The 121,896-nt window shown below is 34.9% G+C and overlaps 2 protein-coding genes across 6 annotated transcripts; both read left to right on the top strand.

Moving 5' to 3' along the window:
• The first annotated feature begins 293 nt into the window (after positions 1 to 293).
• Positions 294 to 102,890, top strand: LOC106673872 (inward rectifier potassium channel 2-like). 5 transcript variants are annotated; one of them, XM_014406236.2, is made up of 9 exons: positions 294 to 433; positions 9,928 to 10,118; positions 89,935 to 90,049; positions 90,711 to 90,942; positions 90,997 to 91,271; positions 91,328 to 91,520; positions 94,131 to 94,352; positions 94,425 to 94,590; positions 102,518 to 102,890. In XM_014406236.2, the coding sequence occupies exons 2-8, from the start codon at positions 9,934 to 9,936 to the stop codon at positions 94,577 to 94,579; spliced, it is 1,377 nt and encodes a 458-aa protein (XP_014261722.1). In that variant the 5' UTR covers positions 294 to 433; positions 9,928 to 9,933; the 3' UTR covers positions 94,580 to 94,590; positions 102,518 to 102,890. The 5 variants fall into 5 exon arrangements, with proteins under 5 accessions (XP_014261722.1, XP_014261723.1, XP_014261726.1 ...); XM_014406237.2 differs by having other exon boundaries at positions 294 to 517; XM_014406239.2 differs by lacking the exons at positions 294 to 433; positions 9,928 to 10,118 and adding exons at positions 65,379 to 65,436; positions 66,619 to 66,769.
• Positions 97,048 to 104,514, top strand: LOC112126450 (RNA-binding protein 25-like; the record flags this gene model as incomplete). Its single annotated transcript, XM_024225523.1, is given in 4 exon segments — positions 97,048 to 97,191; positions 97,276 to 97,424; positions 97,460 to 97,567; positions 103,992 to 104,514. Coding segments are annotated over 4 exon segments (501 nt in total), but the record flags the coding sequence as incomplete, so codon positions are not given.
• Between the last annotated feature and the right edge of the window lie 17,382 nt (positions 104,515 to 121,896).

The following is a 121,896-nucleotide window of genomic DNA, read 5'->3' as shown; positions in this document are numbered from 1 at the left end:
TTATTATACAAAATACATGATGGCATTATAGTTGAGAAATACAGTGTTTTTTAAATTGAATAGGCGAGGGTACTGCAAAGTAGTCATAAAGGAGAAACATGATGCATGGATAAGCGGAATAAAAACAAATTTCGCAATGGTTTTATGTATTTATTTTTAAAATTGGAAACTTTTCTGTTATCGAGGTAGTAGAAGAGTACCCTCGAAGGTACAAAGTTGAAGGTACTGGTACGCGAGTGGGGTGGGAGTCTCACCCCGAAGTTTGGTGGGGAGGCGGCGTGGCAGAGGCGAGATTTCCGCTCCCCCAGTCTAGTTTTGCCGATGTGTAAGTGAAGTCCGTGGCGTTCGACTTCGTCCCAAAATAACGTACTTCGCTGCCAAGACGGCAGGACCGGACACCCCCTCAAATGACCACCAGTTGATCGAGCAGAAGGTGGGTCTCCTGACAATCAAACCGGCCCTATCGATATTGTATCAAGCGTTGAAAATTTATTCATACACAGGTCTCATAAGTAAAGTAAGTGAGTTGGGCTGATCATAACTGAAAATTTGACTGTGGTAGTTTTTTCTTAACAAAGATAAAGTATGTGATAATGTCCTCTTCTCATCGTAATTTATCACTGAGCTATTATTTTAAAATATTTTATTTATGAGTAGGAAAGAGGGCCCACCAATTAACTTTTTGTGCTATACTAATAATGCCTTTAGTAAATATATTGCTTACTGCTACTACACCTACCTAATTAATAATTATTAATCTTAATTCATTTGTTCATTAATTCATATGCAAATATTGGGAAATTTTATGTTAAAAAAAGTCAGAAAAGACAGTTTTTAATTAAAAGGAACCGTCATTATTATACAAAAAAATATTAATTTTTTTAAATTGGGGCTAGTAAATTGATAAAATTGTTTTGTCTATTATTCATAATTTTGCTATATGAATGTCAAAAAGCCAAATTTGGCCAGTGTTGTTAAAAAAACAAGCAAGATAAGAAAGATTAAACATTTTTTTGGTTTCAAATTAAAATTTTATTAAGCATTTGTTTGTATAATAAAGCCTTTTATACAAATTAGTTATTACAATACAAAGATACCTTTTTATTAATTCGCCCTGCTGAATTTGCGAAAGCGATCCATTTATGTTTAGTGGTCTAATTGAACATATCAATGATTCTTTTTATGTACGGTTTTGGTTGAGATGAAAAAGCCGAAGGTCGTAGGTTCGAATCCCGCCCATGACACTTACTTTTTCAACTCAACCAAGAACTTACATAAAAAGAATAATTAATTACCAAATTAAGTTTTGTCAATTCTGTTAAAATTCCAAATCTGTACAAAGATAATTAAAAAACAAATTTAATAGCAGGAAAATAATCGATATGTGGTTTAAAGTTTGAACTTGAAATATTATTAAATATTTTATTTGTACATTAAAGGCAATCTGTATTTTAAAGGCGATATTACACGACAATTTTGTATTAATGGAGCGAATGAGTGATAGATACAAGAGTCTGCTAGATGTAACGTCCAGGATCTTTTAGCTATTAGCTTTTCATCCATGTGAAATCCTAAGTGCGAGGAATTGGTTGCTCAGGAAGCTTAATAGCGCGGCTGGACTTTTGAATAGTGAATTTCACACTGGCTCATGGCAATACGACACGTAAACCACTCTTCATCAGTCTTAAAATTCGTTAGAGTGTCCGTTGAGATTCAAGTTGAACATGGGCTCTATGTGGTCTGCAGGGTATTGTTTTCGTGCTTATAGTTAATTCGATTACGTTGGAAAGAAATGGACTTACATTTCTTTTAGGACTCCAAAGTAAATAGGGTGAGAGTTGGAGAGTTTTGGTTTATTGCAAACCATCGGCCCGTCAGGTAGAGATAAGTCTGAAGATGGACCTTGAAAGCCTTTTCTGCGTCGAGAAAAATTCCTAGGTAATTCTTTTCCTCATAGGTTTGTAGGATCTTAGCACGGCGCTCTTGGTTAAAAGAGTGAAATTGCCAAATTTCATTTCTGGCAGAAATTGTTATTTTTAATTTACAAAAGGATGTTTTGTCCAATATTCAGATTACAATATGGATGTGACAATTGTACAACAAGCCTGCTTAACTTTGAACATACTTGAATAAACTTTGAAATTAAAATATTATTAAGTATTTAATTTGTATATAAAAGGAAATGAAACAATCGTTATTACACACAAGACGCTTTTGTCACGGGTGTTTAATATTTATCATATCCAATACGAAAATTGAACATACATTTGTAATTTATAAAAGTGACCTAGGTTAAATTTGTTAAAAAATATTATTATTTAAAATGTTCCATTGACGGTGACAACCAAAAACTTTTTAAATATTAAAAAAAAACTTTTGTTCTAATTTCTAGAGACGTTAGTTTATGCCATTATGTACGTGTGGTTTAAAGTTTCTATTGATCGGTGGAGTTGTTTAAAACTCGTCTTGGAATAGGTATTAAGCATTATAGACCATTTTTGTGAGTTTTGAAAAAAATCTAAGACAACAGACTTGAGAGAAAAATGTATTTTCCGTTTTTCTCAAAAATTTGTGTCCAGGGGTTTTTGGAGTTTTGAAAAAAATCCTCTTTTGTTAGGTCGCTAGAGACAAATTATGTATTAAATAATCAACGATCTATCTGATTTAGTACGATCTTGCATTTTATTTTCTTGTTCTACGTAAAAAAGGAATCAGTTCATATACACTGATAGGCAAAAAATAAGTGACCACCCTTAATATTTTTAATCTCTCTTAGACAATCCTCTTCATTAATTATCTTACAACAATATTTGGTCCGTTTTAAAGGATTAGAGGTAAATAAAGCATAGATAAAATGTCCCAATTGTGTTTACAATTGGATTTTGTAAATAAATCTTTGAATAGTCAATCTCTTCTCTGTTGGTTTTTCTGTAAAGCTTCTTTCTTACGTGGTTTGATTTTTTCGAAGATGTACCGTTTTTAAGTTTCAAATTTGTTTGAGTGATGGTTTTATGTGATACAGATTCGGCCGGAATCATAGCATTGTTGTAAGATGGAAGAAGTCAAGCATCTGTGGCCAGGGTCCTTAACATTTCCATAACAATTATCCGAAGGGTCTTCCATAGCTACGAAGAAGGCATGGGTCAGGTCAACATCGTATCACGTCTCAAAGAGATGATCGTTTTATTGTTGTTGTACTCCGTAATCGAGATTCTTCCGCTGTTGGGATCAAGCAAAAACGTCAACAAGTTAGGATGTTAATGTCAGTTACTTTCAGAAGCTCGATTACGTGCGAGAAGGCCTGGCTCAGGTCGTGAACTTTTGAGGTACAGCTCGTTTAAATTTCGCAATAAATCACTTCAATTGGTTTTAGCAAGATTGAACTAAAATCTTGTGTTAGGATGTTTCAAGGTTTTGTTTGAAGTCTTCTGACAGCCGAGAAAGGGTTTGGAGAAGAACAGGAGAGCGTTATATCCCCACAACATTTTCACTCCGGAGAAGCTATCGATTTGTTGGTGTTATGGTTTGGGCACGCATTTTTATGGGAGGTCGCACAAACTTGATCTTCATCTACGTTTCCCTGACGGCTGGTCGATACGTTGAAGATGTGTTATCAGAAAAAGTTCCTTTTATGCCACTAATTGGAGACTGTTTTATTTTTACACCTGACACTGCAAGGCCTCGAACAGCTAAGATCGTTAGTGACTACTTGGAACGGGCTAATTATTTCAATGTTTATAGTGGCCAGCACGTTGTCACGACATAACCCCTACCGAAACTGGGAAAGAGCACCCCGGGAAAGGAATTGTAGCAATGACAGTACCCCTTAGAAGAGGGATCGAATCGACAAACTAAGGAACTAGAAAAGTACAATAAGCTATAAGTCTGCAGTGCTTGGGCAATATAAACCCCTTGTCTCCTTTCATCATCATCAACTTATTCAGACTATATTACATTCACACTACTTTTCATTTTGTTTATAAATTTATATCTTCATTAATCCACGTTTTATTTGAGTTTGAAATTGATCTGATACAGTCGTTATTAATATCTTAATTTATAAATTCATTAGATTTCCTGGTCCGGTTGACCAAATAACATCTTTCAATTAATTAATCTTTATGTAAGGTATTGGTTGAGATAAAAAATCAAGTGTTACGAGCAGGATTCGAACCCACGACCTTCGGCTAAATACGCCACTGCTCTATCACTTGAGCTTCCTGACTTTGATTCACTCGGACACCAACTTCCCATCTCACCTAACCTTTCGAATTTTCGAGTGGATCGAAGTCACGATAGCTCAAGTGGTAGAGCAGCGGCGTATTTAACTGAAGGTCGTGGGTTCGAATCCTGCTCGTGACACTTGCTTTTTTATCTCTACCAATATCTTACATAAATATTACTTAATTTATAAGTTGTTTATTTTTTTAAACAAGGCAATTTTATTATTTAAGATAAATTCAATTAATTATTCTTTTTATCTAAGTTCTTGGTTGAGATGAAAAAGCTCGGACCCATGACCTTCGGCTTTGGGAGGTGGGTTTGAGTCCTGCTCGTGGCACTAGCGTTTTCATCTCGACCAAGACCTTAGATAAAAAGAATAATTAATTGAAATAATTAATGTGGTAAATTATGACCGCTAAACATATATGGATTTATGAGAATATTGAACTATAATAATGATATTTAATAAAAATGACTTATTAACGTAGGGTACCATCCCAATAGCTGCCCTTACTAGAATTATATGCAATACATTATATAATTTTTATAGGAACAGTTCATTTATAGCAATTAGCAGCTGAATGCTTTTCCCTTCCCATTATTTCTCCCCAACGTTAATCTGGATCACGGTAAGGTCTTGATGAAAAAGCAATTTCAGTTGTTACCGCCAAGCTTTCCCTATTATACATATTATGAAAAACATATGAACAGTTTATTCAAGAATCATTATAACTATGTAGATCTTAGAAAAAGATCTTAAATATGTCTACAAATTGACATAATAAAATTTTTATGTTTTAAATTAGTCCTTCTTTGAGTCTTTCAAACCTTGCTAGCGTTGTGTGGTGAAGGTCTATTTGCAGCTGCTTGGCAAAGTATTGTGCACAAACTATAGTGCAGAGGTTATTATTATCATTATTCTTATTTTATGTTATTATGTTATTTATTATGTTATTTATTATGTTTTGGGTTGATCCTCTGCAGGTGAGATTGTGCTCATAAGTATTAGAAGGTTTGTAAAATGGAGCGAATGAGATACAAATCTTATTGTTTCAAGTGTTAGGGGTGATCAGCCTTTCAAGTGTTAGGGGTGATCAGCCGTCCAATGGTTGATGCAATGGTTGTGTCATATTTTTTATTAGCTTTTCATCCAAGTATGATCATAGGTGACGAACATTTGCCCTGCGAGGAAAAGCTTGATTAGCAATTGTATTAGCTTCTTTTGGATAAGTGAATTTTAAAAATGTGGGCTTAGAAAGGTTCATTACAGGTTGTTGAATTTCTTGATAACTGTCATTCCTGCATGTATGTAAGCAAAATAGATAAACATTTTAATGGTGGAACATCAAATATACATACATTCTTAGAAGTCGTGTTTCATGAAAACTTGTACAAATCGTAAAATATTAACTATTATTTTATTTAAAATGGACGATATAACCAAAAAAAACTACTTCGTTAACTTTATAATTAATTGATGATTGGGATCATATTGTCCAAAATGAGGTATTCGTATCTTTTTTGCCAAACTTTCTGCTTTTTTAAGCTTTCCTCAGCGCTGGATACTTAATTATAAAAAATAAAAATAAAAGAGGCTGTTCTTACTTTATACAATATTATGTTTTTACAGTTTAACCAAAGGTTTATGTTTTAAATTAGTCCTCCAGTGAGTCAGAGTTACAATTTACTACAAAATAATATTTACTAATTAGATTATTTATATATTAAGTTATTTATTTGTTAAACTGTACAAATGTAATCTTGTGTAAAGGAAAAATATAAGGACAAAAATGATGCAAGTTAAATTAAGTGTCCAGCCCTGAGGAAAGGTTAATAAAAAGCCGAAAGCTTGGCAAAAAAGATACGACTATTTCATTTTGGACCACATACCTGATCCAGATCATCAATTGTTAATCATCGCTGGTCGATAATTTTCTTCGTCGACTTTATCGTCACCGTTAACAAACACGTTATTCTAATAATAAGACAATAACGTAGGACGCTATTTCAGATAACTTTTACTTAATCTATACGCACTTAAATCATTCAGGGTTCACGCTAACATTACGCAAAATCTCCCTATTAAGCAACTTAACACAGTCATTATCATTTGATTTATTTTTACATTGATTTATAGCGTTTGTTTTACTTAATAATCATGATGATGTAATATGGAGTTAACAATTTAATAATAAGTATTTCAAAATTCCAAATTTGATCACGGTTTAAAGGAAATTGCTGTATAAGGAAGGTTTAATAATAAAGTTAAAATTTAACAGCATTTCATTGGTACGGTTAAATTGATAGTTAAAAACGTTGTTTTTACGCAGTGATTCAAAATTGATTATTTTACATAAACATTTACATAAACATTTACATAAACAACTGCCATAATTAAGCTGATGAAATATTTAAGTCAACTATTTAATTTGGAAAGTATCAGATTTTTAATTGGCAATTGGTATGCTCGTCCAAGAACGCGGTGAGATGCGACTCCGCATAAATTTAAGTTATTCCGAGTCGAAAAGCATACAAAGTTTTTTTTCCATTAAGCAAGTAGCTCTTTTGTAAAAACTGTTCTGTACACATATTTTCATTTTTATCTACACCCGGGGCAATAAACAGCCTTGTAGACGATAAATTCTTATTTAAACGTGTCTTATACACAGTAGAACAATTGGGTCAGTTTTGTAATATATTAAATCGTTCTTAGTTTTTCTCCTTACAATTTCTCATAGGGTAAAATTTAAATTGAATGGGAATTTCGGTTCACATAGATTTTAAATTCATATTTTTAACACACTAAAGTTTATGTCGTTCGTAAGGTCACTCCTTATGATTATTCGAAATCGGTCAGTTTAATCACAATTTTTATGTGTTTCACGTGGAAAACAATGTAAAACAAACTGTACGCAAGTCAAAATGAGGAGTTTTTCATGTTTTAGTCAGTTTTTCATAAGATAGAAAATCATGAAACAGATTTTGAAGTGAAACCTAAAAAAAAGAGGGGGAGAGAAAGAGAGATTGATAGAGTAGAGATAGGTAGAGAGAGATAGATCGATAGATACGATAGATAGATAGAGAGAGTGCATGTCTGCATGTAAATTTATGTTCCTTAAAAATTAATAATAAGACCCTAATAATTATATTCAATAACTAAAAAAACTGTAACAAATCTGACCAAATGTACAAATTTTTCGAAGTAGTGTTTGGACAAGAGCCCGAATTCTTACAGAGATAAAATACCAACTGTCGTGTTATTAAGTGTAAATTGTTGCTGAGACAGCAACAGGACTTCTAAATCGTTTCTGATCCGAAAGAACACATTTATAACTTCCTTTCAAATATTTTTTATAATGTCCAAAGAAAATGTTTAAGAGGAAAACTGCCAAAGGAAGGGTTTTAATAAAAAAAAATTTTATTAAACTTTTTGTGCTTAGTACTACAACTTATGTTGCTATCTGGCCAATGGTTGGGTGTTCCAGCGCAGTAGTAAATGTAGTCTACAAGCATTAAATTTTCTTTAAAAAGACATCCTTCTAGATCTTTCAGTTGAGTTTTTTGGTAAAGAATATATATTTTATTATATGTACTACAACCTAATACGTCATTCGCTACCTTTGACTGTACCCAGACAAGTGACTGGCTTGGAATGGACCGATGATACCTATTATTTAAACGACACTACAAATATTGTAAAATTTCCCTGGACAACAAAATACTTACATACAATCCAATACTGCAACCAACATGGACAGCATACAACTATGGGACCAACAAAACCTTCCGAAAATCTCCAATCAAACAAAATCTCCTCAGAATTACGAAACTTCAGATCCATTGTCGACGCCCCGTTCTGTTTCCAACCGCACCATCCATAACGACCTTCATGTTTCCTTCCTAAAAGATGTTGCAAGTTCGTGCTACAAAAAAATCGACACTAATCCCACCCACTCTAATACCCCACGTACATCATCATTCCTTAACGTCAAGAGACAGTGGACTCATGAGATGGTATCAAAGAGTGATTACAATTAATCAACGAGTGTTATCACTGGAGGAGCTTCTCTACTCGATATATGTGGTATCTCTATAGGTTTCGTAAATTTTTGAATAAAATATAGAATAGAATAAATAGGATTATTAGATGTTTAAAGCTATCTATTTAAATTTAGCTTAGAGTATCCGTTTAAAATATGGAAATAGTTTGATGAATTTTCATGTTTTGATCATTCCTTTTTAAATCTAACTTGTTTCTTCCATATTGATTCTTGGTGTACAGATATGTAAAATGTTTACGAAATAGCAAAACACATAGCTCTCGTATTTTTGACAAAGTTTATTATCTTTGCATACTCAATGCAAAAATATTTTTTCCTTTTGAACAGCGTAAAAACCGACACGCTGTACTGTAGTAACGCGTCGATAAGTAACTTTAGATAAGAAAATGGAAGTTGTTTCCCTTTTTTTCATCACTTCTGTTCATGTTAGGTTTTAATGTATGAAATTAATTGTGCCGTTGCATTAAAAATATTACGTGTGGTGTTTAGTGACCGTTAGTTAATGATTACTTAGTGATCTTGAGATAAGGTCTGGTGTGATGTGGCTTTAGAAAGACATTTTCTTTATCGGGCCGACGTTTCGATTTTTATTGAGATCATCTTCAGGGACTGGAATTTAGGAACATTGTTTAAATTATACAAATACGTGTAAGATGTGAAAATAAATTTATACAATGATGTACAAAATATAGAAACTTTTGATTTAATCAAAGTATTTGTACTCTCTCAAAGTGTGTGTTTTCTGTGTAGAAGTGCCATTGTTGTGGGTCGTGTTGAGAGTGTTAGTGAGATATTAATGCTTTTTTGTTTGTATATGTTTGGTTTTGGAGAAGTGGGGAAGGAAGAAGGGACAGAAATCCATTTTTGTATGAGGAGTCGGTTTCTTTGAGGTGAACCCACTTCCCCAAAACCCAACATATATAAGCAAAAACGTTAATATTCCACTAACAAAAGAAAAAGAAAACAAGAAGAAAGAAAATGCACTCTTTGTGTGTGCACAAATATTTTGATTAAACATAAAATTTCTATATTGCGTACATCATTTGTATAATTTAAACAGTGTTTATAAATCCCAAATGAAAATTAGCACAACATTCACGCTAATAAATTACATTCACACCACCCCAGAACATCTCGCAGTAATTGGAGATAATTTCGCAACTCACGCTAATAAATTATATGCTCGCTATACAATTCATTCAAACTACCTTGGGGTAATTGGTGATAAGCCCTTCCATTCACGCAAATAAATACATTTGTTCCGATAAATAACATATCACAACAAAGAGACCTATGTTGTTCTTCGTTCTTCTCATATAGAAATGTGCAGTGTTTAGTGACCGTTAATTAATGAACATTCTCAGCACGTCAATAATGACACAGCTGCACAGAAAACACACTTTGAGCCCTGAAGATGGTCTCAATTAAGATCGAAATGTTGGCACGATAAAGAAAATGTTTTTCCAAACCAACATCACCAGACCACATCTCATGATCTCAAAATAATGAAAATATTATTTTTGAGCTACCAAGAAATGAAACAAGTATATAACTTCTTTCGTACTGAAAAATCATGCTTCTTCTATGTAATGTCATATTTTTAGTATCTTTTAAGTATTCCTCATGTTTTTATTTTTTCTAGGCCGGGATGACGACCCAGTGGGAACAGTTGATAAGTTCAACTATGACGCCCACCACGGCCATTGCGGTCAAGCTGGCCGTCACCCCTGACGAGGAAAGCGCCCAAAATCAGACGGAAACTGGTGGTCTTCTGGGGACTCTCAACAGGCACATGGGCAAATTCGGAGCTCACAAAACCTCCTCTTTGTTCAGGTGAGCGAGCACGATTTTTCATCTTTGTCCTGAGACCAAGGCTGAAGGAACCGGTTGGCCGTTGTTGCAACCGAAGCACTCGCTTTATGGGCTTTTACATTTCCGCGTTTTTTTGTCCCCGGTTACGCTGACTAAGGACGACCATTGAATAAATCTTTCTAGAATTTATTGACGACTGCTAATAAATGAACTTTTAACTGTTTTCCCACGTCAAAGTGTTTGTAAAACACTGCAAAGTGGGTTTCAACGTTTATGCTCTCTCTTTCATAATTCAACACAACAATAAAATATTAGAATTATGACTTACTAAAGTGTGAAAACTTACATTTTCACATTTCAGGAAGTAAAGATGAAGTTGTAAAAATTGTCGAAGAAAACCTTAAAGATATATTTATTTTAATATTTAAAAAAATCCACAAAATTTTTTCGTAATTTATAATTTAAATTTCTATTGTAAATTATTGATTACATAATTGTAAGTATGATTAATAGAGCGAAAAAAGTAGAAATGTAATTCCTCCGTTTGAACTTTGACTAAATCCCATTTCACTAATTACGTGAATTGATGGTAGTGATGATAATTAAAGGACACTAGGAAGTCGGGTTGTTCCCCAGGCATCCTCTTGGCTTATTATAATTTCCTTTTTTCCTATGTTTTGTCTGCATTGAACGGTTGCTTCTCATTCAAAGATGATATGGGGTCTTTGAATATACATATCTTGTGTAGACGTTTTCTCAGATACCGGTTGTCGTAACACTCCTCGTGAGTTTAGCCCTTTCTAACTGTACTGAGTTTTCCAGTCTTAGTGAGGGATGTTTTCACATAATCTTACCGCGTCTAATACCTCTAGTGTTTATCCACTTCTCCTTTTGGCTTTTCCGGATCTGTGATGGAGGATTCAATGTTTGTTTTTGTTATTTCACGAAAAGGTTCAGTTTCTTTGAGGACTTGCAGATCCTTCTCTGGCCAGAGGTCTGCTTATTCGTTACCTAAAATAACTTTGGGTCCCAAGATATCATCAGGATTTGGAGATTTTGGATGCAATCAACTAATTTTGATGTGATTTGTGATTTTTCTACATGCTAGTGCTTTAAGATCTTGCCTAAATGATCTTATGAGGATTGTTTTTGCCAGTGTTTTAAGATTTTCTAAGACACACATTGATGGAATATATTTCAGTTTGAAAGACCGCGGTGTACTTCCTTAATGAGTTTAATTGCTAATGATTTCTAAAAAAATGCCCGATCCGATTCCTTCGTTTGTTTTAGAGCCATATACCATATCATTATATCTGATGCTCTCCTGTGTTCTTCCTCTACTTTATAGTCCGTTGAAACTTTATGGATGTTGTAATGAATATAGTACAGGGTCATATAGTACGTCCCCATTTTTAAGAATTGGGTGTCTGATTTTATTAATTATGGTTGTGTGCCCTTTACGGTCTTGGCTAAGTGGTGCGGATTTTTTCTCAGTGTTACCACTTTTAAGATTTATTCAGGCGTTAATGGCATGTATTTGTGTGAAAGACCGAAGTGTACTTACCTAATGAGTTTGGTTACTCATATTTTGGCTTGTACAGAAAACAGTCAATTACGTTAATTGAACACATCTGAAATTAGTATTAAGAACCTGAATATTTAAAACTTTGTTAAGCAGAGATCGATAATCTTTGAAAACAGGAAATGCGTTGAAAAGGAGAGAGGAAAAAAGAAGCAAAAAAATTAAATAAAACGTACTCCTTCTCTCTTACTGTAGTCCTTAAGAAATACAAATTTTCCGAATCTTTTTGGTGCCAATATATTGTATTTCTATTTTTATTTAAGACGATTCAGTTTTGAAGAACAATCTTTCTTCCGCCCGATATTCTGCAATAAACAAATACTGCCTTGTTTTTCATTTTGGAGTAGGTATTGGGTTGTCCGGAAAATAATGCAGGATTTTGGTATTAAACAAAAAAAAAGAAACTAGTTACTTTAAAGCAATGTTCTTTAATCAAAATAATTTCATTTTTAGAATTGATAAAGTCAATAAATGCATTTTCCAGTTCCGTTTGATTTTTGAATATTATGTGTTGTAAGTAGTGGTCCAGGTGTCTAAAAAAATGGTAGTCAGTAGGCGAGAGGTCCGGAGAGTAGGGTGGGTGAGGCAAAGTTTCATAGCCAAGCTCCAATAATTTTTGTGACGTTACACGTGACACATGTGGTCGAGCGTTGTCATGCAACAAAATGGGCCCTTTCCGATTGACCAAAGAGGGCTTCATTACTGCCAATTTCTGATGCATGGTATTAATTTGGTTACAGTATGATTCAGCATTGATGGTTTCGCCAGGATTTAAGAAGCTGTAGTGTATTAAACCAAATGAAGCCCACCATACCGTAACCATTACCTTTTTTTGATGAGTTGGGGGCTTTGGAAAATGTATTGGAGCTTCTCCTTTGTCGAGCCACTGTCCAGAACGTCTAGTGTTATCGTAGAGAATCCACTTTTCGTCACATGTAACAATTCTGGCCAGAAATGGGTCATTTTTGTTTCGACAAAGAAGTGATGCACAAACATCAAAGCGCTGATTTTTTTGGCGATCGTTTAATGAGTGTGGAACCCAATTTTCGAGTTTTTTCACTTTTCCAATCGCCTTGAGGTGGTCAGCGACGGTCGTTTTACTGACTTTGAGTTGCTCTGCAAGTTCTCGAACAGTTGTTTTGGGGTTTTCTTCCACCACTGATCGCAGAACATCATCATTAAGAGAGGAAGGCCTTCCACGACCTTCTTCATCTTCAAGGCTGAAATCTCCCTCCCGAAATTTTTTAAACCACCTTTGCACAGTGCACTCATTAACACAACCCTCGCCCCAGACTTGGTTAATGTTTCTAGCCGTTTGGGCTCCGCTTCGGCCGAGTTTAAACTCGTAAAAGAAAATCGTACGAAATTCTCGCTTTGACATTATAAGGATGACTGAATTATTTCCAAGTAGCGGAATGCTACAGAGGTAAACAAACAATATCATTTGGAAGAGGATTAATAAGTGTTGACATTCATACAAATGAGTAATCCTGTAAACGTAAACAGAATATTTTATATAGATTTTTTTTAATGAAAACTTAAAATCCTGCATTATTTTCCGGACAACCCAATACTTTTTTTAAAGTTTGGAGTATTTTGGTGGGTATCGGGTTTTAGTGGAGAAACGGTAAATGAACATGAACATAAGAGGAACCATTCTTTATTTTTAGCACTCACCTGTAAATTATTACCAAATTCATATTAATATCTCACCAAAAATATTGCAAGAAATTTTCCGAGTAAAGAGTACTTGTATTATACTGGAAATTTATTGAAATTTTTTTGAAGATATGATATTTATTGAAATCATATCTGATCTCTCAAGGGTACACGGCCCAACTTTGGAATTCTAAAAAAAATTTAACACTTTCTTGCCCAACATTACCCCAGGGAAAATCAATTTTAACGTATTTGATGAACTTTAGCTAACCTTATTATTTATGGGGTGAGAGCAGTGTTTCATCCTGTGTATGGCAACACTGATTTTTTTGGCGTCGATCTAAAATCTCTATCTTGGAATTTTCCATCTCCAGCATGGCTCTTCACTCCACCTTTGCATCTTGTTTCGACTGTTTTGAAAATTGATCATATCCAATTTAACCCTTTCTTGCCAAAAGTTGGTTCATAGCCATCAACTTTAGCAATTCTGTTTAAGGTTAGCAGAAAATCAGAAAAAAAGTTTAGGGCGGGCGCAGCGTTGTTTCTGCACGTGTGCTGCCAATCTAATGATTTATTTGGCGCCAATCTAAACTACACCCGTTTTCCCGCTAACCTTTTAACAAAATAGCTAAAGTTCCCATTGCTCTATGACAATGTTAGGACATAAAAAGTTAAAAAATAATCAGATGCAGAAAATATACTACCTAATTAAAAAAAAAAAAAATCATTACAGTAATGCCAGTCACACTAAATTCTGTGAAGGCATGCATGGGGATATAATATACCACATTTAACATAATATTGATAACAAGTGTTTTGTATGGTATACATTACATATCAAGAGAATTTAGTCCAGTCCAGGACTTTTTTCCTTTGGGCGTTCCCAGGGGTAACAATTAATTAAGCAAATTTTCAATACACATTTTTCCTGTCACGTACGTACATGTTAACGTAGAAATGTTAACGTGTCACGAAAAAATATGAGGTCTTGCAGACGTTAACTTCCAAAACCAGGGCTGAAAAATGCCGGTATGGGGGTTACGTAAAACATTACGCCACCGATTCAAATTCGCGTGGACTAGCTCCCGACTCGATCGTAACTCAAATATTTTTCAATTCTCGTAAATAAATTGATGCCAATTTATGAATACATATTTAGTAATTGTGTTTGCATCAGGGCTGTAAAAATAATTGATTTACGTAAATATTTGACATCTTTTCTCAATGGTGTTTTCTACATTGTGTTTTTTTTTATATGTATAGATTACCAAATCTGTCAATGTAAATATACTTTCGGTTGAAATATTGATTTTTGGTTTTGTGGAACAAGTCCTTTAAATCTGTTGCAACGTGGTGAGGCAGTTAAAAATCGCTCCTCCTGTCTGCACCTGTTCGCGCTGTTGGTCTTGACCCAGGCGAGTTTCGTCTCGGTCGGTGGTAGTTGTACTGAAACAGAATAATTGATAAAAAAAAGTAATATATATCAGATCATATAACGTAGATATAGAAGGAATTGATCTGGATGTGAAGGTCACCGATGCTACTGGTTTATCCTGACGAATTAGTTCCTTTTTTGATGACGGATAGAATATCTCTACGGCTTAGAATCATATTGCACTACGTGAAACATCAAGTTTTAAAGTAAACAAATATAAGAACCAGAGTTTGTATGTGAAGGCATCTTGCAACTTTAGAGCTTTTTAAGAAAAGATTTAAAAAGAAAACATGTTCAATTAATGCTTGGAATAAGCCGGTGTCGAATAATAAAGTACAATTTGCCTTCACATTACAATTACATATTCAGTTTTCAAGGTCAGTGTGGTGCTAATGCATAGGCGGGGTACTTTATAAGTACTTGTGTAACGGCTTTTGAAATGCTTCAAAAAGCCCTCAACTACGTTTTTAACTTTAAATTTGCATATAAAATTTAAAGCAAATTAAATAAATTGTGGCTCTTTACGCATTATTTCATAGAAAGAAACAATTTGCGCATTATTTCGTAGAAAGAAAAATTTGCGCATTATTTCATAGAAAGAAAGACTGGTTTAGAAACCGTTAAATTTTGAAATTAGTTGACTAGCCAAATGGCCTAAAATTTGGTTGAATTAATTGAATATTGTACACATGCGTGGGTTCACATGTAGATTTGAATTGTAAGTTGAATTAATTATAGGCATAGAAAGCTCCCTCGTTATCTTTATTGACGTAAAGTGAATATTAGGTTTGTGTTGACGTGAAAAACATGACTTCAAAAAAATCATCGCCGATACTTAAAAAAAATTGAATTAAAATCATTGATATTTGAAAGTATCAAACAAATGACTTCGCTACTCTAAAAGTATGAAACGAGTGACATAGATCTACTTTAAAAGTATCGAACGAATATTACCGATACTTTAAGAATATCATAATAATGTCCCTGATACTTTTAAGTAATTTAAAAGTATGGAACAAATGGCATCGATAATCTAATTGTACAAAACTAATGACATTGATACTTTAAATTATCGAACGAATGACATAAATACTTTAAATTTGTTGACTGAATTTATCAATTCACCCGATTCTTTAAGAGTAAAACTATCGAATCAATGACTCCACTGCTTTTAACGTATCCAATGAATTTACCTGATACTTTACGATTGTCGAAATGGTCGCGTTGACTCTTTAAAATGATTGAACTAATGACATCGATACATTAAAATTGTCGAACGAATGACATAAATACTTAAATTTATTGAATGAATTTACCGGTTTACCCGATTCTTTAAGAGTACGGAAAGAATGTCGTTGATGCTTTAAATGTACAGAACAAATAACATTGTTACTTTAAACGTATTGAATGGAGTTTTCCGACACTTTAAGTGTATCGAAAAAATGTCGAAACTTTATAACTATCGAACGAATGACATAAGTGCTTTTAACGTATCGAATGAATTTACCTGATGGTTTACTAGTGCCGAAGAACTTATAGTATCGACAAAATGACATCGATAATGTAAAAGCACAAATCTGTTGATATCGAAACTTTAAAAGTACCGCACAAACGACACCTGTACTTCAGAGTATCGAAAGGTTGTCGCTGTGTTCGTCTGTCAGGCGCGTTTCTGTTTCTCGCCATCATCAGTATTTGCTCTGTGTTGACAAAAATCACCCTGTTTAAGAATAAAAACTGGCACAAATATACCAAATAAAATTTATTTTCGAGCACTACCGACCTACCAAATTTAAAACGTCAGGAAATTCAAAAACCAACGAATGCGACGATTAAACAACCCACTTTTATGTTCTCGGAATAAAATGGCAAGCTCCTAGAACCGGCAAACACAGTTTTGCTGAAGATGAGCCAAAATTCGCCATGGCCCTGTCCTCAGACAGATAATCAATTTTGCCCAAGCTACTGTCATAATCTCTTTATTTATTTATTTACATTTTTTGAATAGGACTGCTAACAGTATTATTCTGGCAAGCATTCATTTTGCCAAATGAAACTAAACGGGCAGTACTTGTAAGGAGACCAGGACTCGCAGTTTTAGTTTTTTCTTTAAATCCTTTCAGGATCGTGTTCGATCCTTTAAACACGTTGTCATGAATCATTTGATTTGTGCTGAAAAAGTTAAAAATCTGCCTTTGAAGAATGGGCTGGTTTAGCAACAGTTGCCCATCGAGGTTATTGCCCATGACATTGATTACGTTGCTTAAACGTAAAAAAGTCCTTGTTCTCATGTTGGGGCGTGGTGCACCGGGACTTTTTGACTTTAGCCTGCTGAAATGTGACGGCCGATCATCAACGCAAATCATTTTTACTGTCTGAACTTGTTTTAAAAAAAACGACTCAATCGACTGAGATATTAAGGCTAAAGTGTGAAAAAAATCCAAGTTATTCTTTCAATGAAATTTAAATTGTTTTATTTTAAATTATTACTGCGTGTTCCAAAGGTGTAATGAAATGGTTTTTAATTAGAAAATAATTTCTTAAAATATAGTTTTGTAAAGTATGCACGAATAAATGAAATCAATAACGCAAGGAATAAACGATTAACTTTAGAAGCTTTTAATTTTTATTAACTTTGTGCGGAAAATAACTTTTAATTTTACAATATGCATAAATGGTTTTTCTGTTATGTTTGTTGGCTACTGTTATATTTCATTGATTACATAATTGATGTAAAAAGGAAAATGAGAAAAAAGAACCGCATCAGACGAGGTGTTTGTAGCCACGTTCGTGATAATTGTACTCGAAATTTCGTGCTCTCTCGAACTGTAATAGGGCTGCAAAGAGGCAGAAGAATCCGCAACGTAATTTCGATAAGACTGCAGAGAAACACCGTTGCGAAGGAGAATGTATTATTTTGACGAAGAGATAAACTAGCCTTATGACTCTCTTTGACTGTAATGACTGTCAACACCTTATTCAATCTTATTATCAAAGTTTAAATATATTTCTAGACTTTATAGCTGTGGTTCGACAGACTGGGATCGACAGAGTTTAAAGGATTGCGTTTTGAAAACGACCCATGAATACACTTTATTGTGAAACGAGAAGCCGGGAGATTATATTACTTGTAGTCACGGGCTGGACTCAATGGATTTTCCTTTTCTCGTCTGACGCCAAGGATATTAACGGCGTTGTGGTGAATTCACTCTGGCTTTTCAGTTAGGTGATTATTAGTTTTTAATTGGAAAAAAAAGTAAAAAATAAACGGACAAAAGTATTGACGTGAAGTTGAACAATTTAACTTGATCTGCAGCTAAGTTGTTAGAACGGTAGGGCTTAAAATCATTTATTCCTACGTATGAGCGAAGATATTGTACTTTCGAAAACTTGACGCATTGGTTGTTTCCACATTCTAAATGGTTGTTTTTGTGACAAGATTTACTCTAAAAGGTTCATCGCTGATACTAAACCTATGTACATGACATTTAAAGTCAGCTCGTCGTAATATTTTATTAATTCCACCACACTGGAGCCTGATGCATTTCAATTTCAATTAAATGCTTTAAAACATGGAAACTAGTGAAACAAAACAGGCAAAATCTCATGCGGTACAGTATTCTAGGATTGATACTACAGTAATTACTAGTAAAAAAAAAATAAAAGCGAAAAGAACGATATCGATATCTTACACGTATCGAACAAATGGCATAGTTGAAAGTATAAAACAAATCACATTGAAACTTTTTAATTTACTTATTTAAAAAGTATCGATGGAATAACACCTTTATGTTGAAGTTGATACTTTAAACTGTATTAATGTCGCGGATACTGTTGCCATGAATGTTGCCAATATTTTCAAATACAGAGAATGACGACAATACTTTTAAAATATAGAACAAATGATATCGACACTTTTAAAGCATCGAACAAATTTGTACGATAATTGAAAAGTTTGAAAGAAAGAAGCCAGTAATTTCTGTGGAATAAATGACGTTAATACTTTAAACGTATCCAATGAATTTGTCAGATAGTTGAGAGTATCGAAAGGCTGTCGTTGATATTTTACAATTATCGAACAAATGACATTGACAATCTAAAAGTACAAAATTAATGACATTTATACTTTAAAACAATTAAATGAATGACAGTAATACTTTAAACTTACGGAATAAATTTATCCAATACTTGAGAGTATCGAAAGAATGTCACTGATACATAAAAAATATCAAATGAATTACATCAATATTTTAAACGTATCGAATGAGTTTAACCAATATTTTAAGAGTAAATAGATGTCGTTGAATACTTTAAAGATATCCAACAAATGGCATCAATACTTTAAACGTATCGAATGAATTTATCCGATACTTCAGATCATGGAAAGAATGTCGCTGATATTTTAAAATATCGAACAAATGACATCAATAGTTTAAACGCATCGAATGAATTTATCCAATATTTTAAGAGTATTGAAAGAATGTCGCTGATACTTTAAAATATCGATGAATGACACCAATGCTTTACACGTATCGAATGAATGACTTTTAAAATGTAGAACAAATGACTTTGAAAACATTGAACGAATTAGTATGATACTTGAACAGTTCGAAAGATTGTAGCTAGTACTTTCAAGTATCAAGTAAATTACATCGATACTTGAAAACTTCCAAATGATTATATTATGACTTTAAACGTATCGAATGATTTTATCTGATTCTTTAAGAATATGGAAAGAATGTTGCCAATATTGTCAAGTATTGAACGAATGACAGCAATACTTTCACTGTATCGTGTCGTTGAATACTTTAAATTTATCGAACAAATGACATCAATACTTTAAACGTATCGCATGAGTTTAACCAATATTTTAAGAGCATTGAAAGAATGTCGCTGATACTTTAAAATATCGATGAATGACACCAATGCCTTACACGTATCGAATGAATGACTTTTTAAATATAGAGCAAATGACTTTGAAAGCATTGAACGAATTAGTATGATTCGTGAACAGTTCGAAAGATTGCAGCCAGAACTTTCAAGTATCAAGTAAATAACATCGATACTTGAAAACTTCCAAATGATTGATATCAAGACTTTAAATGTATCGGATGATTTTTATCTGATACTTTAAGAATATGGAAAGAATATTGCCAATATTTTCAAGTATTGAACGAATGATAGCAATATTTTCACAGTATCAAAAGAATTGCGCCTATAGTTTTAAATTATCGAACGACTGACGCCAATCTTTAATCTATGGAAAGAATGATACAAATAATTTCATTCTCTACAAATATAAACGATAATTAAACAAAGACTGGAAAAAAGAAATTACAGTCCTTTCTGCATGTTTTTTTAAATATATATATTTTGTTAATGGGATAATTTGATTTTTCAAAATCACGTATTAACAAAATATCATCAATTTTTCTTTCCTTTTAAAATCTATCGTTGCTTTGGCAGAAATGAAAAATAAAAATCGTTGTCTAACATATGTATTTGGCAAGGGTTTAGATTTGTATAGATACGGGTGGAAATTTTGGCTTTTATTAACGGCTCCCGCGAACACCTACGTTCGGCGAACTTCGTCCTACGCAACCTACAAATCCTGAATTTGTAGAACAAGTTTCGAGATAAAATTCTCATAGCTCTATTAAGGTAGTTCGTTGGCCTCGATTTGAATTCGAACCAGTGATTACATGCAAAATGAACTGGGTAAATGACTGCCCTAAGGTTAAAAACGACCGCCAATCACAAAATGTGTTGCAATGTTTCCCGCCGCTTTGGAAGTAATAAATTAATAAATTACTATCACTTTCATAAAATCGTCTCAATTAGTGTTACTCATCACCTACATCAAGGCGTCTCTATGTAAAAATTAAAGGTATTTCTGAATGAATATGAATAATAGCGTTTGACAATTTGATGCTGTTTCAGCTATTTTTAACAACCTTCGTGTCGAAATGTAAAACACCAAAAATTTACCACCAGGACTTGAATTAGGAACTTAATTTCTTTTCTGCTAGAGAAGACATTTTGAACTTTTTTTGTCAACGTATTTTTGGCTTACGTTTTGCTAAATTTATTTTTTACCTTTTTTCTTAAATGTTTACTCTTTATTTACGCCAATTCGGCTGACGGATTTATCCAAGCCGAAAATGCTTGTAAATATTTTGTACAATTCAGTAAACACTATTATTATTTGTTGTGTTATTACAAATGCTATATAAAAGAAGTGAATAAACATATTTTTACTCAAAGAGGAATATTTCTTGACATATTATTAAGTTTGATGGATTAGAGTTTGATCATTTTTCTACATATGGATAAATATTGTATTTTTATTAACTGTCTGATAATAATTTTTGGGTTGTTTCATTATTTTTTTGTTAGTACCTAAATATATTCTTACTTGACATTTTTGATTACGATAATTATATTAATAAAATAATTCATGGCAGTTGATTAGATTCGTATGATTACTTGCTGGAGAGGTTGAGTGACAACACTCCGTTTATTCTCTCTGGTTTTCTACGTTAGCAGCTACCGACCCTCCTTGAGGTGTTTTTTTCACCTTTGTTTTTCTCACTTATAGTCCCAAACCAAAGTTTGTGAAGGCTGAAAGATGAAAATTATTCAGCGTAAAATTGAGCCTTTTAACTGTTCATAATGGAATATTTGGATAAGTCGTAAGTTGTTAAGTAGAATGTAACACAAACGGAAAAAAATTGCCTTCTGGGGAATCCAGCCTAAAAATATTTATTCTTTACTGTTAGGAAAACTTGTACTTAAGAGCTTTAAAGGGCTTTAAAACATATTTGTGTTTTATTGGTTTGCTTTACTGGAGGCGTTTTTGTAACTTTTTGTACAATAATCTCAGCTCGTACAATCCTGCATATTACTTTCTTCTCCTTCGTAAAAAGCAAATCGTCTGACATTTAACAACTTAAAATACATGCAAAATGAAGGCAGAAAACCATTTTTTAAAATGTTGAAATTACATGTTAAAAAAATGTCTCCGATCCTAGTGAGAGTGAGAGAGATGAGTGAATGAGTGAAAAATTGTTCAATTGACTAATGCCTTCATTTAATCACGCAAAGTTAGGTCTCTTGGGCCTTTCTTTTACTTAACGTGAGAACATGAAAGAGTGAGTGAGTGGGTGAGTAAGAGTGAGTTAGTTAATGAGTGAAAGTGAGTTAGTCAGTGAGATTGATTGATTGATTAACGAATTATTAATTAAAATACACATAAAAGTTAGGTCTTTAGGACCTTTCCTACACTTAACGCGTAATTACAATTATAATATTTGTTTGTGGTCGCATCAGACATAAAATATAAATAACAAATTATTATAAAATCAACGATGAAATAAATGAATAAAGTGAGAGTAAGTTAAACTATGTAGTTGAAGTTATATTTGTATACAGAGCAAATTATTGTTGAATAACAAAATTAAATATAGATTTTTCGTAAGATTTTTAAAAACTAAATTAAAACCTTCTAGAATTGGAAAATAATTTTACGATTTAAAAATAAAATAAAATACTAATAAAATGATTGTTAAACGTTTTACAAGTTAATGTAAAAGTGCATAATAAAAACGAGATAATAAAAGAATTAAATAAAAGTATATAAGTATATGTTGTGATGTTAACTAGGTAAACATTACATAAGGTAAATGCTAATTTGTAGTATTATGTTCAACATATTTACTTAATAAGTATTCTTTAAGTTTTACTTTAAAGATTTATGCTTTTTTATTTGAACTATATATTTCAATATTGACTTTAAGATTTTTGAAGCATTTATTGTAAATGAATTGCTAAGTGTTTTTGTTCTGTATTTTGAGAGAGGGAGAGAGAAAGAGAGAAAGAGAATGAGAGAGAAAGGGAGATAAGAGTGAATGAAGGGGAGAAGGTCACAAAGAAAAAGAAAAGAGAGAGAGAGAGAGAGAGAGAGAGAGAGAGAGAGNAGATGGGGAGTTGATGTCCGAGTGGATCGAGGTCACGATAGCTCAGGTGGTAGAGCAGCGGCGTATCTAGCCGAAGGTCGTGGGTTCGAATCCCTCGCCATTTGCTTTTTTTCATCTCAACTAAAAACCTTAATTAATTGTAATGTTTAATTGGTCAAGCAGACCACGAAATTAGTGAAAATAATAATAGTGTTGTGTTTTGTGCATATGTAAATATTTTTTAACACCCTCTTTAATCTGGACAAAATTTTTCAGTAATCCGAAAAACCCCTTGCAACAATTAGTTTGGATTAGTTAGGGAGCACTATATTAGGTTTGAAAGAAGATTGGTCTAATGATATGTTCCGTTTTAAATTTTTTTTTCTTTATTATTGTTTGCTCGATTTGGTTTTTTTTACAGTGTCGCCAATGTATGCCATGTTTCGTTCCCTCCCCTCACAGCAGTCATATACGGAAAAAAACAGGCTGAAAAGGTTGCCGTCGGAAAATAATCATAAATGGATAACAAAGATTTCCTTCAGGACGTCGGCTATTAGCGTAGGCCGAATGGCAATTTACGCCCGCATTTTCATTTCAACAAAATATGATATTGCCAAAGAATATGGAATATTTCATTCGTTCTCTCATTAACCTTTAAACTTGGCATTTACTCGCTTTTGTTATTTCATAATCTGCCCTCCTGAGGCGTCGATACGGTAATAAGCTGGCCGTTTTAGCTCAGCTGTACGCCGTTAAACGTAAAAATCGGTCTCATGGCGCAGAAAGTTCAACGAACTTTTTTTCACAAACCTCTACCGATATATTTTTGTTATTGTGTTCTGTTCGCTGCCAAATAAATATAAGGAAAGTTTTGTTGGAAAACAACAAACACACGCTTATTCTTACATATTATATTCAGGATAAAACTTTCCGTCTGTTTTCTCAGATTATTTTTATAGATTTCAAACTCACGATTGTTGTTTGGATTAAATAGTTAAATCTGCTGGGTAAACATTTTGATTGGGAAATTATGAGGAGTTACGCTATGGTGATGCCTTATAAACCCTTTGGATCGATTAATTATTTGCACAACAAAAATAAACTTTATGATACAGTGATACAAATTTACTTTATGAAACAAATTTTTCATAATTCTCAATGTACGTAGATTAAGTTTTTAAAATTTATAATTCAACTATGGTACCTTTAATTCGTCATTCGAAATTCGTAAAGGCCACCAAATCGCCCTTCCACTAGTCCCACGATCGAAGAGGCCGGAGAGGCACGAAAAAAATAAAATTAATAAACAAAACAAAGAATAAATAAAAATAAACCAATAAATAAAAGGTGTATACTGTTTTAAAAGACCAGAAATTGTTATCTCGTGTTGTTCGTACGTTGCCTTCCATTGAAAAGGTTTTTTTATTACGTATATTTTTATTAGGTATTTTTTACGTTTAAATTTTTCAAAAAACGCGTGTCCGGACTTAAACAAAAATAAAACTAATAAAAGTTATCTATGACTTTAAATGTTACTTGATATACGAATGAAAGTGTTCACTTTCGTATGTGTGTTTTGTCCGTTTTTATGACACGATACTAATAAAATTACAAATTTTCGAATTATCCGGACTTTCGATCATCCGGACGAGTCCCGGTCCCTTCAAGTCCGGATGAACGGATTTCTACTGTAATTGCTTTAATGCTATAAAAACTCTGTACAATTAAATTAATCATTTATTCATAATATAAAATATATAGAAAAAAATAAATATAAAAAAAGACACCCGATAATAATTTATCTATTATGAAAATAAATGATTGAAGGAAATCAATTACACAATTGTGACGTTACGTAAATTATTTATCAATTTGTAAAATTATCAGTTTCTCAAGCTGAACCGTTTTAGTGGCATTTGTAATATAGGATTGGTGCAAAAATAATGCACGTTTTGAAAAGGCAGTCAAAACTATTTTTAATTTTTACAAACTAAAGAAAATTGATTCGAAATATTTCGTATCACTATCTACACATCTTTGCTAACGTGTAAAAATTTGCTTTTATTACACTGACATAAAAATCTTTATTTATTTCGTCTCACAATAAAGTCTTGGAAGGCGTTATCGGCTTCCCGCGTTCTCTAAAAATTTTATAATTCAAGATGTGTTCAAAATGCCTAAAAAAATGGAAGTCTGTAGGCGAGAGGTCGGGTGGATATGGAAGGTTTCATATCCTAAGTCCTTAAATTTCCTCAGAGTTGGCACTGCGATAAGTGGCCTGGCGTTATCGTGAAGAAGAATCGGCCCCTTACGGTTTAACAATGCTGGACAAAGACGTTGCAGTTTCCCTTGCATTTTTCAATTTCTTGGCAATATTTTTCTGCTGTGATAGTTTCACCATAATTCAGGAAATTATATTGAACAACCCCAGTAATACACCACCATGTAGCCACCATAACCTCGGTGTGCAGGTTTGGTTCCGGGAAGTGTTTTGGCTCTTCATTTTTATCCAACCACTGACCTGTACGCCTGCTGTTATCGTACAGAATCCCTTCCATTCGATGATTCGATCGAGAAATGGGTCATTTTGGTGCAAATTTCAAACCATCGATTTCTATGGGCTTAAGTTACTTCGTTCAGTACCCACTTTTCGAGCTTCTTTACTTTACCAATTTCCTCCAGAATTTCCTCCAGATGGGGAACAACGGTTGAGCGGTCATCACTAAGCTCTTCCGGAATTTCCCTTCCACCAAATTGTACCGATGTTGTGCGCGGTTTGGGGCGCACTTCGTCCAAGTTTAAGTTTGTACAAATTCGAAGATTGGAGGATTGACAAGAACCTGCAAAAATAAAACAAATTTTCAAAACCTGCATTAATTTTGCACCAACCTAATAACTGAAATTCTGAGATGGTTCGACGGACACGGCTAAGTGTGAAGTGAATTGGAAAGTTTAGGTTTATTTTATTTTGTTAATTTCTTGTACTATCGGGTTGTTTTAGCTAACTGTTGAAAACCGTTCACAGTGCTTTCTCCCTAATTCGTACTTATTTACTCCGGACATTCGAGTAGACTCCGAATTTCAAGAAGTCAGAATTTTAAAGGAGACAAATGAAACATTATTATGGGGAAGGGTGAAGAGAGATAGATAGATAGGTAGATATATAGATATATAGATAGATAGATAGATAGATAGATAGATAGATAGACAGAGAGAGAAAGAGAGAGAGAGAGAGATGAGATTGAAGAGAGTGGGAGAGAGAGCGAAAGAGAGGAGAGGTCGAGTGAGAGAAAAAGAGAGACGGATGATGAGCGAGTGAGAGAGAGTGGGAGAGTAAGAGAAAGAGAGAGAGGGAGATAGAGAGTGATGAGAATGAGAGAGTGGGAGAGAGAGAGAAAGAGAGAGAGAGAGAGAGAGAGAGAGAGAGAGAGTGAGAAAGAGAAAGAGAGAGAGAGTGATAAGCATGAGAGAAAGTGATGAGAGTGAGAGAGAGAGTGATGAGAGAGGGAGAGTGTGAGAGTGAGTAGGATAGAGAGGGAGAGTGTGAGAGTGAGTAGGATAGAGAGAGTAGGAGAGAGAGTGGGAGAGAGAGAGAGGAAGAGGGAGAGGAAGAGAGAGAGCGAGAGAGAGATAATGAGAGAGAGATAGAGAAAGAGGGAGAGTGGGACAGAGTGAGAGTGAGTGAGATAGCTGACGATTAAATCTATAAACTTGTACAAATTTAAATAAAGGCGTTATTGCCATAGATTTGTACACAGGAAATTGTTAACGTGCAAGTATTGATTTGGTTTTCCCCCTTTCGCCCAGCCGAATCTCCCCTTCGTCAGGCAGAAAGAGCCCAGCCACGTGGAGGCCCAACTACGCCGAAGGATATACGTTTGACGTTCATTTATTTACTCAAAATGCTTAAGTTTGTTTCAAATCTTTAAACTGGAAGAGGGCTGATGAAAGTGTGTTGCTCTTCTTGAGCTATTTTTAGACTCTGTCGTTTTAAAAATTTTCAATTTTTTCTTTATATTGTTTCGCTTGATAATAGTGTCAGGGTGATTAGTTTGACGTGAACAATTTCAAAAGGTTAATATCAAACTTTTACGATTGATTTGAGATAGGGTCGATCTTTCAGCTAATTAGCTCTAGCCAACAAATAAACGGAGACGAATATGCCGTTATGATTCTACGTCGAGTAAGGATTACGATTTTATAACTTAAAACTTATTACATAATGGATCCATAAGTCCCTAATACATGTTTAATTCTCTCCACGAGGCTTGTTGTTGTTAAGATATATAATTTCATTATAATGCCGTTATTCGAGCCGTATCAATTTTAATTCATTGCAGGTACTTAAGTGAGGTCCGACACGATGCAATTGTCAGAACTGGATTAGTTATAAATGATGACATTCGGCCTGATAAATAGTATAATACAGTTCCAAAAGTCAAAAATGAGTCTTGCGAAAAGAAAGAAATAAAACAGGTCAAAAGTGATTAATTAACTCGTTATATTGAACGTAAAAAATAAATATCAACGTATAACGATGTAAACTGCAGTTAGATGGGTTCGACGAGGGTCCAGGATGTGTCAAGTATCCTTTTTATACGTTCACGTGTTAAAAACGTGTCCATCGACTATTTTGGATATAGTGTGGTGATTTTTCCGCAAGGATACGGATCGATCTGCTATCTTTATGTATCAGTTCGGCAAAATCGGTATGCGTAACTCCCAACTGTTATTGATAACTTGTTTTAATTTTTCCTCTCTTTATTAATTATTGATTAGGTCTGTTTATTATGGCATAGTGATTTACGGTCTGTCTGGTACCAATCTTCTTTTATGAGCCTAAGCTTCGGTGTTTTTCAGAGCGGTGTGTTAGCCTTTTCGCCTTTAACACACATACAAAAATCTGAGTACATTGAAAGCATGATTTGCAAAATAGAAAATTAGAATAAATTCAAATAAAAGCATGCCTGGAAATACCAACAGTTGCTTACTGCTTCATAACCCTGTAGATCATGAAAATTATTTGAGTAGAATTCTGTTCTCAAGTGAAACAAAAATCTCTGGCCTTGTGCGCTTATCTCTGACTTTTCGTAGTCAAATGATTAACATGAAATCGTCATACAATAGTGAAAAAAAATAAACCAACGTGTCCGGTTTGGTCTGACAGGCGAGCTACGGTTTTACGGATTTCTTCAATTATATTCATTTATAGTATTGTGTATTCTCCAGTTTATACTTAAATTAATTGAAGAATTTATAAAGTAAAATTTGGCGGAAAAAAAATAAATTTCCTGAACTGAAGATGGCTAAAATCTGAAACACGTCGGACAGACCAATAAACGCAAGGATAGGCAGAACAAAACGATTGTAAACAATTCGGTCAGGGGCTTCTACACCTCAAATGCGACAAAAATTTCGTATGAACCATGGTCCCTCAACCCTTTTGGAGATATTCAACAGTTTTTGTTTATTTTCTACTCTCTACTGTTTAAAACTGCTTGTAGCTGTTGAACTATTCATTTTGGAGAAAAAAAAAAAAGTTGAAAAGAGCGTTAAATTTCGTTCGAAAAGGCACCCTTCTAGAACCTTATAATGGTGGAACGCCATTTATAAAAAGAAATAAAAAAATTTGGTAAAAAATCATTCAAAAAATACTAAATTTAAAATTTGAAAAAAACACCTAAATTTGCATCCTTATTGGAAAAATTTATGGTAGAGCTTGGCAAATTTCATTGGGTCTGGGGTGATAAGTCTGTTCTGTCTTCCTGTTTTGGGATTGTCAGATACTTTTCGGTTTGTTCGCCATCTTCAAAAGTTTTTTTTTTTTTTTGAAGCAAAATTCAACAATTTCGTTTTTATCAAACAATTGTCATTTTACATAAATTAAACTAATTCCAATACTTAAATGTTTACAATATGTCAACTCGTTTTACGAAAGAATAAAACATGTTTTACAGTGATGGGTGTCTTATGACAATATAAGCAAATAAATAATTTTTCACTGATTAATAATAATTATTTTTTGCTTTAATAATACTGGCGCGCATTTATTATAAAAAGTGTTTGTGAGGTTTTACGGAGGTTCTAGACGAACTTGTCGGTCGTTTTAGATCATTTTAGTCAACCTATCCCTGATTATTTTGGCTTTCTTTTGTTCGTTTTGGAAAGTTTGCCTGGTTTTTGTACATACCTTTTTCATTGTAATGTAGCTCGTGTTAGGTGTATGAAATTTTGCTATTTCTTTTTGAGTGAATACATGTTTTACAGTGATGGTGTGATTTATGTGACAATGTAAGCAAATAAATAATTTTTCACTCATTAATAATATTAATTTTTTCACTTTATTAATAATGGCGCGAATTACTTAGAAAAAGTGTTTGTGAGATTTTAGACGAACTTGTCGGTCGTTTTGGATCATTTTACTAAACTAACCGATTATTTTGGCTTTTTTTGTTAGTTTTGGAAAATTTGCCTGATTTTTGTACATTCCTTTTTCATTGTAACATTGTAAGCCTTCGCTAGTTGGATAAAATTGAAATATTTCTTTTTTATGTCTTAGGGGTAATAAATTCTGGGTTTTCCTATTATCATTGTTTTGAGCTTGGCAAAGGCTTTCGGCTTTTCCGTCATCTTCAGTGGTGGGTTTTTTGATTTGATGGACAAAATAATACGAAAAAATTCGCCAGCTTGTCTATGATCATTTTATATCTGTATATATTTTTGATAAAACCAACCACTAGAGATAGTGAAACTTTGTAAAAATTTAACTAAGCTGAAAAATAGAGAGAATTTACGTGTATAAAATATCTTCAACATGTAAAACCGTTTGTTAAACATTATTCAGCGAAGAAAGAAAAGTAATTCAGATATAAAACTTGAATATGTAATTCATAGAGGGCTAAATTGTAAAAGTGTGCCCGTTGGATTTATTTTGCTCGTATATCAAAATAATTCTTCCGAGTTAAATAAATACGGCGTGTAGTCTGTCCGCCTCTTGTTCAGTCGCACATCAACCGTGAGATATAAGTGGTTGTATTTTCGGAACGGTCAAAATTAAAGGTTAATTATAAACCTCGCGGTTATTTACAAGATCCGATTCAGCTAAAATCCTCTTTGTCGACTGCAGGCCGGCTCTATAAACAGTTTGACGAGTGTATTTTTGTTTTTTTCAATTTATTCAACTATATAAGATTCGATGGTAATACAAGCACACTACCCTAATCCAAATAACGCCAGACAAGACAAGCCCTCGTTTTAATCGTTGAGTGATCGGAAAATAAGACAGATTCTAAACTGTATTTTAAGTTTATTTGAACAGGTACCCGGTTAAGTCCGTTTTGAAACATTCTGTCCATTCTTTTCCCTATGTTCGTTGTGTTTCCGTCGTAATTTTCACTAAGTGTTTTTACTCGTGCCTCTTGAAAAGAAAAAACGGGAAATAAATAAACTAAGATGAAGACTGTTATTTACTGCCTTTCTTTTCCTTCCCTGTTTGTTGGCCAGATGGGCTTCCTTACAAAACTCATAACAAAAACCAATGCGGGTCTATCTTTGTGTGGCAAATCTTGTCTATTACATGATTTTACCGACCTGGTGGTAGTATAAAACACTTCCTTTTTTTTGTAATTCAAATAAATCCGTTATTAAATAGTGCTTTCAAGCCCAAGTAAAATTTTGAACTGCAGTCTCGAGAATAAGCAATTTATTTATTATTATTTGATTATGAAACCTACATCACACCAGACCGCATCTCACGATTTCTAAATAAATTATTTTATTATGGAAAATTTATTAACCAGTAAATCAATAAGATATAAATACATATGTGTACAATTAATTAAAAAAATAAAATACATATTCCACTATATAGCGTATAAACCGTCTGCCGGTGTAGAAGAGATTATTTAAGAAAAAAATATACGTATAAAATGAGTTAGAAAAAGAAAAATAACCTTAAAAGAAGAGATCAAATAAACTGCTCAAAAATGAATAGGGATACTTGCAATTTATTATAATTATAAGTTGAAAATACAAACCAAAAACAAACAAATGTTAATCCTCTTTAAAAAAGGGGTTTACTTTAAAAATAGTAAATATGAAGATTATTCATTTGGTAAACAAACACTTTTTCTCATCTTTTCTCCATTTTAATCTAGTTGTATTCTCTTTAACCATGGAAAGTCACCATCTTGAACCAGAATTTTGCAATATTATTGTGAGAATGAGTCAAGGAAGACACCGTCAAGTGGATATCGCAGAGGCAGTTGGCTTTTATCAGAGTGTGAACTCCCGGGCTTTAGGAAGTGCCGATACGAGGCCTGGTAGTGGATCTCAGCTCATTTCGACGCTAAGGGAGGACAGAATTATTGTCATTGCTGCAAGACGGAACCCTTTCCATAGTGCCCTCCAGTTCCTAAATGAAGTACGAGCTGTTTTGGCAAGTCCTTTCTCAACACAAACTATTATGAATGAATAGGCCTCACATCGTACGCCCCTTTGAGACGACCTGCAGCAACAGCCCACCACCAGTAACAGGAGAATATGGTGCGCCTAGAAGGGAACACCAATTGGAATGCCGTTATGCTTACTGATGAGTCGCGTTTCTGTCTGTTTAGTGATTGCAGATCGAATAGTCTACCGAGAACAGGGGTTCTGCCCCAGTTCGTGCTCCCTTCAGTGCAGTTTGGTGTAGGGGTGAGCATCGATGGTCGATGTTTAGAAAACATCGATGATAGGCGACCGATGTTTGATGTTTTCAACATCGATGTTACTGTGTCGATGTTTTTTACCACCGATGGTGGGCTGTCGAAGGTTTATAAACTTTTTCAATTTTTTTAATTTCCACTTGTGTGATTGGGGAATGTCCCATATTCTTCTGATATGAAAGTGGCCTATCAGAACCTGTCAGGAGTTGTTCAATTTGTTGCCTTAGTGGCACATCTGTTCCCTCTGAACGATTATTTTCCAAAGCTGGACAGATTATTTGGAAAACCAGAAATCGCTTAGTGGATAAATTGGCTTTAAAGCTACGTTTTTTTAATTACGTTCTGGAGGAGATGTAGTATTTCATTGTAAAATTGGGATACATTAATTCTAATAAATTAAGGATATGGTTGATTTTAGTTACGTACATGTTAAACCTTAACCTTTTTTGAGCAAGGAGCAGGAATTGGGTTTGGCTGGATTATGAATGTTTTCCAAAGTATCGAAGAAAACCAGCGAGGTGTATATAATAAAATTCATAGCCACAAAATATTTTAACAAAAGACGTCTTTTATTTAACAGGGACCGAGAGATCTATATACAACTATAAATGAAACAAAAGGCAAAAATAAATCCTAATAAATGTTATTAAAAAATAAACATAATTTAGTAATCAAGTTCGTAATAAAGGTTCAGAAATGGGGAAGTTTGAAAAATTAGCTTATGTTTCTAAAGTGGCGCATAATAATGTATGCATGTGAAAATGATTTGTGGTTTGAGTAATAAGTACTCAAAAAACCATCGATATGTAGACTATAGATTCGATGATCGTACCACCATCGATGTGTTTTTTTTATCGATGCTCATCCCTAGTTTGGAGGAGGCGGTGTAATGGTCTGGGCAGGGATTTACACTGGAGGACGAACTGGACTCCATGTTGAAGGCTACATCACCGCAATCCGTTATATCCAAGTATCGAGGAATATGTCCCTTAAACCAGGTATCATTGGCAGGGTTTTTCGATTTCTGGATGATAATACCAGACCTCATAGAGGCAGAGCTGTTCATTATTGTTCAGAAAACCTGGGAATATTTCATCTATCCCTTCCTCCATTGTCTCCAGACCTTAATCCCATTGAGCACATATGTGATGCTAGCAGAGAAGGCGGTTCGATCACCATCCGCAGCCAGTTGACCTGCAACAACTAAGTGCAGCGTTGCAACATCCATGGAGTGAAATTCCTTATGAAATTAGTGACAATCTTATCAACAGTATGCCTAACAGGTGCACAGAGGTTTTAGCTAACAGAGGACATTATACACGGTATTAACTGTTTAAAAAAATATTGCGTCTAATAAAAAAAATTATAGAATTCAAAGCTTTTATTTTGTTACTTTTCAAAAGACTTTAATTAAATTTTCCCTCAGTAAAAAACAATTTCGAATCAATTTTACTGCAATGTATAATAAAAATAAAATAATAATGCTAGGGAGAGTAAATACTACAAAATTGGCAATATCCCTTTTCATTTTTGAGGAATTTACATAACTGAAATTAGATCTCTGAGATCGATGAGACCAGGCAAGCCGTGTCAATTAGGTGGTGACATTTTATTGTAGAATTGAGGAACTTCAATAAACGAGAAGCAGAAAACAGTTGCGTACCCCCCCCCCCCAAAAAAAAAGCGCAAATTCTTACAGAAAATGAACAATTGTAGATGTACAGTTAACAATGTAGATGTTATACGATAAAAGTTTGTGTTTAAAAGGCCATAGTGATGGTTAGTACTTGGTGCTATAAAAAAAAGTAATAGCTTATTTTTATATAATTTTATTATACATTCAAGGTATATTTTTTCGTTATTTTAATTACAACACACTTATTTTAATGTAAACTAAATTAAACGAGATCGGAAATTCATCAGTTTTATTAAAACTTATTTAATTATGACGGTACGAAAGAAAATTGAAAACGTTGGAAAGGCTGTGAATCGCGCCTGTCCCATCTGTTTGCCATAAACCAAGCCGTCACTCATCTGCAAAGAGAACAACCCTCCGTTATTCAAGTGTCCCAGCGAGATGCTTATTTGCGAATAGCCTCCTTTCCGCTCGATGCCTTTTCAGTAGTAGATAACCATCCCTAACCAAGTAGATAACCTAATGCGGGATGGAGAGACCCTCCTCACGAAGACTTCTGATGACTGTTTTAAGCTCACGCTTACTTTATAGACGATTTGGAGTTGACTACCTATTACGGCTGTGGCATCGTGAATGGTAGGCGCGGCACATCCCGGACTATGTAATGTCCATCGTTGGTGAAGCATCTGCCCGGGGGAGAACTTCTCGAGTAAAAACCATGCATTAATGAGAAATTTACCATATATTTTTGTTTTCTCAAAGAAAATAATTAAAAAACCCAATTAACTTCTCGTCAAGTTGGCTCTGGGAAGGATGAAATTGAACTGGTTTACTTTATTTTTTATCTAAAGATTGTAAAAGGATTAGTTCCTTATAAAGCAACAAAACAACAAGTTCTTGAATGTTGTGCTTATGTTTTAAGTTGACTATTAATATTATAATATACCTAGTTATTATAGATAATAAACAAATAAATGCAAGAGTCCGGTTTTTTGTGGTTGTATGCATATGCTTACTTTTTATCTAGATTTTACAATAATTTTTTAAACAGTAACAGTGAATAGACACTACATCTATTGAGAAATATTTTCATTTATAAACGATTAAAGGATAGAAAATTTGATTTTTTTTTAACTTTTCAAAGCATTTTCAGTCTGCATATCAAGACTTTTCTGACCCAAGGGCATTAAATCATTCCACTTTATTGACGGACAGTTGGGAAGTTGTGGCCTAAGATACCAATTTGATCTTTTTTCAAGGGATGATTTCGGTCAAAACGGACATAAATTAACATTTGTTTCTAGAAATCAATTTTCCTTTATTATACACATTTCAAAAACAGTGATGAAAGTTTTCTAAACACGTTCCTTTCTTGCATTTGTACATATATTCTATTTACGGCTGTCTGTATATTTTAAAAATGATAGTCTTTACGGTTAATTCATATAGAGTAATGTTGCTCGTGTACTAAACTAAATATATTGAGATTTTTTTATAAACATACGACAGGGTAGGTATTAATTGCACTTAACTAGGTCGTGGAAATCAAATTGGTGTTAGGTTCATGACCCGAAACTATTATTGAAACCAGATTTGGGCCTTTGAACCCTGGCGATTTGTATGCCCGCCCGGAAGTCGCCCGGGGTCGTTCCTACTTGGAGAAGGACGAAGGATACCAGGTGTCATTATTGACTACAGATTGGGATTTCCACCACGGCTGTAATCATTACTTTGACACTACTTGATAGATTTGAATTATTCCTTTCCACTGATGCAACCTCGCGGCTTCCGGATTCAAATTAAACAAGAGCTTTATTTAGCTGAAGTTGATGCCGTTGTTTGCAACTTTAATACAAACTTGAATATACGGATACAAAAATATTTACTGACACAGGGACAAACAATTTATTTTTTGAAACAGATAAACCACAATCTACTTTTTTATGATCTTTAAGTATGCACAATGAAAATATTTAATCTGTGTTTTTTATAATTAATTGTTTTAGTGTTATACCTATGTAAAATCCTTAATGTGCTATTAAAACAATAGTTGCCATGTCCTGATTTGTTGTAATACCTTAAAAATACAAGGAATCCAATTTTGTTTAATAAACGTTATGCCAAAAGTTTGGTCGTTTCGGATCATTTTGGACTGCCTGCCTAGCTATTTTGGGTTTGTCAGACTCGTTTCTGTCTCTTTCTTCTTTTTTCCTTCTTCAGTGGTTGGTTTATTTTTTATTTGGTTAACAAAATATAGTAGTACTCCCCTGATCATATCTGTATTTTGATTAATTATACTTTTAATTTAACGTCTTGGTCGAGATGAAAAAGGTAGTATCACGAGCGGGATTTGAACCCTCGACCTTCGGCTCTATACGCCGCTGCTCTAACCACTTAAGCAATCTTGAAGGGAGGAGGTCTCATAGGAACGGTAGAGGTTATGTAAGCGGTCCGTGTCACTTCTCTTCATCCCGCGGCATAATCTTCGCATTATGCTGTACGCTTTCTAATGCAGTGGGTGTCGTTTAGTTAGCCACCAGACATACCGAAACAGCGAGACTAAGTGGACCAAAATGATCGAACCCGACTTAAAATACAGGTTCATCAACCTGCAGACTTCAGAAAAAATATCGCAGATCAAAAGATATTAAATTGTTCCATTTAGAATTGGTTAAATATGTATTTTAATAAATTATGTTTATCTGAAGATGAAATACATATATAAAGCATACGTATAAAATATACATTTTGATTTTTTTAAAAGTTATTCTAGTTTTAAAATCAGTAAGATCCGATGCCGTCGTCCGATATGTTGTTTTAGTACCTTAAAATTAAAAGGAAAACAATTTCCTTCCAAAACAAGTCGCCCCAATAGATCAAAACGTGTTCCCGCACTTATTGGGAGGTTTGTTTATGCTTGTTTTATTTAAGGAAATCCTTTTAAGAAGCCCAATAAAAACAAATCAAATGGGCGAACTAACCCTGGCGATTTCACGCTGGAGGTCACTGCCAGTTCAATAATTATAGACCAAGGAAAAAATGAGGTTTTTTAAGATTTATTGTTATAATTTAAAAGATTAATAATTCGAACAAATTTTCCCCTTCCTAACCTGGTTTAAATAATATTAATAAATAATTTACGTGTCGTATTTTACTACTGAAGATTTGAGAACTTTTCAATGATTTCGGATTAAACTACACAATTTATTATGTTTACACATTATTGTCGGTTTTGAATTAAAAAAATATTCATATACTCTGCGCCATTGCTGAGCTTATGTAAATTTTTTAACACCTTAAAAAACAAAATAAACAAAAAAATTAGGAAGAGAAGAACTACAAGAAAAGAGAAACTACTTTGTAGTAGTAACAGTCTATCATGTATTCGTTATTTATCATACGTATTAGAGTGTTGTCGTCCACTCTCACTTAGGAGGTCACAAAGATTGCTTGGAAGGTGAGAGGGGAAGATGAACTGTTACAAAGATGAGGGTTTCTGAAATTCTTGTAGCAGTTTTTCCCTACTACAAAGACATAATATATATTGAGGTCATTGTGAATGGTAAGATTGGATACATAGAAAGGAACATTGACGGTAGTTGGGAGGATTTTGGATTGTAGGGATTGGATACATTGGAGATTGTAACGGTCTGTTAAATCCGAAAGTTCAATACCTGTCCAAATGGGTCTTAAAATGGTAATGAGTTTGATTTGTAGAGTCAGTTCTGATAGTTTATCCGACGGATTTTTAAGACATCTGAAGCTATATCAGTGTACGAGGTACATGTAAGTTGCTTGTCAATATATAGCGCAAAGTAGCGGACTACACTGGTTGGTGAGAGAGGGATACTATTTTAGTAGATGGGAGGTTATGCTGAAGGGTGAAAGTGACAAGGATGTGCGACGTTTTTCGATTTTCTGTTGAAATAACGGATCTTTACGAGTGCAAAAGGTGATGGTATCATCCACGTAGGGTTAAAGGGTTGAAAGGTCTGCGGTGTACATTGGGAACAGGATAGAGTAAGCGATAAATAGAGGAGGACCGCTGATCTATATTTAAAAAATGTATCCGGGCATACTTTATGAACTGCTTCCTACACACCAATTATTACCTTAACCTGAAATTCTATCTAACTGACCGCATGCTTCAGAGTCAGGTGCGGCAACGAGTTAAGTCAGCCAGGTACAAGCCAGAGTCTCACAATGGTCCATTCTTGGTCTCATCATTTTTATAATTTATACTACTGACCTACCTATACCCCACCACCATCACCGGACGGGGACGATAACCCAGTTTTGTCCTCTAGCTCGAATCCTTTCCAAGCTTCCGCCAACATCCAAGAACACCTTGAGCTTATAGGAGACTGTGCAAAAAGTTTAAGGCAAGGCTGAAAGATGAAAAATGTACGTTCACATTGTAAAAAAGTTTTGCCCTCCATTGTATATCAACAACAAAAAGATACCTATTTCCATGAAATCAAAAATTTAGGACTATATTCAAATAGCAGACCCCATATAAGACTTAAAAGACAACTTGACAGAAGACATGGACAAATACGGAGACTTGTAGGACCTAAATCCGTCTTGACCGTACCGTAACCTTATTTAAGTTTCGTTGAATGAAGAACCGTACGTTTTTGTTTTCAGCCCTGCGGTAGGTTTATTTAGTTTTTTTAAATTTATTTTTGTAAGTCAAAAGAAATGTCTTATTTACTTCGTTCACAACATAATTACGGTGTATTGAATATGGAAATCGTAAATATGGTCTATGAAAGAAGGTGGATTTTGTGTCTTATCATTAAACCTCTCTGTAAACTCTTAAAAAATCAGGAAAAGTTGAATAACTCCGAAAGTGTTGAGATTCGGATCACAGTAAATTAGGACCTTTCGGTTCAATTTTGAATGTAGAATCTACTTGGGAAAGTTAGTAACACAAGTAGCCACACATTACACATACACATATACCAGATGTACTAATTGTCTAACTTTTGAAGAGATGCCCGAAGTCTTATGATCTATGTACCGATATTACAATTCAAAGACTTCTCTGTGCCCAAAATTCGGGATGGCGGGCATTTGTATCCCATGGAACCCATACAGTGGGTACACCTTTGAAAATAGGAAATCAACTTCCTCACTTCACTTTCCTCGGGTTCCTCTTTATCAAACCCAAACGATTCGAACTGCTTGAATACAAAATCGTGCATAGGTTGAAGAGCATTGTTCAGCAATGACATCAACATCTGTTTTGTATAAATAAAAAAAAAGTTGCCATTGAACTTTTCCGGGTCTTATCACCAAGCACAATCAAAGCGTTTCCTGCATACTCTGAAGCTACTATTTGCAACAAATTTATTTTCCCTAATGTCATCATCAAATTTGTTTTTATCATATTAACAAATTATAAAATTTACTCTGTCAGGTAGGATATTAAACACTGTAAAAGCTTGTATGAGATATGAGATAAAAACCGCGTTTATTTTGGGCAGGGGGAAAAGAAAATAATGCCAGGAAGGTGAACGACCTGGGTATTACTTTTGAATATAGGGATCAATCATAAACTTTCCAACCCAAAAGAATAAATCTGGAAAACGTCCCCTAATGCTTTACAGCCTGTAATCGTTCCAAAAGCTATTTTCAAATATATCTATATTAGCACGATAAAAAATTTATGTGGTTTTAGCAGAATAGCAGAATAATTCCTCTTTTGCGTCAATTTTATTTGAGCTGATCATTATTATTGTTCAATGTTGTCGAAAATAATAATTATTGTTCAATGTTGTCGATAATAATAATTATTAATGCTAGGATTTGGTCTGCGACTCATGCTGAATCGCCCCTTGTTTACCTATTGGGTTCGTCGTAGCTCGCGGGTTTGATGAACTGTTTAATATGTCGTTTCTTATAGTAATTCAGAAATTTGAGTAGTTGGTGAATACAAAAACTGTGAGTCAAGACAGACCCAATAAGTGACCCAGTCGGCACTTATCGTCGGCACTTAAATTCAAAAGGTGGATTGAGGTTGGAAGTTGGTCCGAATGGATCGAAGTCACGATAGCTCACGTGGTAGAGCAGCGGCTTATTTAGCCGAAGATCGTGGGTTCGAATCCCGCTCGTGGCGCTGATTTTTTTATCTCAATCAATACCTTACATAAAGATTAATTAGTTGGATAAATAACATTTATGTTATGTTATCTTCAGAGTAGAATCAATTTCTTTGAAATATTTTAATTCGCTTTGGCTGTTTTAAGTATTAATTAAGTTAGTAATTTCAATTAAGATAGTTAAGTACGAAACGACCGCTGAATTAAACCGGCTAATTTAATTAGATATCAAGTTCACAACCAAAAAAATTATAATTAAAACGAATTTATTTTAACTGTGACATTTATTTAATTAATTGAAAGTTATAAAAGTGTTTTTGAATGATTCAATGTAAAAAAATTATGAGTAAATTAATTTTATAAATTACTTTTCATTAGATCAACGTTTTAAGGTTTGATTAGTTTAAAATTCGCTATAAATTTAACAAATTGACTATTTATTAAATAATGTTTTTAAAGAAGTTACCAGACCGCATCTCACGATTTCTGAATAGCGTTTTTAAAATTTTGTCCCGATAACAGAACGCATTTGACAAAATTTAATCTTGAAAAAACACACAGAAAAATAAGAAAGAGGTCTGTAAATCTAAGTTTTAAATAAGAAAATCGATTTTTCGTCTGTTCTAAAGGAAAATATGGGCAAGCTAGACGATGTCCTAGGGAAAATACCTGCGTTGGGCCTTTCTATATTTACTATATTTACGTCATCCGTGCACGAGGAAGTCCATCTGGAAGAACGTTGAACGCCGACCCCCCCAGCTTTCCAGGCTCATCCTTTCGCCTTTCCACTGCGCTCTATTTTAGTCCTGCGGGACCGATCCATCCCGATAGGCCGTTTCATTATAAACAACTGTCATGCACAGCAGACGTGTCGGTTTAGTCGAATTTTTCCACTTATTTCTCCAAACTAATAAATAAAAAGTAAGGTACGTTTCAACATGTAAATAAACCCTCCGTGCAATTATAGTTGACTGAAACGCACTGTCCTTAATGATCTAGACTTGATACATAACAAATGCAATAAAATACATTTAGCTTTTCTACGACCTACACCTAATCGAACTGATTAACATATCCTGAGCAATAAATAAAATAAATCCCTTAGTCCTATAGAGGCGATAAATTTCAGACGAATCTTGTTTTAAACTGATGGCAAATAACCCAGGGATTTATGGAATATTAATGAAGTAGAAAATTAAACAAAGAAGACAGGCGAATGTCCTCCGAGAAATTGAAATCAGTATTGATCGAAAGCTCGACTAAGGAACCGTATGGGATTGAGTCTCAGATTTTGTTATTTACTCGTAAAATGTAATGAACTGCAGTCTTTATTTTCTTTATGTTACATTAAATACAAAAGCTACCACTTTTATTAACTTTGATTCTATAAATTTCGAATAATAAAAATAATTTTTTGTCATGGTAATAATTATTTATTGCCTATAATTTGCGAAAAGTACAGTAATACAGTAAGATAAAACCTAAAAAGAGAAACGATTTTTTAAAGGATAAAATAATAAAACAATAACTAAAAATTAAGTCATTTAACCAATCTGCACATTTTCGCCTTTAACCTAAAAGCAGTGCTTGTAACACGAAGGAGGAATTATGGCAGTGAACAAAATTGCTAAAAAATAATTCGAAAGAGATACGAAGGTGTATAAGACAAAATAAATGAAAGAAAAAGTAAAAATAATGAAGAGGGAAAAACAAAAATAAAATAAAATGGAATAAATTCCAATAAAGATAAAATAAAAATTAAAGGATACTATAATTGCCATATGACACCAAATATACCACAAAGAAAGTTCAAATTATAAATTTAAAATTTTTTACACTAATAAATTTTTGAAATCATAATGAGAATTAAATTTGTTAAAATGACACACAAGAATGACACAATTGCGCATAAAACAAACACGTCAAGCTCTGAAGATGATCTCAATAAAGATCGAAACGTTGGTACGATAAAAACAAATGTTTTTTTAAAAACCTACGTCACACCAGACCGCATCTCAAGATCTCCGAATAATCATTGACTAACAGTCACTAACCACCACACATAACTTATAAACATCATTCTTATTAATTCAATTTAAAGTATTTCACATATTTAAAAATCAAAACGACCAACTAGAACAATATAAAACCCGACTTAAGCCATCAATCACACCTACAAACATTAGTAATACCTATCCTCACAACCATCTCGACCTCATCAATAAAACTTCACTCCACAAATATCACTGAAGATGTTGAAATGCCGAAAAGCGTGTAAAATAACAAAAATGAGTGAAAATATACAGACCAGGATGATAGGTAACCATCAGATCGGTACACCCCGCAGAACACAGGGGGAAATTTGACAATCCTCATAATAGTTTATCAATGGTAGTTTGTACCTGGGTCAGGAGTGCATCATCTGTCTACACCATCATCAAACTGAACGCTTAACCTTTTTTTGTCGGTGTGAAATTTCTTTACAGAATACACCAGGTATTTTGTTGTACATACCTGTGCTTTGTCATGGGAACAAAAGAATTCTAGGCCGCGGCTGTTTGTTCATTCGGCATGCGTCCACAGCTGGAGATACAGCCGATAAGAATTCAACAATTCAACTACTCTTATTATTTGTACATACTGAAATTTTTGTGATGGAAAAATTTGTAAAACCGTACGTTTTAAAAACCTGAAAATAAGACTTAAAGATGAAAAACTTCACTAATTTTGTATAAATTAGAAAAAAATAATGAAATTCATACCTTCAGATTTTTCCGTAGAATTGTTTCACCAACCACAAAGCCTCTTTTTTCATAGAAGTAGAACGTGCGACATTAATTTAAAAAAAGGGATCAAGTTTTGTACAAGAATGGTGAAAGTAGTTTAATTCTGTATTTTCTTCCAACAATAACCCCGAATTTGTCTTCAATGGCTCACCTTTTGTCTCATTTTCATCTTTTACCGCAGCCGGACATTAGCAATTTTTATGAGTTTATTATGGCTTGTGTTATTCTCCTCCTGGTTTTGTGAAGTATTTGACTGCCATTTTCCCATATTTGATTTACAAACAAATTATGATTCTGTAGTTTGATAACAAATTATGATTCTGTGGTTCGATAACAAATTATGATTCTGTAGTTCGATAATAAATTATGATTCTGTAGTTTGATAACAAATTATGATTATGTAGTTTGATAACAAATTACGATTTTGTAGTTTAATAATATTATCATTCCCGGAAAAGGTGAAACTGAAGTCGCTAAAAATTTAGAAATTGTGATTAGTCGTTGGTTTGAGTGTGATTTGGACGTTAATTGGAAGGAGTACCAATTATTTACAACTTTTTTTTAAATATTTAAACATTTAGAAGAAAACAATAGTGTCCGACATTCTGAATATAAAATTAAAGCCGTAGAAACCTTTCCCGAACCGAAAACTTTTCGAACTTTAAAGTCTTTTTAGGGCCTATTTTAGAAAATTTGTCAAGAATTATGCAAAATTTGATTTACCCATTTAGGGTGACTGGATGAGCTAGTTACTTACGAGCTTTTACGAAATGTGCCAATCACCTGTTTTGGCCCTATGCGACCCTGTGGCCGAAACCGAACATCATACGGACGCAGTCAAATATGATTATGGAGCTATTAATTTGCAAAAAGAGAAGAGAGGAAATTTTTTCGAATTATTCGACTATATTTGGTATTACCTTCAAAATTGTGATAACCTTTTCAGCAAACCAGTAAAAATTATGTAGAAAAGTTGCCCGTCATGCCATATTTTATATGAATTTACTTATACTTTGGACTTCGTTCCGTCGACCAAATGAAACATTGCGACGTGTTATGCTTTCTCCTTTCAAGCTTTGCTTTCCTTCCTAGCAACGAAGCATTGGAACTTCTCCATTCAAAATTCATGTTTGGAACCGAAATGAGAATACCGAATGAGGAGGACAAAAAATTACTAGAAATCATTGCTGAGACAGTTGCAGAAACTTGTAATTCAGACCGAGAGGAACTACGAGCCATGGCAAAACGCCAAATTATAAAAGCGCAAGAGGAATAGAAGAACAGAAGAAAATCTTTAATAAAAGAATAAGACACTAGGATATAGGGGATCCAGTAGCAATAGGTGCTCTCAGTTTGTCCAAATTTTTGGCTCCTTATCAGGTGACTGAGATTACTGGCAAGTATAGGTTATAAGGTGGCTAAATGTGGAAGAGGGGAAGGATCAACATAGGAATCAACGAGCTCTGATCATATGATGTAGACCTATTTTGTAACTAAGGGGAGGAAGTCCGGGATGAAGAAAATGATGGCCGGACTGTGTTCTTTAAATATTTTTCTTGTGTCACATAAACTTTATTGGCTTAATTAGAGTTCGAAAGCTTCTAGCAGTTCCAAAGCCAAATTTCTTTTTTCGTACATATATGGTTTTTTTTTATAGCAATAAGCAAATATATTCAATTCGTCTTTTTAGTCAGACAACCACATAGTTTTTTAGTTAAAAACTATTTATTTCGTCAATCAATTAGTAATAGATAGATGGATAGTTATTCGATCTGAAAGAGCCCTTGAACTGAACGTAAAATTCAAAAAGTTAATTTAAAATTTTGAGAGATATTTCTGCTGAAGGAATCTTTGAAATAGTACAAAACCCTTTTACGAAGCTGATCTGGACAATTTAAAAGGGGCCACTCTGATATTGGGTTGTCCGGAAAATAATGCAGGATTCTGGTATTAAACAAAAAAAAAGAAACTAGTTACTTTAAAGCAATGTTCTTTAATCAAAATAATTTCCCATACTCTCAATACATTTCTCCCAACGTGTAAAGTCAATAAATGCATTTTCCAGTTCCGTTTGATTTTTGAATATTATGTGTTGTAAGTAGTGGTCCAGGTGTCTCAAAAAATGGTAGTCAGTAGGCGAGAGGTCCGGAGAGTAGGGTGGGTGAGGCAAAGTTTCATAGCCAAGCTCCAATAATTTTTGTGACGTTACACGTGACACATGTGGTCGAGCGTTGTCATGCAACAAAATGGGCCCTTTCCGATTGACCAAAGAGGGCTTCATTACTGCCAATTTCTGATGCATGGTATTAATTTGGTTACAGTATGATTCAGCATTGATGGTTTCGCCAGGATTTAAGAAGCTGTAGTGTATTAAACCAAATGAAGCCCACCATACCGTAACCATTACCTTTTTTTGATGAGTTGGGGGCTTTGGAGCTTCTCCTTTGTCGAGCCACTGTCCAGAACGTCTAGTGTTATCGTAGAGAATCCACTTTTCGTCACATGTAACAATTCTGGCCAGAAATGGGTCATTTTTGTTTCGACAAAGAAGTGATGCACAAACATCAAAGCGCTGATTTTTTTGGCGATCGTTTAATGAGTGTGGAACCCAATTTTCGAGTTTTTTCACTTTTCCAATCGCCTTGAGGTGGTCAGCGACGGTCGTTTTACTGACTTTGAGTTGCTCTGCAAGTTCTCGAACAGTTGTTTTGGGGTTTTCTTCCACCACTGATCGCAGAACATCATCATTAAGAGAGGAAGGCCTTCCACGACCTTCTTCATCTTCAAGGCTGAAATCTCCCTCCCGAAATTTTTTAAACCACCTTTGCACAGTGCACTCATTAACACAACCCTCGCCCCAGACTTGGTTAATGTTTCTAGCCGTTTGGGCTCCGCTTCGGCCGAGTTTAAACTCGTAAAAGAAAATCGTACGAAATTCTCGCTTTGACATTATAAGGATGACTGAATTATTTCCAAGTAGCGGAATGCTACAGAGGTAAACAAACAATATCATTTGGAAGAGGATTAATAAGTGTTGACATTCATACAAATGAGTAATCCTGTAAACGTAAACAGAATATTTTATATAGATTTTTTTTAATGAAAACTTAAAATCCTGCATTATTTTCCGGACAACCCAATAGATAACTCTATTTAAGCAGTTCCGCTCCAATTACGTCTAAGTACATTGGCAAAGACAGACTTGTTCTGTCTTCTCTCCACATATTTCGAGGATGATCTCGTTGTTGGCCATGTAAAAACATCCTTCGGAAAAATTAGAGATTGGTATTGATTAAAAGTTTATTTATTTATTTGTTTACGGGCAATAGCCCATTTTATTACAATTATTACAAGAAAGACAAAGAACATTTAAATCATGAAAAACATTGAAATATTAAATATTGACAATAATAAAATAATAAAAGTAATAACATTTAGATAGAATATTTAAATAGATAGATGGGATTTGACTAGTAAATAAAAGCAATTGTAAATAAGATTAATTAGTGTTCGGCTACTCGTGTTACAAACTTTGCCAGTAGGATTTACTTCCAAAATGGTACCAAAAAGTCCTAATTAACAAAGGTCGGAAGCTCAACAGTTTCGGAGTTATTCTCCTTTTTCTGATTTTTTAAGATTTCACGACTTTGCTTCAAATAAACAACGATAACTCCAAAATTAAAAGGTTTTGGACAAATTCGTTAATACCATTGAAAACTACGTTAAATTTCCAATAAGATGTGATCAATATTAAACTTGTAAACCTGGGTGAAATAAACGTTTTATTAGCCAGAACATTGAATTTTTTTTCAAAGTTGAAAAACTTACTATTTTGATTCTAAACTACTATTTTTAAACCTAGAGACCAGCACATTTCAGAAAAGAACTCCATTTATTATCCCTTTTAGTGCTTTTAGTGTAGTATTTTTAATTGCTTTTTTGAAAGGTGGCACAGTTCAATGGACTCTCCACCTGACCCCCATGGACTATTTCGTTTGGGGAAGAGTGAAATTTACCATACGGAAGTACCAAATGCTGTAATCTTAAAGCAACGGTTCCTGTCCGCTGCTTAAAAACTTAAACTTAAATAAAACTTTCGAGTTACAGTGGTTAATATGAGCAAACGGACTCGTTTGTGTGTTGCGGTGGGTGGAGAGCATATCGGATCAAAAGAAAAAAAGTTTAATAAATTCATTCAAAATTTTCTTAAGCTTTTTAAATCTTTCCACTTTACCAAGCCGACAACCACGGTTTTTTCATTTCCTTCATCAATTTCTTCACCTTTGACAAACGTAATCAAAAATTACACTACTAAAAAGAACATATATGGAGTACGTTTTCTGAAATTTGCTAGTCTCTGTAGGTTTGGAAATAGTAGTTTATAATCACCAAAGTAAGTTAAAAAATTTTCTTCAAAGCTCTGGCTATTAAAACGCTTATTTCACAAACGTTTACAAGTAGAGTATTGATCACACATTATTGGTAAATTCCAATGGTATCAATAGATTTGTCCAAATCCTTTTTGATTTGGAGTTATCATTGTTTATTTGAAGCAAAGTCGTGAAATCTTAAAAAAATCAGAAAAATGGGAATAACCCTGAAACTGTTGAGATTCGGACCGATTTTAATTAGGACTTGTCGGTTCCATTTTCAATGTAGAATCGACTAGCAAAGTTTGTAACACGAGAAGTCGAACACCGTGTGTACACATACAACAGAAATACTAATTGATCGTTGTTGTACAAATTCCTCTCAAATTTCTCACTTAAAAACGTCAACATTAGCTTGCATCATCTAGACAATTTGAACCATAATGAATAATCGATTTTGTAACTACTACAGGGGTAGTGAAACGATCAAAACCATTCTGCAAGAAAATTAATTATTTAAAAATTAAATTACTTAACGGAGCATAATCGTTTCCTCATTGGTTTTTGGCTGGGACCTGCAATATAAACTGCAATAGACCTTTTTAAAGGTCTGAAAACGCTTCCTCTATTTTTGAAATTAGGCCTCAAATCTATTCTGAGACTAGTCGCTACCATTTCATATTGATATAGTTATTTTGTGGTAACGATGAAATTCGTTGAAAATAATTAATTTTTCGATAAATGTTGTCAACATTTAACGGTGATTTTACCAACAGCCACCACTTCTCTCATTCACAACTGTTACTTAATCACTTTTATTTTATTTGATTAAAATAGACTGGCAGTAAGCCCAAAAGCAACACAAAATATCTTAGTTATAACCTATATATTATGTTATTGGTTTATTCTTGGATTTCGTCTTTTTTGATCATTTTCGTTTGTCTATCCTTGCTGTTTGGACTGTAAAACGCGTTTTGAAATTTTTCTCTCTTTAATGATAGGAAAATAATTTAAGACGTTTATTCGTCAAATTTGGTGATATGAAATATAAACGTCTATTCGTCAAATTTGGTGATATGAAATATACACGTCTATTCGTCAAATTTGGTGATATGAAATATAAACGTCTATTCGTCAAATTTGGTGATATGAAATATAAATGTTTATTCGTCAAATTTAGTAATATGAAATACTTTTATTCGTCAAATTTGGTGATATGAAATATACTACCCAATATACCCAAATTACTAACGTCCATCTGAAAATGGAGAAAAAGTAAAAAAAAGTTGATGAAAAAAGGGGGATGTCCTCAAACCCTGATCTCTTAAAAGCTGTATGTAATGATATAATAATAATAATAATATAGGATAATAATAATGGAAATGAGAAATAGAGCTAAATTATTTAGTAGCATAAATGAATCCTCAATGTCCATCTGCATCTTGGAAAGCGCTTAGGCTTATAGAAAAAAACGCACTTTCGAAGATATAGATTGAGATTGAGGATGCGGCGGAATGTTAGTTGTGCAAACCTTTTAAAGTGTGGGGGCCAGAAGGTTACCCTGGGGAACGCCATGGTATAATACACGGAGAAGTTTAACTTTGAAAAACCGGTCAGTGAGGTGAGCTGTGAAATATGAGATGGGCAGAGGGAAAGATAAAGACTGAAAAAATAACACATACACACCAATATAAAGATGTCAAATACCGAAACGCGTCTGACAGACAAAACATGCAAATCGGACAGACCGGTGTTACAAGGGTTCATCAAACCTTAATTTTATTAGAATTATCAAGAAAGTCTGTAGAAATCAAGACGTTTTAATAGGATTGTAGAACCAAGTTCAATGTTCTGTACTTATTGCAACGTATCCGGTGACAGACATTAAAAGATTTCCTGCGGTTTAATTAAAACCGAAAAATACATAAAAATGTTTCTTAAGCAGTAAACTTTAGCTTGTTTTATGGACTTAATTGAATATTAATACGAAAACTAACAAAGATTTTTCACACAATCTGATATTACCTTCCATGGCATAATGCTTTACATTTTCATTGATAAGAAAAATAAAAATGAGTCCTTTTCTTATAAGACAACGGACTCATCTCTCATGATTTATTTTTAACACTTAATTATATAAGCTTAACAAAGAACGGGTTGAGCTTTTGTAAAAAAACAAAAATCCAAGTGATTAATGACAAGTCTTTTCATTTGCTCCGTGCAGTCATCCGACAATTAAAGAAGATCGTGATAAGCTGTTGAGAAAGCTTTGTTTGCATCCGACTCGACCTTGGTCCAGTAACGTGACATCGCTCCAAGTCTGAGAGAAGTTTCTGACCAATCGGCTTGAAATAATTCGCCTTAGTGATATCCTCTCATTTCAATTTCCAGCTTCTTATTTCTTATTTCTCTCTTTTCAAGGTTTTCTTTTATAATCATTATTTTATCTTCAGATGTTTCTGTAGCGCAAATTTAAACCATCCTTGATCCCGTTGCTAGAAATAGTATTTTAAATCAAACAACTAAAACAAAACCGGACGACCACTTCCAAAGCCGGAGCGAATACAAACAGACCATTCTGAAAACAAAATGGATTTAAATCATCCAAGGACGAGTTGATAAAAACAACTGGACAAGGTTTCAACTAGCGACAGACGATAGACTAAATCCACTGTGCACGGAAATCGTTAGTCGTTCTTAGGCGTTATCGCAAATGTCCTACAAGGATTTTTGTAAAGCTAATTATACAAAATAAAACCAATGAAATAAAGTTAATTACATTTTACTAAAAACATACTAATAAAGTTCACCGTACCAATTATTAGCTACTTTTATGGGAATATGATTCGGTCAAATACTTACGGTAATGTCTCTGGTTATCCCAATGATCAAAATTGGTTACATATATTCTACAATACAATGATTAAACTTCGTGATTATGTTAAAAATGAGATTATTTCAAAGCATATTTCAAAGCATAATAATTCCTAAAAGGAATTAAAATTCATACTAGCATATTTGATAAATAGGAAAAGATTAAACCACGAATTATTATACAAGTACAATAAAAATAAACAAAGTTCTATGTGGCAAAGTTGTCAGTAAAGTTATACCAGAACTTAATCTTATCTCAGTGATCAAAATTGGTTACTGATCATTTTGGTCTGCTTATAGACAGATCCACAAACCACACGGGCATAATCTACAATCCAATTATTAAACTTCGTGATAATGTTAGAAATCAGTTTATTCCAAAGCATAATAATTTATAAAATTAATAGAAATTCAAACTCGCATATTTAATAAATAGGACAAGATTAAACCCAGTATTATTATACGCGTATAACAAAAATAAACGAAGTTTTGTATGACAAAGTTGTCGGTAAAATCCTTGGACCGTCTGTCATAGCCAGAGCTTATATAGGCATTATTTCTGTACGGTGCCTTTTATAAATAGAGCAAAATTAACCCAATTAATATTATATTTAAGTTTTCTAAAAACGCTACCAAAACTGCGAACAGTCAAGGGTCTTTGGACAGATTGTCAGATGCCAGAAATATTCAAGACAATCACGTGTTACGATTTATTATGAAAATATTTTTAAAATGAATATATGTATTTCAAACGTATGGATCGTTCCTTCTTCTTTTCTTACATCATTTTCCTACCATATTTAGGGCGTTTTGCATCTGATTTGACAGGGTCATCAATTTTTCGTTTATGACAGTAACCATCTGCGTGACCTATGTTATGGTGTCTTAAGCTGTTATGCTCTTTATTAATTAAATCATCTATTAGTAGCGACCAAAAAAGTGGCATGGGAGCATCCTTTGGTAGGTGCAATTTTTATAGTCTGATGATCTAGATCAGCACCTATTATACGACCTTTGCAAACGAGACAGTGATCTTATCAAGTAATTTTGGTTCAGTCTTTTCTGAACCCTTCGACAATACCTCTCTCTAGAGGAGACTTTTGGTGTTGTCACAAATAACCTTCACCCTCCTCTAGTTTACTTCGATTATATGGACACTTGTGGACACGGTGCGGTAGGACATCAACCACGGCTGTTGTGGAATCTCTAGATACTACTAAAAAGACAATAATTTATGAATGTTCTTTCACAACTTCTTAATAACCACTTTAACCTACTGACGGAAGTGTAGGGTTCAGCCGTACTCTCGAATATGCGTCGCATTGAAACTGTCTAATCCATAATCTTTAGCATGCCCCATCATGCTCCACCGAAACTACCCTAGATGTAAATATTCCTTTTAGGTTGATCTAATTTTGCTCCACTTAACTCAGGTTTCATAAATCTCTCCCATCCTCAATAAATCCTCACGTATTCCTTAAATCCTCCTCGCTGACTAAAGAGGCCGCGGATCCTCCTATCCAGTGACAGTGAGAATGACACTAGTCTTAATTAAATATACAACATTTTAGTATCATTGGAGTACTGCCAATGAGTTATTTATCCACTCTTGTTTTTAAAAAGTTTGTGTCGTGAGAAGTCAATTTTTTTAAGACAATGAATGAATTTACATAAGTGTGGAGCGCAGACAAACATTTCATAATGGATCGCATCGAAACTGCCTAGTACCTAATCGGATGGTGAAGCCAGGGGTAATAGCTGCCATGGGAACCCTCTATGAAGGTTTTACCAAAGATTGGTGCGTCGAAAAAGGGTAGTCACTAATCAATCAGTAGTTCAGGTCTGTTGGATTGAGTTGACACTGGTCAGTTCGTGACGAGTCAGTTACAGTTAAGAATGAGGTGGAAGTTGGATTTTGAATGCACTTGCTGGTTGCAAAAATGGGTAAAAAAATAGATTTTTGTAGAAATGACTGGCTTCGGCTTAGCTACCTCCGTTGTGGATTGTAAGCAGTTAAAAACGTTGTTTTGAAATTGATTTTTTATAGCCCCAATCGGTAGAAAGGACAAATCCTGACGACTGATCGACTGTATTTTTTCGGTCAGTCCACCCTCAATCTACGACACAGATTCTTTCTCATTGTTCTGTTACTGAATTGAAGGCAAATTCGTACTGATGGTGATATGATAGGCTGACCTTTACAATTTGTCATACTGAAGAAAAAATTGGGGAGATGGTCGTACACCTCAGTATCAAATTAAAATAACAATTTTTGCTAAAATTGTTGAACACGTCCAATATAAATAGAAACCTTGGCTTTAAACTTCTCTTTTCATCGAAGAATTTGCCATAAATTACGGTAAATATTCATTCCTGACTATTATGCCGTTAATAAATAGTTGTAGTTTACTCAAGGGGATAAGGCTGTTCAACTATATTTAAATTTCCCTGAAGTCAGAACTTCTATTTTTTGACTCATGCTTTTCAAAAGTGATAGCTACTTCGGACCTTGACCTCCGCCACCTCCATAAATATCTCTAATATTAGATATTGAAAATATATATTTAAAAACCAGTTTGTTCTAACATTGCTAGACATAAAAGCTCTTACGATGACAATTTATCGCTTTTTGGGTGAAACAGATCAAAACGGAAGTTGACTTCGTCTTTCTGTAATCCGAGCCTCGAGCTTATTTCTGGGCGTTGTTAAAGCAGTTGTCAAAATATTACGAGACCCGTCGTTCGTCGCCTATTTTCTCATTTTGACAAATGCTGTCCATTTTATTTTGACAAGGTTTTTTATAAAACTCCTCGACATAGCCAACAAAGCACCTGCGTCATTCGCTGTCTAATTTATTTTCCTATTATGCCTCCCCCGCGGAGACTTATTAAACCGTATATCGCTAATGGAGCAGGCGAGGTTCAAAGGAAACAGGATCCGACTCGGGTTAAGAGACATACTGCCGGCAAACTATCTTCCAAAATCGAATAGAAGTTTTATCGAAGTTACTGTAACTTTCTTTCCGCCACTTCTGAAATAAATCGGCACGATGTAAATAATAACTTTGTTTTGCACAGGGCCATGACAGTCATTGTCAGCACTATAGTTATTGACCTTTTTTTTGAGGAGACAATCATTTCGTGGATGCCGGAAAGGCATCAAAATAAATATTAAAGAAACTTTCAAACTGTCCTCTTAGCCCAACGTGATGTTCAAAGAACAGAATGAGTTTGTTTCGTAGCTATCTTCTTCTATATATTTTATGTACTGTCTTTAATCAAAACTATATAAAAATAGCGATTTTTTATATACAATTTGTTTTTTATAGTACATACGGTTGTAAGATGTAAGATGTAATGTTTAGATGTGTGATATACTGCTCTCTTTGAGAGCTACTTTATCCTTTTCTGCACTTACAGAACACCGGTCCTAGTTCATCAAGAAACATGATTAGCAGGCCCGGTTTTAGTAGTTGAATTTCTTCTCCGGTTAGGTTACACGTCACTTCCACTGGCCGCAGTTTGTTAGTAGGTGCGTTGGTGTTTCCTCTTCTTCTTTACCGAATCTGCTCATGCCGTGTTGGTTCGCATACAACATAACGATAAAGAAAATGTTTTTCTAAAACCTACGTCACACCAGACTGCATCTCACGACCACCAAATAATCATGAAGTAACTGTCACTAAACACCACACAATTTTAATTAAGTTATTATGGTACAATAACGAATAAAATAATAAATAATATAATTAACAGCTTATTAAACCCATTATGTTTAGTGATCTATTAACCAAATTATTTATTTCAATAGATTATTCTTTTTCTGTAAGGTTTTGGTTGAGATGAAAAAGTTAGTGCCATGAGTGGGATTCGAACCCACGACTTCGGCTCAATACTTTGCTTCTCTAACCCACACTCTAATCACTGTCACGATAGCTCAAGTAGTTAGACCAGCCGAAGGTCGTGGGTTCGAATCCTGCTCGTGGCAATAACTTTTTCATCTCAACCAAGACCTTACATAAAACGAATAATATAATTAATCTTTAACTGTTTATGGTATGTACTATTTTGAAGTCAAAGTAACTATGTTCCATCTCGATCGTCATGCCACTATAGGCCATGTTCTCGTCTGTTTGTTCAATATTTGAATAATTTAACTCACATCCTATATTTTCAAAATGCTTCATTGAAAACCTGCACTAATTCCACGTAATTTATTATAGATATTGGGATTTATTCGAAATGGTATGGTTTATTAAGTTCTTCAGTAAATTTCACTATTTTGCGATATGCAGAACAATGACGATATCTGTTATAAATTATCGTTCGACGTGGTTTTTCATCCTGTTCTTATCAAATTCTGGTGGAAACATATTAAGTGAACAGATTAATTTGTTCTAGCACAAGGGGAAAAATTACACATTATTTTGAAATTTTATCGTTTAACTAGGCCTATAATAAGCAATCGAGAATTTTTTTTAAATATCCTAACATTGACTTTGCCAAGATGAAGAAATGACGACTGTTCTATTGATCATTCTAAGATCATCCTGGTCGCGTTCTCGTTTTATTACTCGGCCGTTTCCGCTTTACGGACGGAAAGATGTGAAAGCAATAAATAATTTATCTAAAAATTGTTCAAGTTTCCCCTTGTCGAAAAATTTACACCTTCGTAAAATTTACCGTAACAGGTGCCTACATCCAATCTGGCAAGATGTCAGGTGATTTACTGCAGGGAAACCCGGCGAACATCTAGGAAGTGCTTTTTGGAAACGGTCAAAATCCGCAGACGTCACGAACTGGAGGCTTTCCAATGTTCCTACCGTGTCAGATTTGCCCATATAAGTTTTCTTTTTTGAAACTTAATAGGCAGGCGATGACCTAATTTACTGTTTTGACCTCGGGTATCAAAAGACATATCGTAAATTCAAAATTTTGTTCCTATGAAAAAGAGGAATAATGAGATGTCAGATGTTGCAGAAATATAAATTGACAAGGGTTGTAAAAGATCCCCATGGTCGAAGGTCTTGTAGCATAAAACCAGGGGGTGTATGTTTCACTTCGTTGATCACACGGCGTTTAATTCTGAGACACTTCGCGTGATTTATTTATTAAAACAAATGATATCTTTTTGTAATTATTCTCTTGGTAACTACATTCCTAATGACAGAATAGCACAGTTATACCCAAACAAATTTTTTAACTATCATGAATGTGCACACTATGTACTATTGCGGTCCACTATCTACCTTCTATCAGCATTAGTACCAGTCCATGGGGCTTACGGGCAACTCTTGCACCGCATTCTCTACTGCAAAATTGTTAAATTTCTTTTCTTAAAGAAAGTTTGCCATAGATAAACAAGTAATAATTGTAAGGAGCCAATTCTGGATGTCTCATTCAGCACAAAAGAACCTTTAAGAGGACCGATAGACTGGGAAGAAATTGACGGGGCATAGAGATTACTCGAAGAGTTTGAAAAGGGTGCTGTTTTTCACCTCTTATTTTTAATCTCAACATCGACCATACAGTCCGCCAGTGGTACGAGGTGTCTTACCATACTCGTACAGGTCGTTTATAGAAAGAAGTGCAGGTGATTTTAAGCGCTTTTTTTCACACTCATCCTGGAAGGCAAAATGTATCTACAACCAAAAATGTCATTATTAAAAGAATGAATGAATGTGGATCATCCTTCATACTTTCCTGCGAGCTGAGCTATGAGTGGGACCATGAAGTGGCACGTTTCAGAAATAGATAGATTGTACGTTTCAAAAAATATGTGGCACTATTTACTTTTGTCAAGTTCTCAAGCTTTACAAAATGGCAATTCCAATACTGACATTTGGAACATAGGGAACCGCAGTGATAGACTATCGGCAAGTAGACGGATTCGATTCCCACTGTGTTGCCCCAGCCCTTTTTTTCAGGTTACCTTTCCTCCACATTAATACATCGTAAATAAAAGCAGTTGTCTGGCTAATGCACACAACGGCACTAATGCAGACTAATGAGTCAAAGAAGTAAGAGATGAAGTTCTTGCGGATGGTCAAGGGTTGCACCCTGAGGGTTATACGTAGTGATGTCATCAGAGAGGAATTCGGAAAGAAGTGAGGAAAAAGAACAATTGCTGGACTATGTAGTGGGTGTAGTTCAATCCTTCTAATTTTTTCTTGGCCCGATAGGAAGTATGCGCTCGAGCGTTATCCCGCGGAATAGAATTTCACGGTTGACCTGGTGGGCAACGATATGATAGTCTAGTGACTATTCTGTTTCGTACCAGTAGAGTTACGAGTTTATAATCCGGTAAAATCGACATGAAAAATACCTCAAGTTCCAAAAAAATAACAGCATGGGTGTTTTTTTTATACTGCACATTGTAGATGTGGAAAATTTATTCGATCGTCATGATGCCATTGGCCGGGGGGTCAGGATTTAACCAGAGAACCAAATTTTTAATACATTTGGCAATCATTTTTAAGAATAGTGGAGCATTCATCATGCTTTGCTGCGAATTAGATTAGGCGTTTCTAAAGAATATGCGACACAATTTACATTTTTCAAGTTCTCAAGTTTTACAAAGTGGCCACCCCAATGCTGACATGGAACTTCAGGAAACCGTGGTGGTCTGCGTGATAAACTCTCGGCTCATAGATGAATTCACCGGGCCTTTTGTTCAAGGCACCCTTACCCCACATTTATGCCTCGTAAAATACACGCTGTTCTCTGTCCAATGTACACAAGGACACTAATACAGCATGAGCAAGAGTCAAATAAGTAGAAATGAATTTTGGTCAAATGTTGTATAACATGAGATATTTTTTACTTACTGATAACTGATTTATATCTAGCTCATACAAACATACATGCATGTACAGAGTAGAGTCTACGACTTCTCGCAGATCACCGGCTATTTCATGTTTTGAAATTTACAATAAATTACAATCCTCGGGAATCATGGACCCTGGGCGTTGGCAGACCTCGGTCATCCAGTTGCGGAAGATGGGCTCCAGGAGCTTCCAAATGCTAGGTCATTTCAGCCCTCAACGCAATCAGTCCCTAAGGCCATTCACACTCTCCCTTATCCTTAAATGCATATTTTCTTGCTTAAATCCCATCCACTCAGTTAGTGTAGTGGAGTACTCGATAGTCCTCAATCACCCAATCAGTCAATATTCCGACATAGACCCACTCGCACTTCACACTCACGTTAATAAATACATTCACCCTCAACTCTCACTACGGTACAACAGTAGCAAAGAATAAAATAGCCGTTTCCTTAAAGAATCGAAACAAGGGACCACCCAGATACTCGCCATGCTCAAGCACGATCATAATATCGAGTGGTATTCCTACACGATCTCTATATGGAACCATTGCGCCTTTTAGCTAGGTTGGGACACATGGAACCACTGTTTTCTACATGCCGAACACATCGCGGGTTTTGGCCCGAAAGTAAGTGTCCCTGTGTCAACCTCCCACGGTCTATTCTATCTTTCTTATTCGTTTCTGCCTTCTTAGCGATTTATTAGGGCTTCAGTTCATGCTTTTTCTAACCTTCCTCATATCATTTAAATGGTTTTTATTGTCCCTCATATATGCAAGTATGTGAGTACTTGTAAATATTATTTGACTCGATTTGGATCGTTTCACGGACTCATGGCACAGTTGCGGGTTTTGCGATAAGGGCCCAGCCTCCTCAGGTGAATTCAGCAAAGCTCTGGTCTACTTTTTTTCTACTGCAAGTCTAAAGCCAATTTCGTTTCCTAATCTGAATCAACCCACTCGAACTTTTGACATTTCAAAGAAAACTTAATCCTGTCTGTCTCTTTTGAATTTCTAATCGAGTGTCAGATGAGCGAAACGCACAATTAAGTTCGTTAAAGGCCTCACTTTATTACAGACTTGGAATTGGCTTGTTTCGTCTCGTTTTCGTTAAATTTAACTTTTCTGTAATAAACGCAATTAATTCAATATTAACTTTTTGCAAGAAGAATTCAACTGAATGGGTCGGCGACCCCGGACATTCATAAAAAAAACAAAAAACAAAAACAAATAAGAACTTCTTTTATATCAAACGAACTTAAATGGTTTCCCTGGAAGATATTTGATTTTTAAAAAATTTCCCGTTAATCGCGAATCATTTCTACAAATTAATCGGACATTTTATGACTATGACAATGCTACCTTGTTATGCAAAACAAGGAGTCTGTTCACAGTCCTAATCGCTGATTCGCTTAATTGGAATTATTCTCGAGATTTGAATTTGTTTACTTTATAATTCATAAATCGGGAGAGGAATGTTTCAGTCGTAAATTCGAATTACACCATTTAGCCAACGATCCATTAAGGGAAACCTGTTGAGTGATATTTTTCTCTTGACCTTCTCAATTGTTAAAAATGTGAGAGATGAATTTCAGATATTTTAACGTTTTATTCGTAAGTAAATATTGAAAGAAAAAAAAGATAGAATAATTAGGTTTAAAATATTAGAAGTCTTTTTACTCACGCCTAATCTTGATACGGTCTGGATGAAAAAACAAAATCAATTTTTACGACCAAGCTAACAGCTTCTCTGTATGAATTAAAAACAGGGAAGTTTCAGAAAAGGTCTGGGTGGTTTAGGGCCTGAGGAATAGGATAATTCCATCTTGGGCTGCACAACCACCCGGGCTAGGACAGCCAAAGGATGCCCTCAATGGGGGGGGGGTTCTTTCACTTTTCGTGAGGGCAAACGAACTCCTACAAATACAAGTAGGATTCTATAGTCTAGGGTATGCGGACGGTCTTGCCGTAGTGGTGAAAGGCCACCAAGCAGATGTGATGTACTGTATACAACAACCGTGTAAACGGGAAGAGCTATCTACTAACCACCACAAAACCTTAATTCGTTTACAAGGAAGAAGGCGATGGGAAGCCTTATAAATTCCATGCTAAATGAGAAACTGATTCCATTCTTCAAGAAAGCCACCAATCTAGGGGTCACACTAAACCAGCGGCTCACATGGAATCTACAATCAAAACTACTCGTAGAGCCAAAATTGCCTGGGGAAGGTGCAAAAGCTATGTGCTAAAAACTGGGGATTAAACCCTAAAATGACCTTATACTACTCCTGTGTCATAAGACCGATATCGACTTATGTGTTGGTAGTGTGGTGGCCCAAGGACTCAGCAGGCTAAGATGATCAGGCTATTAAGTGGCATACAAAGACAAGCTTGTCTCAGTGTCCTGTATACTGAGGGAGTAGATACAAGCAGATGCCATACTAGACGTGCCAATCGATGCCAATTTTTTTTAGAATTTGGGAATTTATAAGGCTTCCCATCGCCTTCTTCCTTGTAAACGCATTAAGGTTTTGTGGTACTTCGCCACCAAGTACAACTAGGCCAATGGAGGCCAATTTGAGTAGTAGAGCACACTAAATCTACTCAGATCGAGGTGAAGGTCTTGTTTATCCCTATCCATACTGCCAAGTTTTAGACCTATTTTAAAATCATCATTAGGGCAAAACTATCTTAAATATGTCTGTGCATTGATACAATAAGTTTTTAAAAGATGGTTTCAAATTGCCGAATCAGTCCTAATATTGCCAGTGACCAAGCACGCCTATAGTGATTGTTAATTCCAACCTCTCTTGGTTCGCAAATTGGAGGTTCTTATTCGAAAAAAGGGTTTCGATGCATTTTAAATTTACAATTGGAGAAATAACCGAATGGAATTCTCATTTCAAAACTCTCTTAGCCCGTATTTTCCATCATAATGAGTCCCTCCGTCGTGTTCACCTATCAACCTTTGCTAACTGCTTCTTCAGAGGCCTGGTTTTTTTGAGTTTAGGCAATCAAACTTAGATGGTCTAAATGTGAACTCGATGGATGTTCAAGATAAGATGTGAAGCGCTATGCCTAAATGCGGTTGTCTAGCGACAGGACATGTTGTGCTCATTATGGAATTCTCGCAATCCGGAAAAAGTATTCCATTTTATGGTGGAATGCACTATCCGTGTTGAGATTTTTGCATTTTTAAGGTATTTTTAACTAACAAGGGTACAGCTTAAGGGAAAACGTTATGCCCCTTATAAGATACGCACAACATGCTCGGAAGTATAGGGACGAACTTTAAAAATTTAATTTTTGAAAAAAAAAATACTCGAAGTAACTTTTTTCGCCAATCAAACTTTATCTATTTCATATTTCGTACTATTATTTGCCAATCGCCAAAGCTCTTTATTATGTCTATCCACAACGACCTCAACATCCCTTTTATCTGAACTGATCCGAACCGATTCCAAAAGTTTCTCACTCAACCACTCGATCCATCCTAACCCTATCGGTACAGCATTCTCATCACGAGAACCCACCACGTCGACTTAATCGACGATGTCCTCGAGACCTCCTTCCACTTTAATCCTTCACAGTGAGTACCAGCATTGGCTGGTTTCTCGTATGGTGAGTCCTCCTGGTGCAGCGCTGGCATCAGTATGCTCTGAGACAATTTACAAGCAAGAACTTTTTCATATGGTCATTTACATATCTTCAAAGAAGGTAAAGTAGCATTCGCCAAAGAATCTTCCCGTTTCCGACTCTTCCCCCATACAGCTGGATATTGAATGTAAATTATTTTCATTCACGCATGAACTGCCGATTATCTTGAGGGATCTACATTGGCTATTTAAAATGAGGGGTGATTTTACCTAAATTTCACCCCATGAGGTAAAAGGGGGTTGAGCTATGTTCATTTTGTAACTTAGGAACAAGAGAGGATATGGGTTCATTTTTTGGCTACATGTCCAATATTAGTAGACTTTAGACTGCGACACCTTTGCGTCCGTTCTTTAACAGAAAAAAAGCTAAACACTAACGTTATATTATTGTTGATCATATTAAACATTCCTTTTTATTATATAAGTTTTTAGTTTCACTATTTTTTTAAATATTTGAACGCAATGTCAATTCAATATAATTTAATTTTTAATTAAAAATTATATAATGTAATTCTTGTTTGTACATAATATAGCGTTGTCGCTATCTTTACCTTAGTTTTCTTCTGTATTCTTTGATTAATTATTATTATTATTATAGCAACACTATTTATCACTCTCAGGCTGACGGATATCCAAGCCTTACATGCTTTTATATAGCTTCCTTTTTTACTATGTAAATTCGTAATTATTCTTGAATGAAGAATCTTATCATTATTATTTGTAACAATTGAAAATATGGAAAAGTTTGTTGTTCCCTTAAAAATGAAGTTGTACATTTACATACGACTCGAACTAACGAGGACATCACAAAGGAAATGTATTAAGTGGGCAAATAAAGGTTTTCTTTCATAGGGTAACATCTCGGTAATCTCCTAGTCTGGAGTTCATTTGGGCCAATTCAACTGCAAGGTTGCATGTTCGGTTCAAATTGCCCAATTTCCTTACTTGGCGGTAGACGCCAGTGATGGTCTTCGTCGAATTTTCTTTTTTGTGCGATAAAACCGAGACAAATTGACGTGAAAATGGCCGTTGTCGAGTGGAAATAATCCGTCTTGCGTCGCGAAGAAAGTCGATGAGAATTCACATGGACGCACATTGTCGATGTGGAAAATTTTCCGACCGCTGGGAAGCCATTGGCCAGGGGGTCAGGATTTAACCAGTATACCAATTTTTCATCACATATACCAATCCTTTGGTCAACTCTTGTATCTCATGAGATATTTTGATTACTGATTTATATAAGTTCAAAACTGCATACTTCGACGCTTAATTGAATTTAACCAGTCGTGAATGTCCATTTTATTTAGTATTTTGTGTGGTATTTTAATGGTTCTAAGTATTACTAGTAGCCTCTTGTAACTATATAGATCCAAGGAATACTTATTGACAACGAAATGACCTAAGAAAAATGTAATCCATAAATATAATTTAAATTTCACAAAAACAGAGATGCTTATTAAGCCCCTGTCTTTGGTCATATCCAATAATGACATTGAAGATGCTTTAAGTGGAGGAGTAGTCGAAGGACACAAGGCTGCTTGTTGCAGATGACCTTGTTCTGTTGTCAGATGACCTTGAATCACTGCAATTAATGAACCTGAACTAGAAACGTAGGAAGGAAAATACAATTTATGTTTAAGCAAAACACTTATTTTTAAAAATTTGCGTAAAAAAGGTAAGAGTAAAAACTGATAAATTAAAAGGAAACTTTGAATTCTCCTGATGAGCTGTCCGAAAGACATTTCCTGTATAAGCAGTAATGTTGGTCTGTTAATATTTTCCCAATTAATGCGCTGTACCCCAGGAAATTATCCTAATTTCATAATATTTATACAATACACAACACATAGTATTTCTACTACTTTAACAGTACCGCCATGTTTACTGATGATATAGAGTTGGGATAAGATCTTCTTTCGAGGCCATATGGGGCAATTTGCTTAAATTTAAATTTAAACTGCAGCATTTTAACTTGCTGCAGGTGAACAAACATCCAAAACAATATAGAGGTTTTCTCATCCCAATCGGAAAATTACGAAAATTGGCAAACAATAGTGCAATCTGATTTTAAATTGGTTGCTATTTGTTAATCACATTTCACGTTCGTACTGCCTGCCTTGCGTAAAGATGCAAATATTTTCTCTTTTTAACCACTCTTTACCGGTGCTCAAAGCGATAGAGTCAGGGGAGATGGATTGACAACCGTTTTCATTCCTTTACCGCAGTTTTTCAACTGAGGTTACTGGGTTATGATTGGCATAGGCACTGTTTTTTAAATGTCCCCACAGAAAATAGTCAAGTGTAGTTAAATCGGGTGAGGCCAACAGACCGGGCCATGAGGTCCTACCTATTCCGGAAGTGACGATTTAAATAACGTCTCACGTGCAAAGAATTGAGTGCGGGGCATCCATCAAGCTGGAGATCATTTTTTTTCGTTGTTGCAGAGGAACATCATCAAATAGTTTCAAAAATTGAGGAACTGAGCACCATTTAAATTATTTTCTTAGAAACAAGGTCCAATAAATTTATTAACGAGAAGTCCACACCAAACGTTGATACTGTGAACCACCTGATGATGACAAGAGTACGAAATTCTCTGATCCTCTCCCCGAAAATTCCACCGGTTTAGTATGCCATTAGAGGTGAACTTGGATTCATCAGTCCATAGGATATATGGAAGAACGTTTCCTTCAGCCTCCCAAATCGACATTTATACAAGGAACGTTAGACGTCTGTCATAACCAGAATCCCGAAGTCCCTGGGAAAGATGAGAGCGATTCGGCATACAATTGTAAGTTTAGGGGCGTCGGTGGCCGCAACGGTTTAGGCGTTGACTCGGCGCTCATCACTGTAAAGGTCCCGGGTTCGAATCCAGCGGCCCTGCATTCGAACCCGATATACTTACAAATGTTTTTTTTTTTTTTTTTTTTTCAAAAACACCAGCACCCTGAGGGTTGATATGACCTCTGCTGTTGCGAACCCTTGTAAAAAAAAAATTACAGAATCCATTTAGATAAGTTATCGTGTGGGCGCGTTCTCTGGTTTTTATATTCAATCTGAGCTTTATGCGGCGTTGAGCTGTTTTTTTCAGATGTTGCAATCACAATCAGTTCCATTAACTTGTACTGCACACTTTACCCTTCGGTGTATATTGTTTATTTAGTAAATTTTAAAAATAAATCTGTTTGTAGGATTAAAAGAATTCATAGCAGAAAACCATTATGATCTTTCATGTTTTTCGTTTTAGCAGTGATAAAATAATGGACGCCATGATAGTGTAAATTATTCAATGCAAGTATGTTATTAAATTATTTGGCTATGCTTTGCCAGCAACGTGTATAAGAGGGCTTTTAGAAGTTTGTAAACATTGAAGGGGAAATGAAATTGTACATGAAATTATCAAAGTTCCGTTAGTTTATACTATGACGTGTTGAGTTTGGTCTTTACTTTTTAAGCTGATACCGCTTATTGTTTAATTATTCTTGGACACTGCCGACCCAATGGGCATATGAAAAAGATTGGCATAACCGAACATGCAATAACCATCCCCAAACTTTTGGGATGTACAACGTAACCGTAGAAGAAATTGAACGACAGAAACCTGGCTTACTAATCAAGTTCATTCATGATCTAGGACTTACTGGTGTGTTTTAAGCACAGAATAGATCTTAATATTTCACACCCCGAATTCATCTACACCTATATCTACATTATACAAACTCACACCAAGGAAAGATTTTTTTTTGCCTTATGCTCTGTGCATATTAACCATGGTGACGAATTGTTGTATGTGTGTTCATATTTGGGGGGGGGGGGTTATCGTGAAAAAAGGGCCAGAGGCGACGGTGGGAATCGAACCCACGACCGCGGCGTCTATGAGCCGAGAGTCTCTCACGCTAACCTCTCGGCTACCACGGTCCCTCTAAGGAAAGATTTGACCATTTTCCAAATAAAATTAAAATTCCAGAAAACCCATTAGAGTTCGTGGTCCGATTGACCGAATAACCTTTTTCAATTAATTAATCTTTACTTAAGGCATTGTTTGAGATAAAAAAGTCAATGTCACGAGCGGGATTCGAACCCACGATCTAAGGCTAAATACGCCGCTGCTCCCGCTCGTGACACTGAATTTTTATCTCAACCAAACGTATAGATTTAATCAGTAAAATCAATTATACCTTCACTAAAGCTCTCCGTGGCCATTTCATTTTTCGCCGAAAATCGAATTGATTACACGACATTTGAAAAATGGCAAAATGGAGGGAAAATTCGAAAGGTGGAGTTGAGATGGGAGGTTAGTGTCGAAGTGGATCGAAGTCACCATAGCTCAAGCGATAGAGCAGCGGCGTATTTAGCCTTAGATCCTGGGTTCGATCCCGCTCGTGACATTGTCTGTTTTATCTCAACCAATGCCTTACGTAAAGATTTAATAAGTAAAACGAAGTATATCTTCAAGAAAGCTCTCCTTTTCCTCTCCATTTCATTTGTCGCCGAAAATCGAATCCCGATTACTTGATATTTGAAAAAAGACAAAAAGGAGGAAAAATTCGAAAGTGTGTAGGTTGAGATGGAGAGTTGGTGTCCGAGGGGATCGAACTCAAGTGGTTTGAATCCTGCTCGCGACACTGACTTTTTTATCTCAGCCAATGTCTTACGTAAAGATTTCAGAAAACGTTGTACTTGAAGGGTTCTATGTTTTCAAGCTAAAAAGGAAAACAATCTATCTCGCACTTACCTGATTACGACATTCATCACCGTTAGTCAAAGTCAACCAATTCTGTGACTTCCAGTATGTTAGCTGTTCCGAAAAGAAACCTATAGGGAAAAGTCCATTTCTGACGTACCCAATCCGTACTTTACGACCCATTCGAAAATAATTGGTCTTTAATTTGTCTTTAAGAATCCCAGGGGTGGACTGCCGTAGTTGGCAAGATTCGCGGTAAACAGCCTGAAATAAACGTCATTAGTGTCAACGTGTTACAAGGGAAAAAGGCGCCATTCATCAGCAGAGCTGGGTTCTCATTTCCGACATGGTCCGGTACAACTTTATGTACATCCCGTTATATTTATAGGGACGTGGAAATGTTATAGTCGGGAACATGGCAGGAAAAAACTCTGCTAAGAAAAAAATTCCTGTTTGGACTCTGGGTGTTTCAAGGAAAACGTTTTGAGTATTGACTAGTGACGCAAAATCTTGTATTCTTGAACGTCATTGCTTAATTTTAACCAATCTGAACTACAAGAAACACTGTGCAACTAGACGAGCTTATTCAAAGAAGTTTATTTATAAAGGAAATATTTTGGAAAAATTTTAAAAAAAATTGGCGATTAGTTCTTGATTTTATTCTCTCAATAAATCCTAATAAGGAAAAAACAAATGGTTAACAGTATGGCAAAGTTTCAAAAGCACCCTGTGACAATAGAATTATTTAAATTTTCTAATACACTCAACCTCACATATAGCTTGCAAGATATCCAAATCTAACCCTAGGTAACTTTTAACTTTTCGTTTAATCCCAGTCAATAAAAGTCAATTGTATATTTAAAAAAAATACAAATGACGTCAATCAGCATAAAATACAGGGACAGAGCCGAGTGGGGACGAAGTGTCCCCTCCATCCGTCCGACTTAGACTTCATGCCAAAGAAGATATTGGCGAAGAACAATGGTTTAGTATAGAGTTAGTCTTTCTTCTTTGTCTAGTTCGGGGATGCCGCTTTCCTAATGGAGTGTGCCTTTTTGTTTATCTTCTTATGGTAATTGAAAACTGAAATAATACTTTGTAGCATAATACACTTGCTAAACAGCGCGTACCCACCGAGAAGCTAGCATAAGAAGGGGCAGTTGAAAAACGGTACCATCCGGTTGATTAAAACATAACAATAATACTTGTTGTTTGTTGTTGTTTACCGGTTGTTACTTTAACGTAAAAAATATAAAAATACTACAGAAAATAATTTACGATTACAATAAACTTTCGCGTATATTTACTAATTTAAAGTTATTGATCAATACATTGTCTATTTGACTCCTTGAAAAATCAAAATGATTAGTAATTGAAATTATATTTCATAAAAAAAAGCTGTCGGTTGGCTCAAAACATGAATTATACATTAAGAACTTTTTGTTAGCGTTAAAATTTAATAGCATTTTGTTAATTTTTTAAAATTTATATTCAACAATTTAACTTTGAAGCCGTGAGAAAATGTTTGAGTACAAAATGCCAACGGTTTACTTATAGATTATTGTAAAAAAGAATCAATAAAAAACTGAATATCGTGATAAAAATTGCTTAATTTTTCAAAATTTATTTTTTTTATGTTGGTTGTATGTATACAACACTGCGATATGACAAGATACTCAAAAATTACTTGAATTTTTATTTAATTTTATAATTGCGAGAAATTATCACTGTTGATTGTTCTGATTTTTTTTTACAGATAAACTTTTTTTTGGAGGGGGGCTTGAATTTAAATATTATCACCCAGTTATCTCAATTGTTTATCAAAAAATCTGCCGAGCCGTTTAGACTTATCGGCCTGCATTTTAACTTTTGATAAGATGAGTCACGTTTTATCATAATTTTATCGGACCGAGTGCGAAGGGTAAGGAACGAACTATTTGCCAGTCGGATTTTCGGTCGTAACGCTTCACGGTAGATTTTGATACTGCGGTTTGGGCGGGCTTTCATAGTCCTAGGCGGTGGTTTTGACCTCGATGATATCTGAACTTTTATCTTTCAACGTCTGGTCTCATTCCACGATAGCATTGATAATCGAAAAGGGGATCGAAATTGCAGTCGGGGCCGTTCGGACGAATTCGATCATTAAATAACTGCTAATTCGACTACGGGTGATTAACATACATCGTACAGTGATACTTGTTCATAGTTCTTTGTAAAAAAAAATGTCAAATTTTTTCCCCCGGTTCTTGTTCAGTTTTGTGCGTCGGTTTTGAAGAAAGATGGTGTTTAAAGTGAGTGCTTATAAATATGGACATAAATGAAGTTGACGTGCTCAAGGTGCACCAAAAGGTCAATCAGCCTAAGGAAAATCTCTATACAAGAACATGCATGGATTTCATATCCAGGTATCGTTGTTTATACTTTCTTTTTAACATTAATCAATTTCAAATTTATATTTTATCCTGTGTTCTGTTTACTTTTCAATTTTAATTTAAGAGAAGATAATTGAGAAATCGTATTTTGTAATTATAATCACAAATTGAATGTATTTTTAAATGGATCATACAGATAAATATTAAAAAAATTAATTTGTTGGATTCGTTAGAGCGGTCAAGAATGAGGTAATTTTGAAAAAACACCTTTTTCTTTTTTTGCCGACGTTTCGACCTTTATTCGGGTCATCTTTGGAGCATAAATTATGGTGCTATTCTTGCACTGCCATATTGGTGTTGTGTGAAATTGTTGTGACAATTATAAATACGTTCACCACGAGAATAGCACCACACTTTATGCTCTGAAGATGTCTCGAATAAAGGTCGAAACGTCGGCAAAAGAATATGCAAAATATCTAAATCACCTCATTCTTGACAGGTCCTCGCGAACCCAACAAATTATTAAACAACCGGTCACTAAAACACACACATTAAAAAAAGCTAATTTGAATAGTAGAAAGACAATTTACACATTAACTGTTGATCAAAACTCACAAGTTTCAAAAATCTTACAAAAAAATTGATTTCTATTAACCTACTAGTAACCTACTAGTAACTTCTAGTTCTAATAGACGTTGGAACAATTTGAAATTCCGATTCTAATGAATTCGAGTTTTAATAGACGTTGGAACAATTTGAAATTTCAAATCTAATGAATTTTCGTTCCAATAGACGTTGATACAATTCGAAATTGCAACCATATTGAATTCTAGTCCTAATAAACGTTGGAACAGTTAGAAATTCTAAATCTAATGAACTATAGTTCCGATAAACGTTGGATCGATTCAAAATTGAGACCATATTGAATTCTAGTCCTTAAACACGTTAGAACAGTTAGAAATTCTAAATGTAATGAACGATAGTTCCGATAGACGTTGGAACAATTTGAAATTTCAAATCTAATGAATTTTCGTTCCAGTAGACGTTGAAACAATTCGAATTGCAACCATATTGAATTCTAGTCCTAATACACGTTGGAACAGTTAGAAATTCTAAATCTAATGAACTATAGTTCCAATAAACGTTGGAACAATTCAAAATTGCGACCGTACTGAATTCCACAATAGTTCTCACAGACGTTGGAACAATTCGAAATTGCAATCCTAATGAATTCTAGTTCTAATAGACGTTGGAACAGTTTGAAACTCTAATGAACTATAGTTCCAATAAACGTTGGAACATTTCAAATTTGCGACCGTACTGAATTCCACAATTCTACTTTCTTCTACAATTCTACTTTTAATAGAAGTTGAAACAATTCGAAATTGCAACCCTAATGAATTCTAGTCCTAATAGACGGAACAATTTTGAATTCTAAATCTTATAATTATATTTCTAATAGACGTTGGAACAATTCGAAATTGCAACCCTAATGAATTCTATTTCTAATCGACGTTGGAACAGTTTGATTGATGTTTTCTATTTACGACTGCATGAATTTGAGTTTTATGGGAGTTGACTGAAGTATAGTGATTTCATACGGTCCGCAAAAATGTCTCACATTGGAATAAGCGTCAGATTTTGAAATAAGACCACCCGGAACAAGAGAAAATATGTATAAACTCGACCATAGTCAGATTGTTCTTTCTGTTCGTTTTATATCACATAATAACCAACATAAATAAAGGGTTTTCCATTTGACTTAACATTTTATTTGAACGTATTTGAACAGTATAAACGAAAAAGAATTATTAAAATGCTCAAAATATTATTAATAAAATAAAATCTGATTAAATTGAATACCATGCAAGCAAAAAAGTTTATAAAATATTAAAAACAGTATATGGCCAGAACTGAAATAAATTAGCTAATTATCCAACAAAATCCGAACTACAAAAAATCAAAACAAAAAACAGAAGAAGATAAAGATAAATGAAAAATTATGTAACAGGCGTACAATCTCTTGAAGAACGGCATATGCTATCGAAAACTAAACAAAGATACAGAGGAAATATCGTATCAGTCGAACAGAACGAACTGTGTAAAACGGACAGATATTGTCCATAAAATTTTAAAATACGCGAAAATAAACGGTTTTTGATATGACATGAACTGAAACCTAAAGAAAAAGAACACAATAATCGCATTGAACTATAGCACATATACAGCATGCAGACACTAATGAAGAGAAAATAGACTAAATCTAAACTACTTATAATTAATTAATAAACTATGCTTTAGATGTGTGAATGGGAACGAGTTTTCATAAGTCAGAGAGATACAAGACGTCGTCCCAAACGGGAACATTCTCGGTCTCATCCTTTATATGATTTATTGTAGCAGTACACCCTAATACCACCATCATCACCACCACCTGCGCGGACGATATCGCTATTTTGTCCTCTAACTCGAATCCTATCCAAGCTACCTCCAACATCCAAGAACATCTTGAGGTTATCGAAGCCTGGATCAAAAAGTGGAGGACAAGACTGACTGAAGAAAAATATACTCGGTGTACGTTCTCACTCAAAAAAGTAGTCTTCCTCTCCACTACATCAACAATATCGATGATAATGATATCGATTTTCATTCAAGTTAAATACTTAGGATTATATCTAGGGGCAGAAGGCTGACGGGAAATCCCCAAGACTTAAGAGTGAGACTTAACCTAAGACTTGGACAACTAGGAAGACTTCTAGGATAGAAATCCGTCTTCACCGTCAACACTAAACTACAAAGCTTTACTGCGACCACTTTTACTTTGGAACGGTGGAGTTCTTCCAAACCATCCAACAACCACCGCATCCAATCCTTCCAATCAAAAGTCCTCAGACAAATCACCAAAGCTATTTTCTATCATACATTATCCACTACGACCCCAACATCCCTTTTATCAACGAACCTATTCCAAAAGTTTCACCCTCAACCACTCGATACATCCTAACTCTACTTCTCCAGCATTCCCAAAGAGAGCCCACCACGTCGACTTAATCGACGATGACCTCGAGACCTGGAACATTGGCTGGTTTCTCGTATTGTGAGTCCTCCTTGTGCAGCTGACATAAGTATGCTCTGAGACAATTTACAAGCAATAACTTTTTCTTATGGTCATTTACATATCTTCAAAGAAGGTAAAGTAGCATTCGCCAAAGACTCTTCCCGTTTCCGACTCTTCCCCCAAGTAGGTTCACCCAAACAGCTGGACATTGAATGTAGACTATTTTCATTGACGAATGAACTGCCGATTAACTTAAGGGATCTGCATTGGCTATTTAAAATGAGGGGTGATTTTTGCCTAAATTTCACCCCATGAGTCGAAAGTGGGGGTTGAGCTATGTTCATTTTGTTACATAGGGCCAAGAAAGGATGTGGTTCATTTTTTGGCTTCGTGTCCAGTATTAGTAGAATTCAGAATACGACACCTTGGCGTACGTTCTTTAACATAAAAAAATGCTAAACACTAACGTTACATTATTGTTGATCATATTAAACATTCCTTTTTATTATATAAGTATTGTTTCACTATTTTTTTTAAATATTTGAACGCTATGTCAATTCAATATAATTTAGTTTTTAATTAAAAATAATTTTATAATGTAATTCTTGTTTGTACATAAAATAGCGTTGTCCCTATCTTTACGTTAGTTTATTCTGCATTCTTTTATTATTATTATGTGTGGTGATTAGTGACCGTTAGTCTGTGATTATTTGGAAATCGTGAGATGCGGTCTGGTGTGACGTAGGTTTCACAAAAACATTTTCTTTATCGTGCCAACGTTTCGATCTTTATTGAGATCATCTTCAGGGCCTGGGATTTACAAACATTAGGCAGAAAACAAACACTTTGAGTGAGTAAAAATACTTTGATTGAATATAAAATTTTTTTTTTTGCGTTGTATAAATCTACTTTTTTCCACATCCTACATGTATTTGTTAAATGTAAACAATGTTTGTAAATCCCAGGCCCTGAAGATGATCTCAATAAAGATTGAAACGTTGGCATGATAAAGAAAATGTTTTTGTGAAACCTACGCCACATCAGACCGCATCTCAGTATTTCCAAATAATTAATTATTATTATTGCAAAACTATGTATCACTCTCAGGCTGACGGATATCCAAGCTCTACATGCTTTTAGATAGCATCTTTTTTGCTATATAAATTCGTAATTATTCTTAAATAAAGAATCTTATTATTATTACATATCTTAAATGGGATGTTATAGTTGTGGTATTTTCGAGAGTTTATTAAATAATTTAAATAGTTTAATACCCGTAATGTTTTACTGTTCGGCAAATGATCAAGTTGAAAAAAAAATTATTAAGTTCTTTACCATCATCCTCTCAAGATCGATCTAAGTTTGTTTCAAGAAAAATAATAAAGGCTTGTAAAAACAAATATAAACACAAAATTTGGCCAGGTCTTTTTCAGATTAAAAAAAATCTCCGATTAGATTAATCACTTTTAGACAAATTTCAAGCCACAGAATGCTAGTCTGGTCAATAAGAAATAATATTTTCATTGTGGTTGCCAGAGAACTATTAAGCGTTTGGCAAATCGGTTGTCTTTCGTGATCTAACTAATTAATGTTTATAAGATTTAAGGACGAGTAACAGTTAATGGGGTGTCTTTTTGGACACCCGCTTTTGTAGAGAAGCCAACGAGCCTTTTGTTTCATTCCAACAAGGGACTTCACGAAGCAGAACCACCTTTAACAACACGTGAAGTGCAGGTGTTTATCTATCCAAAGTAGTTGGATTTTCGACGTGATTCATACAGAACATGAGATGGTTGATTGGAACGTTTAAGTGGAAAGGAATGATAAAAATTTCCCAAACATTTTGTGTTCTATCTTCAATCGCATAGTTTTGTTCATTTGGACATTTTCACATCTTTTATCTTATCGAGAAAACAAAATGTAACGAATATTTTGACAGTGAATATTGCTTTTCTTATCCGTTTTATTATTAATTATCGCATTTATTAAAGAGTTATGTTTTTAATAGAGCGTACAAGTGTTTATTAATTACTATTGCTATTAATAGTATATAATATAGTATTTTTTTAATTGGCAGTCAAAATATGGTTTATGGTATAGTCTATTCTATTGGATTTAAATCTACAAAGAAAATAAGTAAAAACACATAATAAATGCGCAAATTTAACCCACTTATAACTAAATGTGATTTGGATTTTTTTGGAAGATTCTTTTAACTACAAATAAGTAATAGTTTAATATTTAAGAAAGAGAACAATCATAAATTAAAGAAGAGTCATAAAGAAGAAAAAGAACTTTTTGACCAATAATTTTTCATTCTACTGGACGTGTCCTGGTCCTTCAAATCTCACTGTTTTTCTTTCAACAGTTTTACTCTTTTTCGATAATCGAGGTTGATCGGGGAAGATAATAAAAGACATATTTTACACATATATGTTAAAAAGTTTAATATTTCAAGAGACAACGGTTCAACTAATTTATTTCTGATTATAATCTATGAAATATCTGAATATATTTTGTAAAAATTTCCGAACCATAAAATTAAAATAAATGTAGGAATCCTACCAGAATTTACCTACATTAGATCTTCATTCCTTTGGATGCCCTAGTCCGTCAAATCTCGCTGTTTTTCCTTCAACAATTGTATTCTTTTTTCGACTATCCAAATTGACCGGGGAAAAGAAGAAAAGATATATTATATACAAAATATAAGTTATAAAGTTTAATATTTCAAGAGAGAACAGTCATAATCTATTGAACAAAAAAGAAATGAATGAATTGAAAATATCCGATCAATAAAATTAAAATAAATGTCCCAATCTGATCCGAATTTACCTAGATAAAATCTTCATTCCTTTGGAATTCCTGGTCCGTCCAATCTCGCTGTGTTTCTTTCACAGATTTTACCATTTTTGCGATTTGTCAGGATGATCGGGGAAGAGAAGAAAAAGTCATATTTTACACAAATAAGTTAAAATGTTGAATATTTCAAGAAACAACAGTCATAATCTATTGAACTATTTTGTTTCGAATTTTTTAAAAATTTCCGATCCATAAAATTCACATAAATGTAGGAATCCTACCCGAATTTACCTAGATAAGATCTTCATTGCTTTGGACGCCCTGGTCCGTCGAATCTTGCTTTGTTTTTTCATCATTTGTGCTCTTTTTTCGATTATCCAAATCGACCGGAGAAAAAAAGAAAAAGATATATTTTACACAAAATATAAGTTATAAAGTTTAATATTTCTAGAGGAACAGTCATGATCTATTGACCAATTTTGTTTCGGATTTTGTTTTGAAAATATCCGATCAATAAAATTAAAATAAATGTCCCAATCTGATCCGAATTTACCGAGGTAAAATCTTCATTCCTTTGGACCTCCTGGTCCGTCAAATCTCGCTGTGTTTCTTTCAACAATTTTACCATTTTTTCGATTATTCAGGTTGATCGGGGAAGAGAATAAAAAGTTATATTTTACACAAATAAGTAAAAAAGTTGAATATTTCAAGAAACAACAGTCATAGACCGTTGAACTATTTTGTTTCGGGTTTTTTAAAAATTTCCGATTCATAAAATTAAAATAAATGTACGAATCCGGTCCGAATTTATGTAGATAAGAACTTTATTTCTTTGTACGTGCTGGTCCGTCAAATCTCGCTGTTTCTTTCGACAATTGGGTTCTTTTTTCGATTATCCAAATTGACCGGGGAAAGGAAGAGAAGATATATTTTACACAAAATATAAGTTATAAAGTTTAATATTTCAAGAGAGAACAGTCATAATCTATTGAACAATTTTGTTTCTGATTTTTTTGAAAATATCCGATCAATAAAATTAAAATAAATGTCCCAATCTGATCCGAATTTACCGAGAAAAAATCTTCATTCCTTTGGACCTCCTGTTCTGTCAAATCTCGCTGTGTTTCTTTCAACAATTTTACCATTTTTTCGATTATTCAGGTTGATCGGGGAAGAGATGAAAAAGTCATATTTTACACAAATAAGTTAAAAAATTGAATATTTCAAGAAACAACAGTCATAGTCTATTGAACTATTTTGTTTCGGATTTTTAAAAAATTTCCCATCAATAAAATTAAAATAAATGTCCCAATCTGATCCGAATTCACCTAGATAAGGTTTGCTCTTTTTTCCATTATCCAAATTGATCGGGGAAGAGAAGAAAAAGTCATATTTTACACAAATAAGTTCTGAATGACAAAGTTATGGATTTTAGTTATATAAACCATCTAAAAACACCTTCATAACAAGGTTATTATCGAAATTAAACCGTTGACAGTTTCAGGCCTTGTCCAAAGTTTTCAGACCCAAAAGCTTTAAGTTCGATGATTGATTGATTAATTAATCTCTCATTTCGGTAGTTTATGTGTCTTGGCAATTTTTCATTCTTAAAATCACAGTCATCATTAGCGTTATCAGCCCATTAATATGAGACCTCATCTAAGAGGTTTTGTGGAATCTTGAAACACTACATAAGCTGTTGAATTGATTATATCTGTAAAACTTTTTTTTTCCAATTATTATGGTGTAATTTCAAGGTCTAAGTTTTTTAATTAAAAGTATAAGAAATGTTATTATTTATTGTCATAGTTAAATTATATAACGTGTCTACGTTCGTTAAAAAAGTCGTAAATAGTCTGAGTGAATTTGTTTGTGGGGTAAAAATGGCAGTGAAATATGATATTGCCGTCATACGATCTACATGCATATTACTTCTAAGTGAATGGGAAAGTTTTTAGGTCCTATCTGTGGGAAATTTCGCTCATCTGTTGAAATAAAAAAATTACCATCGCCACAATTTAAAAAAAAATTGCATTCAGATTATTTATCAACAATAAACTGGATCATCTAATCTTGCTTAATGGAGCGGAAATCATTTGAAAGTTTCCAATCGTTACATAACAACGGGCAAACATTTCATGCTACGAAATTGATAAGATTGTGAATATTCACAAACTGATGGGAAAAAAGATGGTCGAAAATAAAGTTAGGGTATCAATTTGTGCTTACTCAATATAACTACACAAGGACTGGGGCAAAACTCTCATGGCAAATGATTCAGTAAAATCACCGTTCTTTTAATAAGAACAATGTTCCTAGAAGCCTTGGAGATCACAGCATCAATATGATCAGAAAACCATTGATCGTTAAAAATTATTCACAGTTGGGCCTGATCAAAGAAATTTGAAAGCCTCTGTGAAAAAAATAATTATGCCGCTTTGTAGAATTATTTAAGATTGTATTGCCCTGATGATGAACTTAAAACTCACTTTCATCTCTATGTCATCCTGAAGTCCTTCCTCTCGGTTCGATGGTTTAACGTGAGAATCAGGACCTTTTTTTCGCCCATCACGCCAATAAAAAGTCGGTGCTCCACAAGGAATTATCCTAGATCTAATCCGGTCATTACATATCTAAAAACACGACCTTACAACCTATGCGGACGACACCGCAATATATCTTTACACAATCCAATCCTAGCCAATGAAGCAATCCAACAACATTATTACCGACTGTTGAAACAGGAGGCGGATCAGCTTGAACGAGCAAAACAGCCAAGCATAAACAGCAAAGTAATGCTACCATCCAAGCATGTTCGCTACCTCGGGCTTTACTTAGATAGCAGACATAGAACCGACAAGATTAAAACGTCAAGTATTTAACAAAAGATATGGACTGCTCATATACCTACTAAAACCAAAATCAACACTAAGTTTGCAAAAAACTCAACGCTTACACTCATAAGAACTATTTGTACTTACGGAGTCGAACTGTGCGGCTTGGCCAAATCCTCCAACATCCAACGAATTCAAGCCTTTCAATCCAAAGTTGTCGACCGTATGGAGTAATGCTACCTTCTATGTTACCAATCAAACGACCCATAAAGACCTTAAAATCCCATCCGTGAAGGAACACTTTTCTCAGTTTCCTCTCTAAACTATCCCTCCACCCTTACCCACTAACCTCTTTCCTCAAAGTTCCACCCTTATAATCCTCGACGCTGTTTAAAACGAATAGCCTCGTGACCTCATATTTAATTTATTAACCCTGCCAATTAAATAAAAGAGAGTTCCAGAACTGGCCGGTTTCACTCACTACTGCCCCCTGGTCGGACAGATTTGAACTTAACTATACTATTTATTGTATGTTTATTGTATACAGGTAGCAATAAATAAAATAAATCAAAATAAAAAAAAGTTGAATTATTTGGGATTGGTATTGAGTTGGGGACTGCGGTTCATAGAAGGTTCATCAAATAATTACTGGCAGGGAACCGCAACCGAACCAGCATTCTGGTTGGACACCTAACAAGACATTCGTTTCCCACTGGGGGTCGCAATGTCATAAAACAATGAGGTTTTTAGCGTGCACACCTGGCCGATTAGGCGCGTTTAGAATCTCAAGTTAGGAGCGGCTCACCTCCGCGCGCGGAAAATCTACCCTTTCCGCGAGGTTCGGTGTAGAAACCCACAAATCCACAGACTAATCGGTAGACATGCTGACTTCTCCCGCTTGCCCCTTCCGAGAGGGGTGGGTTAACGTTGTGCACTTAACCAGTGCCGAGCGTAAAGGGATATCCAAAAAGTGGCCGAAATGCATCAGCCAAGTCTCCCACGCACTCCCTAGATAGAGAAGACAACTCTATCTCCCTGGGTGTAGGGGCCCCGCTAGCGTCGAAACCTCCAATAGGCTCCGGACACGGTTTCGATTTGAGTGGAATCTCTAACCACCCCCTAGAGGAGTACCATGCCTTCGGTAAAGGCAACCCAGAGGGCCGCCACCGACAAGCACCCGCCCCCGTCCACCATTCCTCTCTTCGAGGGACGCCGGCAGCGTAATCATAGCTCCACGCTGGTTATATCCATCCGATTCCCACGAGGTCGGGAGGTAATTCGGAGGTCATGCGCAAGTACTAGTGTCCACGGCCACGAATGAGACACAGCCTCTTCTCTAGGTACCCGCCAGGGGTCTCACCACTCAGCCCCTGCAATTCCTTTCCCATGCAGCTGGTTTTGAACTTGGAACGAAAATACGCTGCCCCGCAGTACAGATTGTTATGCTCCCTCCCCCGTCCGTATATATATTCAATCAAAATCCATTCTTACAGGGCACTGCCACTTAAGAAGGCACATGTACCGGATAGTAGTACATACAGAAGAAACACTGTGCAGATACTGCCTGGAAGAGGACCGCAGAACGCATTCTATGTTTCTGTGAAGGCCTATGTAAGTGCAGGTTCTTGCAACTAGGATAAGGAAAACCACAAGTAAGATCTTACATCAAGGAACCGATGGCAAAGCTGTGGAGGCTGATTAATAGCCTGAATCTGGCCAGTGAGTTATAAAAAGCAGAGGAGCACAATAGATCTATTTAGGTCGAGGTGCAGTAGGCCTTGTGGCCGCCTCTTTTATCCCTATCACTGTCCCTGAGGACTGCGGTCGCAAATTGTTTAGGCCTAGGGCATTCCTTCTATAAGAAAGGAATTACTTTACCTTAATTTTTTTTTATTTTACTGTACTTTGGCGTGGTGATAAAAGTGTAAAGCTGAAGTCAATCCGAAATATTTCGGTTTCTAGATTTCAAAAATATACCGACTAATCAGAATGAGAGTAATGTATGAATGTATTTACTTGTGCGATGTCTTACAGAATTTAATTAGTATTAGGCTAGATTATAGCTTGCATGCGTTTGGGGTTGAATGGACCTACCTGTCGACAGCTACCGTTATAACCCCGTTGATTGGGATTACAGACATTTCCTGAGCATCAGGCTTGGGGGGTACTAGCGACCCGGCCGCATAAGAGGGTAGTGATCCTGAGTTATCGACCCTAGGGTCTGCAAATCGGGGAGTGATAACCCTTCGTGGTCCACTTATCATGAACAATACTTCCATAATTTCCATATGGTGTGCCAAAAATAAAAAAAATAAGAATAATAATATTATTTTTTATTATTATTTTTCAATCATTATTAATCATCCGTTCGAGAAAAGGTTAATCGGCAAATATATTCATTGCATGATAATACACCAAAACACAAGGTCAATAAGAAAATTGGTGCATTGTTAATAAATCAAAAAATATAGTTTTTTGTGTTGGTTTAAGTATAGAATTATAGTCCGCAATAGTATCTTCTTTTTTAATTTTTTGTTCATGTAAACATTTCTTTAAAGATCAAAAAATTTAAATATACATAATTAAATATAAATCCAATACATCATTATAAATAATATTTGTAATAATATTGATATAAATATAATGTTTAAATATTGCAACGAACCTTCAAGGTTACAAATATTTATAAAATTAATTGAGGGGTAGAACGTGGTTATTACTACAGTGATGGGTGGACTTTGAAGGGCCAGACTTGTTTATTCCATGGTGTACTTTTGTTCTTCACAAAACAAAACCGTTATTACAAGAAGGCCCAACAAATTTACCCGAATCTATTAGTAGAGCTTAGCGGAATGGACTGGCAGGACTTATAAATACGTGTTAATTAAATCGCTTTATCTGAGGACAAAAACGTTAAAATTGAAAAGCCCGAAAGTGGGGACAAAGAAAGTCATTTATAAACCGGACTATACTTGTTAAATAGACTTTTTGGCACAAGTCAACCCTTTATGGCCCAAACTTGTCTTAGAACAAGACAAACATTAGCAAATTGGTTAAAAGTTTAACGAGATATATACGTTTAGTGAATCCTTTTTAAAAAGATTGTTCCTACTCAAAGCAAGTGGGGACACACACTTACTCCATCATTCATCATTTCTATTAATTTGCTAGTCAAAGCAGTAATGAATTATAACACAATCAATAACATTACCTCCACTTACTTAAAATCTGTTAGTAAACAAGTACTTTTAAATCTTTATTATAAATTGAGACTTTCATGCTCAAAAATTAACAAATCAATCTGGTTCAATTCCCAATATTTGAAATTAAATCTAACCCTAAAATTCGTTCTTGCTAAATTAAATATTGTATTAAGAACTGCTCAACTCTCTTACAACGTAAATGCCAAAAAAACATTTTAAATAATGAATTACATTATAAATTGTACAGTCAAAGAGATACAAAACGTTCTTATCAATATATTGTACACATTAGGCTTGCGTCATTATTGCCTCCAGTAGAATGGGACGAATTCGATTATGATACGCGATCAAAAATTAAATTTATTACGGTACACTTAAAAATAAAAATACCCATAAAGATCCTTTTATTTTTTATTTTTTTACCCTTTCCACCAACCCGCCATACCTGAGGAAGATCCCATACTGGCGGATAAACGCTTTAACTTAATCGAATTTATATATCTAATGGACTTCAAATAAATGGGATAAAATTACCTCCCAACGATCTTTCCTTCAGGCGAGACCGCTGGTAGGTTTTCGAAGGAACAATATTTTCATTTTGAAACCTAAATCAAAAGGTCTTACTGGTTTCCCCTTGCACATTTACATTTTCTTGATTTTCTATTCTATATATTTATATTATCTAAAATTTTCTTACTAAGAAGAGGAAAACAGCCCGGAACCGTAAACCGAAACCTATGTTTAATTATGCAATAAATAAATAACGGTAACAACAATATTTAGGATTTAGTAATTAGAATAAATAGGGATTTGTTCATTTAAGCGTAGTTGAGGCAAAGTCTTTTAGTGCTGCAAATGATTTGATATCCCAGACTAGTTTATGGAGATTAGGCGGCCATTCTTTCGCAAAAGTTTTCTTTCTGCATTGAATTTGGTACAGCCTACCCATAAAGAGTTAAAAAAAAAAGTTTTTAATTGAGATAAAAATTAATTGAAAGATTGAATTGACCAAGGGGACCACGAAAACTAGTGAAGTTAATAATTATGCTGGAGAAGATCTAACCTGCATAACCTGACAAGTTGAGACAAAACCGCTCCTGTAGAAATGAAGAAGGTGGGGTGAGTATGTAGATTCACTTTTTGTAAATGATGGTTTTTTCGCAGATTTGTGTTAATAAAGATCTGGATTTCAAGCATTTTCTAACATACGGTCTATGAACCAAATGAATCTAGCAGTTTTTCGGTTCCATGGATGAGAATAATATGTTGGTACTGTAATGTCTGCAGTTGTGGATGTTCCTCACATCGCACACCCAAAAGAAAAGTAACTCAAATCGCAAAATTCTAAAAACCGGATTATTTAGTGTTTTTTTAAGTATTCGTGTGTGCGTCAGGAAAAATGGCACACCTGTAGGTTGACTCTTAGCTGCTAGGCAGCACGTGCCACTTTTGTTTATCGGAATCCTTCTATCTCCATTCACGAAAAGTGGAATATCTTAGTTCTGTGTCGAGCTCGCCCCTGCTCTACTACTTGAGCTATCGTGACTTCGATCCACTCGGACACCAACCCCCTGTGGCTCTGACTTTTTTTATTTTTAATGGATTTAATAAAATTTATTACTGAATTTATAATGATTAGATAGTAGGCATATATTTAAGAGGTCTTTTAAATCATTATTTTCAAATTCTTTATTATAAAAGATTTGTGTTAAAAAAATTTGTAAAATAACCGAACTGGCACGCATTCTTAGAGAGAGAAAAAGGATGATAAGATGAAACATATGAATTAAACTGGCTATTAAATAAGCACTATCAAAAAGAATGTTAATTGAAGAGACGTATTTATCAGTAAGTCATCGGTAGAGAATTCCGTCTAACTGGTCTAACTGGGTCTATGTCACGAGACATTGTTTACGAATGTTGCCATTTGTTTTGTAGACTTGGGCCGGCTCAAACGGCGTGTGTCTATATTCAAAGCTCTCCCCCTTTTTCCATTATAAATAGTGGTCCCGACACTATTAGTGCAAGGGCGAGTGCCAATTTGATATAGCTCCAACACCGTCCACATTGAAACCCAATATAACTGGTCTCTACACTTCACGTATCAGCTCTTTTCGCTTGTCTGCACGTAGGCTGCCAAATAATAAATTCTTTTGTGCAAAAATTGGCGTTTTAGTTTTTCTCTTCCCCCCTTTTAAACAATCTGGCCAAGGTCCGGTCCTAGCAAATTCGACATGGTCTGAAAATGAAAACAACAAATGTATATGTATATACACATATACATAGTAATGGTTGTTGGTCGGCTAGTCGGTGAACACGTATTGGACGGAACGACGATTTATCACTTTACTGGGTCCACTCCAATGCGTTTCGTTTTCACGCCATCTTCAGAAAGGAATCAACACTTTTGGTTTAGTTTCACGTTTCAATTAGGTTGGACCTATAAGAGAGAGCCTTTAGCAAGTAGTCGTCTTATTTTTTTTATATTAATTTAATTTTTTTTTACCGGGTAACTACTTCTGCCGTTATTTTATTATCTGGAAAATATGTATTCTTTTCTGCATTTGTCTCCACTTTTCTGCCACATACCTTTGGTAGCTAGGCTTTATTAGTATTTTGTTATTATTCTGTTTATTTACCTATCTTCCACACAGTGTTCCTAGATATTACATACATACACTCATTCTACTATAAGATTTTAATCTAACCAATGTTTAGCAGGTTCAGAGTACAAATGACCAAGAGTACCAACCCCTAAAACTAACTGGGAGTCGGCCAGGTGAGAGTCACCTCGCCAGCCACCCGTCATTCACGCCAATAAATAAGTTCATCCCGAGTAACCTTCCATGCCGTATTGACAATTAAAATTGGCAAGACACCGTGAATTTTTACCGCCCAGCGTTTCATCACCCTATCATACTCCGCTTATTCCTTAACCTAACTAAGTTTCTGACAAGTCTTCGGAGTATTCGATATTCCACGGCAGACCTGCCCATTCATACACCACTCACGCTAATAAATACACTGGTCGGGTTCGACCGAAGACGTCGTTTTTCCCTCACATCTCTCTGTAGATATTAAATTACATAAACCCAATCCGGTGTTCTTGTGGGCGCACTCGATATTCCGTCTCAGACTCACGAATAATTCAACATTCACGCTAATAAATACATTCACACTAGACGGGTTCGACCGATGACGTCAAGTTCTTCTCTCACATCTCTCTGTAGATATTAAATTATCTAAACCCAATCCGGTGTTCCTGTGGGTACTCAATATTCCGTCACAGCCTCACGCATAATTCATCTATCGCGCTAATAAATACATTCACACTGGACGGATTCAACGGAGCCGTCAATCCTTTCTTCACATCTCTCTATAGATATTAAATTACCTAAACCCAATTCGGTGGTCCTGTGGGCACTCGATATTCCGTTACAGCCTCACGCATACTTCATCATTCGCACTAATAAATACATTCACACTGGACGGGTTCAACGGATGCCGTCTTGTCCTTCCCTTACATCTCTCTATAGATAATAAATTAATTAAACCTAATTCGGTCAGCTTGTGGGCACTCAATATTCAGTCACAGCCTTACCCCACGCATAATTCATCATTCGCGCTAATAAATACATTCATACATAACAAGAGTGGGGAATAAAACGTGTAGCTGTTTATATGTGACCATAAGCATTTATTGATTTTAAATATGCAATGAGATTATCTTTATAGTCGCTGTTATGCCTCAGAACAGTTGAGAAATCGTCAGGTAGGTCGCACCTCTGTGCGGCGGTTAATTGATCCTGTTTACAAATATTCTTTATATTTATTTATATCAATTTATCTATATGTAGTAAATTTACATATTGGAAACCTAGACACTAAAATGTTTGTTGTCGTTAGGAGGTTCCCTTGTAACAGAAGAGTCATCCTCACCCGAGTAATGATAGGCCATGAGAGGTTCATTCATAGATATTTACTATTGAGCCAAGTCCGCGTATGTGTCGCCACTAATTAAAAGGCTCCAAATAGAGAATTCTGTCACCAATTGTAGTTGAGCAGCAAGTATTTTGTACCCTGTTCTGATTTTTCGAGGAAACAGGACTGATATACTGTATCTAGTACATTATAGAAATATCGACCTGTGCTTCTTTGTGTATATTTAAAATGACTGTATTTATTATCATGAAGTGTAATGTGAGATGGACAACGCTGGACTATTGAGTACCCTATCGGAAACTCCCCCCTAAGTATATTAGTTATTTTGTGGAGGATGATGGAATATCAAGTATTCCACCACCCTGAGTGAATGGTATGTAAATATGTAAAAATGTGTATAAAAGTGAGCGAGAATGTTAATGAATTTTTCATCTGATTGCATTGGGAGCTGGAACGACCTAGTCATTGTTTGTTGTTTTAGAGTTCACCCTTTTATTACGGACCGTTTGGACATGAGTCAAGGAAGCAATTAAATGACGGTTCCGAGGCAATAAAACGATCGTCTCTAGTCGTCGGTCGACAACGGTCGTGGATGGTAGAGCGTGACTCACCCAGGACTATGTATCGTACCCTACGTCCTTCGTTGCCTAAGCATACGCCTCAACGAGATCTTATGATTTTTTTAACCCAAATTTCTATCAAATTTATCTGGTCCATACAACAAGGTTAAATGCTTAATGCGCTTAAATCGGTTTCATTAAACATTTATTTAATTAAGCTGAAAGAAGATATACCGTGGTAGTTTAAATCCTTTAGAGATGGACGTTTTGCATTATAAAGCCCATTTTCAGCATTCCAAGCGTAGAATTTCGAGGTATGTAAACCAGCAAGTCAATACGGTTCATGTCAAAGTTAAACATAAAAACATAAGGTCCGAAGCAACAACTGTGTTGATAAGTGAAAATCCCATATACAGGGTGACTGGCAATAAGTGTCGAAAATTTCTGGTGTTGCTACTCACCATATGCAGAGGCTTTCCAGAAGCGCAATCCATTAAGGTGGGTATACCGCTGGAAGCTAATTGAATGGCGAACCTTTGAGGGAATTTGCAAAGCTCCAGGCGTTTGTAGTTATTAACAGTTACGAAACCAACATTTTCAAAAAATTCCAAATCGCAACATTTTTGTTTTTCTGAATTTTTCGTGCAGAATCTTTTCATCAATTCTCCAATGCAAATAGGTTTTCTTACAGAATATTTAACGTTCTTTTAGGTGGCACAAACCAGATTTTTCTACAGTCAGAATTTCTGATGTTTATAAGCAATTTAGTGGACCCAAGTCGAAAAAAACCCTGAAATTACTTTATTACCATTGAGATATGGACTTAAAGTATTTAAAGGAAGTTTTTTTGCATATGGTGATTAGAAACACCTGAAATTATCGCCAGATACCCTGTATAGGGAAAATGTCAGCCTTATTAAAATTGAGTAGGGCCAAGTTGCCTTACTTGATGATGTTTTTAATTAACAATTTTGTGTGAACTATGTGTGCTTTTGTTTTAATTTGAAAAGCTTAGAAAATCTCTTCAAGAAATACCAATAGACTGAAACCACGGCTTCGAGTTTAGTCGAAAAAAAACTCATCAATTTTATGAAAAATTCTTCTTCTGGGAGGTGGTATTCCGTCACAAGACAAATGGGTTTTATTTATTTTTTATTAATCGGAAAGCTAAGACAGAATGGCTAAAACAGTACCTCAAAAGTGTCTATTTATTTGCCGTTGAAAGGATTTTGAGTAAAGCAAAATAATCGATTTCAATACGAACGTGTCACAAATCTTTTTGGTATAATTTACAAAATTTATAGTAAATAAATACATAAGTGTCAAAATTGAAGATTTATAATTTTGTTAGAAAAAAAATTGTTTTAGTCTAAATTACAATAAATGACAGGTTGTCGCAAGTCTAAGCATGAAAAATAATGGTAACTACATCAAATCGATAACTTAAAAATTTCTGACTCCCGAACTTAAATTCGCACAACAAAATTTTACAAAAACATGACCTCATAATATCAAAACTGACTTAAAAATTTAATGCTCGGATGAATACGTTAGAATAATTGGTCAAAATCCCAGCTACGATAACAAACTTATTGTTAAATTCACTAATTTCGTGGTCCGCTTGACCAATTAATATATTACAATTGAAAAATGGCAAATAGGAGGGAAAACTCAAAAGGTGGGGTTGAGGTAGGAAGTTGGTGTCAGAGTGGATCGAGGTTACGATAGCTCAAGTGGTAGAGAAGCGGCGAATCTAGCCGAAGATCGTGGGTTCGAATCCCGCTCGTGCCATTGACTTTTTATCTCAATTAAAAACCTTAATTAATTGAAACTTATTGTTAAACTTTAAATACTGTACGTTTTTCGTGTTTTTCATTATATATTTTAACGTTCATATTACTATTTGATTACTTGGACAATTTATTTTATTAGTGAAGTAATTAAATCGTTTCTTTGATCTTATCATGAAAATCATGTATTTTTATTGGACTACAGCAGACAGAATCCCGCAATTTGAAAGAGGCTACCCCTCACACGGTTTTTTTTGTATTGATGTATTGATGATTGATTCTAATAATACACAAATCTAATAATGGATTTATAACCACCGAAACCTTGGGAATTAAATCTACTTCTGTTAGATTATCCTTTATATCCTTCATTTTTGCCTCTTAATATAAAACTGGTTGATTATTACATTCAACCATTTTTATCTAATTTTGTTAATATCTTCTTAAAATTAGTATTTTGGAGAGTTTTCCTATTTACAATCAGTTTCCTTTTTAGGCAGTATTTCATCCTTATAAATCAATACGACCAAGGACTTACGAATGTAATATGAGCGTCCATCTCAAAAATATGTGATATTAAAGATGATATTTCAGATTAAATAAATATTTCCTATGGAAATAAATATATTTAAAAAATTATTTAAATTCTGAAAGATATTCTGAATTTACGTTTATTGATAACAAACGGTATTCACTTGAGGAAAAAATTAACGTATTTAATTTTTATGGATTAGCCATGTAAACCATGGCCAAAGTAGATCTATGGTTTTACCTTCTATAAACAGCTATGCTTGATTTATAAGATTGTTATTACTTAGTTAGTTAATCATTACGTTGGTAGTTTAAAAATAATATTCTAAACTATTTTTTTCTTATCTTTATCAGTGTTGTGATTTTCGAGAAGAAAGCCAGTGTGATAATTGCTCAGTTGGGTGACAAATCAGAAAAGGTTCGCCACAGCAGGGAGAGGACTGCAGCCAAACTCTCAGATAACTCATCTTTCAACCTCATATTTTTGGGCAAGGGTACATATATTCCAAATAAAATTTGTTTATTCGTGTAGCGTTGTTATTTTGTGTCAGATCCGCCTGGTCTGATGGATTTTCAAAACCGGGCCGTTTGTTAGACATAAATTGTGTAATCCGAACCCTAAGTAGGGAACAGAGCAGGACCACATGGCGAGGATCTGTCCATATGTGACCTGGGAAATACCGCGAGTTTTGTTTTCTATGTTTATTTTCTTTTTTTCATCCAGGGCTCAAGTGAGAGAGTAATCTTAATGGGAGTGTTTGAAAAACAAAAATCAGTCTTCTACACAAGACAAAAAATAGAGTTTAAACGCATCAAAACTCGTTTGTCAAATCTATCAGTGAAAATTGGGCTCTTTTCATACCGACAAAGGGACGACAAGATTGGTGGGTCACAGATTTTGACCTAAGGTTTTTTGGTCATTCTACACTTCAAAATATCGGACACGTATCCCCCACTTCTTGTGAATAGGCCCTGGTTTCGTCCAAAAAATTTGTTGAAGTTGAAGTTTACCGTTTTTTAATATTTTTATTTTGCCGTTCTACTTGCTCAAATCAACCATGTGAATATCTCATTTTACAGGATTTTTATGTAGATTGCAAAGAAAATATATTAAAAGCTATTAAAAGTTTATCAATAACCAAAAAATTTCTGAAATCAGGATTTTTTCAAGTTAACTAAGTTATAATGTTTTTCGTGAAGCCAATATGAAATTTCGTTTTAACACCTCTAGAGACACCCAAATATAAATTTTTGTTTGTATTTAAATTTATAGATTTTTTGACCCCTAAAATTTGTCCGATTTTTGAGACGTCGTGGATATCACAATATCTTATAGAAACGGGCTATAATTCAAAAAAGGCTAAAAGGATTTTAACAACAAATAGACCATTTGAAAGAAGATATATATATATATATATATATAAGATATATAAATATATATATATTTCTATAGAAAATAAACAAAATAGCAAAATTATTTGTTAGAAATTAACGTCTTTTTTTTTACATCGAAATACTAGTCCGATTTTAACGTATGATACATAATATACATTATAAAATATACATACTATACATTATAAAATTCAATTGACAATTTCTTAAAAACGAATAATCGACCATGAAAATAATTCTTTTATAAACTAAAATTCAATAAAGACAAGACAGTTGCTCTGTGCTATCATAAAAGAAAATTGGAGAAAACTATAAACAGAAAATGACGAATCTGGCTTGACATTTGAGAATTTTAATAAACTTTTAGGTGGTACTTGAACTGAGTCAAGTAAGCCATTAAATGTTGTTTTCTCTGGTCGTTGTAATATATTAAAACGTTATTAAAATATTTTATTGCCTTTACTATACTTGAAAAGAACTGCAAAATATTATGTAAATTTTTTGGTTGGAAAAAATACAAGAGTATTTAATGAAGTTTCATAAAAGAAACGCTATTTTACGAATAAAAAATATAATCTTAGTATTTCCAATTTTGATATTTAGTGTTGTGTTTCAGTGTAATTTTATCGGATTTTTCGCTCTTGATCTAAAAACGGACTTATCATGACTTTTATTTATTGTTCAAGTATTTAAATCATAGTCGAAGTGGGCGATTTATGATTTCTAGAACTGCTCTAGGTTTATTTCAGGACGTTTGACTAATAGAACTCAATCGGCAGCGATCTGAGTCTAGACGTAATTTCCGCGGAAAGCCTGCTAATTTCGTGCTGGAACGCCTTGTGATTCACGATCAGTAGTTTTTTTTTCCTAGGATTTGTAGTATTTTTAATTAATGTGTGGACGTTCGTCACTTTCTAGAAAAGGTGGAAACCTTAATTTTTAAACCGCTGATCAGAAAGTGTAAAATTAGATTATTTAAAACATTTGTCCTCAATTTACAAATACTCAAGAAATAATAAAGACGTTTTGTTACAATTTTCTTAAATGCTTAGGATGAGAAAACAAACAAAACCCCTGATAATTTTCTTTCGGAATTTTGCAAGTTCTATCAACTACTAGGATTTATTTTCCTCTAGGCCTAAGACTAAAGTTTATTCATTTACGTTAATGCGGACTTATTAATAAAAGGCTTAAAATTATTAAAAATTTTAATTAGTATAAAATATTTTTGAACGTTGACTTTATATGGTATACAAGAATAGTATAAATCATATTGTGTTTTATGGGAACACGCCATTAAATGCAGACAAGTCTTGGAATGCAGGCTGAACATATTTCTTCCCTTTTAACCTAAAAATGCTTTTTAATAAATGGTCGCACAATACTTTAAGGGGGAAGAAATGCGCTAGCAAGGGAGGAAACGTGCTGGCGGCTCGTTTTGGCAGCGTAAACCGCCTCTGTGGCTACCAAGCCAAAAAAACAAAAAAAATATACACAAGCCCCGCGAAAAAATGGGGATAAGGCGATCGAACAAAACCGTGCTCCTTGGCAAATTAAAATACATTATTCGTATTTATTCAACTGGACGTCCAGTAATCTTGCCCAGAAACGTTTCCATTTCGAAATAAAAACGAAAGTGAAGGGGGTGTGTAATTTGATATATTTAATCTTGCCAATAATTAATTAACAATAACAATTAATTATTAATTTAATATCCTTCCTATTTTGTGAAAAAATAAACTCGAACGCCTGGCTAGGTACTTGTCTGCAACACCGCCGAACACATGTGTTATGCGGTTTGCCTACTCTCCTGAAAATGTAGTTAAAAACTATTTTACGTTATAAATTATTTTATGACAAATAATTTAAATTGATCTAAAATTTTATTCTGTTTGAAAGGATTTTATCCGTTATTTTATCATTGTTTTAATAATTTCTAATACTAATAAATAAATTTTTAGTAAAGATTTAATTTTATTAATAAGAGTGTTGACTTTCTGTCGTTTAAGATCTTTTGATCTTTCAAAAAGCTTGTAAATGCAACATCATTTTTTTTTTGTTATAGGTCATTTGTGGTCGAATAATTTAAATTGATCTAAAATTTTATTCTGTTTGAAATGATGTTTCAATTATTTTGTCATTTTTTTCTGTTAATTATTTCATTGTTGTTGACATCCTGCTATCTAAGGTCATTTGATTATTTTATCTTTCAAAAAGCCGTAAATGAAACATCATATTTTTGTTATAGATTATTTTATGACGAATAATTTAAACTTATCTAAAATTTTATTATGGTTAATACGATGTTTTAATTATTTATGATTTTTCAATTATTTTGTCATTGTTATTGTTTCAACAAATTCATTTCATTGTTATTGACTTCCATTTAAGGTCATTTGATTATAGATTATTTTATGAGTAATTTAAATTGATCTAGAAATTTTTCTGTTTGAAATGATTTTATCAGTTATTTTGTCATTGTTATTGTTTTAATAATTTCGTTGTTGTTGACTTTCTGTCGTTTAAGATCTTTTGATTTTTCAAAAAGCTTGTAAATGCAACATCACTTTTTTTTGTTATAGGTCATTTTGTGTCGAATAATTTAAATTGATCTAAAATTTTATTCTGTTTGAAATGATTTTACAATTATTTTGTCATTTTTATTGTTTTAATTATTTTTGGATCACATCCTGCTATTTCGTGTATTATTTGATATATTTAGTCTTACTTACTTAATAATTAATAACAACTTAATAAATTATTAAGATAATATCCTCGCTATTATGTGAAAAATAAGCTAAAACGCCTGGTTAGTTTTTCTGCAAAACCGCCGAACACATTCGTCATGTGGATTGCATACACACTTAACAATTTAGAAAAATTAAACTCAATTTTTATGGATTATTTTATCATAAGTTATGATTTTTATTATGGTTTTTCAATTGTTTTGTGAATGTTATTGTTTTGATGATTTTATTGCTGTTTACTTCCCGTCATTCAGGTCATTTGATTGCAAAGATTTTGGAATTTTTTTTTATCGACGCAAAAGTTTTTTTTAAAACTTAATAATTAGAAATATTTTACAGGTACAGGCAAACGAGGTTTAGTTCTAGGCGAGTGCGAAGGAGGGTTGTGTTCAAGCACGGAGACTGCAATGTCGTCCAAGGAAATGTAGCGAAGCGAAGAAGACGTTATTTGCAGGTGATTTAAACTTTTCGCACCATTCAATAATTTGTAGATCGGTCATCGTCCATTTTTTTGGTTTATCAGACGCGTTCCGATTTTACGCAGTCTTCAGTGACCGTCTGACATCCTTGTAGGTTCAGTCGTCTTGCCTCAACCTCGACCATGTTATGGCGAAAAACAACACAAAACTTGTGAGAAAATCAAATTAATCTTTTTCGCTTATTGTATACTAGGTCGATAATTAATTTAAAAATATGTAAACAATAATTTTAAAAAAATGGAAATTTTTGTGAGAACCAATGGTGGTCTTTATGATTATAAGCGACCGGATTTTTGTATCAACCGAAAAAATAGAAAAAACAATAGGAATATTAAAAACCACTAAATTGTCGTATATAGTACAATATAAAATACAATAGGGATTTAATTTGTAGAGAGGTTAAGAAGTCAAGATGTGCTTGAGATATTTTGGTGTCTTTTGCGTTATGGCGTCTTTGAAAATAGGGAGGTCCAAAAATATCCAAGTATAGTCTAGTTCCAAACTTATCGTAAAGCATCAGACTAAGTATGATATAAAATAAGTTATTTCCTTAAGTACATTCAAAATGAAGCCTAAAATTTATTTAGGTTGAATATTGAGAGTCAAAATCTTGGACTTTTTGTTTGTTGTTTGCAGGATATTTTTACAACCCTCGTCGATGCTCAGTGGAGGTGGACGTTACTCGTCTTCGCTCTAAATTTCCTTTTAAGTTGGCTGGGGTTTGCCGTGATCTGGTGGCTAGTTTTATATACACACGGTGATCTCGACCCTTCGATTGCCTCCAACTCGACGTGGACGCCTTGCGTAAGGGATGTCACCACTTTCAGCAGTTGTTTCCTATTCAGCGTCGAGACCCAACACACAATTGGTAAGCTTTTTTAATATTGGCCGACGTTTAAAGTTTGACAAGTTGATCATGCAGGTTATGGCGCGAAACACACAACGGACGAATGCCCGGAAGCGATATTTGTCATGTGTCTGCAGAGTTTGGTCGGCGTCATGATACAGGCTTTTATGGTCGGCATCGTCTTCGCAAAGCTTTCCAGGCCCAAAAAGAGAACTCAGACTTTACTCTTTAGCCGGAACGCAGTCATTAACCAGAGGGACGGACAGCTTTGCCTCATGTTCAGGGTGGGCGACATGCGTAAATCGCACATAATCGAGGCGCACGTTAGAGCCCAGCTAATTAACAAAAGGGTAAATTACGACGCGTGATTTCCGTCGCGTCGCCGTTTCATTTATGACCTTTCTAGGTGACCAAAGAAGGCGAGACGTTGCCGTTCTACCAGCACGAGCTCAAAGTCGGCGGAGACGGCGAGGAGGACAAAATATTCTTCATATGGCCGACTACGATAGTTCACAAGATAACACCAGACAGCCCGCTGTACTCACTCTCAGCAAGTGAGATGCTACGGCACAGATTCGAGATAGTGGTCATTCTAGAAGGTAACGTTGTTAATGATTCGTCATGCGTCTAATTTCTTAACTGTTATTAAGGAAATGTTGACTTCCTTCTCACAACTAGACCTAGTCCTAATGCAACCCTTGCTATTACACACTGGCACTGCTAAAAATAACATTACCCAGGTAAAACCTGTGATAATTAATGTGCTTATTTCGTAAAATTAACATTGAGAAAATGCCTTTAGGAGCTAATTTCCCTGTTGTAAGTAGAAATGTAATTGTCATAACACCGAATCTTATAGCAAATAAAAGGATTTTTGTTTTAAAACAATGTTTTCTTTAAAAAATTTTTTAACATCAATTCGACTATATTTGTTTTCTGAAAAAGAGTTTTATTTTATTTGCTGATTATTTAACACATATACACTATAATAGCTTACATATTTCCAACTGTATTACGCTTTCATTTTCACTGATTCATTTTCACCCATTCTCTTTTTTTGAGATGATATTCAAGCTCTCACTCTCACTCTCTCTCTGTATCTCTCTCTTTTCTTCTGTTCCGCACTTAATCTTTCTCTCATTAACAATATGTTTCGCTTAACCTTTTCTTATTTGACCTTCCGTACTAGGTCCCTATCTTTTTATCTGTCTTCCTTCCTCAATCGTTTATCTTATCTTTCTTTTTTATCTTTTTTCTTTGGCTTCCCTTACTTGCAGTTTTTCTCCCTCCCTCTCTTTCTCTCCCTCTCTCTCTCTCCCTGTCCCTGTCCCTGTCCCTCTCCATCTCTCCCTCTCTCTCTCTCTCTCTCTCTCTCTCTCTCTCCCCTCTGTCTCACTTACTCACTCATTCACTCACTCTCGCTCCCTTTCTTTCTATTTTCATCTATCTCCCTCAGTCACGTATTTTCTCCCTTAATCTCATTTACTTTATCTTTCTTGTTTCTTTTTGTTTTCTCATACTTGCACTTTTTCTCCATCATACTCTCTCTCTCACTCACTATCTTTATCTATGTTCTCTTCTATCTATCTCACTCACACAATCTCTCTCTTTTCTTCTGTCTTCCACCCTTAAACTTTCTCTCATTAACAATCTGTTTCGCTTTTCTCTAGTTTTTTTGTTTATTTGACCTCCCATACTAGGTCACTCTTTTTTCATCTATCTCCCTCTCTCAATCATTTTCTCCCTTAATCTCATTTACCTTATCTTTATTTTTTCTTTGGTTCTCCTTGCTTGCATTTTTTCTCCCTCTTTCTTTCTCTCACTTACACTCTCTTTCATATAATTTCTGTTTGTCTAGCTTACCTTGTCTTTTCTTGCTCGCTTTTTCTTTCTCATCCTCTGTTTATCTCTCTCACTTTCTTTCTTCATCGTTCTCTCCCCCCCTTCTCTCTCTCTCTCTCTCTCAAATTAAGATTGGTAACATCTTTCAATTAATGAAGGTTTTTATTTGAGATAAAAAAGTCAGTGTCACGAGCGGGATTCGAACCCACGACCTTCGGCCAGATACGCCGCTGCTCTACTACTTGAGCTATCGTGACCTCGATCCACTCGGACACTAACCTCCCATCTCATCCCCACGTTTTTGAATTTTCCCTCCTTTTTGCCATTTTTTAAATGTCGTGTAATCGGATTGGATTCTCGGCGACAAATTGAAATGGCCACGGAGAGCTTTAGTGAAGTATACTTCATTTTAACTAATTAAATTCAATAGTTTTAGTGGTCCGCTTGACCAATTAATATCTTTCAAATAATTAAGGTTTTTAGTTGAGGGAAAAATGGCAAAAAGGAGGGAAAAGTCAAAAGGTGGGGTTGAGATGGGAGGTTAGTGTCCGAGTGGATCGAGTCACGATAGCTCAATTAGTAGAGCAGCAGCGTATCTGGCTGAACATCGTGGGTTCGAATCCCGCTCGTGACACTGACTTTTTATCTCAACTAAAAACCTAAAAAAGTATTTTTGTTCATTTATTTTTTTATAATTTACTTTTTAGTTGCTCAATTACTCTGTATATTAGAATATTTATTTCAATAGGCAATTTGAAGTAAATACATACGTAGTTCAATGTAAAAAGAATAGATGTATTATATTGACCACCAAAATTATTATTCGAAGTACTAAATTTTTAATTATTTTTATCAGCTTATGCTTAATTATATATATTTTTTCGAAATGAAATTTTCTTACAATTGAATAAAACGGGGAGTCGAAATGGGAAGTTTGTGGCATGGGCGATCGAAGTCACGGCAGCTCAAGTGATAGAGCAGCGGCGTATTGAGCCGAAAATCGTGGGTTCGAATCACCCCGCCTGTCACATAAATTTTTCCGAAAAAATTGTGTATAATTAATTGAGTAATTAGTGTTTAATAAATTAGAAGTAGGGTAAAAAATCTTGTGTGATTGATAAATAAAGCATTCATCATCTCTTTTCTCTTGATCATTCACTAACTTTCTTACACTATCTTTTTTCGTTACTGTATTTTCTTTATCATTTTCTCCTTCTTTCAATGTGCTGTTTCCTTTATAATGTTTTTTTAACTAATTCATTTATTCGTTAATTTTTTGTTCAACCCTCAGTTTTAATGCACAAGCAATATTTTTTACATAGTAAATTTATTCGTTGTATATTGTTTTTTTTGTTTTTTTGATGCAGGAGTGATAGAATCTACGGGCATGACGACCCAGGCGAGGTCTTCCTATCTGCCGAGCGAAATTTTATGGGGCCACCGGTTCGAACCGATGGTGTCGTTCAAAAAGGAAACCGGAGAGCACGAGGTCGACTACGGCCTGTTCAACAACACGTACGAAGTGGACACGCCGATCTGCAGCGCTCAGGCTTTAGACCAGCTAATGGGCATCAACACCAACGCCAACGGTAGGCTTTTTTCATCTTCATTAAAAAAAAACCTAACCCTCATTTCATAAATTAATTTTTTTTTGTCGACAGGTACCAAATTTCAAGTCGGCGGGAGCCTCGCGTCGGAAACGCCGGACCTGACCAGTATGGACTCTAATAGCATACTCTGTGATAAAGGCGATCCCGGCCTCCAGCACGTCATCATACACCCGACGGACATACCTGGCCCGGAATCTCGTATTTGACACAAACAGTGGTAAGAAGTTTATCATATTTATTTACATGAACCATTAGTGAAATCATCAAAAATTTTCATAGATGGTACAAAATAAACCAGTTAGCATGCAAATTTATCAAATTTAGGCGATAAGGTCTATACTATGTACAAACTGATCAATTGCACTGAAGGTATAAGAAATTACATGTCAGTTATTAATAATGCTGATGTTTAATAATGCTAAATACTATGATCATTCGGTTGATTATCATGGGACGAAGTATTTTTATTTTATATATTACCGACTCCACGGTTCATATCTTTTCTATTGATAGGTTGAAAAATTCCAAGATCATCGTGGTTGAAAACCTTTATTCAATTTAGTAATTTCCATGAATATTTCGGGCTCCTGGCCCATCATCAGAAACTGAACATAGAGAAATCTCATAAAGAATCTCATTACCATGTATTATACAAATGAGGTGACTAAAATAAAATATATGTTTCTATTACAGTTTTAAAACAATTTTGACGACATTCCCCTCAACAAATAAAGGGGGTGGAAAAATAATATATATGTATCATTGGCGTAGTCCAGGTATAAATACTTTTATTTAAAAAATTGGAAATTACTGATGGGTGTGCCTTCAGATTGGGAATTATACCATGAGATTTCTCTATGTTTAGTTCCTGATGATGGGCCAGGAGCCCGAAACGTCCATGTAATTTACTAAATTGAATAAAGGTTTTCAACCACGGAGATCTTGGAATTTTTCAACCTATCAATTGAGAAGTATTTTTAGTAGTAGCATGAAGTAAAATTCGTTGCATTTTCCCACTCTTTGAAATGCAAGATATTGTGTACAGTTGGAACTATGATATCAGTACAGGCAAAAAATCACATATAATATAAATTAGGCTAAAACTTAAAGCCTACAATGCACTCTTCCTTTAACATGCATTTCATTATTTTTTTAGCCCTTGAACATTTGTTACACATTTAATCATTGAGAGTGGGTCCATTACTCCTCGGACAGTCACGCGATACTACTAGGTTCTTGGTTGTTTGTACGGTCGAATAATTTTTTGCCAGATAAATAGATTAGATTCATAGTGTCTGTCGATATGAAATGCAAAAAACCATTTTTAGGTAGAGGCTATAGAAGAAGCCGAAGACCTCGTCGAACAACATTTGTATATTGTTTCCCCCCACATAAACCTAATTTGAAACTTCGTCAATTCATAATTCCCGAAAAACGTCCTAGATATGACTTTATAACCAAGAATATCGTTTTTTGACCTCCCACACTTCGCATCCTCAGAAGAGAATAAATCGTTTTGACCGATTAACTCCTCCTCAAATCTTACTTATTCGATCGTTTGTTTCATGTAACGGAGGGTTCCTCTGCATTTACTATTTATCCTATCAGCGCAGATGTTCCAAAAATGAAATAAAAAAGGAATATTAACCGATGATTATATCGAATCAATGTTTCATGTTCAAACTGTGTTATTTCAGTGGTTTTCTGTTAACTGTTATCTTTAGTACAATAGTAAGAGTATTATTTGCGTGTGTCTCATAAATATTCACTAGCGATACAGTTATAATATATCAACATAAATATGTGAAAAGAGGAGCAGATTTAGAAAGATAATGAAAAAGGGAGAGAAAGAGCGATGACATATAATCCAGTCTTATGCGAAGGAATTATGAAAGTGAAAAAGAAAATTGTGAGTGTGTGCGCGTTCGTGAGTGCGAGAGAGAGAAAGAAGGAAAGAGTGAGAGAGAGAGCATGTGTAAAACAACGGGAATGAGGGTAAGAGAAAGGGAGAGAGAGAGAAAGAGAGAGAGAGAGAGAGAGATTAAAGGAGACAGACGAAAATAAAGAAAAAGTGTTCTTAAAAGAAGTTATCCGGCTCTTTCTATTTGTACCACATATCCGAAATGATTGTAAAGTTTTTTTAAAATAGTTTTTCGAAGTCTTCAGGAAGGCGTCAAATACAGCGGAAAGCTCGGCGGCAGAAAAACAAGTTGGTTTTTTCACCTACAAGGCTTCATCCCTGATGTCTTTATTTCAATATTTATCATGAAGGGCGATACTATACTCAACAATCTCAAACAGGAAAATAGATGCGAGAACGGGAGAGGAGGGTTAGAGAGAGGGAGTCATAAGAAAAGAGGGAGAGAGAGAGAGAGAGAGAGATATAGAGAGAGAGAGACGGATTAAAGGAGGCCAAAGAAAAGAAAAAAAAGTGTTCCTAAAAAGGAAAATATATGAGTGAAATGAGAGAGAGGGAGTCATAAGAAAGTAGATGGAAAGAGAGAGAGAAAGAGAGAGAGAGAAAGAGAAAGAGAGAGAGAGAAAGCATGTGTAAAACAAAGGGAAAAAGAGTAAGAGAAAGGGAGAGAGAGAGAGAGAGAGCGCGAGAGAAAGAGAGAGAGAGAGAAAGCATGTGTAAAACAAAGGGAAAAAGCGTAAGAGAAAGGGAGAAAGAGAGAGAGAGAGAGAGAGAGAGAGAGAGAGAGAGAGAGAGAGAGAGAGAGATAGAAAGAGAGAAAAAGCATGTGTAAAACAAAGGGAAAAAGAGTAAGAGAAAGGGAGAAAGAGAAAGAGAGAGAGAGAGAGAGAGAGCGAGAGAGTTGGGGGAGGGAGGGATTAAAGGAGAACAATGAAAAGAGAGAAAAAGTGTACTTAAAAAGGAAAACAGATGACTGAATGGGAGAGGAAGTTGGAGAGAGGGCGTCATAAGAAAGGAGAGAGAGAGAGAGAGAGAAAGCATGTATAAAACAAAGGGAAGAGAGTAAGAGAAAGGGAGAGAGAGAGAGAGAGAGCGAGAGGGGGTGGATTAAAGGAGGCCAAAGAAAAGAAAAAGTGTTCTTAAAATAGAAAAGAGATAAACAGCTGAGAGAACGGGAGAGGAAATTGGAGAAAAAGAGGCATAAGAAAGGCGAGGGAAGGAGAGAAAGAGAAAGAGATAAAGAAAGAAAGAGAATGAGTGAGAGAGAGAAGCATGTGTAAAACAAAGGGAAAGAGAGCAAAGAGCAAGAAAGGGAGCGGAGAGAGGGATTAAAAGAGTCCAATCAAAAGAAAGAAAAATTGTTCTTAAAAAGGAAAACAGATAAACAGATGAGTGAACGCGAGAGGAAGTTTTAAAGAGAGAGAGTCATAAGAAAGGAGAGAGGAAGGTAGAGAGAGATAGATAGATAGATAGAACTAAACTAATTTTAGTTAATCATAATTACAAAGACATTATTGGATTTGGATGATGGATAGTCTCATTCAGTTTGTTACCTTAAAGGTACGTCGTTGTTATCCGCACAAAATTGTCATTGTTTATTAATAACAAATATACAGGTTAATGCTAAGTAATTTAATGTTTATGCATAAAGACGGTGACCTACATTTCTACACAACCGGCTCAAATTAATTACCCGCGATCTACCTTTTGTCGCGGCGTTTCCTGCCGGCCGACGGACGCGAGGCCAGGCCGGGTCGGGAAAACAAATCTGCCAAACAATACAAAACGAAAGACAAAGAGCAAAAATAAAAAAGTTCAATTGAGGTTCACTTGGGGAAAAAATACGTACAACGACTGGAAAGGTGCTCTGAGAAACTGCCCAGACTAATAACAGCTGTTAGCGTATTGAGAGCAATGAGGAAGCGTTTGGACGCAGGATGCACGAATTGTTCACTTCATTATAAGTAAAGCCATGTTCCTCGGACACGATTCATCAATTTTAATTTCAAAATTCTTTCCACTCTTCCAGCCCCAAGAAAGGCCACCTTGAAAAACAAACATAAAAATATTTGTATTGCACATTTTTTAATTGCACTTCGACTAGTGCGAGTGGCTAAAAGTTAATTTCTTTTAATATTGTATTAATATTGATTTTTTAAGACATCGATATTATTATTTTTTTTTAATGAGATGGATGGAAACAAAACTGGCCTCTATGACTATCACCAGATCATAATAGAAGTACATATTGCTTTTTAAAAGCCACATATAAAGGGTGTTCGGCAACTGTGTTACAAACTTTGCCAGTAGATTCTACATTGAAAATAGAACCAAAAAGCTCTTATTATCTATGCTCTGAATCTCAACAGTTTCGGAGTTATTTCACTTTTCCTGATTTTTTTAGATTTTGACGACTTACTTCCCATAAACAATGATAACTCCAAAAATAAAAGGTTTTGAACAAATCCGTTGAAACCATTCAAAACTACATTAAATTTCCAGTAAGATGCGATCAGTACTAAACTTGTAAACGTTGGGGAAATAAACGTTTTATTTATTTATTTTTTTAATTTTGAAAAACATTTTATGGTGATTCTAAACTAGTATTTCCAAACCTAGAGACCAGCAAATTTGAGAAAACGTACTCCATTTAATATCCTTTGTAGTGGTGTAATTGCTTTTTTAATTACTTTTTCAAAGATAAAGAAATTGTTGAAGGAAAGAAAAAACCGTGATTGACGGATTGGTAAGATTAAAAAAACTTAAGGAAATTTTGATTGAATTTATTAAACTTTTTTAATTTGGGCTCGAAACCGAAATCATGCAAGTGTTTAATTATTTACCAACACGACTGCAACTTTCATTAAAGGATTATTATATTATTATTCCCCGGAATAAAAGAGTTTTAAGATTCAAAACGTTTTTAGTTCATTCATTCAAAATTTCTTTACGTTTTTTAATTTTTTATTATTATTAATCTTTCCACTTTACCTATCCGTCAATCACGGTTTTTTTCTTTCCTTAATCAATTTCTTCAACTTGGAAAAAGTAATTGAAAATTACACTAATAAAAAGGACATTAAATGAAGTATGTTCTCTGAAATTTGATGGTCTCTAGGTTTGGAAATAGTAGTTTAGAATCATCATAGTAATTTTTTCAACTTAAATTTTTTTTCAAAGTTCTGTCTAATAAAACGCTTATTTCACGAAGTTTACAAATTTAATATTGATTACATATTATTGGAAATTTAACGTAGTTTCCGATGGTATCAACAGATTTGTCCAAAACCTTTTAGTTTTGGAGTTATCATTGTTTATTTGAAGCAAGGTCGTGAACTCTTTAAAACTCAGAAAAAGTGGAATAACTTCAAAACTGTTAATATTCGGACCACAGTTAATTAGGACTTTTTGGTTCCATTTTGAATGTAAATTCTACTGGCAAATTGTGCAACACGAGTAGCCGAACGTCCTGTATAACTTGGTAGCTTGGTCGATTCCGATCGTTTCGTATATTCTGGTTTTTTTGTACGTCACACTTTTTGGGCAACGACTAAAAATCGAAAATATTGTGGATAGGCAAACCAAATTGATATGAACGGCCAAACCACAAGTCCATCACCACAGAAGACCCCAAAAATAAAGGTCACAATTTAACTCGAATTTATTCAGAATTTGAAACAATTAACTAATCTTAGAAGCTTTTTATAAAGTTTTTTACGATCTAATTATATCGATGATGGAATTATGGATTATTCAAGACTTGTGTTTGACCGTATCGATTAAATTTTGACATGTTTCGACGACAAATCATAAAAAAAGAAAATTTCGTTAAAGGGTTAATAAACAAAAATTATTACTATAAATATTTTTTAAAAGAAAAATAATAGTTCCAATTTTATTGCATGTACCGCCAATCGGATACAAAGAAAAATAATGGATATCGGATTTGCATGAACTTATACATGACCACAGCGGATTTTGCATTTTTTTAAAATCTCCATTGAATATTTAATTTCGCTATGTCATACATACTGAATTTTTCATTGTTAACTACTGACCTCTTTCTTTCTCCCATTTTGCTTATATCTTACTCACTTTCTTGCTTACAAGAATCAGAAACGAAAAATGATCAAATAATCGTACACTAAAAAATAAATAGTGATCTATTATTTAAAAAATATATATATTGCCCTCCAATGTAGTTTTTTTGTAAATACTATGAAGGCTAAGTTACATTTTGGGTTTTTCAACATGCAAAATATATTTTAAAAATTTCTTTAATTTATGCTGATTGCTAAATAGTAACTAAAGGAAACCAGAGACCAAATATCAAACGCGAAATGGATTGGCGATCCAATTTTTTTTAAAACCACCTCTTTCCAAATGATTTGATTACAATACTAATAAGAAAACGACGATGTTCATAAAAATGTTAACCATACCTAAATGGCCAGTAAAGAACAACTGAAGAACGACATTTTTATTGTGAATTTTCAAATATTTGACCAAAATTCGTATGTACATATACGAATATCTTTCTCAGCCTATTTGCCTTTCTCTTTGTCTGCCAGGGTTCGATCTTATTCCCTTACTAACTGTTTCAGTCATTAACTAATTAACAAGACTACTAAACATACACTTTCTATCCTAGTGAGTAATTTTTGAAAAATAATTCAACCGATTTATTTTGTGAAATTTAGATTTAGGACCATTTCGTATTAGACGCAAAATATATATGCTATTTTTCCAATAACCCATTAATGCTATCATTTTTTCACTCACTTGGTCGCTCTGTTCTGTGTTTTTCACACACACACACACTCTCTCTCTCTCTCTCTCTCTCTCTCTCTCTCTCTATCTCTATCTATCTTTCTATCTATCTCTATCTCTATCTATGTATCTATCTATCACTTGATTTATTTGCTTTTCAGACTGATTTCTATCTGTATCTCTCTCTCTCTCTCTCTCTCTCTCTCTCTCTCTCTCTCTCTCTCATTTTGCTTACATCTTACTCATTCACTTACTGGCTCACAATTCTATTATTTATTCCTTTTACTTTCATCTCTTACCATGCTTTTGTTTTTCAGTCCTTCTCCTCTCTTTCTTCCTTCTTTGTCTCTCTCTCTCTCTCTCTTTTCTTATCTTTCTCTCTTTCTCTCTCTCTCTCTATATATATCTATCTATATATCTATCACTTGGTCTATATATTTTTTTCGTTTGAACTCCCTCTCCCTCTTTCTTACTTATTTACCAAATCTCTTTCTCTCTCTCATTTTGCTTATATACGTTACTCACTTACTGGATCACAAGTTCTATTATTTATTCCTTTTACTTTCATCTCTCACTCTGTTGATTTGTTTTCAGTCCTCCACCTCCTCCGTTTCTTTCTTCCTTTCTCTCACACTCCCTAGCTATCTCTCTTACTCACTTTTTCAATCACTCCTGCTTGTCCTATTATCATTTTTCCTTTTTTATCTTTCTATACTGTCTGACTTCTCACTCACCACCTCCCGCTTTTTTCCCTTGTCCGTCTATCTTTTTCTCAGTCTGTCATCTGTGTTTATACTCTTCAGTCACTTCCTCACAATAATATCATCCATTTCTTATTCTCTTTCCGTCTGCCTCTCTTTCCCTGATCTGTTTCTCCTTTTTCTATCTATCTCTGTCTATCTGTCTGTCTGTCTCTCTCTCTCTCTCTCTCTCTCTCTCTCTCTCTCTCTCTCTCTCTCTCTCTCTCTTTGTCTCTCTTCTCTCTCTCTCTCACTCCAGCTCTCTATTTTTCCGCATACAGGCAATCACAAACATACTATCTTGTTCACTCTGTCCTTTGAATTTGCGGCTTTCTACTTTACTTTATTAGATTCTATATAAAATTTATAAAAATAAAATTTTAATTTTCCTGAAGAAAAATTAAATACATAATCACAATATTTTAATCAAAAAGTACTTATAAAGATAAAAATGATTCACGCATTCAACCGCCTTTTTCTTACAAACAAATCCAGGTTATGGTTAGTTTTACTTACCTTAAAAGTGCAAAATAGAAATTCCACCATTGCATAAGACTTGAAAGTGATTTAAATAAAAGTGGTCTACGTATGAGAAAAACCATCTGCTCTGGCTTGCGTATTGTTTTGCAATTTAAACGTCACCCATTGTTCATCAATCAAGCAATTATGTAACAAACTGCTATGTTCCTTTAGTGAGATACAGTTTCTTTTTTCAGGTAGCTAACGCTTAGCTCTGTGTCGCCGGGGTTGTGCGGATCACCCACTAAAGACTTTTGTAAATACTGACCAATTAGGATAGTCGCTCAAAGAAAACAATTCGCAAAATTTTATCTCAACGAAGTAAAGCTGGCAGGGGGAATTAATTAAATTAAAATACAAAAACAACAACGTAATCGAATAAAACTTATTAATCAAAGACAGAAAATGTGATTTTTAGTGATAGTAGTGATGGGACGTAGTGCCGCGAGGAGGGGAGACGACCGGTGCACAAAACGAAGGAGGGATTAGAAAACGGCAGAGCCAAATGGAACGTGGAAGGTAAAGCCGTTGGTAGAGGGGACCCCAGACTCCAAGCAACCGTCGTCAGTATCGAGGATGTCTGCGAGGGAGTTGGAGCCGCTGAAGCTCAGGAAGCAGTCCACGCCCGGCGACTTCAGGTACTTCGAAGACACTGACACCGAGGTTGATACATCAAAATCGCCATCTACCCAAATAAGGATAGTGCCAATCGACAACCAGAACACAGTCACATCCAACACCAACTCTTATTTCAAGTGAGTCGTCTTTGTTTAAATGTAATTAATTTTTTTAATGAAATTTATCCCCCTGAAGTTTTATTACCATCAGTCTTTCCTTTCTGCTCAATAAGACCAATTGCTTTTCTTCCTTTTTAATACTCAATCTTACAAATTATCTTTGTTTGACAAAACTGCGCCAAATTACTTAAACTTCACCAAACGACAAACAAACTGCCTTAAAACATAAAATTTCAAAATACAAATTTTGTTTTACTGCTTTGTCATGTTTTGTCTCATTGCTTTATTGAAAATTTTTTTCATTTAGTTTTTCATTTCACTTAACGTTCGGATAATAGTTAATCTATTTGTACAAACCATTTTGATTGCGATGCTATATTGAATATTTATTAGGCACTGAGACACGACCGGAACAGTTATGATAGGAATATTTAATTTCGATCTATTTTCACTCGTTTGTTTGTTCAATCACCTTCCTTGTAATGAACAATTTTGGAATTTAAAAAAATAAATAAAATAGAAGATTAATCCGGAGGAAAGGGCACGGCTAAAAATCCTATTAAACATGAAAACGGCTAGAATAAAATATCTGATAAAGCTCAGAACAATTATGGGAAAGAAGACGCGAGGAAGGGCAGAATGGAAAATCTTATAAATATAAAAATACACAAGAAAAAGATAGCAAAAGAAGAAGCGAACATTGAAAGAATAAAAAAATTGATAAATATGACAATAGCCAAAAAATCTATACGAAAGACGAAGTTAGCAAGGCAATAATAAAAAGTCCGATCAGTATGACCACAAGCCAAAAAGATATGCTAAAAAAAGAAGCAAACAGGACAAGAATAAAAAATCTGATAAATATGACAACAGCCAAAAAACCTACGCGAAAGAAGAAGCTAACAGGGCAGAAATAAAAAATCTGATAAGTATGACAACAGCGGAAAAACTTACATGAAAGAAAATCCGAGCAGAACATGAATAAAAAATCTGATAAATATGAAGTAGTCCAAAAAAGTATGCCAAAAAAATAAACAGAACAGGAAAAAAATTAGATACATATGGTATGGTATATAATATGGAAAGTGTAAATTCATGTTCATTGATTCCGGCTTGAATAAATTTTACTGTATATCAGGATTTTGAGAACTCACAGTCAGTAGTAGGCCTGCACTCGGAGATGTCCATGAAATTGCTTTGTACCTCCTCTCCTTGCAAGTGGTGAATTTATCGATTAGAGGGTTGCAATTTTGAGTCATTTCTATATACACGCCTATCAAAGATTTGCTGTCTCCACCGGTATAAGTTGATCCTGCCCATCTGGGAACTTGGTCCATTAGTTCTGGCCCACAAAGTAAAAAAAAAGTGCAAATTGTACCTATTGCAAGGTGCACTACATAAAAGTGTTCATGTATCTGAATATATGGTAAAAAATAATGGTAATGAGGTTACTAGGAAGCGGGGTTTGTGCTCCCCAGGCACTGCAGCCTTCTGGCTTATTGTACCTTCCTAGTGACCTAGTTCAGTGCAGTAGACTCAATCCTTCTTCTTAGAAGTATCAGGTCATTGACTGTCTCTGCTACAATTTCATTTCCTAGATTTTTTCGTATGCCAGGTTAAATCTCTCAGATGTTTTCTCTGCCAATGACTGGTTAGTAGTCCTACCACTACTAACTCCTCTGAGTTTGCCCTCTCCCATTCCAGCAGTGTTTTTGCCAGTCTTGGTGATGGTTTTTTCATTTAAAGGTTCATGCTTACATATCAGCTGACCAATGTCAAACCTATCACTGTGTCTAGCGCCGCTAGAGTTTATCCACTTTTCCTTTTTTTTTGGATCCATTCTGCGATGGAGGATTCTATATTTGTTTTTGTCATCGTTAGTATAGGTTCGAGGCCTATGTATGGTCTTACGGATCCTCCTTTGGCCAGTCTGCTTTCTCGTTACCCAAAATTCCTCTGTGCCGTGGCACTCAAGATATCATCAGGTTCTTGTGTGTCCCCAGGTTTTGGATGCATTCACTGACTAATTTTGATGTGTTTTTTTACATGCTAATGCTTTAATAGCTACTTGGCTAACGGATCTTATGAGGATTTTTTTGCCAGTGAAAACACTTTTAAGATTTTCCAGGGCACAAGCATTGATGGCATATATTTCTGCTTGAAAGACCGAAGTGTACTTCCCTAATGTGTTTGTTTGCTCATGTTTAGCGCTTGTAGATACTTATGAACATAGACGAAGAAATCCCAATTAAGAAGCGAACTAGGAAAAAATTAAAAATTGGTAAATATGAAAACAGCCCAAAAACAAAGAAGAGGCAAACAGAGCAAGAATAAAAAAATCAGATATGTATATCTATGCGAAAGAAGAAGCTAACAGGGCAGGAATAAAAAATGAGAGAAACATTCCTCAGTAAATTATGGGAAAGAAGAAGCGATATGAGAAAAATTAACAATCAGATGGATATAAAAACAGCCAAAAATGTATGCGAAAGAAAAACCGAAGAGAGAAAGAATAGAAAAATTTCTATAAATAAGAAATAGTCCATAAAAGTATGCAAAAGACAAACCGAACAGGACAAAAATACATATGAAAGCAGAGAAAGAGGTTACCCCAAATAAGAACTTGGAAAGAATAAAAATTTGATAAATATGAAAACAGCCTAAAAATGTGTGGGAAAGAAGAACAGAACAAGGCAATAATAAAAAAAGGTACGTTTAAAAATAGTCAAAGAAGTGTGCAAAAGGAACACTAAAGAATAAAAATTTTGATAAATTCGACAATAGCCAAAAAATCTATACGAAAGACGAAGCTAACAGGGCGGGAATAAAAAATCTGATAAGTACGAGCAGCGGAAAAACGTATGCGAAAGAAGAGCCGAACAGGGCAACAAAAAAATAGGTATAAAACTAATCAAAGAAGTGTGCAAAAAAAACTAAAGAGGGCAAGATTAAAAATCTGACAAATACAATAGCCAAAAAATCTATACGAAAGACGAAGCTGACAGGGTAGGAATAAAAAATCTGATAAGTACGAAAGCAGCACAAAAACGTATGCGAAAAAAGAGCCGAACAGGGCAACAATAAAAAATAGTATAAAAATAATCAAAGAAGTGTGCAAAAAACTAAAGAGGGTAAGAATAAAAATCTGATAAATATGACAATAGCCAAAAAATCAATACCAAAGACGAAGCTAACAGGGCAGGAATAAAAAATCTGATAAGTACGAGCAGCGCAAAAACGTATGCGAAACAAGAACCGAACAGGCAAGAATAAAAAATTACGTAAATATGAAAATAGACTAAAAGATGATGAGAAAAAAGAAGTGACTAGGGAAAGAATAACAAAACTGATAAAAGTGGAAACGGCAAGAATAAAAAAATCTGAACGAGCTAAAAACCGCCCAAAAACTGATGCAAAAGATGAACAGAACAGGGCAAAAATAAAATCTGATAAATCTGAATCTAGTCTAAAACGTTATACTCGAAATGGAGCTAACTCGGCAATAGTAAAAAATAAGTTTAAATATGAAACAGTCCAGCAAAAACAAAAAGTGGAAATCTTAACTCGGCCATGAAAATGTCCTTTGTCCTTTTAACAAATTCATCCGCGCGGAAACAATAATTACAGTGACAGTTATATTATCATTGCCACCATAAAAATTGATAATTTTGCCAAATTCAATTGATTTTCTAAATGATTATCAACCATGTTGAGCATTGATTTCAAATATTTCACTTTTGTTAAAAATAAAATATAAAGAAATTAATGAAGCATATTGCGCGATGCAATGTAACAATAATTACTAAATAAATGACTATTCAGTTAAAACCAATTTTGAAAAGATAATCAAATATTTACCAAACTTTTTAACACGTCTGATTTTAGTGCAAAAATTTGAGCTAGTCTCCGCTTTTTCTCGTTATACGTTCCTCGTTAGCATTTTTCCTTTTCAGTAGATTTGACGAGATCAACCGGTTGGAAAACTGGCCAATTGGTCGACCCAAAAAAATTCTCAATAAAAAAAAATCGTGGCGAGAATGTTGTGTCTTTTGTTTGGTCGTTTTCGATCATTTTAATGCGTCTGTAGTTGATGTTTTGATTTGTCTGATGGTCGGTCATCTTCAGCAGTGTAGCGGGTACTGGGTTATATGCAGCGTGAGGCAACGAAGACCGAGACCGAAAAACGAGTCAATTTTGTAATTCATTGTGGTGGACAGTGTAATTTACACATTAAGAGAAAATCCGGTCCCAGTTTTATAGTTACTGCAAGACCTAAGAAATCGTCACGAATAAATTGTATTATAAAGAGAAAAATGGATGATCGCAGGCTAATAAAGTACTGGCAAATGTTCAACATACATATTGTAGAAAAATACTTGGAAATTGTCAACATTTATAATTAAGGAATAGTTCATTTGTCGATATTATAATATCCTGACTTACTCAAAAGAATTTCAAGTTTATTGTCAGAATGTACAGTCGTTGAATGTGATAACTTAGGTATTACTCAGGCTCCTTCCCATCTGGCTTTCCGGTCTTTTAGGCATTTACTCTGGTTATCAGTAGTTTAACTTCGCGATCTTTCGCCAACAAATCGCATATTAATTTCTGATGTCATTATGTCATCCAACTACATACCGCATTCTCTACCTTCTTTTTAATCTGGTAACCTGGCTTTCTGGACTTCTTTATAGACTAGTCTGTACCGAAGTCTTCCTACTTGCAAGTATGATAGAAGGTTAGGTTTGCAATCCTTTGCCAAACTATCACATTTAAAGGTGAGGTCATCTCCATGTCATCCAACCAACGCGTTTTCGACCTATTCTTTAATCTCTTTATACCTGGTTTTCTGGACTTCTTTATAGATAGTCTGATCTCTACTAATGTCTTCCTACTTGCAAGTATGTTAGAAGGTTATGATTGCAAGCCTTTGCCAAACTGTCACATTTAAAAGTGAGGTTATCTCCATGTCATCCAACCAACGCGTTTTCGATCTATTTTTTAAGCTCTTTAGACCTGGTTTTCTGGACTTCTTTATAGACTAGTCTGTACCGAAGTCTTCCTACTTGCAAGTATGATAAAAGGTTAGGTTTGTAATCCTTTGCCAAACTATCACATTTGAAGGTGAGGTCATCTCTATGTCATCCAACCAACGTGTTTGCGTCCTATTCTTTAATCTCTTCACACCTGGTTTTCTGGACTTCTTTATAGACTAGTCTGTATCGAAGTCTTCCTACTTGCAAGTATGATAAAAGGTTAGGTTTGCAATCCTTTGCCAAACTATCACATTTGAAGGTGAGGTCATCTCTATGTCATCCAACCAACGCGTTTTCGACCTACTCTTTAATCTCTTCACACCTGATTTTCTAAATTTCTTTACGGATAGTCTGTTCTCTACTAAATCTTCCTACTTTCATGTAGGATAGACGGTTTGTCTTTCATTCATTTTGACTTTCAATTAGTCTTCAACGAATTTTACCTACTCGAACGTTTGGTAAACAGTTGGGCAATCTTTGGCAGCCCTCTTACGTTGGAGGACATACGAATCAACATTGTCCAACCTAGTATTTAAAGAAGTAGTTTTTTGTTGCACCTAATAGAAGGTCAGATTTCAAATTCTATGCGTCCTATCTTATTAAAATAATGGAGGTCATAGGTTTGTGTACGTGAAACTGTATTATCTAAACTACAAGTATTACAAAGTTTAATTATGTAAATATAACATACAAAATAGTTTTTTTTATGGGGAAAATTGGAAAAATATTATTTTTATTTTTACGTATCGTTTATGAAATTTGGCTTTTTTTGAATATTTATTATCATTAAAGCCGGGCAAACAAGGTCGAAGATAAAGGGTAAGCGTTCGCGTGACGACAAAAGTCTTAAACCTCAAATTCGTACAGGCGTTTATAATTCATGTTCTTATCTCATCGGATTTGTATATTGAAAGTATGGAATTTGAAATTTTATAGGTGCCCTCAAAACCGCGATTATTTGAGATCCGTACAACTGCGAATGTCAGGGTTAGAGCTTGTTTGTTTTGATTTGGGTGTCTAAAAACCGCCTTATCAGGACGTAAATATGCGCTATAATCATTTTCTTAAAGAGAAAAAAGTCAATATTCTTTCTGTAGTTTCCGCTTTGATATTATATTAACCGTATACGATTAAAGTTGGGGTTTTTAACTGTGTACCAAAGTCTTTAATGTCAATATGAATTCATTTTAATTATGTTTAATTGTCCTCTGATCCAAAGTCTATGTAAAACTGACAAGTTTTTTTAACTAGCACACACACATCCTGGCAAAACGGTGATTAATCCGTTAGAATTTTGTACGTATCATGCGAGGGGATCTTTTTGCTTAGCCGGCCAAGCGTTTAACATGTTTCCTGCTGATATTTGCGAATGTTACTGACAGAACGGAATCGGCGTTTCCACACGACCTATAAAATAGAGAAAAAACGTGCAAATTGAGTGGAGAATGAACCAAGAAAGAAAAAATTGAGTATAAAATGTAAAACCTATTAAAAAGTGCTAACGTTTCAGTTTTTGCTGTCTTTGTTTAAGGTCAAAACGGAAGTGATCAATTCTTTTCAAGCGATGTTTGAATGTTTAACTCAATTTATAAATGTTTCCATAAATAACCTTGTATGACTATCCGGAAATTTCTGACATACTTTTATATTACCTATAATGAATTGTATTTTGGTCGTATCTAAAATTTCAGTCTTTCCATCTCCGCAGATTTATCGGTCAGACGTTTTTCAGCTTCTCGCAATCTTCAGCGAACGCTTTATCCATCATCATAGGTTATTTTTGACCAGATGTTTGTCTGGTTTCCGGCCATCTTCAGCGAAATATCTATCCATCATCGCACTTTTTGTCGGTCGGCGCTTTTTCGGCTTCTCCCAATCTTCAGCCAACGGTCTATCCATCATCGTACTTTTTGTCGGTCAGATGCTTTTTCTGTTTGTCGCAATCTTCAGCGAACTGTCTATCCATCATCGCAGGTTATTTTTCGGTCAGATGCTTTTTCGGTGTCCGGCAATATTTAGCAAAAGGTCTATCCATCATCGTAGTTTTTGTCGGTCAGATGCTTTTTCAGCTTCTTGAAATCTTCAGCGAACTGCCTGCCCATCATCGCAGTTTTTGTCGGTCGGTGGTTTTTCAGCTTCGACCAATCTTCAGCCAACGGTCTATCCATCATCGCAGTTTTTTTTCTCTCGATCAGATGCTTTTTCGGCTTCTGGCAATCTTCAGCGAATTATCTACTCATCAACGCAGTTTTAGTCAGTCAGATGCTTTTGCGGTTTCTCGCAATCTTCAGCGAACGGTCTATCCATCAACGCAGGTTTTTTTCGGTCAGATACTTTCTCGGCTTTTGGCAATCTTCAACAAACTATCTATCCATCAACGCAGTTTTTGTCCGTCAGGTGCTTTTTCGGCAATCTTCAGCGAACTATCTATCCACCATCGCAGTTTTTTTCTCTCTCGATCAGATGCTTTTTCTGCTTCAGGCAATCTTCAGTGAACTATCTATCCATCAACGCAGTTTTTGTCAGTCAGGTGCTTTTGCGGTTTGTCGCGATCTTCAGCGAACGGTCTATCCATGATCGTGGTATTTGTCGGTCAGATGCTTTTTCGGCCTTTCACCGAACGCTTTTAGGTAGTCGATAGTAGTAACGAATTTTAAATTAATTTCGGCCTTTAACTAAGAAAATTTCTATAAAAGTGAGCGAACTTGGTAACTCTCAGGTATTAACAGATAAAAATCTTAATTTAGTCGAAGATCTGTGATGAGTACAAAATTAAATATCTATCATTAAATTTCTTTTTATCTATATAGTTTTGACATTTTTACCGGAGAGTTATTGTCTTTCTTCTCGTAAAAGTTTAACCGGCATTATAGGTTTGTAGGCAATCAGGGTTACGTAACTGTTCCACTTTATTGCCCAGTTTACACCACCTTGTAAATTCGTTTTAATCGTGGCAAATATTTGCCCGAGCAACACGAAAGGAAGCGCCGACAGATTAGAACGTCGCTAAATAAAATCTTACTCTTTCGAACTGAAAGTCAAACCGTCGTTGTTAGAACCTTGTCGGCCTACAATTTCGTCAAACAGATCCACAAGGACTCTTCTTTGTCTCATGATGACCGGACCGTTGTAAATGCAGAAACGTGACCTCGCACGCGCTTTAAGAAACGGAAAATTTTGTTTTATTATATACCGCAAACCTTTTGGGACAAAAATAAGAATTTTTAATTGTGCGGAGAATTAACAAATAGAAAATATTGTCTAAATGTAGCAATCGCTGTGGGGTGGACATCCATCTATGTTCCACTTGTAGTGAGGTTGTCATCTATTAATGTATCATTCGTAGTGTGACTGACGTCCATTAAAGTTTAACCTGTAGTGAGGTTAACGTCCATTAATGTTTCAGTTGTTGTGAGGTCGAGGTCCATTAATGTTTCAGTTGTAGTGTGGTTGACGTCCGTTAATTTTTAAGTTGTAGTGAGCTCAAGATCCAATCATGTTTCAATTGAAGTGAGGTTGACATCCATTAAGGTTTCAGTTGTAGTGAGGTCGACGTCCATTAATGTTTCAGTTGTAGTGTGGTTGACGTCCGTTAATTTTTAAGTTGTAGTGAGGTCGACGTCCATTAATGTTTCAGTTGTAGTGTGGTTGACGTCCGTTAATTTTTAAGTTGAAGTGAGGTAGATGTCCGTTAATTTTTAAGTTGTAGTGAGGTCGACGTCCAATAATGTTTCAGTTGTCGTGAAGTTTATATATATTAATGTTTCAGTTGTAGTGAGGTTGTCATCCATTAATTTGTAAGTTGTAGTGAGGTCGACGTCCAATAATGATTCAGTTGTAGTGAGGTTGTCATCCATTAATGTTTCAGTTGTGAGGTTGATATCTATTAATGTTTCAGTTGTAGTGTGATTGATGTCTGTTAATTTTTAATTTGTAATGAGGTCGACGTCAATTAATGTTTCAGTTGTAGAGTGGTTGACATCCGTTAATTTTTAAGTTGTAGTGAGGTTGAAGTCCGTTAATTTTTAAGTTGTAGTGAGGTCGACGTCCAATAATGTTTCAGTTGTAGAGTGGTTGACATCCGTTAATTTTTAAGTTGTAGTGAGGTTGAAGTCCGTTAATTTTTAAGTTGTAGTGAGGTCGACGTCCAATAATGTTTCAATTGAAGTGAGGTTGACATCCATTAAGGTTTCAGTTGTAGTGAGGTCGACGTCCATTAATGTTTCAGTTGTAGTGTGGTTGACGTCCGTTAATTTTTAAGTTGTAGTGAGGTCGACATCCATTAATGTTTCATTTGTAGTGTGGTTGACGTCTGTTAATTTTTAATTTGTAATAAGGTCGACGTCCATTAATGTTTCAGTTGTAGTGTGGTTGACATCCGTTAATTTTTAAGTTGTAGTGAGGTTGAAGTCCGTTAATTTTTAAGTTGTAGTGAGGTCGACGTCCAATAATGTTTCAGCTGTCGTGAAGTTTATATCTATTAATGTTTCAGTTGTAGTGAGGTTGCGTCCAATAATATTTCAGCTGTAGTGTGATTGACGTCTGTTAATTTTTAAGTTGTGAGGTCGGCGTCCGTTAATGTTTCACTTGTAGTGAGCTCAAGGTCCAATAATGTTTCAATTGAAGTGAGGTTGTCATCCATTAATGTTTTAGTTGTAGTGTGATTGACGTCCGTTAAAATTTAACTTTTAGTGAGGTTGATATCTATTAATGGTTCCCTCGTAGTGTAGTTGACTTTTTTTTCAATTGAAATCAGGTCGAGATCCGTTTCAGTTGTAGTGAGGTGGACATCGATTAATGGTCCAATGGTAGTAAGGTGGACATCCATTAATCTTCCTCACAGCATTTTGTAATTTATTTCCATTTATTCATACCCTTTTAACATACACGCCGGTCTATTTTGCTAGACTAATCTACAAGGTCTACGCTTCTTTTTTTGTTTTTTTGCCTCGTGATGACTGAAGCGTTCTGAATTGCAACACATTTCGGCCAATCACGATAACCTCGCTTGTATTTTATTTGCAATACGAAACGTAAATATTTTTATTACAGTCGGCAAACTCGGTTTCAAAAGTAAGTACTTTTAGTCGTGCAATAAATTGATAAATATTGCCTAAATCTTTCACTTCTCGGGCCAAGCAAGTTGACGTGTGCTTCGTGTGATATGAAACGTAAACGTTTTTTTTTTGGTTGACGGTTCTCTTTGCAATTCGGGTGATATCGAGGCAGCTATTTTTCAGCGTAGTAATCTTTAGGCGAAACCCGTCGGCTCCATTTGGCCAGTTTTTACTTATCAAAATATACCTTAATTAATTGCTCGCATAGTACAAACAGCCCAAGTAATTTAAATTCAATGCGACGTATTAAATACTTTAATTTACAGTTTTAATTACAAAATTAATAAAATGTGGACGAATTAAACAGGTGGTGCGTCCAAAAATACATCACTAAAATGCAGTTAAAGAGCAAACCTTTTGTATAAAGATTCAATTAATTAAGGTTTTAAGTTGAGATAAAAAAGTCAGTGTCACGAGCGGGATTCGAACCCACGACCTTCGGCTTGATACGCCGCTGCTCTACCACTTGAGCTAACGTGACCTCGATCATCTCGGGCACTAACTTCCCATCTCAACCCCACCCTTTGAATTTTCCCTCCTTTTTGCCATTTTTGTATAAAAACAAGTGTTTTTAGAAAGTGCGATAAATTAATAAAAACATAGTCTAAATGAAGTACTTGTATTGATCTATTAATGTTCTTCATAGGATTTGCCAATTTTATTTCCATTGTAATCTATGGAAAAGATCAGTCTATTGTTTGGCCAAATGCATCTACAAGGCCTATGCGCGTTTTTATTTTTATTTTTGTTTCATGATGACCTTAACTTTTGTAGTATGTTTTGGAATATTTCACTCAGTTGCAAAATGAACGTTGTTCTTTTCTTGTTATATATGTATTTGGAAAGGGTTACGTTTAACCAACAGGGCCGTGCTTATGTACCGGCGGTCGGGCTTAGCAGACAGCACCTGCCGTTCTGTTATTTGTCAATTTTAAATATTACCACCAAAATCTTTCTTCCGGATGAAAACGTTGTTTGCTTTTGTCTTTTGTACACAGAAACAAGCGAACTCGGCCTTGTGTGAACTCATGTCTGTCGACCATTCTTCCTTGAAAGGCCTTTTAACGAAATATTCTAGTCTCTGGTTAAAATTTCCAAAATTAAATCTATGCACGATTCACGCGAAGCAAACAAATGAGCTTTTATCGTATGAAACTATTCATTTTTTATAAAGATATTTAAAGAGCGTGGGCGATTTTTAGGAAATAATTTTTAATTTCCTAAGAGAACAAACCTGACTTATAATTAAAATTGAGTATTTAAAATTTGGACAATATCTCACAGAAATTTTTTTTCTCGTTCATTCCTATGCAATCCTGTGTCCGCATACTCACATTATAAAAAATATTATTTACACATTTACGTTTAGTGGTCTAATAACCAAATTATTTATTTCAATTAATTAATCTTTTTATGTAAGGTCTTAGTTAAGATGAAAAAGTTAGTGTCACGAGTGGGATTCGAACTCATGACCTTGGGCTGAATACGCCGCTGCTCTAACCACTTGACCTATCGTGACAGTAGTGAGAGTGTGGGTAAGAGCAGCGGCGTATTGAGCCGAAGGTCGCGGGTTCGAATCCCGCTCCTGGCACTAACTTTTTCATCTCAACCAAGACCTTACATAAAAAGAATAATTAATTGAAAGAAGTAGCTTGGTCAATAGACCACTAAAAATAATGGATTTAATAATATATTAATTATTTTATTACTATTTTATTCGTTATTGTAGCATAATATTCTGTTATGAAAGAATTGTTAAATTTAAATTTATGGCCATATTACATTACCATGATTTATAGATGAATTGTAGAAATTACAAAGTTTTCCTAATTCTATAAAATCGACTTCGATCCATTCCGACACAACTTGCCATCTCAATCTACACCTTTCAAATTTTCTCTTCATATTTTTTAATGAAGAAAAAAACGCCTACCATTGGCGTTGGTGGAGATACCCAAGAGCCGGACTAAAGCCTCTCACGATAGCTCAAGTGGTTAGAGCAGGGACGTATTGAGCCGAAGGTCGTGGGTTCGAATCCCGCTCATGACGCTAACTTTTTCGTCTCAACCAAGACCTTACGTAAAGAGAATAATTAATTGATATATTATTTACACTTTCCCCTGTTTAACCCTGATGCTTTATTAACCAGTAGTATCCGATTGCATTTAAACTTCCAGTTTCTCTCAAACGGGAAAATAAATGAAATCCACCCACGTCACTTTTACCCTTCGTAAATCCTCTTGTCCTTCGGCCTAAACGGAAACCCATTTCGATCTACGATATCGTGCCCTACCTGGCCCTTTTGACAAAAGACACGGCCCCATACCCGACTGAAAAGGCAGGAAACTGACCCAACCAACTTTGACCGATATCAAAATCACCTTGTTTCTACGAAAAAATCAAATTTCTATTCAATTCAATCCTTGAAAAATTTAAAGTTTAGTTTTCGAAACGAGCAAACCGGAGATGACCTACATCTATTTTATGATTTTATAAATTTTGATGTTCCAAGAAAAAAAGAAATCTTTATCCAAATCCACCGTCCGACAGCTTTCATGTCTCATCTTTCCTCGAAATCCCACATGTATTTTGATGCGGTTAAGGTCGAGAGATCAGGTAAATTATCAGATCCACCGCTGGCTATTTACTAAAACTCATAATATTTTTAATAGTTTTATTTGACTGTTCTTCTGAAGGGGAAAAAAGCTTTCAAATGGAAAATATACATACTAGTAGTTTGTATAGAATAAGATTTTTCCATTGTTACGTTGTATGTGGCAGGTATTGAAATGCTAGGGCATCTGATTATTAGAAAAATTCTTGTTGATAAAAAAAAATGCAATGGTGTGGTATTGACCAGATAAGATGAGCCGGGATTTGGCGAGATCGTTCGAGGAATAATTGTACTGGGTTCAACAGGTGGCCGAAACGTTGCCGAAACTACCTGTGGAATAATCAGGGTCAACGCGCACATTTCTACTCGACTAGGGGAAGGATTTTTAACTCGAGGGGCCGGTTGAAATCGTAGGTAGATTGAAGTCTTTTGTCATCGTTGAATTCTCCTTTTGGGATTCTTTCACTTACAACTCTGATTCGCCGGATCCCTCTTGAAATGAAACCCACACTTCGAGACACCTACGGGGATCTTTCGCACGCCATATGGACGAAAAAGTATGCCGATTCGGCAAATCCGACGTGAAAATATCTGCTGTAAAATCATTTTGTGTTAGATTTGTTTATTGAATTTTCAATTTTGCTCGAGGGGGTTCATTGACATCATCGGTCCTTGATTTGACGAATCAGTTAAAAAATTGAGTTTACCTTTTAACACTACCCTACTTTACTTAAATGAAAGTACACCAAATTGATAAAATAAAGAAAAAATAATAACGATAAAGTACTTAGTATTAAGAACATTTATATCCAGGGAGAGGCTTGAGTCACAATTCATAGGTTAACGCTGGGAGATGCTCCAATAGTTTACTCACATAACAAGGAGCAACAAGGAGAGCACCATGGAGCTCCAATAATCAAGCGGAGTTACTGAGCATCAGCTAGGTACAACAGAATGTGAGTGAAATAACGTAAGGATAGCCCTAGGAGCAGATAAGATGTCTAGATATCTTGAGCAACCATCGAAATCACAACAGTTGCCGATAGTTAATATATAATAAATAACTAATAGTTGTACTGCTGACTGGACACTGACGACTCCGGAGGCATATGTGGATTCGGAGAGGCAAAAACAAGCCTGTGAAGATATTGCCAAGAAGAAGAAACAGTGGAACATGTACCCTGTTGGTTGGAAGGTCTATGTAGGCTGAGATTCCTAATCTTGGGAGAGGTCCAGGGCTTGAAAGATTCACACGGGAGCCCTTGAAAAAGCTTTGGAGTCTGGTAAAAAGCCCTAAGCTTAACGAGGAGCTCTAAATTAAAAAAAAATGAAGATGCTCAATAGACCTGGTCACGATGCACAGGTAGTAAACAAGCCGACTCCTATATAATCTAATCTATTATAAATTGTATGGTGAATAACTTGTTAAGAACTGGCTCACAATCAGGAAATAAACAAAACTTCTAAAATAGCTTCAGCAAACCAATCTTTTAAATAAATAAGTTTTACCTAAATAATTGATGATGGCCTGAAAATAGGTCGAAACAGAATTTGTTTTTTTCATCAAGACCATACCGTGATCCAGAAACCGAAGATGTTTTTTAACAAAGGATTTATTGAGGTGTAGAAAGCTCATTAAATCATCACGATATTTGCCCCATTTTTAATTACCTTAACTTGATCCTTAGTTTTGCTTTGGAAGGATAAGTATTGGAGGTTATAGCATTCTTCACGGTGTCCTTTCAAGATCGTGGAGTGTATCAGGAAGTGAAGGACGTGCTCTTATTGTCTTTTGTTATAAATGTTCGATGGGGTTCAAGTCTGGAGAACGAGCTAAGACCCTTGTTATGCTGTTGTAGGTAGGTCAGTACTATGCGAGCGACATGTGGACGGGCATTATGGTGCATTAGAATAGGATTGTCGCTGATTTCATCGAGGATAGGGAACGCATTTATGTTCCAAAATTTCATCCACATAGCGATTGGCCGTCAAAGACCCTCCACAACCAACTCTGTGCGACTCGAAATTTCCGCCCACAGCATCACTGAGCTTCTTTGAAAAGAATGGCTCTGGGAAAAATTTCAGGCTTCGTACTTTTCCTGCCTTCTCTACACTCTTTCACGCCCATCTGAAAATCGTACAGCAAATCTACGCTCATCTGTAAAAAGTACAGCAGACCAATCGTCCAATGACCAATGGCTGTGTTCTCGAGCAAATACGAGCTGTGCAACTTTGTGTGTTCTGGCCAATTCTGGTCCTCTTAAGGTGGCCATTCACGATCGCTCCAAATGGGACCGCGCCAAGCCGTATAGCTCCATTTGGAGTGCCTGAAATTTGAGGGGGCATTCATGACCACTCCACAGTCAGTTGCTCCGTACGTCATCTAGTGAATTACCTTCTCAAAATGGATGATGATCTCTTGTGCTATCTATATTAAAAGCAAAAAACCGAAGAGGAAATGGTGTAAGAAGTGGCTCTTGAACAGAAGCCTTAATACACGCATCAGTTTGATGAAAGATCTTTCCCTTGAAATATCTTATTTATTCATTATATTTAGTGTTCTATTGACCAAATTACTTCTTTCAATTAATTATTTTTTGTAAGGTTTTGGTTGAAATGAAAAAGCTAGTGCCACAAGCGGGATTTGAATCCATGACCTTCGGCTCAATACGCCGCTGCTCTACCACTTGAGCTATCGTGACTGACAAAAAAAAGATTAACGTCTTATTATTAGAAACACAAAAGACAATCATGAGAGAAATCATCACTCTATATGAAAGGTTGGCAGCCACATTACGTTCTCTAAGTACACTTAAGTTCTCTACTACAATTTCTGCTCAGCGCTTAGGGGTTATCAATACCGCATCTCTCGTTGCATTTGTATCCTTTGTTTTCAAAAGGTCGACCAACTGGTAGAGGACGGAATTTCTTTTATTTCTATCGTGGTAATCATTGTCCACTACTTTCCATAAACATAGTAAATTTTCATACAGTTCAATCATCTCAACAATAAATATTCCACCGCTCACGCCAGGTTTTCCCATTCACAAACGCGCCGTAGATGTTTGGAGTGGCGCGATGGAGTTTGGACCGGTCGAATATTCGGCACAGCCGGGCACGCCAGTTCAGTTTTGCCATTGACGTGGTTTTTGGAACGGCGTCGCTCCGTTTGGACTGCTAGGAGCGATCGTGAATGGCCACCTTTACGGCACGAAAAGCCATCAGTGATTTGAACTAATTCGAGCAGTGCGTTCAGAAATTTGGACACCTCGAACTTCCCGGAGCTGACGAATCGCTTGAACAACAGGAAGGTGCCGGTTTCGCAAAATTTTCGAAGTCAAAAAACGGTCATCCTGTGGTTCTGTCCTAGGGTAGGACCCAGTTTCTCGTAAACGTCTAACGGCGTCTCGCAGAGTAGGGAACTCCGATGGCAATAGCCGCTTACATGACGGAACGTCCATCATCAATAAGTACGACAGCACGCGCAACATCCACAGCTCTCAGTGGCACTTTTAAGTTTAAAAATTGAAATTAAGAAAATAAAGTTGAAAAGAAAACAGTTTATTGCTTCGGAATTCAAATGAGACTGAATAAACATTTTAAATTCCATACAAAGTAAACATTGAAAAAACCTTTATCCTTGTTTTAGATTAAGGATTACGTGTGTTTACCTCTAATTGATATTCCCAATTTAAAACATAGCATAAAAAAATTTATTGGTAAAAACAATGAGACAAATTAAGGAAAGAGTTTTCTTTAATCGGGAAAATGAAAAAAAAAAACAATAGGGTGGAATCTTTTCTCTGTCGGTGTACTTTGAATAAACCTAAAATCTATATATTGCGGACATCATTGTACAAATTTATTTTCACATCTTACATGTATTTGAATAATTTAAACAATGTTTATAAATCCCAGTCCCTGAAGATGATCTTAATAAAGATCGAAACGTTGGCAAGATAAAGAAAGTGTTTTTCTAAACCTTTATCACACAAAACCGCATCTCACGATTTCCAAATAATCACTGTTGTTTCTATTTAAGACCCAAGTCTGTACTTTTTTCACTTCCGTGTGTTTTTCTGTTTATATTGATTGTACTGTCTGTGATTTTTGTGTTTGTAAAATTAACTTGTACAGACTTATCTTTATTTTAATTTTCCAAACTTTTATCCATCTGTCAATCCTTTTATTCGTATATTGGGATTCTTGTCGATGCCTCAGTAATGTTTTATTTATAATAATAATATTTTCAATAAGCTTTTCTTTATAAACAATTTTTCAAGTTTATGGCACTAATCTTGGAAAATATTTCGTTCAATACGATCGACGTCAACGACGAAGGTGAATGGTTGATTATGCTCGGCCAAATCATAGTTCTGTCCTAAACCGAGAAGGAACGTGATGCCGAATAGTCATCGATTATCTACAGTTTTGAAGGGAACAATAAAAAAAGAAGATTAAAACTAGATCCGTCTCGTACTTCTTACATCCGGGGTTTGTGTGGCAAACGAGAATAACAATCGAGTAATTGCTTGCAACACAGGTTGAAGGATTGAATTATTTATAACGTAACTCTTTTCCGTTCGGATGCTAGATATCGAGTTATTTCATGTGCAGACTTTCTAAGCCTTGTTTTTTCCCGGCTCTTATCTTTCTTTTAAAACGGAATAATTAATTTTATCGGTACTTTTACGCATAGGCCAATTAGGCACATTATTTCTGACGATCCTTGGATAATTACTTGATCATTGCTGGCTTTTGTCGGCTCGTGTTCTTTTAGCATGTTTCCGGTTATTATCGCAGTTTTGGTCTGTCGGACGTGTTCAGGCTTTGCGTCTTTGGTTTAAGGTTATTTTCCTTTCTATCGGGTTTTCTGAGTTCAATGTGTTTCTATGTGCGTGTTGAGTAGTTATTGCCAGGTGGTGAAGTAGTTTAAGAAGAAGAAGAAAAAAATAACTTTATTAAATGTAAAATGAGATATAAATCTTGGCACAATGTATACCAGTAAGGCAGGCCAGAAGAGAAAACGACAAGAATATTAAACAAAAATATCAAATATTAACGTAAGGTCTCTGCTTGAAGGTTTGTAAGGTTATACAGGTGGGATTTAAAGGAGTAAAAGGAGGCAACGTGACGAATAAAAAAGGGAAGGGAGTTCCAGAATTTAGGGGTTCGGGTCAGAAAGGATCTTTCGAAGGTATGGGTTGTATGTTGCGGAAGGATATGGTCAATGGGGGATGAGCGGGTGTTACCAGTGTGATGTGAGGAGTTGAATTGGAGGGTGATGTAAGGAAGACGATGGACTGGAAAAGAAAGCAGCCTAGGAAATACTGTGCACGGAAGGAGAGGAATAGCCAAGAAATTTGGGAATATAACCCCGATACCTGGGACCTCCGTGGGGTGCCGAATCTTACGCAACAGTTCTTAATGCGCTTCAATCGCGCGTTCTCCCCTCCGAGAGACCACCGTATGCCACACGGCTATAATCGAAGAAGGGAAGTGAAAGGGAAGATACAAGGAGTTTGCGGGTGGAGAAAGGTAAGAGAAGCCAGTACCGACGAAATAGGCTGAGGGAGGCAATACAATGGCGGGAAATTTGGGAAATATGAGGATGCGAGGAAAGATTTTGGTCAAAGACCACTCCTAGGTTTTTAACCGAAGAGCAGAAGGGAATGGGATGGTTATTTAGCATGAGAGGTGGGATGCTGGGGAGGGAATTGAGGAGTGCCTGGACCCGATAATTATTGGATTTGGACGGATTGAGGACTAGGGAATTTTTATGCGCCCATTCGTTGATGGAGTTTAAGCCTTTTTGGATCTTGAAAATGGCCGAGTGAAGATCGGAAGGGTGGAAGGATATGTATAGTTGGGAGTCATCGGTGATACAGGACTGGATGGAGTCGGGCAGGTCGTTGATATAAATAGTTGTTTGGTCCGCCCGCTCTCGCTTGGTCTATCAAACGCCAGTGGCTTTGTGTGTGATTTATATTATCGACAAAATCATTATTGTCAATATAGTCGTTTACTCCTTGAGGTTACCACCGTCAATATCGTCATACACGGTCAATATTA

Source organism: Cimex lectularius, unplaced genomic scaffold (genome assembly GCF_000648675.2).
Source record: "Cimex lectularius strain Harlan isolate CLEC.00 unplaced genomic scaffold, Clec_2.1 scaffold6, whole genome shotgun sequence".
Classification (NCBI taxonomy): Eukaryota; Metazoa; Arthropoda; class Insecta; order Hemiptera; family Cimicidae; genus Cimex; species Cimex lectularius.
Note: the sequence above shows the minus strand (reverse complement) of the source record. Positions and strands in the feature narration are given on the sequence as shown.

Coding starts and splice junctions, on each gene's coding strand:
- LOC106673872 (XM_014406236.2), top strand. CDS start 9,934: ATGACGACCCAGTGGGAACAGTTGATAAGTTCAACTATGACGCCCACC. Junction 90,050..90,710: donor GAAGAAGACGTTATTTGCAG/GTGATTTAAACT, acceptor TGTTGTTTGCAG/GATATTTTTACAACCCTCGT. Junction 94,353..94,424: donor CATCAACACCAACGCCAACG/GTAGGCTTTTTT, acceptor TTTTGTCGACAG/GTACCAAATTTCAAGTCGGC.